The sequence below is a fragment of the Hyperolius riggenbachi genome, chromosome 9 (genome assembly GCF_040937935.1).
Source record: "Hyperolius riggenbachi isolate aHypRig1 chromosome 9, aHypRig1.pri, whole genome shotgun sequence".
Classification (NCBI taxonomy): domain Eukaryota; kingdom Metazoa; phylum Chordata; class Amphibia; order Anura; family Hyperoliidae; genus Hyperolius; species Hyperolius riggenbachi.
The window spans coordinates 207,211,634-207,355,812 of NC_090654.1; positions in this window are offsets into that span (position 1 = coordinate 207,211,634).

The window sequence follows — 144,179 nt, forward strand, 5'->3', positions numbered from 1 at the left end:
GGGTCACTTGTGGGGTTCCTATACTGCCCTGGCATTTTAGGGGCCCTAAACCGCGAGGAGTAGTCTAGAAAACAAATGCCTCAAAATGACCTGTGAATAGGACGTTGGGCCCCTTAGCGCACCTAGGCTGCAAAAAAGTGTCACACATGTGGTACCGCCGTACTCAGGAAAAGTAGTATAATGTGTTTTGGGGTTTATTTTTACACATACCCATGCTGGGTGGGAGACATTTCTATGTAAATGGACAATTGTGTGTAAAAAAATCAAACAATTGTCATTTACAGAGATATTTCTCCCACTTAGCATGGGTATGTGTAAAAATACACCCCAAAACGCATTATACTACTTCTCCTGAGTACGGCGGTACCACATGTGTGGCACTTTTTTACACCCTAAGTACGCTAAGGGGCCCAAAGTCCAATAAGTACCTTTAGGATTTCACAGGTCATTTTGCGACATTTGGTTTCAAGACTACTCCTCACGGTTTAGGGCCCCTAAAATGCCAGGGCAGTATAGGAACCCCACAAATGACCCCATTCTAGAAAGAAGACACCCAAAGGTATTCCGTACGGAGTATGGTGAGTTCATAGAAGATTTTATTTTTTGTCACAAGTTAGCGGAAAATGACACTTTGTGAAAAAAAACAATTAAAATCAATTTCCGCTAACTTGTGACAAAAAAATAAAAACTTCTATGAACTCACCATACTCCTAACGGAATACCTTGGGGTATCTTCTTTCTAAAATGGGGTCATTAGTGGGGTTCCTATACTGCCCTGGCATTTTAGGGGCCCTAAACCGTGAGGAGTAGTCTTGAAACAAAAATGACCTGTGAAATCCTAAAGGTACTCATTGGACTTTGGGCCCCTTAGTGCAGTTAGGGTGCAAAAAAGTGCCACACATGTGGTATCGCCGTACTCGGGAGAAGTAGTATAATGTGTTTTGGGGTGTATTTTTACACATACCCATGCTGGGTGGGAGAAATACCTCTGTAAATGACAATCTTTTGATTTTTTTACACACAATTGTCCATTTACAGAGGTATTTCTCCCACCCAGCATGGGTATGTGTAAAAATACACCCCAAAACACATTGTACTACTTCTCCTGAGTACGGCTATACCACATGTGTGGCACTTTTTTGCACCCTAACTGCGCTAAAGGGTCCAAAGTCCAATGAGTACCTTTAGGATTTCACAGGTCATTTTGAGAAATTTCGTTTCAAGACTACTCCTCACGGTTTAGGGCCCCTAAAATGCCAGGGCAGTATAGGAACCCCACAAATGACCCCATTTTAAAAAGAAGACACCCCAAGGTATTCCGTTAGTAGTATAGCGAGTTCATAGAAGATTTTATTTTTTGTCACAAATTAGCGGAAATTGATTTTAATTGTGTTTTTTCACAAAGTGTCATTTTCCGCTAACTTGTGACAAAAAATAAAATCTTCTATGAACTCACCATACTCCTAACGGAATACCTTGGGGTGTCTTCTTTCTAAAATGGGGTCATTTGTGGGGTTCCTATACTGCCCTGGCATTTTAGGGGCCCTAAACAGTGAGGAGTAGTCTTGAAACGAAATTTCTCAAAATGACCTGTGAAATCCTAAAAGTACTCATTGGACTTTGGGCCCTTTAGTGCAGTTAGGGTGCAAAAAAGTGCCACACATGTGGTATCGCCGTACTCAGGAGAAGTAGTATAATGTGTTTTGGGGTGTATTTTTACACATACCCATGCTGAGTGGGAGAAAGATCTCTGTAAATGGACAATTGTGTGTAAAAAAAATGAAAAAATTGTCATTTACAGAGATATTTCTCCCACCCAGCATGGGTATGTGTAAAAATACACCCCAAAACACATTATACTACTTCTCCTGAGTATGGCAATACCACATGTGTGGCACTTTTTTGCAGCCTAACTGCGCTAAGGGGTCCAAAGTTCAATGAGCACCTTTAGGCTTTACAGGGGTGCTTACAATTTAGCACCCCCCAAAATGTCAGGACAGTAAACACACCCCACAAATGACCCATTTTGGAAAGTAGACCCTTCAAGGTATTCAGAGAGGGGCATGGTGAGTCCGTGGCAGATTTCATTTTTTTTGTCGCAAGTTAGAAGAAATGGAAACTTTTTTGTTTTTGTTTTTTTGGTCACAAAGTGTCATTTTCCGCTTACTTGTGACAAAAAATAATATCTTCTATGAACTCATTATGCCTCTCAGTGAATACTTTGGGATGTCTTCTTTCCAAAATGAGGTCATTTGGGGGGTATTTATACTATCCTGGAATTCTAGCCCCTCATGAAACATGACAGGTGGTCAGAAAAGTCAGAGATGCTTGAAAATGGGAAAATTCACTTTTTGCACCATAGTTTGTAAACGCTATAACTTTTACCCAAACCAATAAATATACACTGAATGGGTTTTTTTTAATCCAAAACATGTTTGTCCACATTTTTCGCGCTGCATGTATACAGAAATTTTACTTTATTTGAAAAATGTCAGCACAGAAAGTTAAAAAAATCATTTTTTTGCCAAAATTCATGTCTTTTTTGATGAATATAATAAAAAGTAAAAATCGCAGGAGCAATCAAATAGCACCAAAAGAAAGCTTTATTAGTGACAAGAAAAGGAGCCAAAATTCATTTAGGTGGTAGGTTGTATGAGCGAGCAATAAACCGTGAAAGCTGCAGTGGTCTGAATGGAAAAAAAGTGGCCGGTCCTTAAGGGGTCGAAAGCCCTAGGTCCTCAAGTGGTTAAGCTCCGTCTTCTGACGACACGGAAGTTACTCACTGTGCTCCGCTATAGCCGTAATTTCTATTATGGCCTATGGTGGCACTGACTGCGACCAAATCTCCTGTGCTGTTTTAACAGTGCTCGCTCAACTAACCCCCTTCTCCCATTTACTGGAATCAGCAACTAATACAGGAATTGTCATATTTCTCTTCTCAACATTGTAAAAACCTGTTGTTTCAGCAAATTAACAGGTAAATAAAAAACTATTTTAGGCTAAGGCTATTGCTGTGAACAGAGACAGAGGTCCAAAGTGGACAACTTTTCAAAACAGAATTCAGCCTAAAAATTGAGATATGTTTGAAGAACACTTCTTACTTGAGAACACTTTCATTAACTCCAATTCTTTAACTCAGTGGTACCATATAATGTTAACAAGGAGAAAACATTGTGATGTCATTATATCAGACTCCTCAATCATCACTGCTAATGATACCCATATTATTTATACCACATGACCATCTTGGGATAGAGCAATTGGTAAGTTTGTCGTGATGACATCACAGGGGTTTTGCTATACTGTTATTATAAAGCGGAATATAACCCTGCATTTCAACTTTGCTCTAAAACATTATTTACAGCACATTATATGCAAAAAGCATTTTATTTTTACTAGACCAGCATTGGAAGGGTTAAACACAGAGGTTTAAAGTTCTGTGGAGAGATATGCAGAAGTTCAGATTGTTACATTCTATTTAGTTAAATGTATCTATTGAGAAATGGTACAAGCTTTTTTGCTGTCCTCCAGATCCTTCTCAGTCAGAGACAGTGAGTCACATTCAACACTTAGATACATTTATGTAAACAAAATGTATCTATGTCAGCTTCGGATGAGTCTGCAGAAATCTCCAGGAACTTTAAAGCCCTGTGTAACCCTTCTAATGCTGGTCTAGTAAAAAAAAATGCTGGTTGCATATAATATGCTGTAAATAATGTTTTAGAGCAAAGTTGAAATGCAGGGTTATATTCCGCTTTAAAAGTGCTTATAATAAACTTATGTGTTGCAAAGGTACTGGCTGAATACTGAAAGGATGTATATGTATATATGAGTATATATGTATATATATATATATATATATATACTGTATGTATATGTATATATATATATATATATATATATATATATATATATATATATATATATATATATATATATATATATATATATTAGAATAAAGATCAATTTCACGTACAAGTATGTATCTAATCAGTTTGATATTAACCACTTGAGGACCACAGTCTTTCTACCCCTTAAAGAGAGTCTGAAGCGAGAATAAATCTCGCTTCAGACCTCATAAATAGCAGGGGCATGTGTGCCCCTGCTAAAACGCCGCTATAGCGCGGCTTAACGGGGGTCCCTTCACCCCCAAATCCCCCTCGATACACCGGGGGAGCGCTTCCTGGTTGGGGCAGGGCTAACCGCCGCAGCCCTGCCCCACGCGCGTCTGTCAGCGCGTATCTCCGCCTCTCCCCCGCCCCTCTCAGTCTTCCTTCACTGAGAGGGGCGGGGGAGAGGCGGCGATGCGCCGCTGACAGACGCGACTGGAGGCAGGGCTGCAGCCGTTAGCCCTGCCTCCAGGAAGAGACAGCCAGCGACCTTTTCACGACACACTTTTGCGGGGGGTGGGTTTGGGGTGAAGGGACCCCCGTTTAGCTGCGGGATAGCGGCGTTTTAGCAGGGGCACACGTGCCCCTGCTATTTATGAGCTCTGAAGCGAGATTTATTCTCGCTTCAGAGTCTCTTTAAGGACCGGCCACTTTTTTTCCATTCAGACCACTGCAGCTTTCACGGTTTATTGCTCGCTCATACAACCTACCACCTAAATGAATTTTGGCTCCTTTTCTTGTCACTAATAAAGCTTTCTTTTGGTGCTATTTGATTGCTCCTGCGATTTTTACTTTTTATTATATTCATCAAAAAAGACATGAATTTTGGCAAAAAAATGATTTTTTTAACTTTCTGTGCTGACAATTTTCAAATAAAGTAAAATTTCTGTATACATGCAGCGCGAAAAATGTGGACAAACATGTTTTTGATAAAAAAAAAACCATTCAGTGTATATTTATTGGTTTGGGTAAAAGTTATAGCGTTTACAAACTATGGTGCAAAAAGTGAATTTTGCCATTTTCAAGCATCTATGACTTTTCTGACCCCCTGTCATGTTTCATGAGGGGCTAGAATTCCAGGATAGTATAAATACCCCCCAAATGACCCCATTTTGGAAAGAAGACATCCCAAAGTATTCACTGAGAGGCATAGGGAGTTCATAGAAGATATTATTTTTGTCACAAGTAAGCGGAAAATGACACTTTGTGACAAAAAAAAAAGAAAAAAAAAAAGAATCCATTTCTTCTAACTTGCAACACAAAAAAATGAAATCTGCCATGGACTCACCATGCCCCTCTCTGAATACCTTGAAGTGTCTACTTTCCAAAATGGGGTCATTTGTGGGGTGTGTTTACTGTCCTCACATTTTGGGGGGTGCTAATTTGTAAGCACCCCTGTAAAGCCTAAAGGTGCTCATTGGACTTTGGGCCCCTTAGCGCAGTTAGGCTGCAAAAAAGTGCCACACATGTGGTATTGCCGTACTCAAGAGAAGTAGTAGAATGTGTTTTGGGGTGTATTTTTACACATACCCATGCTGGGTGGGAGAAATATCTCTGTAAATGACAATTTTTTCATTTTTTTTACACACAATTGTCCATTTACAGAGTTATTTCTCCCACCCAGCATGGGTATGTGTAAAAATACACCCCAAAACACATTGTACTACTTCTCCCGAGTACGGCGATACCACATGTGTGGCACTTTTTTGCACCCTAACTGCGCTAAAGGGCCCAAAGTCCAATGAGTACCTTTAGGATTTCACAAGTCATTTTGCGGAATTTGATTTCCAGACTACTCCTCACGGTTTAGGGCCCCTAAAATGCCAGTTCAGTATAGGAACCCCACAAATGACCCCATTTTAGAAAGAAGACACCCCAAGGTATTCCGTTAGGAGTATGGTGAGTTCATAGAAGATTTTATTTTTTGTCAAAAGTTAGTGGAAAATGACACTTTGTGAAAAAAACAATAAAAATCAATTTTCCGCTAACTTTTGACAAAAAATAAAATCTTCTATGAACTCACCATACTCCTAACGGAATACCTTTGGGTGTCTTCTTTCTAGAATGGGGTCATTTGTGGGGTTACTATACTGCCCTGGCATTTTAGGGGCCCTAAACCGTGAGGAGTAGTCTTGAAACCAAATGTCGCAAAATGACCTGTGAAATCCTAAAGGTACTCATTGGACTTTGGGCCCCTTAGCGTACTTAGGGTGTAAAAAAGTGCCACACATGTGGTACCGCCGTACTCAGGAGAAGTAGTATAATGTGTTTTGGGGTGTATTTTTACACATACCCATGCTAAGTGGGAGAAATATCTCTGTAAATGACAATTGTTTGATTTGTTTTACACACAATTGACCATTTACATAGAAATTTCTCCCACCCAGCATGGGTATGTGTAAAAATACACCCCAAAACACATTATACTACTTTTCCTGAGTACGGCGGTACCACATGTGTGACACTTTTTTGCAGCCTAGGTGCGCTAAGGGGCCCAACGTCCTATTCACGGGTCATTTTGAGGCATTTGTTTTCTAGACTACTCCTCGCGGTTTAGGGCCCCTAAAATGCCAGGGCAGTATAGGAACCCCACAAGTGACCCCATTTTAGAAAGAAGACACCCCAAGGTATTCCGTTAGGTGTATGGCGAGTTCATAGAAGATTTTATTTTTTGTCACAAGTTAGTGAAAAATGACACTTTGTGAAAAAAACCCAATAAAAATCAATTTCCGCTAACTTTTGACAAAAAATAAAATCTTCTATGAACTCGTCATACACCTAACAGAATACCTTGGGGTGTCTTTTTTTCTAAAATGGGGTCACTTGTGGGGTTCCTATACCGCCCTGGCATTTTACGGGCCCAAAACCGTGAGTAGTCTGGAAACCAAATGTCTCAAAATGACTGTTCAGGGGTATAAGCATCTGCAAATTTTGATGACAGGTGGTCTATGAGGGGGCGAATTTTGTGGAACCGGTCATAAGCAGGGTGGCCTTTTAGATGACAGGTTGTATTGGGCCTGATCTGATGGATAGGAGTGCTAGGGGGGTGACAGGAGGTGATTGATGGGTGTCTCAGGGGGTGGTTAGAGGGGGAAATAGATGCAATCAATGCACTGGGGAGGTGATCGGAAGGGGGTCTGAGGGGGATCTGAGGGTTTGGCCGAGTGATCAGGAGCCCACACGGGGCAAATTAGGGCCTGATCTGATGGGTAGGTGTGCTAGGGGGTGACAGGAGGTGATTGATGGGTGTCTCAAGGTGTGATTAGAGGGGGGAATAGATGCAAGCAATGCACTGGCGAGGTGATCAGGGCTGGGGTCTGAGGGCATTTTGAGGGTGTGGGCGGGTGATTGAGTGCCCTAGGGGCAGATAGGGGTCTAATCTGATAGGTAGCAGTGACAGGGGGTGATTGATGGGTAATTAGTGGGTGTTTAGGGTAGAGAACAGATGTGAACACTGCACTTGGGAGGTGATCGGACGTCGGATCTGCGGGCGATCTATTGGTGTGGGTGGGTGATCAGATTGCCCGCAAGGGGCAGGTTAGGGGCTGATTGATGGGTGGCAGTGACAGTGGGTGATTGATGGGTGGCAGTGACAGGGGTTGATTGATGGGTGATTGATAGGTGATTGACAGGTGATCAGTGGGTTATTACAGGGAAGGACAGATGTAAATAATGCCCTGGCGAATTGATAAGGGGGGGTCTGAGGGCAATCTGAGCGTATAGGCGGGTGATTGGGTGCCCGCAAGGGGCAGATTAGGGTCTGATCTGATGGGTAACAGTGACAGGTGGTGATAGGGGGTGATTGATGGGTAATTAGTGGGTGTTTAGAGGAGAGAATAGATGGAAACACTGCGCTTGGGTGGTGATCTGATGTCGGATCTGCGGGCGATCTATTGGTGTGGGTGGGTGATCAGTTTTCCCGCAAGGGGCAGGTTAGGGGCTGATTGATGGGTGGCAGTGACAGGGGTGATTGATGGGTGGCAGTGACAGGGGGTGATTGATGGGTGATTGACAGGTGATTGACAGGTGATCAGTGGGTTATTACAGGGAAGGACAGATGTAAATAATGCCCTGGCGAATTGATAAGGGGGGGTCTGAGGGCAATCTGAGCGTGTAGGCAGGTGATTGGGTGCCCGCAAGGGGCAGATTAGGGTCTGATCTGATGGGTAACAGTGACAGGTGGTGATAGGGGGTGATTGATGGGTGATTGATGGGTAATTAGTGAGTGTTTAGAGGAGAGAATAGATGGAAACACTGCGCTTGGGTGGTGATCTGATGTCGGATCTGCGGGCGATCTATTGGTGTGGGTGGGTGATCAGTTTGCCCGCAAGGGGCAGGTTAGGGGCTGATTGTTGGGTGGCAGTGACAGGGGGTGATTGATGGGTGATAGGTGATTGGCAGGTGATTGACAGGTGATCAGTGGGTTATTACAGGGAAGGACAGATGTAATTAATGCACTGGTGAATTGATAAGGGGGGGGGGGGGGTCTGAGGGCAATCTGAGCGTGTGGGCGGGTGATTGGGTGCCCACAAGGGGCAGCTTAGGGTCTGATCTGATAGGTAACAGTGACAGGTGGTGATAGGGGGTGATTGATGGGTGATTGATGGGTAATTAGTGGGTGTTTAGAGAAGATAACAGATGTAAACAATACATTTGGGAGGTAATCTGACGGCGGGTTTGCGGGCGATCTAATGGTGTGGGTGGGTGATCAGATTGCCCGCAAGGGGCAGGTTAGGGGCTGATTGATGGGTGGCAGTGACAGGGGGTGACAGGGGGTGATTGATGGGTGATAGGTGATTGGCAGGTGATTGACAGGTGATCAGTGGGTTATTACAGGGAAGAACAGATGTAATTAATGCACTGGCGAATTGATAAGGGGGGGTCAGAGGGCAATCTGAGCGTGTTGGCGGGTGATTGGGTGCCCGCAAGGGGCAGATTAGGGTCTGATCTGATAGGTAAAAGTGACAGGTGGTGATAGGGGGTGATTGATGGGTGATTGATGGGTAATTAGTGGGTGTTTAGAGGAGAGAATAGATGTAAACAATGGATTTGGGAGGTGATCTGATGTCGGATCTGCGGGCGATCTATTGGTGTGGGCGGGTGATCAGATTGCCCGCAAGGGGCAGGTTAGGGGCTGATTGTTGGGTGGCAGTGACAGGGGGTGATTGATGGGTGATTGATGGGTGATTGATGGGTGATTGACGGGTGATTGACAGGTTATCAGGGAAGATAGATGCATACAGTACACAGGGGGGGGGTCTGGGGGGGGGGGTCTGGGGAGAATCTGAGGGGTGGGGGGGTGATCAGGGGGGGCAGGGGGGGGGGATAAAAAAAAATAGCGTTGACAAATAGTGACAGGGAGTGATTGATGGGTTATTAGGGGGGGTGATTGGGTGCAAACAGGGGTCTGGGGGGTGGGCAGGGGGGGGGGGGGGGGGCTGAGGGGTGCTGTGGGCGATCAGTGGGCGGGGGGGGGGGGCAGATCAGTGTGTTTGGGTGCAGACTAGGGTGGCTGCAGCCTGCCCTGGTGGTCCCTCGGACACTGGGACCACCAGGGCAGGAGGCAGCCTGTATAATACACTTTGTATACATTACAAAGTGTATTATACACTTTGTAGCGGCGATCGCGGGGTTCCATACGGAAGCGCCGGCGGGATGTTACGGCGGGTGGGCGGAGCCAGTTGCCGGGGGAAGCGCGCGTCATCAATGACGCGATCGCTCCCCCGGCATGCCTAAAGGACGCGCCGCCTGAAGGCGTATTGCGGTCCTTTAGGCGTCCACTTTGCCGCCGCCCATGGGCTGTGGGCGGTCAGCAAGTGGTTAAAGTGTTTGTAGAACAATCAGCCATACATCTGTGCAGGAAAGACTGGCTATATGAAACCAAGAATAGTCAAATCTCCTTTCTGGGCAAATCCCCAATGTGTCCCCAATGTGGACACCTGTATGGTCGGTCATACAGTAAATAACATGTTTTCCCCGTGATCATTGAACTGTGTTATTTCTTGTAAATCATGTGACTTTCTGTAATTATTGTAATATATTGCCCATGTGCAAATTCTGTATTGGGTAGCATATAAGGACGAGAATGAAATCATAAAGCAGCATAATTTGTGCTCACATCTTTTGTGTGTGTGTGTGTATTTTTTTAATCCTTTTATGTCCTGGCGCCAGGAACCTAAGACATCGGAAACATCTAATACCTGACTAGGCCGTAGCCTGGCTATAGTAGTAACAACTTTCTTTCAAATACACTGCAAATTAAATATCTGTAAGAATTTCTGGTTCACCGCTTGTGTTAACTAAACTGAGCTGTTTCACACAAAATGGGCCTCCAAAGTTTTCTCCTACTCCTAGGTGATCATTTTTCATCTCAGCTTAAAAATAACTTTTCAGTACTCTGCAATTAAAAAAAGTACCAAAAAGCAGGTGAGAAAGTACCTTTGAAATTATTCTTGCTTGCTGGTGAAAAGGGTTTTTTGATGACATGTGAAAATCTTACCAAGGAGAAAACTTAGGATAAAAAGAGATAAAAAGAGAATTAGATCAGGTCAAATAAGTTTTAGTGTCTGCAGGCAGGTCCTTTCAGGCCCCTTATATTGCTTCAGCGCACTTGGAAGTTAGTGTGTGTGTGTGTGTGTGTGTGTATATGTGTGTGTGTATGTATATATATACATACATATATATATATACATGCATACACGTCCTGAATTCCTATAGAAGTCCAGAATATTTTCACAGTTGTCAAAATAGTTTTTCACATTTTTACTCTTTTTTGAAAACCAACCAATTAAACAGTATGAAAATCAAACCAGTCAAGGATGAATTATTTATTATAATCCACTAGTACTAATTTCAGTAACAGAAAGGAGGATAAAAGTAGGTGAGTGATTTCATTTAAAATTCCCCTACCTAATGCCGGAAACTGTATATTTAATTATGGACTCCAAAAATAAAGGTTGGAAGATAATGCAAGCTGAGCACATACTGTATCTCAGCTCTCCAAATCATTGAGTTTTATTTTAGGGAAAATAAATAAATAGTTTCATGTGATCATTCTTTAGTCACTGAGGACACCATTAAGAAAATGGCTAAAGACTCAATTTATTGCAATAATCATTGCAACGATGGGGAAAAAAAATCCCTTTGGCTGGTAATTGATTTATGCTTCATTTAAATGTATAGAGTGGTTCCAATATAATTTCTTACTCTCGTTAATGACACTAGCAGGAATGGAAGAAGAAGATGAAAATCCTCCATACAAGTTATTGCATTTAAATGGATTTAATATTTAATATTTTAAAAAATCATTTGATGTAAATAGCTGTCATGAATCACAGAAAATCTGCTGGAATTAGATAAAAAGTGTTTCTTTTATTTTCAAGCTTTTTATTTGTTACTTAGTATTTAGCTTTTTATATAATAGTGTGTCTAGTGTTTTAACTGTTTTAGCACTTAGGGATGGTAGTTTTGCTTCAAGGTAAATAGCAGAATTGAAACAATTGAAGTCATTTTTATACATTACAGTTCTTAATACTTTACATGGGATTCCAATGAAAGATTTCTGTCATTCTGATATAATAATGTAATGGCGCATTGAAGCAGCTGTACCCATTTTATTTTGTCTTGTAAATTCATCTTAGTCACCAATGATTCACCTGGTGGGACTTCTAAGAAAGCTTTCTCAACAGAGATGGCCAATTTATTGTATAAGAATTCTCCTTCAGGAGAATTTGTGGCGAAGAACGTGATTGGTTTGATCAGGTGACTCATTTTAAACCTCTGAATTGGCTAATTATGATCCTGTGATCATGCCTCACTTCTGCTTCCTCCGTAGGGTAAAACAGGAAGCAGAAGTGAGACAGAACCACGAGAGCTACAAAAGACAGACAAAAATGAAATACCTAACCAAACGCATGACATGATTCTTCATGTATTCTCCTCGAAGATAATTTCATAAGAATAAATGGATCATTGCTAGTCCTCAACCCTCTCATGAAAGCTCATGTCCTTAAGGAAGTCATTGGATATGCCAAGTCAATCTGTCCTCTGTCTCTTTTCTGATATTTTATTTTAGTGAGTATATGGAAAGCCCTGCCTTTACATAATCTTTAAAACAGAGAGGTTGTGTGTTCCATTATGTGGGTACAGAAAGTAATCCAGTACTAAGATGGGAAGCGTAAAATTTTATTTTGTATGGTGCTCCCATCATGGGCCCGAAACTGTGAATAGTATAGAGCTCACAAATATGTCACCTATTCTGGGCAAGCTCCAGTTTTGCTTGTTGGACTTGCTTCCTGTTTTTAGTGCTAGACATATAGATATACTGTAGATAAATAGTTAAAGAGCAATCATAGTGACATATAGTAGAATGCAGTATATTGTTCAGAATAGCCACTTTTATGTTAATACTGTATTTTGGTAAGTAGCCCTGCCCTGCCAGTGATGTCACAGCCTAGGCTGTTTAGCTATGCATTGTTCTCCTCACAGATTCTGGGAAACCAGGGATTATTTCTAATTTTCTTATCAACCATTCCCCAATGATGCATCTGCCAGCAGTAAAGATGCTGCCACCTGGTATAAATTTCAGGATGTTCAGTAAATCAGGAAGAGGAAAGATTTTACAATGGGGAAAAACTGACTACAGTAAATAATTTATAAATTAATATTGTAAAGCATAAGCAATTTTATGAATTGCATATTTTTACTACAGTTCCTCTTTAAAAACTAAGGTGGTGCAAACATTAGATAAAACGGTGTATGAGAGGTCTACTCTTGATAACTATGAGGTAACTACCTTACCTCTTCATGGATGACACACTTTATAATTAAGTTTTATTTTTTTATAAACTCCTTTAATCACAACGTGTCTCGGCAGATGCAGCTAGTTTCACCATGTAATATCTTAATAGGAATAAATGCAAAAAATGATGAGAGCCTCTCTTAAAATGTCACCTGATGAAGCTAGCTGTGTCCAGCAATACGCGTTGTTATTAGAGGACTGCATGTAGAATTAGCATTGAAGTAGACAGTGACAGTGTCATCCATGAAAAGGTAAGGTAGTAAACTCATAGATTGATTGAGAGGGCTCCCCAGTGTTAGCTTAGTACTTACCCCAAACCCATGGGAAAGTGTGGCTTGGCCCTTCCCTTCATATCCATTCATCCAGTGATGACTGAGGACAACACCTGGAGAGGGCAACCATCTGGGTCCAGGCTGGCATGAAAGGAAATTACCCCTTTAGCTCCACCAGTGTTTGCCTTTCTGACATCCCAATTTTATGAGTAACATTTAGATCATTCAGTTATCATTTAGTTATCCCGCTCAAATTGACACTAGGTTAGGCTCCCTGGACTTGTTCCTTTTGTGCAGGGAGTCTGTATTTTCATCTTTGTCATGCACTATTACACTATTGGTAGATGAGTGTTGTCACAGCACTTATGTCCCTTCTTGTTTGGTTTCTGCTAAGTGCTGTCCAAGTAAGAATTGTGTTGAGTCATCCATGTATGGTAATCAGAGTTCACTGAATGGAGCAGCATCCATGCATGGTAAACTGTTATGCAATTGTTCACAGGGCAGTAGAAGAAACGTTGAATAGCAACATGCCTAATCCTACTGCTTTCATTTGCTCTAGGAAAATAGAGTTGTCCCGAACGGATCGGCCGCTAACTTAGTCGCGCAAACATCAGTGGTTCGCGTTCATGTCAAAACGCGAACTTTATGGCGAGTTCGACTTGCCCCTATACTACATCACTGGGCTAAACTTTGACCCTCTACATCACAGTCAGCAGACACATGACAGCCAATCAGGCTGCACTCCCTCCTGGAGCTCTCCCCCTTATATAAGGCAGCTGCATCGGCCATTATCTTACTCGGTGTTGCTGCAGTAGTGAGAGAAGAGAGAGGAAGTTGCTGCAGAGATAGGAAAATCTTAGGCTCTTGTAGCTTGCTCCTAGCTGATATTTGTTGTTGAAAAGCACCACAAAACGAGCTCTTTTCAGAGCTAATGTTCTTGTGAAGTCTTTTTTGTGTGCCACTGACACTTTCATATACAGCCCTGTGTGTCGCAGCTGGCCCTTTCTAATTGCTATACTGTGCAAGGCCCAGCACATTCAGTGCCTACCTTTTCACTGCACCTGTGTGGGTGACAGCTGCACATTTGTAATACCAGTCTGACCATGCATACCTGTTCATGTTCACTGCACCTGCATGACAGCAGGCAGTGTTATATACCAGCAGTCACTGCATAACTGTTCACTGCACCGGTGTGTGTGACAGCTGCACATTTGTAATACCAGTCCGACCGTGCATACCTGTTCATGTTCACTGCACCTGCGTGATAGCACGCAGTGTTATATACCAGCAGTCACTGCATACCTGTTCACCGCACCTGTGTATGTGACAGCTGCACATTGTATTGTGTAATACCAGTCTGTTCATACCTGTAACTGCACCTGTGACTGACCGCACATTGCATTATATATCAGCAGTTAGTGCATTCATTTTCACTGGACCTGTGTGTGTGACAGCTGCACATTGTATTGTGTAATACTAGTCCGTGCATACCTGTAACTACACCTGAGACCGCACATTGTATTATATACCAGCAGTCACTGCAACCTTTTCACTGCACCTATGTAACCGCATATTGTTGTACCAGCAGTCACTGCAACCTGTTCACTGAACCTGTGTAACAGCACATTATTGTACCAGCAGTCACCTGTGTAACTGCACATTGTTGTACCAGCAGTCACTGTAACCTTTTCACTGCGCCTGTGTAACCACACATTATTGTACCAGCAGTCACCTTTGAACTGCACCTGTGTAACCGCAAATTGTATTAGTCAAGTCAGTGCATACCTTTCACTTCATCCCCCCCAATATGAACAAAACAACAGGCAGAGCCAGAGGCAGGCCACCCGGCAGGTCTGTTCGAGGTCGAGGTGGCGTGATTTCGTGCGGCCCTGGACCAAAGTACAGTGTTCAGAAGGCACGTGATATCAACTCCCAAGATTGCCAGGACGTAGTTGACTATTTAACACAGAACACCTAATCTTCCTCAGCTTCCGCACGGAACCTTGACATATCTTCCTCCGCAGCCACCACTGCTACTACTGGCACCACATCTGCCCCATTTGACACTTCACAGGAGTTATTTGGTGGGGAATTAACTGATTCACAGCCATTCTTGTTACAAGATGATGGCGCTAAGCATGTTACACCACCACCTCATATGTCTGAGTTAGGCACCAGTATGGACGTAAGGTGTGAGGATGATGAAGTACCTGTTGTTGGTGCAGTTTAAGAGGTGTCTGATACAAGCGAAGTTGTGGAGGATAATGATGATGATGATGATGATACTGTCATGGATGTCACGTGGGATCCTAACAGACAAGATAAACAGGGGGACAGTTCAGAGGGGGAGTCAGAGAGGAGTAGGAGGAGACGAGTTGCTGAAAGAATCAGGGGGAGCTCATCATCATCAGAAACAGCTGGTGGCAGTGTCCGGCGGCATGTATCGTCACCTATGGACAGCCAGCCAACATGCTCTTCAAGGTCAGCTACTGACACCACCACCAAAGTGCCATCATTCCAGGGCTCAGCGGTGTGTAGTTTTTTGTGTGTCTGCCTTAGAACTAGAGCAAAGCTTTCTGTACTATTGAGTCGTGGAAAGACCAAGACCCGCGTAGGGACAACTGCCTTATGAAGGCACATGGAGAAAAAGCACAAACGGCAATGGGAAGACCACCTGAGGAAAAGCAGCAAACAAAGGCAAAGCCACCCTCCGCCTCCTCTTCCTCCTTCAGGTGCAGCATCTTCTTCAGCCACTTTATCCCTTGCACCTTCACAGCCACCCTCCTCCACTCCGTGTCTCTCCTTGAACGCTTTTTGCTCCTCTGCCCACAGCAGCAGCCAGGTGTCCGTGAAGGAAATCTTTGAGCGGAAGAAGCCAATGTCTGCCAGTCACCCCCTTGCCCGGCGTCTGACAGCTGGCTTGGCAGAACTGTTATCTCACCAGCTGTTACCATACAGCTCTGAGGCCTAAAATTTGTGGCGAATGGGACACCACAGTGGAAGATACCAGGCCGCAATTGCTTTTCTCAAAAGGCGATACCCAAACTGTACCGTGATGTAGAAAGGCAAGTGGTGTCATCTCTGGCACGAAGTGTTGGGTCAAGGGTCCATCTGACCATGGATGCCTGGTCTGCCAAGCATGGTCAGGGCAGGTACATTACTTATGCGGCACATTGGGTCAACCTGGTGACTGCTGGCAAGCAGGGAGTACATGGCTGTGTAGCGGACCTAGTTGTGACACCTCCGCGGCTTGCAGGCAGGCCTGCTGCCACCTCCTCTCCTTCTCCTCCTACTCCTCTTGCTACATCCTTTTTTTGAGGAGTAGTACATAATGCAGCATCACAGAGGAGGGGGGAGGAGGAGGAGTTGTCTGGGGAAGAGGAGTCAGATGAGGAAGGATGTTTTTTTGAGGAGTAGGTGGAAGAACAACCATAGCAGGCGTCGCAGGGGGCTTGTGCTGCTCACCTGTCCCGTGGTATTGTTTGTGGCTGGGGGGAAGAGGAGAACTTACCTGACATCACTGAGGAAGAGTAAGACGAGATGGCTAGTACAGCGGCATCCGACTTTGGTGTCTTTCATGCTGTCCAGCCTGTTGAAGGACCCCGTATAAAAAAACTTAAGGGGAATGACCATTACTGGGTAGCAACACTACTAGACCCTCGGTTTAAGCACAAAGTGGCGGAGATATTTCCAAATCACCAGAAGGCAGAAAGGATGCAGCACTTGCAGAACAAGCTGGCAACTATGCTTTACAGTGCATTTAAGGGTGATGTCAAAGCACAACGGAATAAAGGTGCCACTGCCAGTAATCTTCCTCTTCCTCCCATGTCCACGCAGGCAAGGACTGGACGCTCTAGCGATCTCATGGTGATGTCGGACATTCTTTAGTTCAACACCTCACCTTAGCCATTCCGGATCCACCCTCCACCAACACCTCGACCAGCAGTAGCCGACTACCTGGCCTTAAGTGCGGATGTAGACACTCTGAGCAGCGAGGACTCCTGGACTACTGGGTGCGCAGACTTGACCTGTGGCCAGAGCTGTTATAATTTGCCATCCATCTTCTGTCTTGCCCTGCCTCAAGCACCTGTCAGAAAGGAGCTTCAGTGCAGCTGGAGGCATTGTCAGTGAGAAGAGAAGTCGCCTAGGTCACAAAAGTGTTCAGTACCTCACCTTTATCAAAATGAATGAGGCATGGATCCCGGAGGGCTACTGCCTGCCCAAAGACTAAGTCAGTCCCCACACACAGCATCTCTGCCTGCATGCCGTATGACTGCCTTATCCTCCACCACCAACAGGGTACAGGACTCCAGGTGAATTCCTGAATTTTTAAGGCTGCTGCTAGCAGCAGCCACTAACAAAGACAATAATATTTATTTCTGGTTCGTGTACATGCCTGCCTAATTTTCTGGCTGCACTGCGGCTGCAACAACAAAACAAGAGGCATGTACATGTGTCAGTTCCCCTTAATTTGCAATCAGGTCTTAACCTGTTACCTGTACATAAAAAGTATGTAATGGAGCAAAATGTGGTTATCATATCCTGGGATGTGTCCAGGCCAAAGGGTAGATATGGTGAAGGTAAGTGACTGTAACTGCTTGTAGATTTAACCAAAAAGTACCATTAAAATGGGTTGTGACAGTAAACACAAACTTTACCCCTTAATATAACCTCAGTCGAGTGACAGCTAGAACAGTAGATAATATATAATTGTCTTGGTATGGACGTAACTATGCTCCGAAAACGAATGCCATCCCACCACGACTATTGTACATCTGTGAGACATTGTCTGTTTGCATTCCCAGGTTACATTTGCGGAAGTATTAGCAGGATATCATGCTGCGCATCTTCGACAGGTGGTGGAGTGGTCGGCACAGGCTCTTAGGTCACGGTGGGCAATTTTTGAGGAGGCAGCTATCTATCCTAGAAAATTAGGCTCCCTGGTCTGGTCGTGGGGAAGTAAAAATACAGGGAGTGCAGAATTATTAGTCAAATTAGTATTTTGACCACATCATCCTCTTTATGCATGTTGTCTTACTCCAAGCTGTATAGGCTCGAAAGCCTACTACCAATTAAGCATATTAGGTGATGTGCACCTCTGTAATGAGAAGGGGTGTGGTCTAATGACATCAACACCCTATATCAGGTGTGCATAATTATTAGGCAACTTCCTTTCCTTTGGCAAAATGGGTCAAAAGAAGGACTTGACAGGCTCAGAAAAGTCAAAAATAGTGAGATATCTTGCAAAGGGATGCAGCACTCTTAAAATTGCAAAGCTTCTGAAGCGTGATCATCGAACAATCAAGCGTTTCATTCAAAATAGTCAACAGGGTCTCAAGAAGCGTGTGGAAAAACCAAGGCGCAAAATAACTGTCCATGAACTGAGAAAAGTCAAGCGAGCAGCTGCCAAGATGCCACTTGCCACCAGTTTGGCCATATTTCAGAGCTGCAACATCACTGGAGTGCCCTAAAGCACAAGGTGTGCAATACTCAGAGACAAGGCCAAGGTAAGAAAGGCTGAAAGACGACCACCACTGAACAAGACACACAAGCTGAAACGTCAAGACTCGGCCAAGAAATATTTCAAGACTGATTTTTCTAAGGTTTTATGGACTGATGAAATGAGAATGAGTCTTGATGGGCCAGATGGATGGGCCCGTGGCTGGATTGGTAAAGGGCAGAGAGCTCCAGTCCAACTCAGACGCCAGCAAGGTGGAGGTGGAGTACTGGTTTGGGCTGGTATCATCAAAGATGAGCTTGTGGGGCCTTTTCGGGTTGAGGATGGAGTCAAGCTCAACTCCCAGTCCTACTGCCAGTTTCTGGAGGACACCGTGTTCAAGCAGTGGTACAGGAAGAAGTCTGCATCCTTCAAGAAAAACATGATTTTCATGCAGGACAATGCTCCATCACACGCGTCCAAGTACTCCACAGCGTGGATGGCAAGAAAGGGTATAAAAGAAGAAAAACTAATGACATGGCTTCCTTGTTCACCAGATCTGAACCCCATTGAGAACCTGTGGACCATCATAAAATGTGAGATTTACAAGGAGGGAAAACAGTACACCTCTCTGAACAGTGTCTGGGAGGCTGTGGTTGCTGCTGCACACAATGTTGATGGTGAACAGATCAGAACACTGACAGAATCCATGGATGGCAGGCTTTTGAGTGTCCTTGCAAAGAAAGGTGGCTATATTGGTCACTGATTTGTTTTTGTTTTGTATTTGAATGTCAGAAATGCATATTTGTGAATGTTGAGATGTTATATTGGTTTCACTGGTAAAAATAAATAATTGAAATGGGTATATATTTGTTTTTTGTTAAGTTGCCTAATAATTATGTACAGTAATAGTCACCTGCACACACAGATATCCCCCTAAAATAGCTAAACCTAAAAACAAACTAAAAACTACTTTCAAAAATATTCAGCTTTGATATTAATGAGTTTTTTGGGTTCATTGAGAACATGGTTGTTGTGCAATAATAAAATTATTCCTCAAAAATACCACTTGCCTAATAATTCTGCACTCCCTTTACTAAGCTCAAAACTATGCTTAGCTCGGTTACTTTCACCCTATCGTTGTGGAAGGCCCTTAGATTTAAATTTTACCTGCAGGCCCCCCAGGTCCTTCCTGACTCGACTGGAGGGTAGAGAGAGCCTGTCCTTTAATGTTTGTGCCCATAGGACTGACGTATCATCTGTACGGGACATCTATGATTCTGTTGATTCCCTACTCAACCTTTTCTCAGCGATACCCCTTGGTAGGGGGTGATTTTCTATCCTAAAAACAACTCCAATCTTATATTGACAAATTGACGGGGGGCCCGGCCTTTCTCCCCGCTCATGGATTTTGAACATTTAATAGAGAAGGAGGATAAGATTGCTCATTTAATTACCAAACTGTATGCTCTGCTGACCATTCCACCTCTGGAGAAAAGTGAGAAACATAAATACATGATTTTCTGGGAGAGGGCCTTTGACACTACCTTAGAAATAGAGGACCGGTGCAATATATAGCAAAATGCCCGAAAGACATCAATGTGTGGCCAAACCAAGGAAAACATATACGGTCCTATTTTGCTGCTACAACACTCTGGATAGGTTACAACATTTCTTCCCTAGTGTATCTGACAGGGATGCTCAGATACCACTATTTAAAATCCGAATTGATCCGGATCCAGATACCCAGATATCCGGATCCGGATCGGATATCCGAATCCGAACGTTCAGATATCTGCATTCATGAGGATATCCAAACGCATTATCCGGGCTATCCGGGCGGATTCGGCTATCCAGATAGAAAAAACGGAAGTGCCCTTTAAATTGTTTTAAAAACGTTTTTAAGGGTAAATGAGGCATGTAGCATCATTATTATTTATAGGGGAACACTAAGTGATGATGTGGGGACTTAAAATCCCCCCCCCCCCCAAAAAAAAATGGCTGTCAATTAACACTAGGCCTAGGTTCCAGACAGCGGTCGTGCAGCCCCCATTGTGTGCAAAGTCCAACCGCACAACTAGGACATGACAGTTTTCAGCCAAGACACCTCCAAAAAATTATGCAGCAATTGTGTTTTGGGTTAAATATAGGTGGTATCAGTGGCCTGTGGCACTCTGGCCTGGCGGTGGGAGCTGCACAGGCAGCAGGAGCAGGGCAATGCAGCAACAGGTGTAACGTGTGCCAGGAGCATGCCGGATGTGGCAATTGGCACTTAGCACATGTCACGTGTCACTTGGCACATGACACGTGGCATGTGACACGTGGCAAGTGCCACGTAACACGTTGTAAGTGCCATGTGACACGTGCCAAGTGCCATGTTACACGTGGCAAGTGACATGTGCCAAGTGCCACGTGACCCGTACCAAGTGCCACGTGACCCGTTCCAAGTGCCACGTGACACGTGCCAAGTGCCACGTGACACGTGCCAAGTGCTGAGTGACAGTCAGACATCAGAGGAAAAGACACTAGTGCACACTAACTGTCACACTGGCACTGCTTACAGCACAGCAGTTCTGTAGAAAGCTAACACAGTAGTAGTACTACTCTAACAACTACTAGCACACTGACTGCAGTACTACAGTACTAACTACACAATAACACAGTAATCCTCCTATCCCCTAATCCCTAACCTAACCTATACCTAAGGCTAATAGCTGGACAGCAGGCAGCAGCTGGCCTGGTCTGTGCACAGGACACACACAGACACATAGCAGCTGCCTGCAGCACACATTGACTGTCATACAATGACATCAATCATGCTAATTAACGATTTAACAATAGTGTAGTGATAGTGAAGGGGTTAATCACTGAACAGCTTATCACTGTGTACAGCCCTTGGCCCAGCATCACTGGAGCACACAATCTGACTGTCACACTATGACATCAATCAAGCTAATTAATGATTTAACAATAGTGTAGTGATAGTAGTGAAGGGGTTAATCACTGAACAGCTTTAGGTTTATAACTGTATACAGCCCCCTTGCTAGGCCACCAGCACTGGAGCATGTCTCTCAGTGAGCATTCAGCAAGCTAAGAAGATATGTCTCATCATGGCAGCCCTCCTTATTATACAGGGGGCTGGCCAGTGTTCCTTTCTGTGATTGGGTGCCAGGGTTTGGGCTGGGAGCCATCTGATTGACTCAATAAGGTCAGATGGGGATTGCCAGGGTTCCCCTCTGTGATTGGTTGCTAGGGCTTCTGCTGGAAGCCCTCTGGCTCCATGACATCATCTCCTTAGTTACAGTATTTCGGATCCGGATATCCGCAATATCCGCGGATATCCGGGTTATGCGGGCAAATATCCGCAGATAGCGGAATCCAATCCAGATAGCGTAAAAATGTTTGGATATCCGGGTTACCCGGATATCTGGAATCTGGATGAACACTACTGGTATTTAATAGATGTTGGAGAGGATGTAATGAACTAGGCTCCCTGGATCATATCTATTTGCACTGTCGAATAATACAGGGATTTTGGGTCCAGGTGAAAGAACTTATTAAGCAGGTGATCTGTAAGGAGGTGTCTCTAGATCTCTGGATATATGTTCTAGGTCACCCATATGAGGGCATTCGGAAACATACACATAAAATGATGACTAAGACATATCTAACAGCAGCTAGAATAGCTATAGCTGCAGGGTGCAAAAGAGTGGAACCACAGACGTTACAAGAGATAGTTCAGAAGATTAGATATGTGAGAACTATGGAATATTTGTGGCTCATGAGCAGGAGGAGCAATTTACGAAAGTATGGGACTTCCAAGACATTCATTTGAGAACTCTTTAGAATAAGGGCAAAGGTTGGTTGGGATGGGGGGGGGGGGTGCCACTTTTCTTGGGTAGACTAGACTATTGGGAGAGCATGATCCTTACGGGGAGAGAACATGGTTATATGTTTTGTTGTGAATCAGATTTTGATTTATTTTTTGAGTTGTCTATGGCTTGGATAACTCAATACATAGGACATGTATTCCTGACTCAATGCTTGGGTCTAAACAATCCACAAGATGCATTACTTTCGTTGTCATGTTACTTTTGGATGCGTGTCCTGCTAAGTGTTTTTATTTGCACTCATTGGATGATTCTTAATCTAAATGACAAAAAAAAAGAACAGTAGATAATAGATGGTAGCATGGTAAAAAGAGAATGCCAGGTGTCCTTAAATTAGAATCTCTGGCTAAAGAAAGGAAACTTTACAAAAACTTGCTGAGAAAACAAGGGAAGGAATACATTAGTAAAAAATCCAGGTCACATGCCCAAGTCACATATTACGCAGTGCTGTACAGAGTATATATATTGTCTTGTCCCTTAACTGTCCCTCAGAGGGGCTCACAATCTAATCCCTACCATAGTCATATGACGATGTATGTATTGTGTAGTGTATGCATTGTAGTCTAGGACCAATTTGGGGGTAAGCCAATTAACTTATCCGTATGTTTTTGGAAATATGAGGAAACCATAGTGCCCGGAGGAAACCCACTCAGACACTGGGAGAACATACAAACTCCTTGCAGATGTTGACCTGGCTGGGATTTGAACCGGGGACCCAACGTTGCAAGGCGAGAGCGCTAGCAACTACGCTACCGTGCTGTTGTTATAATAATATACTGTATTGATGCTTTTATTGCACACTCTGCTGGGTACATACCAGTGCCCTGACTTTGGAATTAAACCTGTAGTTCTAGTACATTACATTTTTAATCAAAACCCCATTGTAAGACATTTTAAGCATCCATAATTATAAGTAAAGTAACACTTAAACAATAACTATTTTATAATGGGTTGTATCTATTGCACCACCAACTATATTACAATATTGTATAGAAAGGAAGATATGTGAGATACTACTGATTATTTAAGGTTGTAAAGAGTGTTTCTTGAAGCATATAGTAATAATTTCTATTATAGTAGACACACAATCAATAGCTCTAGTTATTTAATGTAAGTCGATTGCTCCATCTAGCTGTAACTATGTTTAAGCACACACTCAGAGACACGAGAATCATTAAGCGTGCATTTAACAAATTAAAGCAAAATTCATTTTTATTATCAGATAATAACAAACAAGCAATCTTAAAGCCTGCTTGTTCACTAGGGATCATTTTGAACTGTCAATAGAAAGATATGCAGGTGTATGCTTTTATAAAGTTTATTATTCTGATATTTACATATTATATTATTGTAATACTAGTTGCCCTAAGCCCGTTTAAAAACGGGCTCTAGGTCTCTTAAGGCTGCCACTGCCGCCAGTCAGTGCGTACGCGTGCGCACCCGCTCACACCCGCCCGCACCCGTCCGCCGACCACCGCGCGCACACCATAAATGCCTTTTAAAGAGACTCTGAATCGAGAATAAATCTCGCTTCAGAGCTCATAGTTAGCAGGGGCATGTGTGCCCCTGCTAAACCGCCGCTATCGCGCCGCTAAACGGGGTTCCCTTCACCCCCAAACCCCCACTTCAACACTTGGTCACAGACTTGATCACTCCTGGAGGCAGGGCTAACGGTTGCAGCCCTGCCTCCAGTCGCATCTATCAGCGGCGCATCGCCGCCTCTCCCCCGCCACTCTCAGTGAAGGAAGACTGAGAGGGGCGGGGGAGAGGCGGAGATACGCGCTGACAGACGCGCGTGGGGCAGGGCTGCGGCGGTTAGCCCTGCCCCAACCAGGAAGTGCTCCCCCGCTGCACTGAGGGGATTTGGGGGTGAAGGGACCCCCGTTTAGCGGCACGATAGCGGCGGTTTAGCAGGGGCACACATGCCCCTGCTATATATGAGGTCTGAAGCGAGATGTATTCTCGCTTCAGACTCGCTTTAAGCCCCCAGCAAGCAAGCAAGCAAATATAATTTTGATAGTACTTTTTCACCAACTTTTGGGTACGTTTTCATTTTTTAAATGCTTAACATGTATTGTAAAGATAATATGAAAATGATCCCCTAGGACAGGGGTCGGCAACCCGCGGCTCCGGAGCCGCAAGCGGCTCTTTTTCACTTTTGCCGCGGCTCCTAGACCGCGGCTCAGTCGCGGCTCCGGTGCTGCAGGGCTGCCCATTCTGACACTACACCGGTAGTGAGTGTCAGTGGCTGCGGCGCACTTGTTACATGTGCGCGTGTGACGTGTGCTGCCAGCTGGCCGGCAGCCTATCAGAGAGGCCGCCGGACCAGTGCAGGGCTTCGGGCGGCCATTTTCCCGTAGCCCTGCAGTGTAGTGCAGGCAGGACGTGACGTCGGGAAGGAAGGAAGAGGAGCCGAGGGAGTTGCGCGCCACAAGGAGGTCGGGACCGGAGGTCGGGACAGGAGGAGATCGTGACAGGAGTACTTCTGACTAGGTGAGTAAATGGGTTTTTCTTTTCAGATCTGCTGAAGCATTTGTGCATATTGGGGTCCATATCTGCTAACGATTTGTGCATATTGGGGTCATATCTGCATATTGGGGTCATATCTGCTAACGATTTGTGCATATTGGGGTCATATCTGCAAATTGGGGTCATATCTGCTAACGATTTGTGCATATTGGGGTCATAGCTGCTAACGATTTGTGCATATTGGGGTCATATCTGCTAACGATTTGTGCATATTGGGGACATATCTGCTAACGATTTGTGCATATTGGGGACATATCTGCTAACGATTTGTGCATATTGGGGTCATATCTGCTAACGATTTGTGCATATTGGGGACATATCTGCTAACGATTTGTGCGTATTGGGGACATATCTGCTAACGATTTGTGCGTATTGGGGACATATCTGCTAACGATTTGTGCGTATTGGGGACATATCTGCTAACGATTTGTGCATATTGGGGACATATCTGCTAACGATTTGTGCATATTGGGGACATATCTGCTAACGATTTGTGCATATTGGGGACATATCTGCTAACGATTTGGGCGTATTGGGGACATATCTGCTAACGATTTGTGCGTATTGGGGACATATCTGCTAACGATTTGTGCATATTAGGGTCATATCTGTTTTATAATGGCTTTGCGGCTCCCAGTTTTTATTCTCTTTTCGGAAACGGGTCCAAGTGGCTCTTTGATTCTTAAAGGTTGCAGACCCCTGCCCTAGGAGATAACTCAGGAGAAAAAGTTAATTGCATATGGTCCCTGGTTTCCTATGTCAAAGGTGGTGTCTTTAGCACTGGCATAACAATAGGGCCTGCAGCCCCTGTCCCCGCGGGGCCCCCCCCCGTTCGCCCCCCCCCGCTCGGGCCCATTTTGGGGGGCTGGAGGGGTCACAGCATGAGGGGAAAGCCATGCTGCACTTCGCCGGGAAGGGGGACGGTCTCCCCTCCCTCACCTCGGGCTCTACCCTCTGCGCTCCCTTCCAGCATCAATATGATTGTGTGTGCAGCGGCGGGCAGCGGCAGATACATACCTTCCGTGCGCTCCAGCGTGGCCGTTTCTCCCTCTAGTGTCTGACGTGACTTCCTGTTTATACAGGAAGTCGCGTCAGAGGCTAGAGAGAGAGGAGCGTCCACGCTGGAGCGCACGGAAGGTATGTATCTGCTGCTGCCCGCCGCTGCACACATAAGCGTATTGATGCTGGAGGGGAGCGCAGAGGGGAGAGCCCGAGGTGAGGGAGGGGGGGACCGTCCCCCCTCCCCACTGATGTGCCACCAAGCTCTCCCCTCATGCTGCAACCCCTCCAGCACCCCAAAACGGCCCCGAGCGGGCCCTGGGGGGCCTGCTCAGAATTGCTGCAGGGGGGCCCGGTGGGACCTAGTTACGCCCCTGGTCTTTAGCAAGTATATTATTCAGTCAACCTTAGTGTGGCATGGTTGGTAGGACAAGACAAAAGACAAATTTATATTGCTCTTTTCTCCTGGCGGACTCAAAACGCCAGAGCTGCAGCCATTAGGACAAGCTCTATAGGCAGTAGCAGTGTTAGGTCTCCTACTGTATAGGTGCTGGCTTACTGATCAGAAAGAGCCGAGATTCGAACGCAGGTCTCCTGTGTCAGAGCCGAGGCAGAGCCCTTAACCAGTACACTATCCAGCCACTATAGCCAGTGTCTTTCCTAAGGACAGTTGAGATTTACTGGATAGGCTTACCCAAGTTTGTTATTTTTGAATATGCTAAGTTACTATACAGTAGCAATAAAAAGTATGTGAACCCTTTGGAATTATATGGATTTCTGCATAAATTGGTCATAAAATGTGATCTGATCTTCATCTAAGTGACAACAATAGACAATCACAGTCTCCTTAAACTAATACCACACAAATACATAAATGCTTCCATGTTTTTATTGAACACACCATGTAAACATTCACAGTGCAGGTTGAAAAGGTATGTGAACCTTTGGATTTAATTACTAGTTGAACCTCCTTTGACAGCAACAACTTAAACCAAATGTTTCCTTCCCTCTAGTTGCAGATCAGACTTGCACAATGGTCAGGAGTAATTTTTGACCATTACTCTTTACAGAACTGTTTCAGTTCAGCAATATTCTTGGGATGTCTGATGTAAATCATTTCCTTGAGTTCATGCCACACAGGGATGGTTGTAGTCAGCCAACTTCGCTGCGCTGGAACTACATGTAGTTTTACGCAATTACGCTTCACAAACTACGGCTTCAAAATCAGAAGATTTGCTACGTATGCATTTCGTAGACTATGCGTTAAAATATGCAATAAGCGAAGTGCAAAGCGTAGTGTATGTGGACGCTTATGCGGAAACATTTCTGCATTAATCCGCCAAATATGCGCATGCGTGAACTTTTATATGTGCACATTCCAATGAACAATAATCCGTACGCGGAAAAATAGACGCGTTTACCACACGCGTAGTTGACTTCGCAATACACACGTAAACTACGCATAGAAAACGTAGCTACAGATGGTGGCATATTACAAAGCGTATTTTCCTATGCGTGCTAATTTTGCCTACGAACTACAATGCGTAGATGTGGACTACGACGCGTAGATTCGCACTGGCGTAGTTTTTTAGAGCAACCCTGATGCTACAGCATCTCAATTGGGTTGATGTCAGAACTCTGATTGGGCCACTCCAGAAGGCGTATTTTCTTTTGTTTAAGCCATTCTGTTGTTGATCTACTTCTATGCTTTGGGTCGTTGTTCTGCTGCAACATTCATCTTCTGCTGAGCTTCAGCTGGTGGACAGATGGCTTTAAGTTGTCCTGAAAAATGTCTTCATAAGCTTCGGAATTCATTTTTCCTTTTATGATAGCAATCCGTCCAGGCCCTGACGCAGCAAAGTAGCCTCAAAACATGATGCCCCCACCACTGTACTTCACAGTTGGGATGAGATTTTGATGTTGGTGTGCTGTAACTCTTTTTCTCCACACAGTGTTGTGTGCTTCTTGCAAACAGCTCAACCTTGGTCTAATTTGTCCACAGAATATTTTGCCAGTACTGCTGTGGAAAATCCAGGTGCTCTTTTGTAAACTTTAAATGTTCAGCAAAGTTTCTTTTGGACAGCAGTGGCTTCCTCTGTGGTATCCTTGCATGAACTCCATACTTGTTTAGTGTCTTACGTATCATAGATTTGCTAACAGGGATGTAAGCATATGTCAGAGACTTTTGTAAGTCTTTAGTTTACACTCTAGGATTCTTCTTCACCTTAGTGAGCATTGTGCACTGTGCTCTTGCAGTCATCTTTACAGGACAGCCACTCCTAGGGAGAGTAGCAGCAGTGCTGAACTTTCTCCATTCATAGAAAATTTGTCTTACCGTGGACTAATGAACAGCAAGTCTTTTGGAGATACTTTTATAACCCTTTCCAGCTTAATGCAAGTCAACAATTCTTCTGAGAGCTCTTTTGTGCGGGGCATTATTCACATCAGGCAATGCTTCTTGGGAAAAGCAAGCCCAAAACTGGTATGTGTTTTTTAAAGGACAGGGCAGCTGTAACCAACACCTCTAATCTCATCTCATTGACTGGACTCCAGCTGGCTAACACCTCACTCCAATTAGCTCTTTGAGATTAATCTAGGGGTTCACATACCTTTTCCACCTGCACTGAGAATGTTTACATGGTGTGTTCAATAAAACATGGAAACATTTAATTATGTGTGCGGTATTAGTTTAAGCAGACTGTGATTGTCTATTGTTGTGACTTAGATGCATTTTATGACCAATTTGTGCAGAAATCTATATAATTCCAAAGGGTTCACATACTTTTAATTGCTACTGTAAATATATGTAACCGTCCCTCAAAATCAATCTATTCAGCTGGTCATAATTTGGCCTTGAAACTTATCATTTTTCCATCAGTTCTGCTGCCCACCCTTCTGGTGTTGAACTTGTCTGCAGATATTTTCAGCTCAATCTCCTGCATTATTGCTGCCTCCAGTAGCACTGATTGTAGTCCTCTTCACCCAGGCATCTTTTACGTGCATATACAAAGCAGTAGATTTGGCACACATTTTCAGAGAGCCAATGCATTGTATTGGTTCACCAGCACTAATTTGGATGGAATGCTATAGCTGTGTGTTCATTATTGGTGTTGCATGTTGGTTACAGTTCATAGATTGGGTGCTGTATATTGGCTATTCTATTTGTGCCACTGCCCAGATTATAATCTTTTCCGATATTTGGTGCTTGGCTATATTGCAGCTGATAGCTATGACTTGAAAGCTGGTAGGGATGAGTGAAATCATTGCTGGCAAGTTCACAAGATTTTAGCCAAACTTCTGAGTGGTCAGCAACAATCTCATGAATCAGTTTTTGCAAAACTGGCACATTTGATTAGACAAAACAATCATAAATCAAAGGGAAATTATCTAAAACTGAACTGAAACAATCAATAAATCATATATTTTGATTTATATTAAGGGCTGAAATTGATCAAAAAAAATTGTGCTAATGTGTGCAACAGTTTACAATAGTTCACATGAAAAATCCTTGTAAATCCTCATTCTTGCCTAATGCAACCACATGGCAAACTTGACTGCCGATTTCCCGAGAATCTCGCTGAGTGAGATTGGGGCTGATTCACTATGTAACCGAATTTGAAAATTTTGCTCGCTCATCCCAAATAGTTGTTGCTCAGCAATAGTCCTAAGTCTAAACTACTGCCTACCGGTACTCAGCTATCAATTCCGGTGGTTGCATTTAGTGCTGTAAGTGAGGATGATGGAGGGTTGATGACTATCTGTATAGGTTTGCGGTTAGGGTCAGTGTTAAGCATTATATTAGTGTGGTTAGTAATGGAGGGAGGGTAGGGAGAGATTAGTTTTACCTGTTAGGATTAGGCATCAGGAAGGAGTTTACAATGGGTAAACAGGTTAAGGTTAGATATCAGGAAGTATATTGGCTTATATCTAACAGGGACAAAAAGGAGATCAGGTAGGGACAGCAAAACAATGGGTGAAGTACTGAAAAGACACACAAACAGGCTAAAAACTGTTTAAAAAGAGTAAAAAATTTTAAGATTCTAGGAAGTTACTTTGAATAGAATAAACATGTCTGAGACCATAAATATTAATATACGTAAAAAAAACAACCAAACAACCAAACAAACACAAACTCTGTGTAGAAAAGCATAAAAACAGTGGAAAGCTGAGTGGTTTTGATCTTTTACAACTTATCATTCATGCTTCAATATTTAACTTTATTGCTTAACATTAATTGTAAAGATGGCAGTTTTGTCAATTGATGTTTGTGGGTATACAGTATATGTATATACAGTAGCTTGTTTATATGGGAAGTAGGCTAGTGCCTCATTTTACCTTACCTGACTAGACAGTATACACATGAATGACCTGAGGAAGCGGACACTATTTGCCTATAAAATGAGTTATCTAGTGTACAGACATACATTTTATGGTTTTACGAGCCTGAGTCTTCATTGGAGTTAAGCAATTCCTCCCATTCCCTTTTACACATTTTTTCCCCTAAATATTCACCATTCTATTACACATAAACACACCTGGTTTAGCAGAATTAGTCATGTATCATATCTGGGGAGTTTCTTCATATATTTTTCTTTCATCAGAGAGTGGCCAACTGCATGTTAGAGCCAGCCTGGGTGCTGTACGTTAAGGGCAAATTAATGGTGGCACTATAAAGCACAGGACCTTACAAAGCAAGCCCATACTCCTGGAAATCGGGCACTGGAAAGCTAGGATTCATTTCTATGAGCAATAAAATACTTCATCACAGTATGGGTGGGGACAGGGGAGCACAGGGGCACAGTAGACCTGTGACATGATACTGGGGACTTTAGAAAGCTAATGTAAATGCAGATAGATAGGCCCAATAGAGTGGCATGTCTGTCATGCTTACTATTATTTTTATTATTATTTATTGAATCTGTTATTTATTGTATTTGTAAAGCACCAACATAATATGCAGAGCTGGACAATAAATACATACAGTGATACAAAAGTTGACAGATGTAACAAGGGTATACAACATAGGATAAAGTTATAAAAGGCAAACAGGGTACAAAATACATGATCATGTGATTTTGGGCTGGTTAGGTAGGCCCAATAATACCTGTACAAGTGCAAGGTGGTCATAGGAAAGGAGCACACAATGATGCACAATACACTAGGGAAGGGAGGATCCTGACAAAGACTTACAATCGAAAGGGAGTTGAGATGAACACACTAGGTAGGGCTGTAGACTAAGTATTCAGTAGAGAGTTATTGTGTGGTAGGGGGTGGGTAGACCATCTTGAAGAGGTGGGTTTTGAGGGCTTGCATGAATGTGTGGAAGCAAGCCATCAAAACCCATATTGGAGGCTGCAATGGTCTCTTGAACAGCTATAGTAGGTAGATTTTATTTAGGTGGTCTGAGGAAAAGCTGCTTTTTTTCAAATCAAATAATTTGCCCAAACGTTCCCACATATCAATCATGTTGCAACCAACTAGCTGTAATCTGCTGTTTAAATTGTATAATACTGATTCCAGTCTTGCATCCTCTCTGCAACATTGAAGATGTTATCAGTTCCTGTTGGATAAGCGCTGCCTAGAGCCAGAGACTTCTCAAATGAAGCAGCGCATGTACACAATGAAGCGTGTGAACTCAGCAACTAATTGTGCAAGTCAATGCTGTCAGTCTGTGCTTGTGCACTACCAAGCAGATTCCCCCTCTCATTCTTGGGAAGCGACTAAGCTGTATAAACCATATTTTGACTGTGCACAAAAGAAGTCTTCTTGCTGCTGGTAAGTTGTCCTTGCAGATAGAGAGATACAGAGTAGATTTCAGCTACTGGTTTGCAATTAGACTGTGCCAGGCAAATTCCACATCACAGCACTATTAATCATACATAGAAATAAACAAATACTGTAATTTGACTTTTCGAGAAGAACTGGTCTGGAATTAACAGAGGCTGAACTGGAACTTTATTGTAGCTAATCCAATTTAGGAGCTAATGATCAATTAACTGAAAACTTGATTAATTATTCAGAGGCTGATTAGCCTAAGGCCAGGTTTTGGTTCAACCTCCACTAATACTAATAATTGTAGATTTTAAAAAACAGAATTCATTTCGAAGATCACATCTCTATTAGGGATGGTCAATGAAATGGAAATGTTTCTGAGTTGATGCAGGATTATGTAGATTTTTATGTAAATGTATGGGGCTTGAAAAATGGACCAATCAAATTCTGCCAACACTGAATTTGATTAGTCCATTTTCAAGCAGCGTTAATTTGCATACATGTAACCCATAATTATTTGCAGCTCATTGACCACTCATAATCTCTATTCATAGAATGCTCTGAAGCCATAAACACACATTAGATATTTATCACTTAAAATGATGTTTACAGATTGCATTGGATGACTGTTGCTATGCCAACAAGTGTTATGTTCTGTGGTGAATGGAGGACACATGAATGGAACCACACTGAAGGGAATTGCTTTCCGGTTTCTGCAGATCATAAACAGCACAAGGTAAGGCAATCTGTTCAGGCAAATCATAGAATTGGAGGCCAGTAAAATGGGGGGATACCGGTCAAATGATCAGGAACAAATCTAATGTGTGTTTTGCAGTGCTTGCCTTTTACATGCAGTGTTGCCAACCCATCCCTTTAATTACTACAACATATGAATTGTACAGGTCTTGTGGCTAGGTAGATGCAGTTTAGTTACTGTTTATGTGTAAGTCATCATAGAATCTGCATAACTCAGATGTATCAGTATTTAAAGTTACAATTTGGCAACCATGTTCACATGCACTGTTAGTAGGGCCGAACTTCCGAATTCCTTGGAATTCTGTATTTTGAGTTTCTGATCAGAAAATGGCTTTTAGTGGTGGAAATTGGTATGCGGATATTGGAATCCCGTGTAATACCGCATTATCATGACTCAAGATGTTTTAAGTGAATCGCAAGACTCAGAAGTTTTGGAGCAATCAGAGAATCAGTATTGTACCACAGAAAATGGAATACCATGGAATTTTAAGGCAATCATAACAATCAGAAGTATTACGCCAATCAGAGAATGTGGAAGTTTACTGTGGTTGGTAATTATGCATTGTTACGCATAATAGTGTACATCTGCAAAGATTAGTAGATTCCCTACATTTTTTACAATTGACTAACTTTATTGGCAAAAATAATACAAAAAAACATTCTGCAAAAATCAGAAATTCCAATTTCTGCGTAATTCTGCGGAAATCAGAAAGACACTTTTCAGAATGCGGAATTCCATTGAAATCGGAAATCGGCATTCCCGACTATCCCTAAATGTTACTGTTGCAAGAAGGGATCAAGTTTGATCCTTAGAGAAACACTGTGGGCAATTAGTGCTACATTTGGGTATACATTGGGGGTGTGTACTGTTTCTATGGAGAGGAGAAGAGGGATAATTGGGCAGCGCATGATGAACTTGGGTATTGTTTATACATCCTGCATGCTTGTCTCCAGCACTGACCACAAGGGCTCAATAATATTGAAGTCAGACAATTTTGGAGGCCATGGTAGATGTGAAACCTCATCTTGGTGCTCAGAAAATCAGGGAGGATGTAAGCTGTGTGAATATGGGCTTTGTCATCTTGGTAAACAGTATCAATCAGGGGAAAAAACTTTTAACCATGGGATGAACCTAGTTATTCAAAATGGTAATGTAGTCATTGCCATTGACTTGACCTTGCATAGAAATTATTAGTTTGTCATAATACTACAAAATGACTGCCCATACCATGACTGAACACCCGCCTTGTTTCACTTTTGGTAGCAAACAGTCTGGACTCTAAGCTTGGGGTGGTTTTCTCATATATAAAAAATCAGCCAGAACCCTACCTGTACTAAGGTATTCCCAAGTGTCCATAAGGGAAACAGGAAAAAAGGGTGCATCGTAGACTGCAATGCAAAAAAGAAATTAGGGCGCCCGACAAATAGCGGTTGCAGGGATCGTGATAACAAAACTTGTTGTTTACAAAATAAGGTTTATGACAAATATCGTTTACAAATTTGTTTTGACTTTCAGTTTAACTCATTTTATTGTTTTTAAATTTCGCTTTTAGGAGTATTATGAGCAAATTTTCGTTTTCACTTATTTTATCTTTTAAAATTTGCATAATAATGCATACATGTTTGTTTTTAAGCTTATTGTATTATAAATGTATCTCTTTTGGTACTAACCTTGTTTTCACAATTATAATACGGAAATTATAGTTTTTAGATTTAATATCTTACTAATACAGTATATCGGTAATATTACCATTATTTTAAGATTTTTTAATGCGTATGTGATTGTAAGGCTATTTATTCTATTACAAATATATAAACTTTTTCTATTCATAATATTTTTAATGTGTACGTGATTGTAAGGCTATTTATTTTATTAACCACTTAACATCTCAGTCGTTTTCAGCTTATGCATCCGAGCAATGTTCACCTCCCATTCATTAGCCTATAACTTTATCACTACTAATCACAATGAACTGATCTATATCTTGTTTTTTCCGCCACCAATTAGGCTTTCTTTGGGGGGTACATTTTGCTAAGAGCCAATTTACTGTAAATGCATTTTAACAGGAAGAATAAGAAAAAAAATGAAAAAATTCATTATTTGTCAGTTTTCGGCCATTATAGTTTTAAAATAATACATGCCTCCATAATTAAAACCCACGTATTGTTATTGCCCATTTGTCACGGTTATTTCACCATTTAAATTATGTCCCTATCACAATGTATCGCGACAATATTTTATTTGGAAATAAAAGAGCATTTTTTCCGTTTTGCATACATCACTATTTACAAGCTTATAAAAAAAAAATAGAGAGAAATATTTCATCTTTACATAGATATTTAAAAAGTTTAGACCCTTAGGTAAATTTTTTTTTTTTTTTTTTTTTTTTTTATAGTAATGTTTTTTTTTGTTTTTTTTTATTAAACATTTTATGTGGGCATTTTTGGGAGGGTGGGATATAAAAGTGTTTTATTTGGGGAAATATTGGTGTAGTGTAATGTTTTTGGGTATTTGCTTGTAGTTTTACTTTTTGGCCACAAGATGGCAATCTCGATTTTTTTTACATGACGTCACTCTAAGCGTACAATGTACGCTTAGAGGGACACAGCTTCAGAAAGAGCGAAGCTTCCGAGAGAAGCTGTCGCTTTTTCAGCGGGGGAGAGGAATCAATGATCGGGCTCCCCAGCCCGATACATTGATTCCGTGGCTACCGACTCCGCGGCCGGGAGTGCGCGTGCACGCGCGCGATCGGCCGCGGGAGCGCGCGGGGGCGCGCCTGTCCTCCTTGACGTTTTTATACGTCAAGGAGGACAAAGTGGTTAAAAATGTATATAAAAATATCTATTCATGTTATTTGTAGTTAAGTATTTTACACAATCAAATATATTATTGTTTCTATGTGTAAAAGTGTTTGTGCAGTGGGGGTGGTTAGGGTTAGGCACCACCAGGGGGAGGGTTAGGGTTAGGCTCCACCAGGGGGTGGTTAGGGTTAGGCACCACTAGGGGGGTGGTTAGGGTTAGGCACCACCAGGGGGGTGGTTAGGATTAGGCACCACCAGGAGGGTGGTTCGGGTTACTGTAGTGTACAAGCTAAAATTTTAAACTGGGATCTACAAACTCACTGATGCACGCAGGGGGGGGGGGGGAGGTTACCGATTCCCCGAATTCCCCCCCCCCCCCCTGCTCTCCCTGCATGCCCTATAGCGGCACCAGCTGCCGAAGTGTAATGCGGGGAGGGAGGCCCCATGGTAGGGGAAAAGCAGCGCTAGTAGGAGGGGTGGGGGACAGCGGCAGGGAGGAGGGACAGATCCCCCCCTCCCTCACTTAGATCCCCTCCTTCTGGCTCTCTTCCCCGCTGCCCGCCCGGGACCCCCTAGGTGTTCAACTCCCGCAGCCCACTGCAGGGACTGCCTCCCGGAGGCAGAGCATGGCTACGGGAAGATGGCTGCCGAAGCCATGCACTGGAGACTATTTGTGTCTCCAGTACAGGGCTTCGGGTGCCATCTTCCCGTAGCCCTGCTCTTTGCCTGTCAGCGCGGGAGATTTAAACTGGCTGCAGGAGGACCGTCGCTGGAGGATCGTCGGGGAGCTGCGTGTCAGAGGCCGGCCAGGTGAGTGCATTTTTTTTTACAGGTTTATTTTCTGGCGAATGCTGCGCACATAGCAATTATTTTCTGGTGACTGTTGCCCGCATAATGATTATTTTCTGGTGAATGCTCCCCACATTGCGATTATTTTCTGGTGAATGCTCCCCACATAGCGATTATTTTCTGGTGAATGCTGCCCACATAACGATTATTTTCTGGTGAATGCTCCCCACACAGCGATTATTTTCTGGTGAATGCTCCCCACATAGCGATTATTTTCTGGTGAATGGCCCTTACATGATGATTATTTTCTGTTGAATGCTCCCCACATAGCGATTATTTTCTGGTGAATGCTGCCCACATAACGATTATTTTCTGGTGAATGCTGCCCAACATGGTTTTGGTTTTGCTGTGGATTTTAGCTCATATTACAATATTTATTTATTTTTTAAGATGAGAATAGTATGAGCTGAGGGGAAATGTCTTTTTAAGCAGTATAATTTAGTGCCAGATTGCTGTCATTTTTGCTTTGTCATAATGTATTGCTATAAAAGTGATCCTGCTGTACATAACGCATATCCTCCTCCCCTGAACTTTGTTTCCTGGAGGGGCTTCATTATAAAACAAAAAGTCATGGAAGCAGGATATAAGATGTGCTGCATCCAAGCCTGGGATCATTGTATATAGTGGAAGCTATTTCTGGCTTCCTAACAATAAAGAACAACATCCAGGAAAATGCAAATCAAATGTCTCAGCAGTCTATCTGCAAAAAATAACCATTGACTTATAGGTCAGCTCAGAAAAACTATGCCAGTGACAGAAGTATCATATAACGTAAGACCACTGGGCTTGCAAACTAAACCTGTACAGGACTGAAGAAAATACTGTATACACCTCCTTACTACTAGTAAACTATGATACAAACTTAACACATATCCCTGAGCCAATCAGCCACAAAGCAGTTCATTTTGGCACCCGCTCTTCCCCACGCTGCGCCTAACCTGAGCGCCGTCATAGACGTAATCTTATTATGTCTATGGCCACACAGCAGTGTAATTCAGGTGGCGGCAATCGCTAGACCTGGAATTACTTCTCCCTCCGAGTTGTTTCCACTTGGATGGGGAGTAGTAATTAACCCCAGAATTTGAGTGGCAGCAGGGTGAGCTGTCATTTGGCTCACCCAGAGTGACTGGGTGGCGATAATATGCCCTCAGCCACCCTCACGTACCACATGTGACCACCCCACCCCACAAATCATTGGCTCATTGTGGTTGTTTGGTCCAACATTGCCTCTAGCTTTCCCAACACAACGTTCATTAATGCTTTCTACTAGCCTAAATCAAATCACCACTCCCCCTTACCCACTGAAGTGCTACTGCTCCCAACACACACTTTGTGGAGTTGAGCAGGTAGAGGAGGTTCTCCCAGTAACATACTTACCATTCCTTAAACCAGACTCCTACCACCTGTGCAGCTGACTTCCTCCACACAGACTTCAATGGTCATATGACTGCTGTGCTACAAGTGTTTATCAAGTAGAGGCTGTGACATGCCCAGTAAGAACCTGGAATGAGGAGGGGTGATTATTAGTGATGATCGTAATCAGCTAATTACAATCACACTAAATTTTGCAAACATTTTCTCAATTACACCTATACGTAATTACGATTTGTAAATACAATTGATTTCCCATAGTCATTCGTAATTTTTGCGTAATTTTATGCAGACTAGCAAAGCACCCAAACATGCTATTACTACCAAAATCGCAACATATGTTAAGGAGAAAGTGCAAAAAAGAATTTTCCAAAAAGACCTTGTAGTTTTTGAGAAAATTGATTTTAAAAGGCAAAGAAAAAATGGTTTTTAAACTGAAAAATGACAGTTTAAAAAACGGTTTTCTTTGCATTTTTGAAAATGATTTTCTCAAAAACTACAAGGTCATTTTGAAAAATTCTATTTTTTTTTGGGCGTGTACCCACTATTCTTAACATATGTAGCAATTTTGGTAGTGATAGCACGTTTGGAGGCTTTTGTATTAACTGCTAACGTCGACACAAAATTACGCAAAATTAATTATGATTTCCTCTGAAATTTAGCATTACGAGATGTGTAATTGCAAATGTCGATGCAAAATTTGGCGTATGCGAAAATTCCTTCCACTACTGGTGATTAGGTGGCTTTTACACACCCTGTCCTGGAGAGGGGGCTTTGCTGCACTGGTGGCAATACAATGATCGGAGCTCTAATTGCTAGGACACTATAATAGTGGTGACAACTGTACTGAGAGGGCACTGTTGTGGCTCTATAATGAGGACAGTACTAACAGTGCATTATAAAGAGGGAGCCACGTATCGTAAGTACAGTAATGAAGAGGCACTAAAAGATGGAACAGTAATGACAGAGACAGTAACATTTTGAGACTACTATAATGAGGAAGGTGCTAATGGGGGAACTACAATGGCAGGACTTTATAACTATGGAGGTACTATTTTGAATAACTGGGGTACTATTACAGGGCACCATAATGAAGGTGGCAGTAATAAGCTGGAACTATACTGGTTGTTTTCTGGTTGGACTTGATGGACGAATGTCTTTTTTCAACCAAACTTACTATGTAACTGTGTAACTATGTAACTATATACAGAAGGAAGCACTAATGACGTACAGGTAGTCCCCGGTTAACGAACGAGATAGGGACTGTAGGTTTGTGCTTAACCTGAATCTGTTCTTAAGTCGGAACATTGTGCCATCTCTGTCCCCTGTACCTCCTCTGTGCTCCCCTGTGCCTCCTGTGTCTCCCCAATGTCACCTCTGCCCTTTGTACCTGTTTATACAAGTTTAAAAGCCATTTTTTCTTTGATTTTTTTTTTTTATTGATTTTCTCGAAGTCCAATTTGAATTTTTTTTTTTTACTTGTTCCCATGGAAGCACAGAATCCATGCCGTTCGTATCAGCGGGTCGTTCGTAAGTCGGAGACCACCTGTACACTAAAATAAAGTACACTAAAAATGATAAAACATAAGTGAACACTAATGAGGCATTATAATAAAGAGGGACCCACTGATGAAGGAGATGTACTTTAGAATTTCACAGTGCACAAGTGTGCACACATTTGCTTGTTCAGTATGCTTGACTTTATTAAACATTTCAAATTTTGGCAAAACGAAGAATTTGGGGTGGTTTTAGGGTCTTTTTTTGGAAACAGTAGTTGCTCCAGATTTGTTGCTGCACATCCATTATTCGAAACTCCCATTGCCCCACATACCAAAGATGCTGTATGGGGCAGGGGCATAACAATAAACTGCAAGGGATGCAACCACAGGGGGGGGGGGGGGGCAGAAGCTGCAGGGGGCCCTATGGGGGGGAGAAGTTTCTTTTCCCTGTCCTGAGAGACTGACATGTCAGGGCATGGAGAGAGAAAACTTTCTACTCTCTGCACAATTATTCTAATGACTGCATCTGTTCAGCCACTAATAAGGAATCATACAAAGTTTTGAAGACAAAGATTTGTAGACAGTCCTTATTTAGTGTGCAGCTGGCTCTTGTGTACAACGCTGCTTTACCCCTAGCCTTTCTACCCCTCCCCAAGTGCTGTGTACTGTAGTGATGCTTTAGGAGTCTGGGCACGGAGAGAAAAAGCTTTTTGCTGGCTGCACAATTGTTCTAATGACTGCCTCTGCTCAGCCACTGATGATGAATCATACAAAGTTTTGAAGACAAAGATTTGTAGACCGTCCCTATTCATTGTGCAGTATGCTCTTGTGTACTGCGCCCAGGACCCAATATCTCTACCTCTCTCAAAGTGCTGTGTACTGTAGTTATGCTGGAGAAGTATGCAGAGCCAGTTCTGCTCCATCAGAGATGGACAGAGTCAGTATAATAAGCTGAGGCTGGGAGCAAACTTGTCTGTCGGTTTTCTGTATGCGTTTTCTGCACACCATGCATGTCTTTATGTGTGAAAACATGCACATTGTATGGTTGTGCATTAAAATCTCAACAGATCATCCGTTTCTAAAATCCCCAAACCAGTCCTCCTTGCACCAAAAACCATGAAACTTTTAAAGTCACTTAAGTACTCTTTCTGTCTTATTTGAAAGCTTTGTTTGAATGTCAGCAACTTGTCTTCACCAGATGTGAATGGTTAAATGCATTGAGTTGCTGCCATGTGATTGGCTGTTTAGTAGGGATAGTCGGAATTGCTGAATTCCAAATCTACCAAAATATCACACACAATTCCAAATAATGTCTGAATTTTGTGGTTACTGAGCCTGCTTTGCAAAATCACAAAATTGTTTTATTGCAAATATATTTTTGCACTAACCATAAGGTTAAAGGATACCCGAGGTGACATGTAACATGATGAGATAGACATTTGTATGTACAGTGCCTAGCACACAAATAACTATGTTGTGTTCCTTTTTTTCTTTCTTTGCCTGAAAAAGTTTATCAGGTGTAACGATTGTGGAATTATCTCCGTGGTCAGCGCACAAGATGTGCGCTGACACTGCGGAAGTCCTTCACAAGCGTATTAAACGATAGAACCCAGCTTTGGTGCAATGCACCTGTAGAGAGAAAAGTAAGCACAGAGACAGAATGTATGTGTGTCCACCAATCTAGTCGCCACCCGGCGACAGTGAACACACAACAGCGGAAACAAAGCGGGAACGCAATTGCAAGAATGGCGATTGCCAATAGTGACACAAGACCGAGTAAGACAGAGCACAAGGGTAGCAAGAAAGACACAACAAATAACAATGATCCGAACACCAAGGAAAATAACAAACGCTAGCTAAACGCTTCCTCCGCACTCATTCGCAACAGCGAACGCGTTTAAGACACGATCACCGCGCGTTAGGCGCCCAGTGACAAGCGTGCCACCCTAACTAACCAATGTAACACGAAAATGAAAAGAGAACGCGAACGCTTGCTACACGGTTCCCTCACCGAGCCTACAGCAAGCGTTCGTACCAGACAAGACAGACAGAAGGAGTAACCAGTAGCAACTGCAGCTCTGGCCTACACTCCCAGACAGAGTACAGAAGGAACCACCGCCACTACCACTAGGGCGGATGCGATACAGACAGACAGAATGATTTCCTGTCGACCGCCGCTGGCAACAAGACAATCGCAAGACAGAAGGAGTAACCAGTAGCAACTACTGCTCTGGCTTGCACCCCTAAAACAGAGTACAGATGGATCCACCGCCACTACCGCTAGGGCAAATGCAATTCCAACAGACAGAACGATTTCCTGTCGCGACCTCCGCTGGCGACAAGACAATTGCAACAGATAGACAAGACAGAATAGGCAGTACAAATTAAACACCAACCTGACTGCACTAAATAGGAGTGCAAGGAGCACTCCCCAAGAATTAACTATACTAAGATAGCAATGGCTGACACTCCAGGTGAGTTTAGCAGGAACAAACCTCTATGCCCAGCAGGGAATTATGGGAGCAAAAGGTATTTATACTGCAAGCCCTCAAAGGAAGCAGCTAGGCAATCTGCATGACAAGTGTATGCAAATTCCTCACCAGGAGAGCAACTCTGAAACTCTTTTCCAGAGACCTGCAGCACTCAGATCTAAAAAATGGTCAAAAAGCTGACTGAACACTCATGAAGGTCGGGAGAGCCCGACAAGGCCCAATTCCAGAGTCAATCCTCCCGAAACCGACCTCGTCGGAAGCAGAAGCCACCGAAACATGCCCATCAGTACTACAGGTCTCAGTGTAACACCCATCAGAACTGTGAATGCCAGGGAAGAACCCATCGACACCCTCCAAGCAATACCCACCACCTTCCAGGGAGCGTCCAAAAATACCAAACCTGCCACAATACCTATTCAAAGTGTCCCTTTCAACAGAGAAGCCACTGTTGATCCCATCCAGGGTACCAAGAAAAATTTCGCCCAGAATCTCCCAGAACACTTTGAAGCTCTGCAAAGATCCCAAGAGGCCAGAATGCTCACCAGGCTCACATGGAGAACTACCAAGAACCCCTATGGAACCTATGACAATTCCGGATTCAGGATTACCAGGACAACCATCATGATCAGGGCTTTCAGGGACCACTTCTGGGCATGCAGGCAGGCAGGCAATATCAGAACATGTCTCCACCGAGGAAACATCTGAGCATGCTGGTAACCGAGACACACTTGGGATTTCTGGGTCACAGAGCGCATCGGGGTACACTAGCACAAGAGAAACCTCAGGACATGTCGAGGAACTGCCAACCTCATAGTCAGTCACGACAAGACCAAAACCAGGACCGGGCAGAGAATCATCACGAGTAGTGGTCACTAGTGCTGGACTTTCAAAAGAAGACTTGGACTCAGACTTAGAAATTTCTGTGACTGTAATGATATCTAACCAAAACTCATCATTGACTACGCATGACTGAAGCTAAACAAGAGCTGCAAAAGTAGTCATTATAGCATCGATGCCTACTGAAGTGGGCAATACCTCAGACGGCCCTGCTGGGCAGGAGGCACCTCCTAAAAGTTCTGCACCCTTAGGGAGGAACTCGGAGACCTCCAGAACATCAAACAAAAGCTCAGGAGCATAGTTTCCCAAGTTTTCTGACAAAGAAATCAAGGATTCTGAACTATCCATGTTACAAGGCAAAACATCAAATACATTTTGCGGACAGAGCAAATGTCCCAGGGATGGTTCTACAATCCGCTGAGACTGAGTTTCATCTTCATGAACAGGATGCACAAGAATATCTACTGGAACACACACTGACTCCCTAACTCTAATCTCACTGCACGCAGAATTCTGCATAGCAGTTAAACTAGACTGCAATTCCAAAATAGCAGAAAAACAGGTGAGAATAGTAGCAATACCTAGACGAGCCTCTAGGGTCACTGCAGGAGATTTTATGCAAGAGAATATTGACTCATCCAGAGTACAGAGTGGAGAGTCAGTGCTATCTTCAGAGCAAGAAAGGGACTCACAAATGTCAGTGCGAGTGGACATCATGGTTTCATTCATGGTACAGGGCAGGCTCACAGAAACCTTCTCTGGACAAGGCAAAGATCCCTCAGTATCAGATTCGCAAAACCAAAGCGCTGCCTCACCCTTAGACTCGGCTAACAATGTCGAATCCGAGGAGTCAGAACGCAAAATTTGCAAATCCAAGATCGCTTTAGGTTGTGAAACTGATGCTTCCAAAGCGCAAACCTCCGCAATCTGTGGACCAGACTGCAAAGTGTTCAGGACAGAAACACTGGAGCAACTGTCATCAGGCAACGTGCCTTTACAGGTGTGAACAGAGTGAGACATAGATTTATTTGCAGAAGAAGTTGTGACTACAACAGGAGAAACTTTATTAGTCATATTAACATTACTTTTGATTCGGCATAGTTTAGGAATTTTCCCCATAGCAGGATCATAGATGGAAGTTCTTGAAAAATTACTAGGAGAAAAAGATCTGTTCTTAAATGACAAGGGATCCCACATATCTTTGACAAAACTGACACATTTATGTTGATCATAATCTGCAGGAACGCCTGAGAAACAGGCATTAGATCGCACAGATTCACATTCCACAGAAACAGGTGAGAATCTTTCAGAATTCACACAGGTGTCTGAACTCACTTGCTTTACCCCAGAAAGGCAGGAACAATCATCTGATAATGGTGTCTCTTTATTGGAGTCAATTGGTTGGTGGGTGTGCAATTCATCCAAAATCGAGTGCCACACACAAATCACCGGATCCACAAAACATTAGTCACACTCATCAGAATCAATCAAAATGTACACAGAATTAACTCAAGCATTAAGAATCTCTTCGCTTTCTGCGATGTAAAAATCGCAAAACGCCTTCCAATCAATCTCGAACTCCTCAATCAAAGCCCCAATCTCCCATAAAGCAAATAGAGGCTCAAACAACCCTGTATCAAGGTAAGACTCATATGGGTTGGGATCAGGAACATGCATAGATTTTCTTACACCTTTAATATACTGAATAATTCTGCCTATCATAGAATCCACATATGCTTTAGCTTGGGGCAACAAACCTAAGACTGAGAAGTCTCTCTGGATTCATCACATTCAAGTGTTTTCCACATTTCAGACTTTACAGAAATAATTTCTTTATTTGTAGTTGCTATGGGCAATGGATTTTTCCGCTTGGAAGCCTTCCTAGATTCTTTCCTGTTCATCCCCACAGCATTGGATTGCAGCTGATCAGATGAAAAAGAACCTTGGAGCTGAATAGATCTACAGGGAATTACTGAATCAACAGACTGGGCTACAACCAGCAACTCATTAGCATATGGTAATGACTGAGAGGTGCTGCATAAACCAATCTGATCAGCATCTTGCACTGCAGGAAAAAACTCATAGAAATAGCATGGCATGGGAATTCCAAGCTTACAAGAAAACAAGTGAGTAGAGATGTAGCGAACGGTTCCCGAACCGTTCGCCGGCGAACCGCTCTGCTACTCTGGGCCTCTTACTACTTCCGGGTCGCAATGACCCGGAGTAGTACGCCTGCGCTGCCCGGCGGAGCACGTCCTAGATCGCGCTCCTGTTGCCGGGCACTCTCTGCGCATGAGCGTGACGTCACTCATGACGTCACGCACATGCGCAGAAAGTGCCCGGCCCGGAAGCGCAGTCATTGCGACCCGGAAGTAGTAAGAGGCCCAGAAAGGTTCGCCAGGCGAACGGTTCGGGCCATCACTACAAGTGAGCAAGAAAGGGTTATGTCTCAGATTCCTGTGTCTGGCATACTCAGCAGCCCACACAAACAGATCTCCTTGGAGAAGATTGTAAGCAATCTGAGCAGTCCAAGTGGAAATTTTGGTGGCCTGGAATTCAGGATTCGCCAAGAATCGGGAACACTCTGATATAAAGTCATCTCTGGTTTCAGAGTTCAGTGTCTTAAACCTCTTAAAGGTACAAGAACCATATTCGATAAAATCGTACAAATCGGAAATTCCCTCTACACTGGGAATTTCGGTTTGGCTGGTCATACTGTAACGATTGTGGAATTATTTCCGTGGTCAGCACACAAGATGTGCGCTGACACGGCGGAAGTCCTTCACAAGCGTATTAAACAATAGAACCCAGCTTTGGTGCAATGCACCTGTAGAGAGAAACGTGAGCACAGAGACAGAATGTATGTGTGTCCACCAATCTAGTTGCCACCCGGCGACGGTGAACACACAACAGCGGAAACAAAGCGGGAACGCAATTGCAAGAACGGCGATTGCCAATAGTGACACAAGACCGAGTAAGACAGAGCACAAGGGTAGCAAGAAAGATGCAACAAATAACAATGATCCGAATGCCAAGGAAAATAACAAACGCTAGCTAAATGCGAACTCCGCACTCTTTCGCAACAGCGAACGCGTTTAAGACACGATCACCGCGTGTTAGGCGCCCAGTGACAAGCATGCCACCCTAACTAACCAATGTAACATGAAAATGAAAAGAGAAAGCCAACGCTTGCTAAACGGTTCCCTCACCGAGCCTACAGCAAGCGTTCGTACCAGACAAGACAGACAGAAGGAGTAACCAGTAGCAACCGCAGCTCTGGCCTACACTCCCAGACAGAGTACAGAAGGAACCACCGCCACTACCACTAGGGCGGATGCGATCCAGACAGACAGAATGATTTCCTGTCGATCGCCACTGGCGACAAGACAATCGCAAGACAGAAGGAGTAACCAGTAGCAACCGCTTCTCTGGCTTGCACCCCTAAGACAGAGTACAGAAGGATCCACCGCCACTACCGCTAGGGCAAATGCGATTCCAACAGACAGAACGATTTCCTGTCGACCGCCGCTGGCGACAAGACAATCGCAACAGATAGACAAGACAGAATAGGCAGTACAATTTGAACACAAACACTAAATAGGAGTGCAAGGAGCACTCCCCAAGAATTAACTATACTAAGATAGCAATGGCTGACACTCCAGGTGAGTTTAGCAGGAACAAACCTCTATGCCCAGCAGGGAATTCTGGGAGCAAAAGGTATTTATACTGCAAGCCCTCAAAGGAAGCAGCTAGGCAATCTGCATGACAAGTGTACGCAAATTCCTCACCAGGAGAGCAACTCTGAAACTTGCAAAGTGAAGACAGGTCTCTTTTCTAGAGACCTGCAGCACTCAGACCTAAAAAATGGTCAAAAAGCTGTCTGCCTGTGCAGACAGCAGAGCGGATCATTACATCAGGTATGTAAGTGGCAGTTCCTGTCTGAGGCAGGACTGGGTCAGACTACAGTGTGACCCTCTCTGATAAGAAATTACAACTATAAAACACTTTCCTAGCAGAAAAGGGCTTCTGAAAACAAGAAATAGATGAAAAGGATCAATAGTTCATAGATTTTAGCTCTGGCATACTTTAATGAATGTGTCATTGAGCAAAAACAATAAACCAGTAAAAACTTAAAAAGAAGATTTAAATATAAAATAAAACCGTGGAACCTCTTAAAAAATCATTTTTAGAAGAAGAAGGATGGATACAATTGTTTATTTCATTAGTTTATTTTCACCTCGGGTGTCCTTTAACTATAGTTAGTTTGAATTAGTTTGGCATTTTCCCATCATATTTTCTCATTCATGTCCCTTGAGCATGCTCAGTAGACTTTTTTTAACTATTCGTGCGGGAGATAAAAAAACATTTGTGCATTACATAACTTTTGGAATTTTTGCTACCTAATCATTAATTCCTGTTTCTTTCCTTTTTACAGTTTATTTTAGTAATGCAACTATTATCACAGGAGATTGATTTCTACAATATTATCCTCTGATGAAGCAGCCATATAACCACAAACACACATCAGGCCAACATCTCGTCTACCTTACTAAGGGCCCTGTCATATCGAAGAGTTTTTCCAATGGTTGTCATCTCTTAAAAAATGCTTCCATTGACTTGCATGAAAATTGCAGTAAAATCACAGCAACATTTTACAGCATAATTTTTTTTACCACGATTTTAATGCAAGTCCATGGAAGTAGTTTTTTTAAACGAAAATTGGCTTGAAATGCAGTCTCTGGTGTGTCTCCAGCCTAAGACTGGAATCTACATTGATGTTTTTAAAGAATCTGTTTGAATTACTTTTATAAGTCCTCGTAATGGACCAATGCACTGCATATCTCTCTAAGGTAGCATGAATAAATACTAAGTTTAAAACTATCGTTACAGATTATGATTCACTCCATTAAACCCCATTTTGAGAGAACATTTTTGTTCCCAAGCTTATCTAGTGTAGTTCATGGACACTATAATGCAAAGAAGTTAGACTTCTTTCTAACCTCTGTCTACAGTATTATAGTAGCAGATTTTTGATTACTGCATTTATTATGCTCAGTGTGGAAATCTATATGTGAAGGCCAAGCATGTGTATGTGTGTGTGTGTGTGTGCTGCAGGAAGTTGTTGCAGTGCTGTGAGAGCTTTGAGTCCTATGAGAGAAAAGGGCTGTAGAAATCTTATTGTATTATTGTATTAGTGTGTTTCTCTGGCTTTTGTATATAAAATTAGCTTTTCTACCTTTCACTTCTTCCGAGAGAGCAGTAATAGTAGTGAAATTTCCACATTCTGGTTACTGGGTTTATTTTGCAATTTTGATCCAGAATCCAAAAAAGCCAGAATGTCTATTCCACTGTTTTGCATTGAAGCAGAAGCATCACTATAAAATCATAGGTACTCCCGGCAATTTTTTACCCCACTTCCCAACATTCACATCCTCTTCCCTTGTGCTAAACCGAAGGCTCAACTGTTAGGGGTTATAAATCAGGTGCAACCACCATGACCTATCACCTCTATAACAACACCTACTCTAGACTGGTGGCACTGTATCAAAAGGAGAGACGATAGCAAGCATCCCCCACCTCTCCAGGCCCTCAATGCAGACCAGGTGCAAGGGCTGATCCTCCATCTGCCTTGGGGTCTATGTCCTTTGGGGATTGTACTTTATGCAAAATGGAAGTCTCAGAACGCCCCTCTTTTTTTCTATATTTTACAGTGACATTTTGGGAGCAGCCGAGCACAGGACTGTGGGGGCCTGATCGCACCAGGGGGTCCTCACTACCCCCATGTTGTCTTTCAGGTCTATGGTGTCCACTTTCTGCAAAAGCCCAAAAATGTGCTTTCATCACCAATTTGTGGACAATTGATTGAACATTTAACAGGTGGACGACCCTGCTCTTTTGTTCCCTCTTCTTATTTCCATATCTATTTGTATTTTGCCTCTTAGCTGAGAAAACACTTGACAAAAAAATCCCACTGAGCATGTGAATTCAATGCTGATCAAGTTCTGTATCACGTTCGAAAAAGAGACTTCGAAAGCTTTTTTCAAAAGTCTCAAAAGCTTTTAAGATCCACTGAGCATACTGAATAAAAGTAAACAATAAACCGTAAACCATAAACCATAAACTGAAAAGGGCAGGTTAAATAAGCTCTCATGTGTAGTGTTTTTTTCAGATCTACAGTATGTATACTTGTCCAGCTGCATTAACTCGGGAGTGGCTGAGTCTGAGAAGAAAACATTGGCTGTGTGTCGCTGTTTCCGTTTAGCTGCAGTGACAGATTAGCACATGACATTGACTACAAGTCACTAATACATATTAAGAACACTTTTTAAGTCTAGTAAATTATCTCAGACGGTAAGGACATGGACATGGACACTTGCGCATCGTTTACTGCTGGCTGCAGGGCTCGTTGTTGAGTGCTTCCCATTTAAAAGAATGGGCAGTGCTGGTACCATTGTTTACTGCCAATTACCATTTTCTGCACTAACATCACATTTTTATCCCTATTTTTCCCATTTTTTAAGCCAACCCTGGAAGCAACAGGTTGCTTCCAGGGTCGTTTACCGCCACGCCTCCAGGGTGAAAAATAGGGGTGAAAAATACTGATCGCCACTTAAAGCTACCAAAAGCCACCAAATACTTTTCTGAGACACCAGGTGGCTGGTTCAGCCACCTATCTGAACCACATCTAAAGATGACAAAAAGTTGTCTGTATCCCGCAGTGACAGGCGTGCTTACTACAGTTCTTTCCTATGGCCATTTTCTACGGCCTGTTTTTTCCCTTTTTGGCAGTTGCCATCTTACTGATGATGTCAGGTTAAAGCCCAACCAAGATAATAGGTTAAAGCCCAACAAAACTGAAAATGTATATTGTTAAATATTAAAAGCACACAGGTTGTTAGTTTATACTACAACTTTTGGTTTCTGCGTTTTCAAATGTAAAACCTGTAATTGGGGTGTTTGCAATAAAATGCGTTAAGAAGAATTATGTGGGTAAAGTTCTACCACACAATGAGTAAATTGTAATGCATTGCATTGCATGTATTGCATTCTTCTCTATTCATCGTGCCATGAGACTTTACCCATATAATTCTGCTTATCGCAATTTATTGCATACACTCCCCTCCGTCTTATAACTTTGCTTGCTTGCAGATGTGCATCTATCCATACACATGCAATACCTTCTGGCATCTTGTTTAGAATTCAAATTTCAGCCAGGGCACTATCTGCAAGGAGTTTGTATGTTCATACCATTTCAGTGTGGGTTTCCTCTGGGCATTCGCCCTAACATTGGCCCTGGACGTATGAATATGGTAGGGATTAGCTTGTGACCTCCTCTAAGGGACAGTGACAAGACTATACTCTGTCATGAACTGTGGAAGATGTCAGTGCTATAAAAATACCAGCTAATAATAAGAAAATAATGTAAGGACTTGCAATCTTTCTTCCCGTGAACTATGTCAAGCTGTTTTCCTGTTTAGCGAGCACATTTAACTCACAAAAAATTATTTTGTTCACCACTTAGCTCCTATACACTTGTCTATGTTTATGTTAACTTAACTTTCAAATAGAATTGGCTTTGATCAATTTTGGGTTCAGTTAATGACTTTTGGATTTTGTGTAAAACAGAAATGGTCAAAAAAAAGAAAAAAACAGGTATTCATTTCTTGATAAAAGTGACATAATGCATTATAGTACTGAGTGGCTGTACACATGCAGAAGTTACAAGCCACTTTAGAACATTATTAGGCTTCTTAAAATGGCTCTCTAAAAACAAGAAAGTCCACTAATGCATAAAAAGAGCTTACTCTTTTCTTGAGAGACAAGTCTCATGAATTGTGCAACATACATGCTCAATGGACACCCTTTAAGACCTCTTTCTGATGAAAGGCTGAACTGGGCACTTCGCATGCAGTTCAGCATCCGATCTGCCATCCACCAGTGCAATTCGGGTGCAATTTAAATATGGCCAAATTGCAGCGTGTCAAGGGCTGACAAGTGATGGTGTTACAGGGCGGCAGAAGGCTGCAGCTGTACTCATATTTGACTTCTTGGAGGGGGGTGGGGAGTGCTGTCTAGCGCCGGTACCAAGCACTAACAGGCACCCAGCCAGTGCAGGAGAGCAGCTGTGAGCTGCCAGTCTGAAAGGAGCCTAAATTATGCTACTCCATGAGTAGCTAGGAGCTGCTGGATAAATAGGCAACCGATAGGGCCAACTTGTGGTCTGCAATGATCATACACCAGTCCGGACATCTGAGAGATGTATTAGGGAAGCTTGAGGCCTGTTGTACACATGCTAAATTCACAGCAGAGGCCAAGAACCCATCTAGTTTGTACACAGTGCTTAAGCGATCACTGGTGACAATGAGATATTTGCAGGGGCGTAGCAATAGGGGGTGCAAAGGTAGCAACCATATTGGGGCCCTTGGGCCAGAGGGGCCCCCGAAGGGCCCTCCCTCCCTTAACTACAGTATTAGCTCTTTATTTATCCTTTGCTCATAATAATCACTTCTATATATACTTTGAATAGTGGTAATCATTAACAAACTGTTTCCCATCCCTTTCTTGCACCTCTGACACTGTAGTTGCCATTGGCGGGCTTTGGTGTGCCATATCAATTGTTATATATAGGCCTCAATTCACTAAGCTTATCTCCTGTCTTTAATAACGTTTCTATAGTTATCACCATGGTGATGAGGCATGTAGTATTCAGGAAACATTTTACCTCAGGCAAACCTAAAGTTAACTCTTCTGTCTTTAAGTTAACTCTTCAATCCTTAAAATAACTCCGAATTCTAAAGTTAAAGACAGGCTGTTAATTAACTGCGTGTGAAAATAAATAGGAGGTACCTTAACTACAGAGGAGGTAACGTACCTACAAAAGAGGTAACTTAAGGAATGAAGAAATAAGATAACTCTCTCACTGTGTGGTGGTAAGTTTTCTCTTGCCTTAGTATCTCCATCATGATCTTAGTGAATTGAGGCCAAAGAGTGCTTGGGGGGGCATTGTAAAACTTGCATCGGGCCCACAGCTCCTTAGCTACGCCACTGGACATTTGAATCATCTCAAGCTTCAAGCAGACTCAGCCAGTTCTCAATGCACTCATCTGAGAACCCAAGAGACTCAATAGCTATCCCAGAAGTCAGTCCTGAACTGAACGCTGGCATTGCAGTTTTATCTAGCAATGGTGGGCAGATTGAATAAGTCACTAAGATGAGAAGGGTACAGCTGGGTCATGTTGGGTTTATTTATACAGAGGTCATCATCAATCCTTTCTGTGGAGGTCCTCTTTAAATCAAAGGTTTGAAGGACTGTCTTTAACATTTTGCTGCATTGCTGTGCACAGGCATACTGTGTCAAGCGCTTAATCATGATTTCAATGAATAATTAATGCATCATATCATGTTTATAAAGATTTACGGAAATGATGAACAAAAAGGATTTGCAAAACTAGTCTGGTAAAATTTGAAATGAAGACATTTTTTTTATAATTGATCAAATTTTTCCCCTGTATTTAGGCAGGCTAGGCCTTATATTTTGCCTTAGCTGAGGCTTATTTCTGTCTGACATGGGAACATTAGATTCACCTCTGAAGCACTGTGTTTAAAGCCAAGGGAAGCCTTTTCTATATTGGCTTTAGAAGCAATGTTGTCACTCTTCTAAGAGATGGAGAAAATCCTATCAGCTCCCTGCAGCGACCCAGCTGACAATGCCAAAGCAAGTTTAACCTTTTTGTCCTGCTTCAAAAAGCCTTTGGTCCATTAAGTATTTTCAGCTAATCTCAGTGATCTCCTACCTTAAGCACTAAAAGGTTAGAAATCAGTTTAACACAGAAAAGAATAACAGCTATTTTTGCGGCTTTCTGAGCCAGCACTGGTCTCACACGCACATGTGCCTCTCTGTCCATGCATGCTTGCTGTGGAGGAAAAAAAATACCTGGGCTTTAACCAAAGAACAGCTTGACTTGCCTAGAAAAAATGCAGTTGCTATAAACTGTAGGAATAACAATGACGGCTCTCTAAACCATTACCGCTATTACGTTAATGACCTTTGTGACACAAACTCCTGAGGTAATTTATACAGAATACATCACAAAGCGACTGCATAGAAAAGGCATAATAGGGAAGTTCACACTGCCGCTGCCTCATGTGAAGGCTACAGGCAAATAGCTGACAGGACTCTGCCCAGACCTAATACAGCTCTACGAGTCATCACAGTGCTAAAATCATTTACATGGTAGATTTTCAGTTATATATTTCTTCTGATTAGAGAAACAAGTCAGTGTTTTTTTTTCTTATGTACTCTCTTAGGCCACTTGTATTAAAGTAAAACCTGAAGCAAAAATAACCTGATGATGTAAACAATAGTTTTTATAGTCCCAATCCTAAATAGGATTTTCCTGGAATACCATAGTGTTATTTTGGTGTTAAATAACCTGATAATATAAACAATTATATCTAACATTCTACTCCTAAAATGTATTTTAAATATCCCACAGTTTTATGTTATGTTTAAAAACAAGTAGATTTATTGTTATGTCTCAGCAAAATGACCCAGTCTGTTTTGAGTCTCAGAGAGATAAAATATATGAGCTATTGACCCTTTTTATCTATTCCTTGCTTTCAGAAGCAAATTTCTCTGCCAGGAAAGTGTTTTATGGCTATAAATCCTCATCAGTGAGCAGTGTTGCTTGCAAATTTTTGCCAAAGTCATTTTCGCATTGAAAATTCTATTTGGCCAAAGAAAATTTTGTTTTTCTTGTGTGAAAATTCGTGAAAATGCATTTCATAGTAAAAAAATCACAAACTTATTACAAAATTATTTTTATGACATTTTTGCTTCAAAGTAGAATTTTACATTATTTTCGTGAAAATTAATGCAAAAAGAATATCAACATTTTCGTTCATCACTGTCAGTGAGGGTATAATTCAAATGGGTCTTAACTGGAGAGAAACTGACAGTTACATGGCTGAATATTAACGCTTTCAGGCAGAGAAAGAAGAAAAGGAACACAGCATAGGTATTTGTATGATTGCCCCTGTACGTACACATGTCTATCTCATCATGTCACATGTCACTTAAGGTTCCCTTTAAAGGTTAAACATATGTAATCATTGTTTTGACTACCTGAGGTGAATGATAATGTTTATTCAGGTCCCATATAGATGAATTCTGCCCTATTTGACCTTTTTATTTGCTCTCTGCACTCACAAGTGTTTTTCTCAGCCACACAAGGGTTTTATATCCTCTGTCATGCTGTTCCAATTGCAATCTGACTGCAGAGACCCCTATGTAGGGCTGGGACTTTACATGCTCATGTTGCATGTGACTTCAGGGTCCATTTAACCTCCTCAGCGGTATGGACGAATATACACGTCCATCACCACCGGAGGTCGCCGCTCAGGCCCTGCTGGGCCGGTTTTAATGAAATAAAAAGCAGCACACGCAGCCGGCACTTTGCCAGCCGCGTGTGCTGCCTGATCGCCGCCGTTCTGCGGCGATCCGCCGCGAGCAGCAGCGAAAGAGGGTCCCCCCAGCCGCCCGAGACCTGCAACAAAAGTTCCGGCCAGCGCTAAGGGCTGGATCGGAGGCGGCTGATGTCAGGACGTCGGCTGACGTCCATGACGTCACTCCGCTCGTCGCTATGGCGACGATGTTAGCAAAACAAGGAAGGCTGCTCATTGCGGCCTTCCTTGTTTATTCTGGTCGCTGGAGGCGATCAGAATGACGCTTCCGGAGCACCCTCTAGTGGGCTTTCATGCAGCCAACTTTCAGTTGGCTGCATGAAACAGTTTTTTTTTTTATTTAAAAAAAACCCTCCCGCAGCCTCCCTGGCGATCTTAATAGACCGCCAGGGAGGTTAAAGCCCAGCTCCATGCACAATGTTTCCTAGGTGTTGTAAGCATTCACTACAGAGTTTTATCTTTGTATAACACAGTGAAACTAAACATTGCCAAATAAATCAGCTTTTTAGCCTGACTGCTGAAGGCTGAAATCTTTTCAGAGAGTTAATTTTGTTGACCTTCCTACAGTCTAAACAATGCGACACCTAAGACCCACCCATAGAGCCTGCTATTAACTTCTTCAAATGTAGTCTTTTGGGTCATGTCACCAATTTTTGGGAAAAATGATTTTCAAGCCTCCGTTCACACAGAAGAGCTAAAATTTTGCAGAGTGGATGTGAGCGTGCATGGGGGGACATGGCTGCTCGCATGTGGCGGGCGCTGGTGGCAGAGACTTATCATTCTAGTGCCGGTTTTGAAATTGGCCTAATTTCCTAGTTGTAAATACTCTTACTGGTGAATATTTGTTCTTCATGTATGGGGATGGTACTTCCCACTTGGCAGTGCTGCACAGTGATCATACTTTACGGTTCCCTTCAGTTAGGGTTAAATAAAAGCGTTTCACAAAACAGTGCAAAATCAACTTAGAGGCTTCTACATGACTTCATTTCTTATTGGCGTCCAAAAATGTTGGCCCCAATTTGGGTAAGAGCTTTTACTTACCAACTGTGCATGATTTAAAAAAATCAATGCATTCCTTAGTGCCTCAGCAGTTGCTTTAGCTGAGATTCACCAATCTGTTAAACTCAGGTCATGAACACAATAAATGATTTGGAGGTTGCTTCACTAAGCTGTGCTGCTACAGCAGCGCAGCTTAATGACAGCAGAGAGTGTTATAATTCCCTGTGCCCACTATGCAGCCATAGCATGCACAGTTAAATTACGCTTAGCTCAAATGGTTTAAAGAGCACTTCATTTTACTTAACGAGCGCTCCACTGAACCGGCCCGGAGCCCGGTGGGTCCAGTAGCTTCAAAGTGAGATATTTCTGCACTTTGATTGGCCCAATAGCCTGACAGTCAAATGACAGTCAACCTTTTTGTGAGCTGACACTGTTGAAGGCCCTCTAGATCCTACTTCTTCTTTGGTCTCAAGAGTGTCTGTTCAGATCCTGGAGGAGCTTTCTGATAGTGAAGTAGTATGTAAGTACAAACATTCTTGTTCTGACATCTGGGACCTTTCAAATCTTTTCAGGAAATACTAAAGGTGGCCACTAATGATCCAATTTCTAGCGAAAAATCGTTCGAGCGATCAAAAATTCTGATCGGATTGGTTGTAAATAATCTCCATTGATGGACACAATCGATTATGAACGAGTGAAAAAAATGTCGCCTGAATGAATTTTCGTTGAACGAAAATTTGGATTTTCTTGGTGGTCGTGATAGATAGGAAGCAATGATTGGTTAGTTTGATGGTGTAGTGAACGATTTTTCGTCCGATCCGAATTTCTGATCGCTCGAACGATTTTTTGCTAGAAATTGGACCGTTAATGGCCAGCTTTAGAGTCATGGACAGTGCAGAACAGGTCTCTGCTTGTGCAGCGTAATGTCAGCTTGTTTTCACTTCCTGGGAATAGGCATGTTCCAGCCCACCTTCCTCAACTTACTTTCAGATTTTTCAAGCGGTTATTGCAGGTTTGCCAAAAGTTGTTTTGTTTCTTAGAAATTCCCATTTGGCTAGACGAGGGATGCCTCAATACCTCAGGTGCTAAAGATTATACTGTACTTTGCAAATACTATGGGCTTAAAATGTAACAGAGACAGCCAAGGGTGATTTGATGGGTAAGCATTATCTGTCAATGCTCAGGTCATTCCACTCCATATACAGAAATACAAAGGAATGTATGCCTTTTCAGGTAATTTAATGTATGTGGAATTGAGTAGTTGATACCAAAGGTTCTGCTGATCTCGAAGTGGGAGAAGATGACTGTAATTGAGACAGAATGTCTAACCTGTTCAAACAGTTCTTGTCCATAAAATAATCACCTAGTAGTATTAATTTGTGGTACCCGCGAACATTAGATAATTTACCAATACAGCCAAAGCAACCAAGCTGGACAACTGACCTGAACTTATTCATACTATGAATAGGAAATGTATTGTTTTGGCCCATTACCAGTTTACTGAAAACCTTGTCTGACCACTATTCACAAAGGCCAGACTTTTTTCTGGGTGTGCAGATTTTACACTGGATACCAATAAATTACTTAGTAACATGCCCATACTAATCACAGCTTCTATATTGACAATGGGACTGAGTGGGTTTTGTATTTACCTTGCCACACTGCCACACAGTATAGTCATGTACTCTGAGGATAAATAGTTTCAGGTTGGAAATAATAATTTTTCAAACAGAATGACTGGGATTGATGTTTTTTGCATTACTAAGGACATGCTATAACATCTCAGAACCCTCACAATATATTTTCCGGAGTGCTGAGTGCAGCCAAGGTTGGTGTGTCATGTGACACAGCTGACATCCAGGTCAACGTGTTGTATGATGCTGTAGTAGGTATTAATCTCAGTCACTTAGTCGCAATGTGACTCTTCCATTGCAGTTAGCGTGTAAGAATCCATGGAAAACGGCTCCTGTGTAAGTCCCCTTCTCCTTCTCTTGTTTTTGTTATGTATGAGGTTTGTTCATAGTGATACAGTGAGAATGATTACCGCACCCTATCTTTAACATGACATTGATATTCTCGTGTGTCACATGCATGAGCAACTGAGCATTATATAGGATCTTGGCAAGCTGGTGTAGGAAGGTTACACTTTGGTGTCACTCACTTGTTGAAGGACTTTATTGCAGCCCAACTTCCCAGAGTATATTATTCACCTGCAGGTTGGAGAGACATTTTTAGTCTCTGGGAATAAAAGTCCTTCAGGAAGAACTACCAGTGGAGGTCTCTCTGTCTAGCTGGCATGAGACGAAATTTTGTGTTTTTTGTAATTATGACACAAAATTTGCAATTAAGACAAAATGAATTCATAGTTAGTAAAAAAAATCTAATTTCATAATTTTGTGTTGTAATTTCACATTCTTTCGCAGTTTCATGTTTAATTTAGTTTAACTCATAATTTTGTAAATTCTTGTAAGAAAAGAAAATGACAGGTAATATGAAATCATAATTTCATGTTTTACATGAAAACTCAACCCAAAAAATAATTTTTAATTACAAAATTTTAGTAATTACGAAAATGTTATCTTGAAAACGATAGTAATTAGGAAAATGTTGTATATGGTGGTAATTATGTGAAATTTCACATCATTTTTCATGTTTATGATTTTACCATTATGATCGAAATCATGATTCATGATTATGAAAATGATGCAAAATTTTGCAAAATCGTCCTCTTGTCCTGTATTAACTGTTCTATTGTATACTTTGTATTGTTATACCCTGTATGCTATTGTACGGCGCCACGGAAGATGCTGGCTCTATATAAATCAATACTAATAATAAAACCTAAAACTCTATACTATAAAATGCCCTTTATCTGTTATGTGCACAAGTCCTAGGCATCTTTTGACATTGGCCCTTCATTACATTTCTCTCTCTGGGTCTCTTGCAGAGGTTTGTGCACCAGACAGGCCAGCTTTCATTAGCTGTAGTTACAAATGTGCTCTCCATACATTGGTTGGATGGTAATTATATATGTTGATCCTCACCTGGAAACTCACTGCAGTGATTGCTTTACAAAAATAATGCTGAGGCAATTTAATAGCTTTCTGAGAGTGAGTGTAAAAGTCACACCTTTCCTCTGCATCAAATGGCACAGAAGAAGCCATCCTTGTTAGTTTGTTTAAAATGCATCCACACCTCTCTCGGTTCTATTACCTTATATGGAGAGTGCTAATGACACACTTTGACCTTTTCATTAACTAGGTCTAGCTGATCTGCCAGTACACAACTAGAATATCTGTAGGTATTGCATGTGCACTGCACTCCATAAACAGAAGAGCCTTTACATCTCCTGCATAGTATTATGTATGTATCTCTTTACAGACTATTGTCTCTTAGTATAGGAAAAACATATCATCATAATCCTTAAAGCAAATGGCATTTATGAACAGTTTTCAAGCAGTCTTTGATTGTAATATACTTCTGCAATCCTTGTTTCACCCCCCCCCCCTCCCCTTCCCCTGGACCTACTGTCACTGTCACCCAGATGTTAAGGATGTTAAGGCATTACTATACTCTTGCTGAGAATTCAGGGTAACCTCTGCTAATCTGTAACTCTGGGTGCTTCAAGTCCTACCCCATAGAGCCACATGAATCTATGCCATACACTGTTAAGGATCAACCAATCCGATACAGTCTGAATGCATGTTGGACTATTGTGGCTCTGTACAATTAACAAGCTGACCAGCATTGCATTCTTGTGGTTCTGGAGGTGTGGTTAGCTTGCAGGGACAACAGAAGATGATTTGCATATTCAGCAGTGATGCATCGTGGGAGACATCATATGCTCACTCCAGCCTGTTTTAAGAAGGCAAAGTTTAGTTTTGCATAACATTTTAGTACAAGGGCTTTTTGGTCCTTTGTAGTCCCTTACACACTCCTAGGAGTTCTGGTTCACCATGAGCTTGCTGGGCAATTTGTAACTTTGCTACTGCAATTATTTGTAGTTTTTAACAAGAGGTTCAGAACCGCTTAATGCTGATACGGCTGGACAGGGTGAACAGAAAACATCCTGGAAGGAAACAAGAAACAGAGATAACTGGAGCCCCGGTGATATGGTAAGTCACAACAACGGACAATTGAAGTAGGCAATTAGGAAGGACAACCGCTCGACTGCACTGTGGAAAGCCGTGCTGGATCTTAGGCAGCCAGGCCTAAATACTGTAGTATAGAAGAAAGATGCGGTTCGCAACAAGGTTTCTCCACAAATTCTGTAGTTTAAAGTTGAAGAGAAATCGAGAGCCCAATATGGTGTAGTATGTCAAAATTGATTGGATAAATGAAACAGTGAGATGGTAATACTCACAAACACGGGTTACCACCTAGGTAACCACTCATTAGGCAGGTGAGGAGATTAGACCTGTCCTCACTCAGGATTAAGAAGTCGCTCTCTGTAGATAGGAAGAAAGGGGGTAGATCACCCCTCCACCTGGGGTGGACTCAAATATATTGGTAGGTGAACAGAGGCGCCAGAAGGATAAAAGTACATAAAATTTTTAAAAAATTGCTGGGAGGAAGTGGTGGACTCGCCTCCGTTAAAGCAGACACCAAGGACTGTAAATATATAGATATACACATTTATTGAAAATACCCCAAAGATGCAACGCGTTTCGCGGGCACAGCCCACTTCTTCAGGCAATAAGCAGGGGATAAACAACAGCAATTCAGTTATAGCAAGCAGAGCACCTCTGTGACGGCAATTTTTTTAAAATTGTATGTACTTTTATCCTTCTGGCGCCTCTGTTCACCTACCAATAAATTCTGTAGTTTATTCAGGACGTATCCACACAGCAGATAAAAAAGTACAAGGCTGACATGTTTCGGGCCTAGCAGCCCTTAATCATAGTTTTATGCTATGATTAAGGGCTGCTAGGCCCGAAACATGTCAGCCTTGTACTTTTTTATCTGCTGTGTGGATACGTCCTGAATAAACTACAGAATTTGTGGAGAAACCTTGTTGCGGACCGCATCTTTCTTCTATAGGACAATTGAAGTACAGTAGGTAGAGGTACTCACAAAGGGAGGTTGCAAGAGGCAACAAACCACTGTAGGCAGGTGGAGATGCACAAACCCGACTCCACTCGGGTGCCCAGTCAAACTGGACGTGGTCGCTGTCTTGGTGCAAATAGTTCTAGATGGTTGCTGGGGTGGTATCAGCCATCTGACCAAATGGAATACCCCTCCCAAGGGAGGGTAGGTAGCACAAAGGGGGATAAGAGGTACCCAGGGTATGATAAAGTTGCACTAAAAACAGCTAAAATGAAAAAAATGAGGTGGGTTACCTCAAGGATAACACATTTGAATGGTAAACAACGAACTGTAATATGCACTTGGCTGAAAGCTTTTCTGCTTTGGTCAAGAATGAGCCATCCATGGTTGGTGTGACTTGTAAGCTTGTTTGGCAGGGTGCTCTTCCCAGTGTGCTCTTCTCTGCCACCATATGGACTCAGTTACTCACCTCCTATATGTACTTATACAGTATGTACCTACTTTGCAATCTGTGCCATTATTATTTATTTTGTGTAACATTGCTTAACTCTGCAATGTGTCTGTGTAAAATTGTTTAATGTTTTAATGGTTCCCCTTTCTATTGTACAGCGCTGCATAATATGCTAGGGCTTTATAAATAAAGTTTAATAATAATAAAAGAGGGCCAGTGAGTGAGCACTTGTAAGGAACAGTATAATTCCGTAGTATTGATTCAGAAGTGCTTCAACTTCAAAAAGCTATTTCTATAAAGTCCCTTTATTTTATCAGTTCTGTAGAAAAATATTCCAGCCATATTTATTTCCTGTTTCTATAACTTTTATCAACCAACTGAGTGTTCCCTAGAAATATTGCAATGGATTACTTGAGATACAGGCAGCCTCATCAGCCAATCATTGCCTAGCCGACTGCCTCCTTATTTAAGACACAGTTAGGCTGGACTGTGTTTTGATCAGTGAAATGGTTGGGGGCTATGATTAAGTAAAACAGCAATCTCTGTAGCCATTGCTATGGAAGTCATTGTTTCATCCAACTTATTGTATTTGTATTTAGGCAGGAGGCAGGGAAAGTATTTTGAAGAGGGATAGCTAGCAGAAGGAATATACTGTTTGCAATGTTTGTTTGCTATTCTATTATCTGATACTCTGATTGTCACAAGGAATTGTGGCAGTTTTTCTGATGATTGACAGAGTCTTGACGTTTTTAGTCAATTTGCATTTATCTTCATTTATCCGGAATTGTTAATTCTGTTCAGATTGGAAATATTTTTCAGTAACTGTACCCATTAGTACTTGCCTTTCTATACTTTGCTTACCTTTCACAGGCAAGCTATTTTGTGAGGCATGGAATGAGCTGAGGTTTTGTTAACACCTCCTGCACGGCTGCATTAACTCCACTAAGCAGATGTGTTGCTAGGGCCTTTGATCCGGGGCACCATGGCAACAGGTTCCAGGCCGGTGCCCCGGATCAAAGGCCCTAGCGACGCATCTGCTTAGTGGGGTTAATGCAGCCCAGGGGCGTCGCTAGCCCTGTTTTGGGGGGGCACGTGCCCCCAATCTGTCCTGGGGTGCCACGGATCTCCGCCCGGCGGCCCTCTCTGTCAGACTCAGCGGCTCCATCCAGCCGCCGCGTCACTGACAGTCTCAGACCTCAGGATCAGGCGGCGAGCCGGCGACCAATCGTGCGGGCGCTAGGACCCAGCGCCCGCACTGATATGCGGAAGTGACATCACTTCCGCATATAGAGCAGGTGCGTCCAGCGCCCGCTCGTACAACTGGTCGGGTCGCCGCTGATCCTGAGGTCTGCTGAGAGGTAGGGGGGGGAGCGGCGGCGGCGGTGGCTAGAGGGGGGCCTCCCTGTCACTCACTCACTCACTCACTCACTCACTCACTCACTCAAGGGCCTCCCTGTCACTCACTCACTCCCTAAAGGGGCTTCCTGGCACGCACTCACTCCCTAAAGGGGCTCCCTGTCACTCACTCACTCCCTAAAGGGGCTCCCTGTCACTCACTCACTCCCTAAAGGGCCTCCCTGTCACTCACTCACTCCCTAAAGGGGCTCCCTGGCACTCACTCCCTAAAGGGGCTCCCTGGCACGCACTCACTCCCTAAAGGGGCTCCCTGTCACTCACTCACTCCCTAAAGGGGCTCCCTGTCACTCACTCCCTCCCTAAAGGGGCTCCCTGTCACTCACTCACTCCCTAAAGGGGCTCCCTGTCACTCACTCACTCCCTAAAGGGGCTCCCTGTCACTCACTCACTCCCTAAAGGGGCTCCCTGTCACTCACTCACTCCCTAAAGGGCCTCCCTGTCACTCACTCACTCCCTAAAGGGGCTCCCTGGCATGCACTCCCTAAAGGGGCTCCCTGTCACTCACTCACTCCCTAAAGGGCCTCCCTGTCACTCACTCACTCCCTAAAGGGCCTCCCTGTCACTCACTCACTCCCTAAAGGGGCTCCCTGGCACTCACTCACTCCCTAAAGGGGCTCCCTGGCACTCACTCACTCCCTAAAGGGGCTCCCTGGCACTCAGTCACTTCCTAAAGGGGCTCCCTGGCACTCACTCACTGCCTAACGGGGCTCCCTGGCACTCAATCACTGCCTAAAGGGGCTCCCTGTCACTCACTCACTGCCTAAAGGGGCTCCCTGTCCCTCACTCACTGCCTAAAGGGGCTCCCTGTCACTCACTCACTGCCTAAAGGGGCTCCCTGTCACTCACTCACTGCCTAAAGGGGCTCCCTGTCACTCACTCACTGCCTAAAGGGGCTCCCTGGCACTCACTATCGGGGTCCCTGTCACTCACTACCTAACTGGAGGCGCCTGTCACTCACTAGCTAACCTGGGGGTCCCTGTCACTCACTAGCTAACTTGGGGGGCTACCATATTAAGGGGGCATTCTGCCTATTTATGTGAAATGCTGTCTATTTATGTGCCTCATGACTGCTGAATTTGTCTTGTTGGGAGCCTTATGATTTGTTGGGGGCCTCAAGATTGCTGAATTTGTCTTGTTGGGGGCCTCATGATTTGTTGGAGGCCTCATGATTGCTGAATTTGTCTTGTTGGGGGCCTCATGATTTGTTGGGGGCCTCATGATTGCTGAATTTGTCTTGTTGGGGGCCTCATGATTTGTTGGGGGCCTCATGATTGCTGAATTTGTCTTGTTGGGGGCCTCATGATTTGTTGGGGGCCTCATGATTGCTGAATATGTCTTGTTGAGGGTCACATGATTGCTAACTGCGAGACTATGGGAAAAGCTGAATCCTTATCATATGAGGCAATAGCATTAAACCTACTTTTTTAGCGTTTTAAAACAGAAAATAAAACTGGGAGGTTCTAAAAAATTGAATACATTTTTCAGGAGTAGGATGGATGAAATTGTTTATCTTCACAGTTTATTTTCAACTTGGATTTTCCATAATGTTCATGTATAAGTTAAAACGTTTGTACAGTATTTAGTTTAAATTGCTGTTGCCACTTTGCGATAGATAAGTGACTTTTGGGTTGCAGTTTATGCACTCGGCCTCCAAAAGGTTCGCCACCACTGTCCTAATCTGATGTCCCACCATTGCTAGGTTCATGTAAATTTGTCTCCACCCGTTACCACACCTATATTCTGGTCCATGGCCCACCCATTTTTTGGTGCGGCGCGATAAGCACGCCGCACAACGTGATCCTCATATTTTTGGCACGCTAGCTGCAGTGTGCTGAATTCTGCTGCCTACAGTATGTACAGTATACGCTGTTCTCTAGTGCCTGCACTGTGTGCTGATTTACCTCCAGTGTGTACAGTGTAAGGTGTTACTCTGTGCCTTTGATTGTAAACCAGCTGTATTGTATGCTGATCCCTGCTACTTTCAGTATGTACAGTATTAGCTGTAAAGCCTGGTACACACATACAATTTTGATTAGCCAATTTTAGCTCTGTTCATAAAATTCATTGTCTGTTGGCCCACTTACTGCACGGGGGTGGGAAAATTGGGGGTCAGTGATTGACCAATCAAAATTGTATGTGCGTATACATCTTTGATCTATGCCTATACTGATTGTAAATTATCTAAATAAAGGACAGGGGGCTCTGTCCAATATTTTGATGGGCAGGCCCGTTATCCGTAGCTTACACCGCTGCTAAGTTCATGTACATTTGGCCCCACCCATGGCCACGCCCACTCACCGCATGGCCACGCCCACCTCCCCGCCTGGTGCCCACAGGTGCCCCCGATCTCCAGGGACCCTAGAAACGCCCCTGATGCAGCCGTGCAGGAGGTGCTAACAAATCGACTGATTGACAGGAGGGCGCGCTGGGTGGAGCAGTGGGGGGAGCTGGCAGTTAAAAACTCACCTCCGACCGGAGCCTCCAGCCGTGGAGGAAGTCGGAAGAAGCTTGAGGCCTGCGATCGGAGGTGAGTTTTAACTGCCCGCTCCCCCTGCTGCTCCGCCTCATTACTCCCGCCTCCTACATTGGCGGCAGCTACCTATCTAATCTATCCTAGGGGAAGCTACCTTTCTCACCTACGCTGGGGGGGCTACATATCTAATCTACCCTAGGGGAAGCTACCTATCTCACCTATGCTGGGGGCATCTACCTATCTAATCTACCCTAGGGGCAGCTACCTATCTCACCTACACTGGGGGCAGCTACCTTTCTCACCTAAGCTGGGGGCAGCTACCTATCTCACCTACGCATTTGTCGATGCAATTTAGTACAGCTTTCTGCTTTTTTTCCACAAGCATTCGTAATTGGAATGTATTCCGCCACATCTGAAAAATCATGGAAGAAACAAAAAGAATCTTGTGTAGGTAACGCGATCTCAAATGCGAATGCACTACAGCAAAAACTCAGAAATTATGAAGGAAGATGACCCTGCAAGTGTGTTCTCTGCCTTAGTTTTTCAATAAGTGCTTGCCATTTTCAACTTTGATTATCTTTTCTGATAAGCAAATCATTGGAGTGAAGCAGTCTGTTTGGGTGTACCATGTACCTTATATTTTCTGCAAATATTTTTTGTATTGCAGAAGGACAGTGCCAAAGCTCCTGAGGTCATGTGTGCCTGGAGTAAGGATAGGCAATAATGGACTGGGTGAATAAGACTACTTCCTGGTCTTGATGGACAAGAGACCAGCAAGCAAGAGACAAGAGGAGAACTATCCCATAAGGAAAAACTCAAGAGAGAGGATGAATCAGGGCTCATATGTTTTAAAAATAAATGTATACTTTACTTTACTTGTTTACAGCTGACTTTAAGTTACTCAAGTATTTTCACCACTACCAAATCCTTGCTTTGTGCTGGTGATCTTTTTTTGGCAAAATAATAGATCTAGTATAGGTGTAATGAGCTTCCCTAACTGCCAGAAAATAATGCCTTAAAACTACTTAAAAGCACCATAATTCTGTCTTTTCCATTTACTTTATTTTCCACGTGTTTGCAGAAAATTATTGGTTACATGATAATTCAGGTTGCACAGAAATTGAAAATTCAGTTTTCCCCCTAGTGAGCATAAAGAACACATGTGTAGGTCAGTGAGTGGCAAGACAAAGTAAAAACATACTGTGGGTCAACCACCAGAAGGCTTTCCATGTTCAGGGCCGGCCTTAGGTTTCACAGAGCCCTGAGCGTAATCAGATTTTGGTGCCCCCCCCCCTCCATTCATCATCTTCACACACACACACATGCCCATATGCAATTCACCTTTTATCTTGAGAAATCGCACAATTCACAGCAGGGGAAAGAAAGAGTCAAAAAACGCCCAATGCAAACGCAACCGGAACGCAATGTGAACGAGGCCTAACTGTATACAGGCAGCAGATAAGCCCTTTAGTGTATATAGACAGTCAAGACAGATCCCCCCCCCACACACACTTTTGTGTATGTAGGCAGATCCCCCTTTTAGTATGTATAGGCAGAGAATCACGCACCACGTGTGCCACCCTGCCCCAGCCTATATATACTAAAGGGGGATCTGCCTACATATACATGACTAGTAGCCTATATGCACTAAGGGGAGGGAATCTGCCTATATATTCTAAAGGGGGGATCTGCCTACATATACAAGACTTGTAGCCTTTATACACTAAGGGGGGGAACTGCCTATAATAGACAGATCCCCACTTAGTGTTTGTAGGCTACTAGTGTTGTATATGTAGGCAGATCCCCCCTTTAGTGTATATATAGGCAGATCCCCTCTTAGTGTATATAGATTTAGGTTGCAGATCCCCTTTTAGTGTATTTAGGCAGCAGATCCTCCCTGACAACCCCCCCCCCCCCCACACACACACACACACCCTACCCTTAGTGTATCTAGACTAGCAGCATGCTTAAGCATATTCCCACTTTAGCACAGGGAGGTTGGGGATGGGGAGCCTTCCTTTTTTTCTGGTCTTCTATTCTTACTGTCTGCAGAGCAGTCTGCAGACTCAGTGCCAGTGTAGCTGCCGCCTGCCGGGATTTTGGGAGCAGGAGAGGAGAAGGACTCATCGTCACTCAGGAGGACAAAGGGCAGGGTGGCACAAGTGGTGCGTGATTCTCTGCAGCAGCCTGAGCCTCAGCGCGCCTCCATCCATCCTGATATATCGCGGGGCTGGGAGGAGTCTCACACTCCTAGAGGCAGCGCCGCAGACGGCAGCAACAGTTCGTTGGTCTTCGCCCCATCACCCCCAGCGGCATCAGGGGGCAGAACGAGACGCGGCAAGACGGACCCAGCCGGAGCCCGCAGCCACAGCCAGGAGCCAGATATGCGGCCAGGGCGGCAGGAGCGCCCTCTGGAAGCCGGCGCCCTGAGTGATCGCTCCGGTCACTCAGGTCAAAGGCCAGCCCTGTCCATGTTGTGGAGGAAAATGTCCAAGCTTAAGCTGCTCTTTGCTTTAAAGATAGCTTAGTGCTGACACAAATGTAAAAACAGGGGGAGCAGGCATGTGTAGTATGCTCTCCTCATGCCTTCCATTCTTTCTGTTGTCCTTCCTCTCCCTCCATTACTTTTTAATAGGCATCCAAAGCTTTTTCCGGATCTGAGTGGATGGTGGCAAGTGCGTAAATGCTGCCCGGCGACGCTCATCCTCGATCGTGTGGTCCGGAAGTGCTCTGCGTATGTGCACTACAAAATTGTGATATAGTGCGCATGCACAGGGCATGCACAGTTCTGCTCTTGCTCTGTGCGCCGCGGACCATGTGGCCATGATTGACAGTGGCGCTTCGTGCAAGCGCAGTAAGGCTGACCCCGCGGTCGGCCTCTGCGCCATGCAGGGAGCCCTGGACGGCGGTGGAGAGCAAAGCGGTTGGCATGGGACAGTCGGCTGCCAGAGGCTGGAGAAAGCCCCAGGTGAGTAAACCTAATTTTTTACATTTTTCACTGATGATTCCTTTAGCTATACTAGTCTGCTCTGCATGTACTTGTCATTGTTTCACCCTGGTGATCAGCGTTTGCAGTATAAATTTACACACCATCAACCCACCTGTTCAAACAAATGTATAATTTGCTACAGCTATAATTTAATTTAAAGCTATAATTTAAAGCTCACTTTGTCTACTTATCCAGTGTCTTCACTCCACTACCGCATACATGCAAAAAGGGCGTGTCTAAAAAAGGGCACCCAGTAACTCCAACAGCAAAACATTAGTATTAAATATAGAAAAAAGTGTAAAATATCGATATTTTAAATACCGATATTTTACTACGGCCAAACTTAACCCTACTCTCACACAGAACCCTCCCCCCTGACGCCTAACCCTAACTGACCCCCACATGTCTAAAACTAACCCTTCACCCGCACACACTACCTGCCTAATGCCTAAAACTAACCCCCCACCACCACCACCACCACCACCACCACCCACACACAGTATCTACCTAATAGCTTAAAGAAAACCAGAGACAAAATAAAAAATAGTTTTATACTTATCTGGGGCTTCCTCCAGGCCCATGCGCACACATCCGCTGGCTGCAGCTCCGGTATCGGGTCCCGTTTGGGCAGTTACGGCCAGTCTATGCAAGAGAAGTGGGACCCCATACCGGAGCTGCAGGCAGCGGAGGATGGAGGCGTGGGAGTGATCCATTGCTTGGGGCTGGAGGAAGCCCCAGGTATGTATAAAACTTTATTTTTATTTAATCTCTGGTACACTTTAAACTAAACCACCATCGCACATACTACCTACCTAGTGCCTAAAACTAACCCCTCTACCTGCACACACTACCTACCTAATCCCTAAAACTAACCCCCCACACTGCAACCCGATGATCGCACCGCACAAAAAAAAGTAAAAAAAAAAAATTAACTATCGGACGCCACAGAATAGCGCCATTTGGGCACCCGCGATGACCAATATACAGGATCTTCTCAAAAAATTTGCATATTGTGATAAAGTTCATTATTTTCTGTAATGTACTGATAAACATTAGACTTTAATACATTTTAGATTCAAATACACACAACTGAAGTAGTTCAAGCCTTTTATTGTTTTAATATTGATGATTTTGGCATACAGCTCATGAAAACCCAAATTACCTATCTCAAAAAATTAGCATATTTCATCCGACCAATAAAAGAAAAGTGTTTTTAAAACAAAAAAAAATTCAACCTTCAAATAATTATGTTCAGTTATGCACTCAATACTTGGTCAGGAATCCTTTTGCAGAAATGACTGCTTCAATGCGGCGTGGCATGGAGGCAATCAGCCTGTGGCACTGCTCAGGTGTTATGGAGGCCCAGGATGCTTCGATAGCGGCCTTAAGCTCATCCAGAGTGTTGGGTCTTGCGTCTCTCAAGTTTTTTCTTCACAATATGCCACAGATTCTCTATGGGGTTCCGGTCAGGAGAGTTGGCAGGCGTTAGGGAGGGACCCCTGTGGGAGGGATGCCTGCACGGGGCGGTCCTGCTAGCGACGCAATCTTGCGATGGCGTCCAACTGAAGCCTCCCACCTGAATGCTAATGGCTGCTAGATGTGGTATGGCAGGTAAAGGGTGTATGACAGTGCATCCTGATTGGCTGACGAGCACCTGCTGACCACTTTCAAATGTAGCTGGATGCATGTACTGCTGTGTTCTATTGCTTGTGTGTGTTGAATTTAGCATTCAGTATGGAGGCAGTGTTGGTGGGTTTTCTGGATGTGAGAGGTCCAGAGCCTGGGTGTGAGAGGTCCAGGCCCACCTGCACTCCCCTCCAGGTATCACGTGTTGGTCTTGGGGCCCCGGCCAGTGAGAGAGGTCTGGGGCCCCTGGCCATCGTGTGAACCAATCGTGTGTTTTTAAACGTTTTCTTTCAGCTCTAGGACATGGCGGACAGGTGAGCGGTTAGGGAGGGACCCCTGTGGGAGGGATGCCTGCACGGGGCGGTCCTGCTAGCGACGCAATCTTGCGATGGCGTCCAACTGAAGCCTCCCACCTGAATGCTAATGGCTGCTAGATGTGGTATGGCAGGTAAAGGGTGTATGACAGTGCATCCTGATTGGCTGACGAGCACCTGCTGACCACTTTCAAATGTAGCTGGATGCATGTACTGCTGTGTTCTATTGCTTGTGTGTGTTGAACTGTGAGCAGGTGCCAGGTTGTGCTGAAAAATGAAATCTTCATCTCCATAAAGCATTTCAGCAGATGGAAGCATGAAGTGCTCCAAAATCTCCTGATAGCTAGCTGCATTGACCCTGCCCTTGATAAAATACAGTGGACCAACACCAGTAGCTGACATGGCACCCCAGAACATCACTGACTGTGGGTACTTGACACTGGACTTCAGGCATTTTGGCATTTCCCTCTCCCCAGTCTTCCTCCAGACTCTGGCACCTTGATTCCTGAATGACATGTAAAAGTTGCTTTCATCCGAAGAAAGTACTTTGGACCACTGAGCAACAGTCCAGTGCTGCTTCTCTGTAGCCCAGGTCAGGCGCTTCTGCAGCTGTTTCTAGTTCAAAAGTGGGTTCATGCTTCCATCTGCTGAAAAGCTTTATGGAGATGAAGATTTCATTTTTCAGCACGACCTGGCACCTGCTCACAGTGCCAAAACAACAGGTAAATGGTTTACTGACCATGGTATTACTGTGCTCAATTGGCCTGCCAACTCTCCTGACCTGAACCCCATAGAGAATCGGAAGCTTTGCATAGTGTGAAGCGTAGTGTATGCGGACGCTTATGCCCTTATGCGGAAAAATTTCCGCAATAATCCGCTAAATATGTGCATGGGTGAACTAATATATGCGTACATTCCACCTTCCAATGCGGAATTGTATATGTATAGAAGGGCAATAATATTTCTGCGCATGCGCAATGATCCCTATAGACGCAGTCACCGCACACGTAGTTGACTTCACAATACATACGTCAACTACACGTAGCGGGCGAAGCTTCGAATGACGGTACTACGACTACGTGGAAATACGTATGCAATGTTTTTAAACTTTGTCTATGAACTACAATGCGTAGTTGTGGACTATGACGTGTAGATTCACACTGGCGTAGTTTACGAGCAACCCTGATTGTATACAGTATGTTGAACTGCTTATGTATCTAGCCTCCCCATGATTGTATGTTTTTGTACACTTTACAGTGCTACGGAAGATGTTGGCGCTATATGAATTAAAATAATGATACTTCTGTTTTAAGGCAAAATTGTCATGGCTGTTTTTTACAATTCAGCCTTAAAATGAAGCCCTTAAAGAGAGTCTGAAGCGAGAATAAATCTCGCTTCAGACCTCATAGATAGCAGGGGCATGTGTGCCCCTGCTAAAACGCGCTATCCCGCGGCTTAACGGGGGTCCCTGATCCGCCAAATCCCCTCCGTGCAGCGGGGGAGCGCTTCCGCATTGGGGCAGGGCTAACCGCCGCAGCCCTGCCTCCCGCGCGTCTATCAGACGCGTACCTCTGCCTCTCCCCCGCCCTCTCAGTCTTCCTTCACTGAGAGGGGCGGGGGAGAGGCGGCGATGCGCATCTGATAGACGCGCTGAGAGGCAGGGCTGCAGCCGTTAGCCCTGCCTCTAGGAGCAGCAAAATTTACAACCAAGTTGGTCGTTGATTTTGCAGGGTGGGGGGGGGTTGGGGGTGAAGGGACCCCCGTTTAGCCACATGCCCCTGCTAACTATGAGCTCTGAAGCAAGATTTATTCTCGCTTCAGAGTCTCTTTAAACTAAAAATAAAAGTATGAGGTTATTACAATGTGCACCTGTCACACACAGACAGGTACCGGACAGGCTCAGTGACACTGCGTACGCTCACATGGGTAGGTGGGTGCACTGTGAACAACAGGTAGGTATATGCAGTGATGAATATTATAATGTGCACCTGGCACAGTAGTAATTATACCACCAAGGGGCCAAAGGCCAGCTGCGCCTGCGACTGACTGACAGGGCTGTATATAATGCAAGTGGGCCACACAAAAAAAAAATTGATCACAAGAACAAGATTAGCTCTCAAAAGAGCTGTTGAGGGGTGCTTTTTTAGCAATAAGAATCAGCAAGGAGCAAGCTAAGAAGCCTACAAGAGCCTAACTAAGCTTTCCCTATAGGTCTCTGCACAGCAGCTCTCCCTTCTCTAATTACTGCAGGCACACGAGTGAGTCCAATACCTGATGCTGCCTGCCTTTTATAAGGAGGGGTGGGGCTCCAGGAGGGGGTGTAGTCTGATTGGCTACAATGGGCCTGCTGACTGTGATGTAGAGGGTCAAAGTTGACCCTCATGATGCACTATGGGGGCGAGCCGAACTTCCGGAAAAGTTTGCGGTTCTCTGCGAACGCGAACCACGGAAGTTCGCCGGGAACCGTTCGCCGGCGAACCGTTCGGGCCATCTCTAGTTTATGCCCCTGATGTTTATTGACTATATATGTTTTCTTCAGACATACACATTATGCAGCACAAATGTATCAGATGCTTGTGTATGAAAGTCTGGATGATTAAAAGGGAAAAAAATAAACTAGTGACAAACTTTTCTATCCCTTTCTGTAAGTTACTTTTCAGTGAATACCATGGATTATTGTAGTATGTTAATACAGTCTCATAGCTGCATAGCTGCATAGGAGATGGGGGCCAGTCGGTGTTCCGTCAAGGGCATTAAAAAAAAATCCTGGTTAAAGGATACCTTAACCCTAAGCAAATCCAGAAATGATTTCCCTGTGTGTGTGTGTGTGGGGGGGGGGGGGGAATGGGGGAGGTGTGCATAGGCGTGTAACGCACCTCCTGTGGCCCGGCATCTGTTGTTGTATGTTGTACGGTGCGCATGCTCAGTATGTCCGCTTGGGCACCTCGTGACCGGGCTGGCTGAGGACCCTGGGTGCTCTAAGGACATACTGCCTCCTCACACATATACACACACAGGGCAACAATTTGTGGATTAATTAAGAACTAAGGTATCAATGCTTTAGTGATAGAAATTCAAAGGTTTAGTTGCTCCTTCTATGTACTTCCCTTAAGCCTAACCCTAACCTACTACCTTTAAATCGATTCCCCTAACGCGAGAAAATACTTTCTTTTAACACTCTCTGTTAACCTTATTGTAATAACCTAACCTGATCCTAACACTAGACTAAAGCCTAACACTAATCCCAACCATACTTTCCTAGGACATTTTCAATATCTGGCCTGTTTCTATCTTAACACTAGATTAGGTTAGGGGGGACTGCAGAATATCCAAAATCTCATTGTGACCCAGGACCACTAAGAAAATATAAGGGGCTAAAAGAGACCGAAAAGCTTTCATACTAAAAAGCAATGCTAAATATAATTTTGCCTTCTTAAAGAGACTCCGTAACAAAAATTGCATCCTGTTTTTTATCATCCTACAAGTTCCAAAAGCTATTCTAATGTGTTCTGGCTTACTGCAACACTTTCTGCTATCAGTCTCTGTAATAAATCAATGTATCTTTCCCCTGTCAGACTTGTCGGCCTGTGTCTGGAAGGCTGCCAAGTTCTTCAGTGTTGTGGTTCTGCTATGAACTCCCCCTTTCAGGCCCCTCTCTGCACACTGCCTGTGTGATATTTAGATTAGTGCAGCTTCTTTCTGCTCTCTTATCTTTTACAAGCTGGATAAATCGTCTAAGCTGGCTGGGCTTTAACATACTGAGGAAAAGGGCAAAGCTGTTTGCAGGAAGAAAAGAGCAGCCTGAAACTTCAGTGCATGAGAGATGCAGGGGAAAAGAAACACACAAATGATCTCTTGAGATTCAAAAGGAAGGGTGTATACAGCCTGCTTGTGTATGGATGTATTTTCTATGTGTGGACATACTGTACATCAACCTACTTCCTGTTTTGGTGGCCATTTTGTTTGTTCATAAACAAACTTTTTAAAACTGTTTTTAACCACTTTTAATGCGGCGTGGAGCGGCGAAATTGTGTCAGAGGGTAATAGGAGATGTCCCCTAACGCACTGGTATGTTTACTTTTGTGCGATTTTAACAATACCGATTCTCTTTAAAGGACCACTATTGCAAAAATCGTAAAATTTAAAATGCATGTAAAAACATTCAAATAAGAAGTACATTTTGAATGAGCCATAAATTACTTTTCTCCTAGGTTGCTGTCACTTACAGTAGGTAGTAGAAATCTGACAGGTTTTGGAGTAGCCCATCTCCTCAAGGGGGTTTCTCATTTTCTTCATTTTCAAAGCACTTGCAAATGGCAGTTGCTCTGTCCAACTGTTAAAAAAGTGTGCAGTGAGCAGGGGGGCTGGTCAGCATCTTTGAGTAAATCCTTTTCAGGGAGTGTCTTTATAAAGAATAAAGGCCATGCTGTGAATCCCCCATAAAGAGATGGACTAGCCCAAAACTGCTACTCACTGTAAGTGACAGCAACATAGGAGAAGAGTAATGTATGGCTCATTTTACTCTGTAAGAAATGTATTTCTTATTTGTATGTATTTACATTTATTTTAAATTTTACTATTTTTGCAATAGTGGTTCTTTAATACAGAAGTTATTTTTGATAATTCAGCTTGTGAGTAGCTGTGGTTTCCCGTGATGTATCACTTTTAAAATAATCTTTTTATGCCCCTGAAAGCCAGACACACATCCAGAACCACTGGAGCCAATAGCTTATACATTTTACATTTACATTTTAGTCATTTATACTTTCCTATTGGTTCTGGGTTACTATGAGCTACAGTATCTGGGTATTCTGTAGTACTGGTCCAAGCCCTGTCCCATAGATCCATATCAATCCATGCTGTGCACTGATGAGGACCAGAAAATCTAAAACAAACTGTTTGCATGTTGGATTGATGTGGCTCTGTAAAATTTATAAGATATAAGCTCTCTATACACCAGCAGTTCTGGACGTGTGCCTGTCTTTCAGGGGCATAAAGAGATGATTTGTATATTTGGGATTGATGCATCATGGGAAACCACAGATAGGGGAATTGGAGATGGATCAGCAATGCAGGGACTGTTTTTAATTTTCAGCATAGGAAGAAAGAAGTTACGGTTACATATAGGACAGAGATTGACATTAGGGCTATGTTAGGCAGGGGGGGATGTTAGGGGGAGGCAGAAAAAATTGGGGTATCAGGGATATTTATTTTACCCAGATATTATCCCTCTATTCAAGGTTAAAATAAAATTTCTCTGTAGGATTTTCTAAACTTTAAGTTCCAGATAGCAGCAGACAACGCAGGTCTGAATTGTGAGATTTCCATCACCCAATATACAGTGGGTATTGATAAGAAGACCTGTCATTACGATAAGGTCACTAGAAATGGCACAAACCAGTGGAATTACCTTTTTTTTTTTTTTTTGCACAGGGATATGTACAAATTTTGATGTGCTCTTCAGTACTATCAAATTGAACTTGGTGAAAAACATACCATAATATTAGTACAATGATTTTACTTTTTGTACCATCATCAAATTTAAAATCTAGACAATAGATACCAGTTCCTTTCCATGATGAAAAAGAATCATATTGTGTTCAACTAATGCGATTTAATCACAGCAATTAAAATATAGATTCCTGAAGCTGAAATAATAGCAAGCGAGACGGAAGGTGACATTGTGCTTTGCGCAGGACAGGTTACAGGAAGATGGAACGATTTTTCTCAATTCCTATCATTTCATGCCTTACAGTTTCTGAAATAGGAAGATTTCAGGGGAGAGAGGAAAAAAAATCTGATGTGCGGTGATTGGCTGGACTTAAAGGCCTGCAGCTGTAATTCAAATGTCTTCTTTTCTGAGACATCTCCTTTGTGATTAGGAATAAATTGTAGGAACGGGTCACTAGAAGAAACGCTTCAATTTGCTTTCACACAATGATGATGGTAAATGAAGCATTATTTTCTGGAGCCCCCCCACACCTCCCTTTTAGCTCCATGAAGCAGATGTTGCAAAATCTCCCTCGCCCCTTATTTCGGGCAAATTTCTCAATTACTTATCAGGGTCATTAGAGCCTTACATGTTTTTTTCCGAGGAAAGTGGTATGGTCCACCATCCCTGCAATATCCTGTAACTGCACATCGAGCCTCCGCATGGAGTAACAAAATCACCAGTTTCGGATGTTGCGTGACCCTGAAAAGGAATAATTTGTGGCTTAGAGGAATCTCGTCAGAGCAAACAGACACACATCATTTCTTACTAGGAGATTCTATGAATCCTTTAAGGAAAGGCTTAGTGTTTTTTGGTCAATTTCACTTGATTTCTCTAAGCTTGCTAGTTGGCAAACGGATATTTTACAATCAATTTTTTTAATTGACTTTTACAAATAAATATTTAATCCTGGGTGAAGTCATATAACTTAATTTGTGCAGCATGGCTGGTTCTCAAACAAGAAAGCTTAAGGTCCCTTTCAGACGGGCGGCTGAACTGCACATTTGCCGAGCAGTTCAGTCTTTTGCCGCAATGTGGGTACAATTTATACGCAGCCGAGTTGCTGCGGTTGTAACACCTCATGTGTCAAGTGTTGACACACAGTGCTGTTACTGGGTGACAGAGGAACGCAACGTGTCAAGTTTCTGTACAGGTGGGGGGGGCGCCTCTACAGCGCTGGCAATGAGCTCTACCAAACACCTGGTTGGTGCAGGAGAGCAGCTGACAGGTGGTGACTTGACCGCTTGTTAGCTGCTCCAGTGAAAGGGCCCTAACTCTGCCTGCAGGCCAAGGGGTAACTGTTCCAGCACTGACATCAGGGAGATGCCCCATTTATTTGGCTGTGAGGGCAAAGAAGAATGTATCAACAATGTGTGAGTCAATCAACCGTTTGCATGTTATTATGCATTTATTTATTGCTGACTTCCTTTGTAGCGCTTTACAGAGTACATAAAGCGCTGATCCACCTTTTGCGCAATTTTCAATTTTCGATTTTATTTGATTAGCTGCACCCAGGCTATGCATATACATAGGTTAGGATTTAGTTAGTGTTAGGCCCCTCTCATGGAGGATTGACTTCTTCGCAGTGGGAGGGACGAGTACTTAATAGGTTGCATGCAAGCTGTTAATGGAAACCAACATCCTCCTCTAGTGGTAGACAGGTCATGTGTATGCTCGGTGTGTATTCGACCCCACAAGTGGGGCTTGCACTCTTTTGCAGGTAGGCACTAGTCTGTTTTTAAGTAGCGCTGCTCATTTCCTTGCTAGTTACAGAGTACATAGTCATGTCACTAACTGTTCCCCAGAGGAGCTTACAATCTAATTCCTACCAAAATCATAGTCAAAGACTATGGATTGATGGGGTGATGAGATGGCATACATGGGGTGATTATAGCCCTATAAACCAACCCAAATTATTCCTCCCCAATTGGTAATTTGATTGAATAGAGATTGATTTCTACACCACATGGCAAACTCAATGGTCCATATGCAATTCACTTTTTCTCTTAGGTGATATTTTTACACCTTGTCATAAAAAGCCTTTTAACCACTTGACGACCAGTGGATTTCTGCCTGATCTGTGCTGCGTGGGCTCTCCGGCCCGCAGCACAGATCAGGATTATGCCAGGGCGATCAGACTTACCCCCTTTTTTCCCCACTAGGGCGATGTCCTGCTGGGGGGGTCTGATCGCCGCCAGCTTGCTGCGCTCCGCAGCGTTCCCTGCGCTCCGTCCCTCTCCCTCCCTCTCCCTCCCCCTGTGAGCTGCGCAGGACGGATATCCGTCCTGCGCATTGAAGGATAGGCTTCAGCCTATCATAGGCCGGCGATCCCCAGAAAATCAGAGGCCGGGGATCGCCGATCTGCCTTACGGCGCTGCTGCGCAGCAGCGCCGCATGATGTAAACAGCGGGGATTTCTTCCCGGCGTGTTTACATTTTGCCAGCGAGCCGCGATCGGCGGCTCTCCGGCTGTTCACGGAGACACCCTTCGTGAACGGACATGGAAAGAGCGGCCGTTTCCATGGAAACCCTCAGACGACCAGTTTACGCCAATCGGCGTTAGCTGGTCGTCAAGAGGTTAAAGGGAACCTTAACTCTAAAAAAAAAATGAGTTTCACTTACCTGGGGCATCTACCAGCCCCCTGCAGCTGTCCCGTGCCCTCGCATCACTCACGGCTCCTCAGGTCCCCCGCCGCCAGTTAGTTTTGTTTTTGCCGAATCGGAGTCGGCTGGCCACTACCCGTACCTTTGCACGTATTCCCGCTGGTGCAGAAAGCTATCGCAGACATTTTTACGCCAACACATACATTTTTAAACGTTGCACCTGCGCACGTGTTAATGCCCACGATAGCTTCCTGCACCAGCGAGAATGCGTACAAAGGTACGCGTGGTGGCCGTCCGACTCCTAGTCGGCAAAAACGAAACTAGCTGGCGGTGGGGGATCGGAGGAGCTGTGAGTGACTGCGAGGGCACAGAATGGCTGCAGGGGGCTGGTAGATGTCCCAGGTAAGTGAAACTAATTTTTTTTCTAGTTAAAGTTCCCTTTAAATAATTTTGATAGTATTTTTCACCTACTTGTAGGCATTTTTCAATTGTAAAATGCTAAAAAGTTATTTTAAAGAGAATAAGAAAATTATCTCCTAGGAGATAACTTGGGAGAAAAAGTTAATTGCACATAGGCCATTATGTTAAAGTTTTCAAGCATTTAGACGCATGGATACCTATTCTGGGGACATCTATACACCTGGCTACCTATTCTGCGGACATCTATACACCTGGCTACTTATACTGGGGACACCTATAGACTTGACTACCTATACTGGGGACAACTATAGATCTGGCTACTTATTCTGGGGACACCTATAGACCTGGCTACCTATTCTGGGGACACCTATAGACCTAGCTTCCTATTCTGGGGACATCTATACACATGGTTACTTATACTGGAGACACCTGTAGACCTGGGTACTTATACTGGGAACACCCATAGACCTGGTTACTTATACTGGAGACACTTATAGACCTGGTTACTTCCACTGGGGAAACCTATAGACCTGCCTACATATACCTGGGGGGTACCTATTTTTGAGGAACTGTTGTCAGATTATCTGTAGTTTTTGGGAACCGCTGCTATCAGATTAAGTGTATTTTGGGGAACAGCTGCCAGATTATGTGTATGTTAGGGAAACGACTGCTGCCAGATTACATGTATCTTGGGTGATACATGTATTTTGGGTGATCCGCTGCCAGATTACACGTATTTCGGGGAACTGCTTACAGATTATGTGTACGTTGGGGGAACTGCTACTGCCAGATTACATCTATTTTGGGGCAACCACTGGCATGTTATCTGTATTTTGGAGGAACCTCTTCCAGATTACGTGTATTTTTAATGAAATGCTGTCATATTACATTTATTTTTGTGGGATACACTACAGCAGAGCTCAAACTTCCCCGGCAGATCCACTGCTAAGGTCATGTATATTTGGCCCCACCCATAAAAAAACACCAGCACGGCAGCCATTTTACAGTCTGCATTTGGCTGCTGTGCTAGGCAGATTAAAAAAAGAGAGCTGTGCTGCAGTGATAGCGTTAGTGAGGCCTGTGTTCTGTGTTTGTAGTGCAGTTTCTTGCTGCTACAGTACCAATTTACCATCTACATTAAATGAAACCCGAAGTGAGAGGGATATGGAGAAGCATACGAGAGGAATCGGCGCGGGAGACTTGGGCACAGGATACAGCCGCTATATGGCTGATCCTGCTGCTGCACAAGTACCGGCCGTGTTAAATACTATTCCCCCTCCAGGCCGCCATGAATGGTGGGTAACAATACCAGTTGCCTGTCAGTCCTCCTGATTCTGTCTCTAGCCATTTAGCCATAGACCCTGAGCAAGCATGCAGCAGATGAGGTACTCTGACTCAGCTGACTGGATAAGCCATATGCTTGTTCCAGGGTATTGACTCTGATACTACTTATGCCAGAAGATCAACAGGGCTGCCAGGTAACTGGTATTGTTTACAATGAAATAAATATGTCAGCCTCCATATCCCTCTCGCCTTCGGGTTCCCTTTAACCAATAGCCCTTCCGAGGGCTGTGCTTTTTTCTTGTGATATTGCTGTTCCGTGTGTCCACACAGTGCACTTTAGCTGTTGGAAACAGGGGCAGTCAGTGCTGCTATTGCTATAGTAGTTCACTTAATAGCCCTTATATGTGCTTATTTTTCTTTTATTGCTATTGTTATATTGCAGTTTTGACTAGATAACCCAATAATCATTCACCATCACTACTGGCATCTTGTGCCCTTTACTGCCGTACTTAAGGCCTCACTGGCAGGGCCTGTATTGTGAAGTGATTGTTGCTCATAGTATAAAATAATAATACATAGTAATATTGTGTTGGCACACCCAAGACGATAAGGTCATTGCTATATTGTGAACAGACTAAATTCGATCTTCTATCACTAATGTTCTTTGCGGCTGTTTGCAGTGCAGTAAACGCAGCATTTCATCTGTCAGTGTAAAGCTGGCCTAACCCTTACACTACCTGATGGACGTGTATACATGCTGGATGTTTTAACCTTCCTGGCGGTAACCCCGAACGTAGTTCGGGGTAAGCCGCGCAGGAGGTTTTCTCAGGCCGATTTGAATAATTTTTTTTTTGCTGAGTGCAGCTAGCACTTTGCTAGCTGCGTCAGCACTTCGATCGCTGCCGCCCCGCGCTCGATCGCCGCTATCCGCGTCGCAACACAGCCCCCCCCCTAGACCCCTGCGCTGCCTGGCCGATCAGCGCCAGGCAGCGGCAAGGGGTGGATCGGGACTCCCTTAGACGTCACGACGTCCATGACATCGGTGACGTCATCCCGCCCCGTCGCCATGGTGACGGGGGAAGCCCTCCAGGAAATCCCGTTCTTTGAACGGGATTTCCTGATCGCCTATCACCGGAGGCGATCGGCGGGGCTGGGGGGATGCCGCTGAGCAGCGGCTATCATGTAGCGAGCCCTCGGCTCGCTACATGATATAAAAAAAAAAAAATCAAAAAAACGGCTGCGCTGCCCCCTGGCGGTTTTTAATATACCGCCAGGAGGGTTAAAGGACTTTGTTCCACAAATTTAGGAGTGTACTTGTAACGATCAGTGTCAACACGTAGAGAGAATCTGACTATTGGTGATCTGCAGTATCACCAAGAATACAGATCTATACCTGATTATGGATGATCTGCAGAATCACCAATATAGTGCAAACCTCTGGACACCTTTAGATATATATATGGTGAGTGTTTGGTGTAACAGTATGACTTTGAGCAACCCACCTGATGAACAGGTGACCCTAAGCAGTACAGAAGAGACTGCTATGGAGAGTACAGAAAACTTCCAGCAGCCTGAGACTCTCCAAGGGGTGGAGTCAGGCTGAAGGTAGGAAGGACCAGAGAGTGAGTGACACCTGAAGGTGGATGTCACTGACTGATCTAGGAGACTATGGCCTCAATTCACTAACCTTAGCTCCTGTCTTTAATAACTCTTTTGAGCTGTTTTACAGTTATCACCATGGTGATATAATTGTGATAACTGTAAAACAGCTCAGAAGAGTTATTAAAGACAGGAGTTAAGGTTAGTGAATTGAGGCCTATCTCTTAGATGGAGAGAGATAGCTCTCGAGGTCGGGCAAGCCAGGTCGGCAACACACAGACAGATAAAGTACAAAGACAGAAGGCTGATTCGGTATCCAAGTCAGGCAGGGTTTGGCTACGAGATATCAGATATGCGTGGTACCGAATCAGAAAGCAGAGGGATAGTCAGGAAAGCAATAGGTCATAACAAATATCAAACAATGCCTACTCTTGGGTGTGAGGTTTGTGGTCTCTACACCCTGGAACTAGTCTGATGTATAACAGAATAATAACACAAGTTTCCTAGTCTTGGGTGTGAGGTCCGTGGTCTCTACACCCTGGAACTAGTCTGATGTATAACAGAATAATAACATAAGTAATCTGGCTCAGTGTGAATTCCCAGGTCCTCCTAGTTCAAACACACTGTTGGATCTGACTAAGGTCTGAGTGCTTCCACATAGTGATCGCAACGGCAGACAACAAGCAACTGACAAGCAAGCTGTATATATAGTTGCAGGACTCTGCCGCCCCGCCTGAACCACTCAGCCAATCAGGAATCCAGCAGGAATCAGCTGATCAACCTGATCAGCTGACATATCTCCTGCTGGCATAAAGGTCCTGACTTCTGGCGCGCGCGTGCGTAGCCCTAAACCTGTGTGAACTAACAGGCTCAGCCACACCAGCTGCACGCCGCGGCGTGCAAACCGCCGCGCTGGACGCGGAACCAGCCGCCTTGCTGTCAGTACATGCGGCGGCTTTTCCGCTTTCTGCCATGTCACTAGTTGCACGCTTCCGCGTGCAGACCGCTGCGTTGGACGCGGAATCAGCCGCCTTACTGTCAGTACACGCGGCGGCTTTTCCGCGTTTTCTCACAGTACCCCCCCCGAGGAGTGGACTCCGGACATCTCCTACCCGGCTTCCCGGGATGCAAGTTATGGAATTCCTTTTTCAACTCCTCTGCGTGCATACGACAGTCTGGCACCCAAGTTCTTTCCTCTATGCCACACCCCTTCCAGTGAACCAAATACTGCACGGAGTTCTGCACAAGCCGTGAGTCCAGAATCCTCTCAACTTCATACTCGGGTTGGTCATCAACCAACACGGGGGGGGGGGAGGAATCCACGTGCACTGCCGGCTTGAGCAGGGACACATGAAATGATCTCACAACTCGCATGCTGGTAGGGAGAGCAATGGCATAAGTGACATTATTGATTTTCCTGATTACTGGAAAAGAACCCACAAATCTAGGACCTAACTTGGGTGACAGTTGCTTTAGAGCCAAATGTCACGTGGACACCCAGACCAAGTCTCCTGGAAGAAATTCACATTCTATGGAACGTCTATTGTCAGCCTGTTTTTTCTGGTTCTGAAAAGCCCTCCCCAGATTTCTTTCAACCATTCCCCAAATCTGTTTCAAAGACTTCTGCCAGTTCTCCAGTGCTGGAAACGAAGTAGAAGCCACTGGCAATGGGGTGAACTTAGGTAACCTTCCCGTCACCACCTGAAATGCTGAGGAGGAACTCTTCAGATTGTTGTGTGCAAATTCTGCAAACGGCAAAAATTTGACACAGTCGGTTTGTGCATCTGCAACATAACATCTCAGAAATTGTTCCAGAGACTGATTCGTTCTTTCGGTCTGGCCATTGGTCTGTGGGTGGTAGCCTGATGAGAAAGAAAGCCCCATGTCTAACTGATGGCAGAATGCCCTCCAAAACTTGGAAACAAATTGGACTCCCCGATCTGACACTATATTTTCCGGAATGCCATGCAGCCGGAAAATATGCTGGATGAAGAGGTCGGCCAATTCCTGGGCCGAGGGGAGTCCTTTCAGGGGGACAAAATGGGCCATCTTACTGAATCGATCGACTACCACCCAAATGACCGTCATGCCCTCAGACCTGGGGAGCTCGCCCACAAAATCCATAGACAAATGAGTCCATGGTTCACTCGGGACTGGCAGAGGCTGCAATGTTCCAACAGGTGCCTGACGGGAGGGTTTGCTATTAGCACACACTGCACATTCCCTCACATACTCCTTGCAGTCAGTTGCCAATGACGGCCACCAAGCACATCTAGCAATGAGATCTTGAGTTCTGGTGACCCAGGATGCCCAGCATTCTTGTGGGAATGGAACAGCTGCAATATTTGTAAGCAAAAAGGCAATGGTAGAAACATGACCCCCTCAGGCTTCCCCTCTGGTACATCTTGTTGGAACAGACCCAACGTGACTGTCCAGTCTTTCCAGGTCTCAGTGGCTGCCAGAACCATCTTTTGAGGAACAATGGTTTCTGGGTCTGAGGGCCATGCTGTCTCGGGCTCAAAACATCTGGATAAGGCATCAGCCTTGACGTTCTTACTACCAGGGGTATACGTGATTACAAATCTGAATCTTGAGAAAAATAATGACCACTGGGCCTGTCGGGGGCTAAGTCTCTTAGCGCCTTCAATGTACTCCAAATTCTTGTGGTCAGTGTAAACCGTAATGGTATGTTCTGCCCCTTTCAGGCAATGTCGTCATTCCTCAAAGGCCAATTTGATGGCTAGAAGTTCCCTATTGCCTATATCGTAGTTTTTCTCTGCGGGTGAAAACCTACGGGAGAAATAGGCACAAGGATGCAGTTTTCCCTGCAAACCGGAACACTGAGACAGCACAGCCCCTACCCCTACCTCTGAGGCATCTACCTCCACGATAAAAGGAAAGGAGATGTCAACATGTCTCAGTATGGGTGCAGAACAGAACAGTTTCTTCAGGGTGGAGAAAGCAGCATGGGCCTCAGGGGACCAGTGGTGAGTATTTGCCCCTTTTTTGGTGAGACTGGTGAGAGGTGAAATCACCGTAGAGTACCCCTTTATGAACCTCCTATAGTAGTTAGCGAACCCCAGGAATCTCTGGAGAGCCTTCAGCCCTACAGGTTGGGGCCACTCCAAGACAGCTGAAAGTTTTCCAGGGTCCATAGAGAGGCCAGAGGTCGAAATTATGTACCCCAGAAAGGCGACAGAGGTCACTTCGAAAATGCACTTCTCCAATTTAGCATACAGCATATTTTGTCTTAACTTTCATAACACAAACTTAACATGCTTTCTGTGTTCTGAGAGGTTGGACGAGAAAATTAGTATGTCGTCTAAATACACCAAAACGAATTTGCCCAATACCTCTCTGAACACCTCATTAATCAACTCTTGGAAGACGGCCGGGGCGTTACACAACCCGAAGGGCATCACTAGGTACTCGTAATGCCCATAGGGCGTGTTGAAGGCCGTCTTCCATTCATCACCGTCCCTGATACGCACAAGGTTGTATGCACCCCTTAAATCCAGCTTCAAGAAAATTTTAGCACTGGTGACCTGGGTAAACAAATCGTCTATCAAGGGCAGAGGATAACGATTCTTTACTGTAATTTTATTTAAGCCCCGATAATCAATGCATGGACGGAGGCCTACATCCTTCTTTTTCACAAAAAATAACCCGGCCCCTGCTGGGGACCGAGAAGGACGAATAAAACCCTTAGCTAAATTTTCTCAGATGTATTCTTGCATGGCTAATTCCTCTGGCCCAGATAGATTATAGAGATGACCTCTAGGGGGCATACAACCAGACCTGAGATCAATGGGGAAATCAAAAGGACGGTGTGGAGGAAGTTTATCGGCTGACTTAGGACAAAACACGTCCGCAAAATCTGAATACTGATCTGGCAATCCCTCCATGTGAATCTTGGTTTCACCCAAGGTTACTTTCTCTAGACAATTATGATAACAATGGGTAGACCAGCTCGTTAGCTGACTTGTAGCCCAATTGATCTGAGGCGAGTGAAGTTGTAACCATGGCATACCAAGAATGATCGTGGAGGTTGTCATTCGCAACACTAGAAACTGTAAATTCTCTTTATGTAACACCCCTACCGTAACCCTTAACTCAGGGGTCTGAGACAGAGGGTGGTTACTCTGCAGGGGGGAATCGTCCACTGCAGTGACCAGAATCTGTTGTTTCAACGAGGAAATTGGGATCCCCAATTTCTTAGCAAATTTGTAATCCATAAAGTTGGCTGCTGAATCAGAGTCAACGAAGGCCTCAGTGGTCTCTGTCTTATCCTTCCAAGATATAGTACAAGGGAGGAGTAAACGTTTATTGTCTAGAGGCAAAGACTGTTTGGGACAACTCTGCACTATATGACCCCCCTCTGCACAGTATAGACAGAGCTGCTCTGTTTCTCTGCGCCTCTGCTCCACCCGGGACAATTTCGACCGCCCAATCTGCATTGGTTCTGGTGGAGATAAATCGGGTGGAGATGAATCGGGTTGAGGCGCGGCGTAGGAAACATATCTCACAACGTTCCTACTCCGAGTCTGTCTTTGATAACGTAGGCGACGATCAATCCTGACTGCTAATGAAATGGCCTCATCGATAGACTTTGGTTCGGGGTGACCCAATATTAAATCAGAGACCGCGTCTGACAACCCTGACAAAAAACAGTCCAGAAGTGTGAATGAGTCCCATCTAGCTGAAACTGCCCACTTCCTGAACTCAGCTGCATCATTTTCCACCGGACCCTTGCCCTGCCGTAACGTCTTGAGCTTCTGCTCAGCGGTAGAGGCAATGTCCGGATCATCGTAAATTATAGCCATAGCTTTAAAAAATTCCTCAACCGAGGCTAGAGCCTCATTCCCTGGCTGAAGATTATATGCCCAGGTCTGAGAATCCCCTGACAACAGAGTCTTAATAAACGTAATTCTCTGTGCCATGGTTCCAGAAGAATTAGGTCTCAACTCAAAGTATGACAACACTCTATTTCTAAAATTCTGGAAGTCAGATCTGTGACCAAAAAACCTTTCAGGTACAGGCATACGTATGTCTGTGCTAGGAGGAGATCGCACTGTGTTCACAGCCGTCTGAAAGACTTGTACAGACCCAGATAATGTGTTGATCTGAGTCTGATGACTATCCAGCACTCGGATGAAAGTTTCCAACAAGGTGGTGTGTGCATCAAGACGGCTGTAAAGTGCGACCATTTGGGTTTGGTCTGCCGTTCTGTAACGATCAGTGTCAACACGCAGAGAGAATCTGATTATTGGTGATCTGCAGTATCACCAGGAATACAGATCTATGCCTGATTATGGATGATCTGCAGAATCACCAATAATACAGATATAGTGCTAACCTCTGGACACCTCTAGATATATATATGGTGAGTGTTTGGTGTAACAGTATGACTTTGAGCAACCCACCTGATGAACAGGTGACCCTAAGCAGTACAGAAGAGACTGCTATGGAGAGTACAGAAACCTTCCAGCAGCCTGAAGGTAGGAAGGACCAGAGGGTGAGTGACACCTGAAGGTGGATGTCACTAACTGATCTAGGAGACTATCTCTTAGGTGGAGAGAGATAGCTCTCGAGGTCGGGCAAGCAAGGTCGGCAACACACAGACAGATAAAGTACAAAGACAGAAGGCTGATTTTGTATCCAAGTCAGGCAGGGTTTGGCAACGAGATATCAGATATGCGTGGTACCGAATCATAAAGCAGAGGGATAGTCAGGAAAGCAATAGGTCATAACAAATATCAAACAATGCCTAGTCTTGGGTGTGAGGTCCGTGGTCTCTACACCCTGGAACTAGTCTGATGTATAGCAGAATAATAACACAAGTTCCCTAGTCTTGGGTGTGAGGTCCGTGGTCTCTACACCCTGGAACTAGTCTGATGTATAACAGAATAATAACACAAGTAATCTGGCTCAGTGTGAATTCCCAGGTCCTCCTGGTTCAAACACACTGTTGGATCTGACTAAGGTCTGAGTGCTTCCACGTAGTGATCGCAACGGCAGAAAACCAGCAACTGACAAGCAAGCTGTATATATAGTTGCAGGACTCTGCTGCCCCGCCCAAACCACTCAGCCAATCAGAAGTCCAGCAGGAATCAGCTGATCAACCTGATCAGCGGACACATCCCCTGCTGGCATAAAGGTCCTGACTTCTGGCGCGCGCGTGCGTAGCCCTAAACCTGTGTAAACTAACAGGCTCAGCCACACCAGCTGCACGCTGCTGCGTGCAAACCGCCGCGCTAGACGCGGAACCAGCCGCCTTGCTGTCAGTATATGCGGCGCCTTTTCCGCGTTCTGCCATGTCACTAGATGCACGCTTCCGCGCGCAGACCGCCGCGTTGGACGCGGAATCAGCCGCCTTGCTGTCAGTACACGCGGCGGCTTTTTCACGTTTTCTCACAGTACTATGATTTCTGCCCTTAGAAGAATAAAACACGACTCTCCGTCAACTACGTAATTTTTCGTGGAACTTTTGCCATGGATCCCCCTCCGGCATGCCACTGTCCAGGTATTAGGCACCCAAGAGTCAAGACCACACCCACATTATGATGTGTGACCACGCCCATTTGTTCGTCCACTCCCCTCTTTTTCCGGGACTAGACCCCTGGGTGAATCCCCTCCCACAGCAGGGGCAAACCCAGGATTTTCAAGGGGGATTCCTGAGAGGTCTCTCTCAGCCACACACAATACAGTATAATTATATGGTAGGAGATTATGCTGGATACACATAATGCAATTTCCCGTCCGACTGACTGACCAACAACGGGATCGATCAGGAGCAGTTTGGATACAGATAATCAGGACAGTCAGCATTGGTAATGAAGGGGAAAGTGCATTCGCACAGCAGGGCACAGGGTTCATACCTGACTTTGTTAAGTTCCCCATGCTCTATACATATGCTGCTGCTCCATCCAAAGTCAACTGTAGCAGGGAAAGAAAGGGGGCAGTGCTGTGAGCTGCAGGATGCCTGCATATAGTCTGGTGTCTCAACTTGTGCCTGTCCCCAGACACTGCACCAGCCCTGGTCTGAGCGGGGATTCTGGGCAGCCGTAATCCACCCCTGCATTTGCCTATGCACAGTGAGATGTCAGGACCTAGATCTTGACAGTTTCCTGCCTGTGAACCTTGTTGCAGTGTGGGAAATAACAGCACTTTCCATCTGCCAAAGAATCAGTATCTCCCTCTGTGCATATGTACATCTATAAAAAAAACAACCTTGTAGCCAATAGCAATGTTAGTGGGTGTGGTTATAAATAATGGCAGTTTGTTCTGTCTAGTTTTTTTTCTTGTCTGCCAGTAGTAAAGATGATTACGTACAGGCTCATCGTGGATCAAACAACATGAACAAATTACATGGTGATTATCAATCATTTCTTCCTCTTTACTATCTTTAACTTCTCACTCAATGGATTGATTTATTTTCCCCTTTTCAATAAAGTTCCTCCTTAAGTCCATGTTGCTTGTTTCAGGACTTCCCCACAATTTCATTGATTTTAAAATAATAATGAAAAGATGGGAAATTGTGTTGCATTTGATTTTGAATATGTAAGTGCTTGTGATGTCTTGTGGGTAGGAAAGAGTTAAATGGATTTATGGCATAAAGTGAATATGGCTCATGCAAGAGTTTAGCATTTGTCATCATGTAAACTTAACACCTAGAGAGAGAGCTTTGTCAGTTACAAAGAAGAGGAAATGAAGCGAGAGTAAGCCTCATCTTCTTCCCCTTGTTTTATGCTTGGTTGGTGAGACATCATTTACAAGCTGAGAATAATTACTTGCAAAGCAACACACCACCTTCCTAACCAAATTCATTTTCTGCTCCCACCTCACTTTCTTCTACTATTTGTTTCTTGTGCAGCTTTTCAGCCTGTTAAGATCTTCTGCTACTTTCTCTAGGCTTGTAAAACAAGTTTCGGTCTCAAGGAACGAAGGTTGTATCGGTCTAATAGAAGCATGTAGAGATTTAATTGGAGATGTGTTGAAAGGTGCTCCAGGGTGTTAGTTATAGTAAACACAGGCTGTGAGAGATCTGGAGAACATTGTGCTCTGTCTGAACCTTTAAAAAGTTTTCCAGCATAAGTAAAAAAATAAAATAAAAATATAACTGTTAATTAACCACTCTAGTAATTTAGGAGCAAATAGTTACCACATGCTTCTTGCTGTTTACATCTGTTTGGTAGACTGAAGTCTGATCGCATAAACAGGGCTTGATTTCAACTAGGTACAGTAGACTCACTGGTACCACTATTGGTGGGGCACCTGTAGCTATGGGTTCCCTATCCTCCCTTGTTATAATGATTGCTCCCGACCCTTTAAAATCTTTTCCATTTGTTGCTCTTTCCCAGGCTTACTCTCCAAATTCGCGATTTTGTTATGTACCCGAAAATTCGGGTCAATTTTCATGGTTGCCGAATTCGAATCTACCCGAATAGTGCCTCTCAAATTCGGCCAAATGATTGCAAATTCGGGTTCGGGAATTCGGGTGTCTTTTTTTAATTTAAAATAAATCCTTCTCCTGTCTTGTCTTCCAGGGATTTGTAGGATGTCAAAAGCCAGCTCACATACATTGGCCATGGCCAGGAATCAAACCCAGGTCAACTGCTTGGAAGGCAACTATGCTCACCATTATACCATCAACACTGCCTGCTGAAGCCAGCCTAGCATGTACCATTGTGATATACCTTGAATCTACATGGCTATCTGGGGTTCTCTTCGGATAACTGTTGAACAAAAAAGGCAAGGCCATCCCTAGGTGGGCTTGAACCACCAATCTTCCGGTTAACAGCCAAACATAACATTTTGAAAGTACTTTTCACCTACTTTTTGGTACTTTTTAAATTGCAAAGGGCTTAAAAAGTGTTTTAAACATTGTAATTTATTGAGAATTTTTGAATCGGCACATTTTTATGCAGAGGATTGTCCTTGATCCAGGAAGAATTTGGTTCCAAGGGTTTCACTTGGTCCATGGTTTGCCCGTTCTTCAATCACATTAAATATTTTGTTTATTTTTGTTTCTTTTGTTTCTTTTTTTTTTCTACTTTTGAACTGAATGGTGTAAGCAAGAGGTCAGAAAAAGAACGTATGTATGAAGGCTTACCTTGTCTTTGAGCTGATGCTCTCATTATAAAGAGAAATTACATTTTATGAAACCCAGTGAGACGATCATTAGATTATTGTATTACAAAGTTAATACATGAGGGTATTGCAATATATGTATATTACTTCCCTATAGATATCATTCTGATATCTGCTGCTTGAGTCATCCTACTCTCATCTCAAATACTTTTCTCTGCTCTCATTATTTTGAATGGCTGCCTGCACACAAAGGTTTCAAGAGGGACTGTAGAGAAAATAACATAATTAACAATATTGCTTATTTGTAGATTATTTAGTCAGTGTTTGCCCATTGTATAATCTTTCCGCTCCCTGATATACATTCTGAATTGTATTAATGGTAGTGACATCTTTAGTCCTGCCAGGTAATCTGTACGGAATGTTCGTTACTGAGAGTCCTATACACAGAGGGGGATATTGCTTGCTTGGCAGTTGGAAAAAGTTATTTCCCACAATGCAACAAGGTTCGCTGACAGCAAACTACCAGGACCATGGAAATGACACCACACTGTGGAAGCGGTTTCACCATCACCACTATATCAACTTTATCAGTCACAACGAACCTACTTATGATCTATTTGAGAAAAGATAAAGTTGTCCTGTGGGAAAGGGGGTATCAGCTACTGATATGGGATGAAGTTTAATCTTGGGTTAAGTTCCTCGTTAAATGCAAGCATGTTACCTTACTTTTGATGTTCTCTCTAATGTGGTCCTTCCATGTATCACTGATCTCCTCCCCAGATACCACACCACAATCAACCATAGTCAACCATCCATAGCCTTTATAAGATCCATAACTGTTTGAATAACTATGATGAACCATAACTAGCAAATAATCATGTAGAAAGACAAAAAGAAAGAACAATCGAGAGCCTCCAATAGTGTATTATTGTTGATATAAGGTGATCTTCAATTTGTACAGCAGATATAGATATACTCACAAGTCTGGGTTGCCGACCTCAGGCAACCACTCCAATCGCATATGGGGATATTAAGCCTGTCCCACTCAGGCTAATAAGTCGCTCTCCATAGAAGAAAAATAAGGGTGTACACACCCATCCACCAGGTGGATAATGATATTTGTAGTAGTTACAGAGGCACCAGCAGAATAAAAATTAGTAGTCTATTAAAACCAAATAAAAAATTGGGGGACCGGGGTGGATCCGTCTCCCCAATATATATGACACAACCACCATATATGGTATCCAGAAAAATATATATTTCATCAGTACTCCACATAAAATTATGCAACGCATTTCGCGGGTCCCAAGCCCGCTTCCTCAGGCAAATACAAGAGCAGGAGTAACTCCGAGGTTGTGCAGATAGGTGCAGTGCCTCTAGCAAAAAATCATGTTTGCCATGCTACTAGCAATGATGCATTTATTATGTTAATACACCCAAATGCATCAAGAATCCCTATTAAAATGTCAGACACTTGGGCAGCAGTTTCGGCAATGACACACCCAGACAATGTAATACTCAGAAAATACCCCTCAACTGGAAAACTATTAGGATGCTACAGTCAATGTCACCTGATCAAAGTAAGTTAAGCAGAAGTTAAATGCATGCTAATATAACCACACTAATTTTGTAAGGAATTGTGTGTAGATAGAGAGGGGATAAGAGGAACTTGTGATAACTCAATCATTGTGTTTGAATTCAAGATCTTAAGTTTTGAAACCTGAATTATCCCGAACATCACACTTCAGCACCCCAGTAAGTGGACAGGGTCACTAGGAATTAACTTACTTGCGCTTAACGTGTACCTGAGATGAAGGGAGGTAAAGAATTGATACTTAATTGATGGGGCATCCCCCAGACCTATGGACACCATTGCCCCCCTCGCCATCCTCCCTGGCTGCTGCATTCGTCTGTAACTTCTCCCGGTATTAGGGCTCCAGTTGCGCCAGTCTGGATTCACTGTGCATGCACAGCTTGGCCCATTGCTGGGGGCGCTCTGTGCCTGTGTAGTACTACCTGCGCAGATGCAGACCACTCTCGGCAATGGGAGCATGATGGGGGCACGCACAAGTGGCCAGGCCGCGCATGTATGGTGGATTCCGACTGGTTCAGCTTACTTAATTCTTTACCTTCCTTCGTTTCAGGTTCTCTTTAACGATGCGCTTCATATGACTCCAATGTTTCCTTCCTGCTCGGAAAGAGTGGTGTTCAGGATGATTCAGATTATTGAAATCAGTATCCAAAATTTGAACACCAACACTAATAATAAATATCAGACAATGGCCATAACAAATGGATACAAGCAACTGTGACTGCCGAAAGACTGCAATTACAAAGTAAAGGTGACAATATGTTTTGGCATCACTACAATGAATATCTGTACAAAGGTAGTCTATAGGAAGAATCTAAACCAAGACAATGTCGATCTGCCACCCCCCATGTCCATGGCATCTCCACTTGCCATTACACATGCAACAGAGTAGATGACAAGAGATCTTGCTCCCCCCCCCCCCCCCTGCACATACACACCCACACAAACACACACACACTATTCCCCCTCATTATTGTTAGAATAGTGGGGAACAGGACCGGATGGGGTCGTAGCCAGCACTATTGGAAGGAATGCTCTTGGGGTGGTGTTAAATAAAAGTAACTCTTTAATTTTCCCAATTATCGCAATTAATCTTTGGATACTGTTTTCCTTTGCATGTAATATACTTTGAAAGATTGTGAAACAGCAGTTTAGCTGCTGAATACACTATATATCATGGAACAAGACAAATCACCTTTATACCCCCTGCTGCGCTAGGATTGATGAGGCATCCGTTTGTGTTTAAAGAAAAGCCTATTGTCTTTGCAGCTGTAATGCAAATAATGGAGTTCCTCTTATCTTCTGACTCATTAAGCTTGAATCTTTGCAATTGCATTTTCGCCTGACTCAAACTTATTTGTAATGGTATTTTTGCCATATACATAGTTTCATGAAAATAAGAACTTTCTGGAAATTGTGTTTTCTCCTGCTTATTGACTTCAATGTATTTGGAAAAAGCAGTTTTCCAATGCCCATATAAATTGGCGAATATGCTCATTTGTGCGAAAATGTGAAATTTATGAAAAAAATACGGCGAAATTAAAATGGATACTAGAGAAAGTGTGTAGAACATCTGCAGCTGATAACTTGTGAAGGGCCAAAATGTTTAGCAAGAATAAATTACAAATGGGTCCTTAATCAATGCCCAATTGCCAAATGAAACAAATTCTCACAACAATCAGTAAAATAAAGGGCAGAATTCCAATCTCATCAATTATTTTGACAGTACTTTTTCAACTACTTTTACGTATTTTGTTTTTCAATTGCAGAGTTCTGAGAAGTTAAGGAGATAAAAAATTATCTCCTAGGAGAAAACTCAGGAGAAAAAGTTAATTGAATAGGGGCCTACATGTTAAACTACATTTCACCACTTTCATGGGCTAAATATTATTTCCTTTTTTTCTGTGGATTCAGCTAATGGGTGGATCAATCAGGAGTAACCATGTGACCCATTGTAGGTTGGACATTGTATGTCAAACTACATTTTACAGCATACTTACAACTACATGTCCTAAAGTAGGTGGAGAACAATTGAAAGACTTTAGTCTGCTCTCAGGAAACTACCAGAGCAGTAGAGGTTGTAATTCTGTACGATAGATGAACTTCAAACAATAGTTACTTAAAGAGGAGCTCCAGTGAAAATAACGTAATTACAAAAGTGCTTATTTTTTTACAATAATTATGTATAAATTATTTAGTCAGTGTTTGTAAAATCTTTCCTCCCCCTGATTTACATTCTGACATTGATCACATGGAGACGTTTTTACTGCTGGCAGGTGATGTTAGTGGAAGGAGATGATGCTTGCTTGTTTTGGCAGTTGGAAACAGCTGTAAACAGCTGTTATTTCCCATAATGCAACAAGGCTTCCACAGTGTGATGTCAGAACCATGGTCCTTACATCCCACCATGGGAGGGGTTTCACCACAATATCAGCCATACAGAGACCCCTGATGTTCTGTTTGTGAAAAGGAAAATATTTCTCATGGCAAAGAGGCTAGTATCAGCTATTGATTGGGATGAAGTTCAATTCTTGGTTACGGTTTCTCTTTAATGGATTTTTACTATTATTACTATCATTATTATTATCTGAAATGTTCAGATCCAAAGATAAAACTTGTAATTCACATTAATCAACATGACTGCATTGAGTATTTCCCTTTCTCAATTCATTTCTATTTCTATGACAGACAGCAAATGTATAATTATTTCAGGCTATGAGACTTCGGATAACATCTAGATTTGTCCATTATATTATCTCAGATATAAAATGCATTGCATATGTCCAGAAGCTGTCTATATCTTGTCACTTATACGGTTTATGGTCCCTGATTTATGTTATTTGGGGAAATGGCCTTTCTGGCGCTCCAACAGGTGTTCATATAAATGTGTATTCACAGGGAGGCATGTCACCACTCTCTACAGCAGGACATTTCAGAGGTTCTCCAACACATGCTATGTAATTTCATGATAGCCTACTGCATACTTACACCCAGCATGATTCCCGTTGCAAGGAGTAATCCCTTTGTGATGGCTTCTCAAGGTAATCAGCTCATGTAATGCTTATGGATCTGTGCAGAAAGAATACATCCCCAGTAACATGGGAAGAGGAATATATTAAAGAGGCACTGTAGTGACATATAGTAAAATGTAGTAAATTATTCAGGATATCCACTTTTAAGTTAAATATCCTGGTTTCAGCGATAGAATCAATTCCTATATCTATATATTGCTGTATATTGGTATGTAGCCCTGCTCTCCCAGTAATGTCACAACCTAGGCTGTTTAGCTATGCAGAATGCTCCTACCAGAGCATTCTGGGAGACCAGGTGTTTTTTCTACTGGCTTTGGAACACTGAGGCCCATATGCAATTTATTTTTTCACCTGAGTTTTCTCCTGGTTGATATTTTTACACCTTGTCATAAAATGCCTTTTAAGCAAGCAGCAAGCAAGAAAATACTCAGAATAAATTTAATAGTACTTTTTTTCACCAACTTTTGGGTACTTTTTCAATGGTAAAATGCAAAAAAGTTATTTTTTAGAGAAGATAAAAATTATTTCCTAGGAGAGAACTAAGAATGGAATCCAATTGGTTAGCAGGTTTTTGTCAGTTAGTGGCCTCGATCGATCACTTACGATCAACCACAACGATCATATCGGACGATTAAAACATTTGCAGGGCTGTAAAAGACATCCGAGATGAAAATAAACAAATTAGATAAACAATTGTATCTATCCTCCTTACTTTATAAATTACCCTTTTTAGTTATCCCACAGTTTTATTTTATATTTAAATCTACTTTTAAAGTTTTTACTGTTTCATGGCCTCTTCTCAAAGACACATTCATTGAAGTATGCCAGAGCTGAAATCTATGAATTTGTGACCATTTGTATCTCTTTCCTGTTCCCAGAAGCCATTTACTGTCAGGAAAGTGTGTTATGGCTGCAATACCTTGCAAGTTGCTTTCCAGACATCACCAAGGGTCCCCAGAGCCAATCATTTTAATACAGAGACCACTTTTAAATATTAGAAGGGTGGAGATTTTCAGTGATTGTCAACAGCTTCCGAAAATCTAATATATGTGAGAGAGACCAGTAGCCCAATCAGGGGCGCCTCTAGCCATGTTGTCACTCCAGGCAGGAAAATCTGTGCCCCCCCCCCCCCCCCCCCCCCACGGAGCCCATCCATGAAAATAATCATAATAAACGTTTCACCAGGAAATAATCATAATGCGGCAGCGTTTCATCTGAAAAATTTGCAATGCGGGCAGTGTTTCACCAGAAAATACACGTAATGTAAGGCTGCAGAAGTGAGCATACGGGCTGTGGGCCAGTGAACTGATGCGGCGTCTATTTGATGCCGCAAGCCTGTTCACCACCTGGGGACACAACATCTGCACAGCACTCATGCCGGCCTGGCACCCTCTACAATGGGTCAGAAGGAGGCACAAAGGGGAACAGAAGGAGTCACAGGGGGGACTAAAGGAGGCACATGGGGACAGATGAAGGAGCAGGGGACAGAGGTGGCACATGGGAACTGAAGAGGCACATGGAGACAGAAGGAGGCACAAAGAGATACAGAAGGAGGCACAGGAGGACAGAAGGAGGCAGAGTGGGACTAAAGGAGGAACAGGGGGGCAGAGGTAGCACAAGGGGACAAATAAAGGCAAAGGGGACATAAGGAGGCAGAGATGGCACAAAGGAGGAAAGAAGGATGCACAAGGCACAGAGGTGTCAGCTGCCTGCAACTTACGCTAAGTAGATTCAGCAGAAGCAAGTAATAGAACAGCCACAGGGGTGTGGCTTAATCTTGGGTGGGGCTTAATTTGGGGTGGGGCTTAATTCTGCAACATGGCGCCCCCCAGGACCAATGGCACTCCAGGCAATGGCCTGTACTGCCTATGCCTAGAGGCGCCCCTGAGCCCAATGGTGCAATATCACTAGTACGAGGTGGTTTATTGTGGTAAAAAGTTTATACTCACAAAGGTATAAGTACTTGCAACCACCATCAGAGTCTGCAGCACATAACTGTCCATGCTGATTATTCCAGGTCCGCTTCTCAGATATTGGTTGGTTGCTCTCCTTGGAGTTTTTTTTTGGAAAGACACATAAAGTGTTCAAAAAAACCATAAACGGCCTAAACTAAGGCAAGGACTATTTGAAACGACACTGGTGGAGGTGCCCTAGCGGTATGCTATCACAATTACTTATGACTAAGTAGCAGATGGTAATGTGCCTTACCTCTTCTGGAGGACAAACCAAGTTTATTGGAAGAAATGTTTATTCACCCAAGCACATAAAGACAAGGGCCATATGCAATTAACTTTTTCTCCTGAGTTTTCTCCTAGGTGATATTTTCAAACTTGTAAAATTCCTTTTACACCACCAGCAAGCAAAAAAAAGATTAAAATAATTTTGATAGTACTTTTTCACTTACTTTTTGTTTTTTTCATTTCAAAGTGCTGAATAGTTATTCTAAATCGAATATGTAAACGTATCTCCTAGGAGAAAACTCAGGAGAAAAAGTTAATTGCGTATGGCCCAATGAGTGAGCGATTCTTATTCAGATTGCTATAAGGCAATATAAATTAGGCCTGAGGTATTGACCTGAGGAAGCGGGCCAACACCCGAGAAACGTGTTGTCCTTATGTGCTTGAGAGAATAAGCATTTTTTCCAACAAAATAGATTTGCCCTTTAGAAGAGGTAAGGCGAATTACCTCCTGCTACTCAATCATAAGTAATTGTGATAGCTTGCCCCTCTAGGGCGCCCCCAAATGTGTTGTTTCAGACACTGGCAAACAAGCAGTACAACTGCCAATGCGCATGCCATGCACTGCTGTCCACAAGTTCCTATTCATTCCAATGGAAAAAGGCAAATAAGGATTTTGGTGGTAAAGAAGTGTAATAAGAAAAGGTTTATGGATTTAATTTCTTAAAGAGAATCTGTACTCTAAAATTCTTCCAATAAAAAGCAAACAATTCTATTCATTATGTTCTCCTGGGCCCCTCTTTGCTGTTTTTGCCACTCCCTGTTGCAATCCTGGCTTGTAATTGCCAGTTTTAGGCAGTGTTTACAAACAAAAAACATGACTGCTAACCAGCATGTGATAGGCTGAGAGAAGCTCAGTCTGTGACTCATACAGAGCCTGGAGGGGGCGTGGAGAGGGTGTGTATAAATTCTACCTATCACAGCAGAGCTGGAACTTCCTGCCTGAGCCGACAAAGCTGACAAAGGAAAGAAGATTAGATTATATAACAGAAATAATACAGCCACTGTGCAACTAGGAAAGGCTGCAGTAAGACAGACCACATTAGAACAGGTATAGGAACTTATAGGATAGAAGAAATAAGGCTGAACATTTTGTTACAGAGTATCTTTAAGGACCACGTCACGCCAATGGGCAGCCCCAGGACAGCCTAACACCATTTGGCGTCCTGGGGCTGGCTTTTGCACGAGATCACACACCGATGCGTGCGCATCTCTGATTGGTAGGCGGAGCTCTGCTCCACATTCAGTTTCCCAGCGGCGAACGCTGCTAAGAGACTGTTAGACGTCTATTACCATAGTACAGCGCTGCGACTTGACATGGCTGTCCCCCTGGGACACAGGAGAGTGATCGGCTCTCATAGGCTGAAGCCTATGACAGTCAATTGCTGCCATTGGCTGGCTGGGGGAGGGAAGGACTTTGAAAAAAAACACCTGGGGTGCGATCAGACCCCACCAACAGAGAGCTCTGTTGGTGGGGAGAAAAGGGGGAGGGGAATCACTTGTGTGCTGAGTTGTGCGGCCCTGCAGCAAGGCCTTAAAGCCGCAGTGGCCAATTTAGCTAAAAATTGCCTGGTCTTTAGGGGGGGTCTTTAGGGGGGTTCAACACTGCGGTCCTGAAGTGGTTAAATGCTTTACTGTAGAGAAGTCCACCTAAAAATACACAAGAGAAAACACAGAAATATGATATTTAACTCGCTAATCCCTACAGAGAATGCCTGCACATCACTGTGACCTGCGTGCAGCATGCTAGTCTGATCACAGCAGGTTCTGGCTTTCTCATTTGCATGGAGGGGTGAAAGGAAGGAGTTCACTTGGCCTGCCAAGGCTTCAGTAAAGCAGGTCTTCTGACTTATTGTTCTGGAACTAGAAATCAGCTTTAGCAGAGAGTGGAGATGCAAGACTGGCTTGAGCAGAATACTTTTTATAGGCCTCGCGTAACAACACCTACAATTGCATTTGTGCAATTCATTATTTTCATCAAGTGACATCTCATTTCCCATGTATTTCCAAGTGTATATTTTAAACTTTTTTTATAACTTAGGAAGCTTAATTCACAGAATCACCTCTCTCCTCTGTCAGTGTTTCTGACACTTTTCAAAGTGATATTTTACTGGTAATTGCACACCTCTGCTTCGCATTATCTCTTCTCTCTTCCACTTTCAATTTCTCTGACAAAGGCTAGAGATACTGCCATTCAAACATGGCCTGCTACACATCCTCGGGCTATGGAAGGGTGCCAAGTGTCTGCACCGAGGGGCAGCAGGACACATGGCAACAGAGGGATGCTGCTATATGTGAGCCATAAAATGTGTAATTTCACTTATGGCATTTGGACGTTAAAAGAAACCTAAGAAAAAGAGATATCAATTGAGTTAAATTGTACATAATATGTGCATCAGGAAAAGAACTGCATACAGTCTAAATAAAAAGTATAAAAATGATCTGCATAGTATCTGATAACCAGAAATGGCAAATTAAGCCAATGACTTTATCAGGTAATGGTACAGATGAGCTGTATGTTTACCCCATTAGCAACTTCAAAGAAAATTTTCATTTGAAAGCTGCTGGTGCATTCTAAATCTCTGTTGGCATATCTTGTTTGGCTGTCTAGTGCAGCCAAATGAGCGGGTGCCAGGGAGTTATATTTACCTGTTCTGGACGGCCTCCTCTTTTCCTCCACTGGTGGCACTGAACTTCCAACAGGTCTTCTTGGTCCCAATTACATCCGATCACACGATATGACATTTGCTGGGGATCCAGATCGTGTCAGCATTACAGTGCCACCCAGTGGTGGAAAAGGGGTGATGGAAGAGATAGAAGAGACTCTTCCATCAGCCCTCATCCACCACCGGTTGGTGCAGTAAAGCTGACATGGTCTTATGGCTCCGGATCACATGTCATATCATGTGAGCGGAACCAAGAGGACATGTCGGGATTACATTGCCACCACGGTGGAAAAAGAAGCCGATCCAGCCATCCGGTCAGGTAACTATAAAACCTCCCTGCCACCCACTCTGCATACCCTGCCGAGCCTGCCAGGCTGGTAAAGGCACACTTCCCCAGTGGCAGGAAAAATTTGGCCCTGCAGCCAAATAAAGTTTACTTTACTATTTGGCTGCTAAAGGGTTAAAGCATAGCTGCTCTTCCAATCACACAATCATAAGGGCAGATGTTTGTTTGCCCTCCAAATGTGAAACAAATCACTAAAGTTGGACCACCTATATATAAATGTGTGAGCAAGTCCCCACCATCTCTGTCTCATGATGTATAAAGAAATGTGCATACGTGTGCATTCTTCCCCTATCCATTTTGCTGGAGTATCATCAGACACCTCACACTTTTGGCTTTCCAATGTCGCTCACCTTGTGGTTAGGCAATTATTTCAGCACAAAGTTAAGGGATCTCAATGTGCAATTCCTCTAGTTAGTAAAAATAAAAATTTTAGGAATGTTTTTATGTTTCCTTGTTTCATCTCATATCCGACTTCATCACAGATACTAATTGGGAGAAAGGTGGTTCCTCATCAGTGTATTCAGCAACATCTGCTGTTTGAAAGACCTTTCCATTACAATCTGTCAAAAACCCTATTCTCCAGAATACAGTCTTTCAATCAAGTGTTGAGTTAGTATTGTGCATCTATGACAACATGGTCCAGTGCTGGTGGATGGAGAGTCCCTCCCAGGGGCGCCTTAACCGCCTGGCGGTACAAGCGGCGGCTTGGAGCGGCATGAAAGAGGTAGGCGCTGTCGCGGGGGAGACTGCGGCTGACCACCGCTACTTTTAGCTGCGCTACCTCCTTCTGTCCTGTCATATGCAGGGATCGTGGTTTGTTTACACCACGTGCCGCCGCCTCTATGCCCGCCCCCTCCCCTCGCCCAGCCAATGGACAGGAATTGCAGTGAAGCACACTGCTTTCCATGTCACTAGCTCCCACCCACTCCACCTCCTCCTCATCGTCTGCCCCGCCCCCTCCATAGCAGCAGCCGCACGGTTTATGTTCTGCGTCCGTGCGGCGCCGCCTCTAACTCCGCCCACCACCTCAAGGCAACATGACTATCCCGCTGGCGCTGGATAGATACTGGGAGACCACCGAGACACTGACTGTGCCCCCTTTCCCCCTCTTGGCCCTGCCGCTGCGGGTGTGTGTGCGCGTGTATCCCCCGCCTTCCCGTTCCCAAACAAGTGGCTGCAGTTTGAGTGCAGGCAGCCTAAGGTAAGCTGCATCCTAGGAAAAAAATACATAAATTTAAAAAAGTGGAACTGAATTTTTGCACAGGTCAGAAGGAAACAGACAAATGCACCTTGTATCACCCTGTATATATATATATATATATATATATATATATATATATATATATATATATATATATATACTCCTGTTTAATCCGCCTCTCATTTGTTTTTAATGCACAGGATGTTAACAATATGTCTGCTTTCCTTTCATGAAAGCAGGAAGTAGAAACAGTGCGGATTTATTTTTAGATTTGTGTCACCTGTAACAAAGAAATGTTTTTGTTTAACGTGTACCAGAGACGAGAAGCATCTTTGGTACAATACTTACCTGAGTCTTCCTTAAATTAGGGCCGCTCATCCCTTGCCATCTCCCTGGGTGACTCCTGTCACCCGCAGTTGACTGGCCGAGTCACACTCCGTTAGGTGAGCTATCTGCGCTTGCGCAGTACAAGTACAGCGACGGGAGCACACCTGGTGGGGCCGCACATGTGCGATGGAGCGCGACTCACCCATGTTTTCAGAGAAAACTGCAGGTGACAGGAGTCACCCAGGGAGACTGCGTAGGACGACCAGCCCTAACGGTGCTTAAGGAAGCCCCAGGTAAGTATAGAACCTGAGACTCGTCTCAGGTTCAACGTAAAGGTTCTTATGCTGTCGCATATCTTTAAAGACACTCCGAAGCAACTTTAAAAACTGCTTTTTACCTTATATTCAACATGGGCATGTTTGCACCTGCTAAAACGCCGCTCTCCCACGGCTGAACGAGGGATCTTTACCCCCCAAATCCCCGCCATGGTGCCCGGGGAGCGCTTCCGTGTGAGGCAGGGCTAATGGCCGCAGCCCTGCCTCTCAGCGCTGAGTGCCGCCCGCCTCTCCCTACCCCTCTCAGTCTTCCCTCACTGAGAGGGGCGGGGGAGAGGCGGAGATCCGCCGGCTGATAGACGCGCATGGAGGCAGAGCTACAGCCATTAACTCTGCCTCCATGAGCAGCAATATCTACGACCAAGTTGGTAGTGGATTTTGCAGGGGGTATTTAGGAGGTAAAGACCCCTCGTTATGCCGCAGGATAGCAGCGTTTTAGCTGGGGCAAACATGCCCATGTTGAATATAAGGTAAAAAGCAATTTTTAATAATGCTTCAGAGTCTCTTTAAGAGCAGAGAACACGTTCTGAGTTCAGGTCCACTTTAAAGTGCACCAGCGATCACGAACTACGTTTTTTTTACTTACCCGGGGCTTCCTCCAGCCTCATAAGCATGGATGCGTCCCTCGCCATCCTCCATTTAGCAGTAATCCGCTCCAGTATTCAGCTCAGTGACGTCAGCTGGGGTCTTCTGCGCATGTGCAGAAGGTCCACGCATGTGCAGAAGACCCCGGCTGACTCAGACTGGACCCGACTGAGCGAGTTACCGGGGCTGATTACTGCTGAATGGAGGGCAACGGGAGGACGGTGAGGGATGTATTCATTCTTAAGAGGCTGGAGGAAGTATAAAACTTTGAAATTTGTGATCTCTGGGTCATTTTAAAACAGCCCAACAATGTCTTATAGTTAGCCTTCATAGTGCAGGGGTCAGTAAACTGTGGGTAGCGGTAAGCTGTGTCTGGGGGCTATGAACTGTCACTGGGGGTGTAGTGAGCTGTCACTAGAGGTAGTATAATGTCCCCCGTCGCTGAGCGGGGCCCCCTACAGATCAGTGTCGCACTCGTCCTCTGTTATGAGCATGGCTGTGCAGTAGCCACACAAGCACGGCCGCACATGTGCAGTAGCATGAAGCCCACGGCTCTGGCTTACTGCACATTCGCAGGCGTGCTTGTGTGGCTACTGTGCAGCCATACTGAAGGAAGAGGAGGTGAGCCACCCGATGAGATTAACGACTTGGGGCTTCATTCACAAAGCGGTGCTAACTGTTTAGCACGGGTGTTCAATTTGCCGCAAATTGCGCGTGAAAAAGTCCGCGATCGCGCGAATCACGGCACTTTGCACGCGCAAAAGTCCGCGAACGGCACTTCACGTGCTAACTGTTTAGAACACCCGTGCTAAACAGTTAGCACCGCTTTGTGAATCAAGCCCGTTATGTGCATTTGATCTGTGGGGACATATCTGCAATTGATCTGTGGGGGATGTGTTATGTGCATTTGATCTGTGGGGGACATATCTGGATTTGATCTGTGGGGGACATGTTATGTGCATTTGATCTGTGGGGGACATGTTATGTGCATTTGATCTGTGGGGGACATGTTATGTGCATTTTATCTGTGGGGGACATATCTGGATTTGATCTGTGGGGGACATGTTATGTGCATTTGATCTGTGGAGGACATGTTACGTGCATTTGATTTGTGGAGGACATGTTATGTGCATTTGATCTGTGGAGGACGTTATGTGTATTTGATCTGTGGGGGACATATCTGGATTTGATCTGTGGGGGACATATCTGGATTTGATCTGTGGGGGACATGTTATGTGAATTTGATCTGTAGGGGACATGTTATGTGCATTTGATCTGTGGGGGACATGTTATGTGCATTTGATCTGTGGGGGATGTGTTTTGTGCATTTGATCTGTTGGGGATGTGTTATGTGCATTTGATCTGTGCTGACATATCGGCATTTGATCTGTGGGGAACATGTTAGATATAAAACATGAAAATGTATAGAAAAAAGATAAAATGTGGAACTTAATCATTATAGTATAATATAGCGTGAGTGTGTTTGTGTGGGTGGGGGGGAGATAAGGGTTGGCACAATGGGGAGGGGTGGTCGGCGCGGGCCGCGGGGAGGGGGGGCGCCACAGGTTGTCCCGCCTGGAGTGACAAAATGGCTAGAGGCACCCCTGGTCCCTCCAAACTTCTCCACCTTCCTTTAGTCCCCATAAATATTCCAAACCTCACCTTTTCTCTGTTCTTAGCCCTAACCCTTTTCCCCTCTACTGTAATTAACTCATTACTAGCTGCTACTTCTGTGATAGCTCTAACATGAGCTTTGCAGCTAATCTGTATCCCTTCTGTACTTGGCGCCTTATCCTAACCATATCCTTCCTTTGATCATAATCCCACCTCTTTTACTGATGCCTTTCTGTCAACTTTATCCTACCGGTAACTGAATTCATACCATTACCATAACTAGTAAGCCTTATCTAAACCTCATACTGCCTAATCAGGATCCTTACCCCAATATTAGGTCTAAAGTGGTGTCTACTTCTTTAACTACTGGCATTATTTTTATCAACCCATTGGGGTTCACCAAAGCCACATTTTAAACAGCTGAATGCATTTACTCAGATGTAAGGCTGGAGTCCACTATGTAGCCTTACCACTAGTGGCACAGCAGTTAAGCTAAATACAGATGAGTTTTAAATATGAACGAGTAAGAAAAAAGTAAGAAAAAGATAAATAGACAGACAGACAGAGAGATAGACAGAAAGAGAGACAGACAGATATATAGATAGAGAGACAGACAGATAGAGAGACAGACAGAGAGACAGACAGAGAGAGAGAGAGAGAGAGAGAGAGAGAGAGAGAGAGAGAGAGAGAGAGAGAGAGAGAGAGAGAGAGAGAGAGAGAGAGAGATAGATAGATAGATAGATAGATAGACAAACATTTTGCATTTTGGCATAGTTAATACTGCTAGTCAATTTTTCTCCATCTTTGCCATTAGTCATCGTGTGATTAAGTGTGCTAATTGGACTTAAGCTTCGATAAAGAACTGTTTTTACAAGAAATGTCTTAAAATGCTTCTGGCCTTGTAGCCAGCTCCTACTGTCCAAATCGAAACTGCTCTCATTGTCTTTGCGGGCGCATTAATTAGGCAGTAGACTAATTGCACCAAATGCTTTGCTGCTCTTTAAAAACATGATTTCAAATGAAAAGTAAGGGATCTGCACAAAGGCACACTGGCCTGGAGATTTCCCAGAATTCAACAGGGCAATTCTTTCCAATTTATCGTTCCCCTATTGTTTCTACTTTTAATACACTGTGAAAGCACACGGCAATTATTCCTCAATATGCTACACACACTGGCACCATTGTCAGCTTGATCTCCCAGGGGACAAAAATGGAAAAAAAATTGGGCACTGATCTAAGCCATTTAACAAACATACATTTATAAAATGTGTGTTGCATTGGAGAACGGGCAGTATTAACCCTTCATTGCTGGATCAAAAAGGTTAATAGGTAAGTTGTACAGGGGTCAACCTAATTAATTTCCTGTATAAACCTGAAGGAAAAGGAAATGCAGGTTCGGGGCAATCAGCCAGATGTGAGTTTTCATCCATTTGGACAGAATTCATTTTTTTCCTGCTACCTCCTCAAGGTCACACTCTTAAAAAGTAAAATGACCCCTCATGGATGGAAGACGGCCTGCTTTTCATGTTGTTCCTTTAGTGGGAGGAAGCATATGGGTAGCCATAATCCAAGCTTGAATGAGGGGTATAAGTATGGGTATTACACCACCCATGAAATTGAGGAACAATAAAGGTGAGTATAAGGGAGGATTCATATGCCTTGGTTTGGCACTGATGAATTTAGCATGGTGCAAAGCAGGGGTGTAACTAGAGGGGGGCCCAGAGCTGTGGGGGGGGCAAACCACTAACCTTGCCTTCCTCCAACACAGCGGTCCATCCTTCAGATCAGTTTTTTTGGTGGCTACACTTGGGTGTGAAGATCATGATAGCCACACTTGTTCTATGACCCTTGTGTGATGAGCACCAGGGCCATGAAGGGCACCAAGGGGAGGCAAGAAAAGGGGTGTAAACATGGGGGAGGGCAATACAAGTTTTTCTGTGGAGCCCCATGAATTTTAGTTATGCCACTGGTGCAAAGTATTCTGAATACTCTGCTGATTTAGTAGCATGACAGTATTGTTTTCAGTGTTTCAGTGGTATGCCCCGTCACAGGCCTGTTGTTATTTGTGCCCATTCCATGCAGCCCCAAAATAGCCCACTTCAAAGTATGGGGGTTTAGGAACTTACTTCTGTCATGAAGATGAGTTGGGGGAGAATAAAAGGGGGTCATAGGCTTTGAACTTATATCCCTCCTGTAACGATCGGTGAAGCACAGAGAGGATCTGATTACCGGTGATCTGCAGTATCACGGGGAATACAGATGTATACCAGATTATAAGTGATCTGCAGTATCACCGATAATCCGATATACCAGCTAACCTCTGTTCACCTGAGTAGAGTGTAGTGTTTGGTGTAACAGTAACACTTAGATGACTAGGCCTCAGTGCAGTAAGGAGTACTGCACGGATACCTTCCGAAGACCTGAACTCTCCAACGCGGGAGGCGTCAGGCTGACAGTAGGAAGGATTGTCTGAAAGTGACACACTGGAGAAAGTGTCACTAACAGGACGGGGAACCGCCTCCAACGGTGAGGTCGGCTCTCGAGGTCGGACAAGCCAAGTCGTTAACACACGGACAGATAAGGTACAGTTACAGTAGGCGGAGGCGGAGTCTAAAGTACAGGCAGGGTTCGGCAACAGGGTATCAGAAATATCGAGGTACAAGATCAGGAGGCAGAAACAGAGTCTAAGGACGAGCCGGGGTTCGGCAACAGAGTATCAGAAATATCGAGGTACAAGGTCAGAGTTCAGGAGAATAGTCAGGCAGGCAAAACGTCATAACAAATAATCACAATCAAATTAGTACTTTAGGTATCAACAGAATCTAGCTAAGTGTAGGATTACAGCTCCAGCTGGTCCCGGCACACTTAAGGATCTGACTACGGATCTGGGTGCTCCCACATATGTGATCGTTGCGCCAGACACCGGAGGAATGACCAGCCAGCAGTATATATACACAGACCTCTCTCCAGCTCCACCCCAAGCGCTGGACCAATGGGAAGTGGAGCCAGAGTCAGCTGACCAGCCAGGTCAGCTGACTCACTTTTGTCTGTCATATATTTCCTTCCTGAGTGCGCGCGCGCATCACTCTAAGCCTCGAGGGACTACGAGTCCCAGCCACAGCAGCCCCGCTCTGCGGTGTCTCCGCAGCGGGGACATGCGCGCTAACCGCCGCGTCCAACGCGGCGGTTTCTCCGCGCTCCGCAATATCCTGCACGGAGACAGCCGCCTCATACTGAAAGGAGGCGGCTGCCTCTCCGTGTGCAGGTACTTTATGTGCGGAAAGAGCCGCCTGCCGCTGACTCATGGCGGAGGCTCTTCCGCGCTTCCTGACACCCGCAGAAGAAGAAAAAAAATAGTGGGGAGCTGCTAAAATTTAATTTGCTCCAAAAAGTTACCATTTTACCAGTTTTGCCTAGATATTTAACAATCACAGAATACTATTGTAACAGTGCTTCAAAGTGGGATTGCACTCGCTAACGATTTATCAATGGTGCAGAAATATGCTTGTAATTTACCACCAGCTGTCAGTAATCGTGGTTTACAAAATGTGAGCATAAATACAAACTACGTCATTTTCCATCCTGGGCTGGAATTTGTGCTGTTATTTTGGGCAGCATGTCACCGACACCGTTTGTACATTGGAAACTCTTGTGTGCCACCAGGCTTTACCCTGGATTTTAGGGGCATTTAGCCCCAGCTGTATAGTTAGAAACGTTTATGCAGTTTTCTCGCTTATTCAGATTCAAGAGTAGTATACTTGTCAATGGCATTATTGCTCAATTGTAGTATGTTTCATTTCTTTGTATAAGCCAGCCCTTCATTTGATGAAGTGAAAATCTGGTTCACGAAACCTGTTGAATTTTCAATTGATAGGTTCGTCTAATTCTTTTACAACCCAAATGCACTGTTCCTATCCTAATCTCATGAGGGATTATTGAGGCATGGTTGTAGTGTAGGCATGAGTGAGCGTAATTTTGAAACTCAATCGTGTAGTGAACTAGCTCAAAGCGAAAACTGTTTGTGCTTTACACAAATGTACTTTTGTGTAGGGTTTGGAATTTACTTATTGCAATTACGTGAATTCCAAATTACTCTTTCAATTTGAAACTGGGAAATCTTAATGCGAAAGTCAGAATTCAGAATTCCACGTAATCCATGCGCTCGTTCCAACTCTGAACATTGTCGGTTCCCCTGTAATTGTAAAGTGCCATGAATATGCTCACGCTATGTAAATTTATACAATAAAATTATCTTGAGTTGCATTATTTTGCTTTTTAAATAAGTATCTTATCACATTCACATATGCTCAGTGGAAATCTTTGTTCTTTGTTATCCTTGTTCTGGCCACTAGTGCTAATAACAGCCTGTTGAGATTCCATCTACAAGCAGTGTACAGACTTCAGGAAGTCCCAGCATGCAGCAAGTGACTTACCAAATGGGGGGGGGGGTCGCAGTACAGTCTTCTTTCAGCTACATGCAGGCACACAGACATTAAAGAAGAACTGTAACGAAAACAGCTCTGCGTAATATGTTGGCGCTTTATAAATTCAATAAATAAATAAATAAGGGGAAAACAATATATTAATACATTGCAATGTGATAAGTTACAAACTAGAAGAGAAATCAAGAAATGATTGATATTCACTATCAGTGCTGCTCGGATACCCCTTTTCAAAATCTGGAACCCGAATCCAAATCGAATATCCGAACCCAGTATCCCAGATATCCGCCCGGAGTCGGATATGCGGGTAGGAAACCGGAAGTGGGCTTTAAATTGCTTGTAAAGCGTTTTTTAGGGTAAATGTTTTTTTAAAGGGATTTTTGCCATTGGAGGCGATTTTGGTTTCTGCTTGGATATCTGAACTAACTAACCGCCCGGATTTCGGATTTCAGATGGGAAATTCGAATTTGCTCGGATAGTCTATACGGATTTTAAAAAATATCCGAATTGCTATTTAAAGTTCGGATAGTGGAAAAGTTCGGATTATCTGGGTAGTTCGGATACCCGAATATTGGATGAGCACCAATGTTCACTATGTCATTTTTTCATATTTTTTAGTTAACATTCAGCGTGCATGTTATCATCTTTACTACTGGCAGACATGAAAAAAACTAGACAGCACCAACTGCCATTATCTATAACCACACCCCCTAACAATTATGCGATAGGCAAAAAAGTTTTTTTGTTTTTTGTTTTTGTTTTGTTTTTTTTTGTTTATAGATATAAATATGCAGAGAGGGAGATACTGGTTGCAAGACAGTTGGAAACAGCTGTTATCTGCTAAAAGACTCCCACAGTTTGATGTCAGCTGTTATCTGCTAAAAGGCTCCCACAGTTTGATGTCAGGACCTAGGTGTTGACATCACACTGTGGAAGGGGTTTCACCACAATATTAGCCATATCAACCCTTCTGATGATCTATTCAAGAAAAAAGTAAAGATTTCTCATGGGAAAAGGAGGTATCAGCTACTAATTGGAATAAAGTTCAAGCCTTGATTACAGTTCCTTTTTAAATATTTGATGGTTAACCACCCTGGCGTTCTATTGATTGCGCCTGGGTGCCGGCGCAGCTGTATTTTTTTTTTTTTGTTAAATCATGTAGCTAGCCTAGCGCTAGCTACATGATAGCCGCTGAGCAGCGGCATCCCCCCGCCCAAACAGGAAATCCCGTTCTGAACGGGATTTCCTGTTTGGCTTTCCCCGTCGCCATGGCGACGATCGTGATGACGTCACCGACGTCATCGACGTTGTGACGTCAGAGGGCGTCCCGATCCACCCCTCAGCGCTGCCTAAAAAAAATTATGAAAATCGGCCCAGTAGGGCCTGAGAAATCCACCGCGGCGGTAATGGACGAGCTGAGCTTGTCATTACCGCCAAGGAGCAAAAGTTTGTGATCATATTGGCCATCAAAGATATGTCTGTACACATAACACCATTATCTTCATGCAAATGGCAGGCAGAAATGATACAAGCTACCAATTTAGCTTTAAAATGTAGGTTAATTAATCCATTTTTTTTCATCAGTGTAAATCAGTGCTAAGCAGAGAACAATAAAATATTGGGCAAGTAGTGGGCTGGGTAAAATAATGTGTTTATATTCATACCAAGATCGCCATTGCAAAATGTTCATTACTTATACATTCCTTCAAGTTCCTGCAACGTTAGATTTATTGTATTATTAATACTTTTTCCGGTTATCAGTGGTGGTAAGTACCTGCTTTCTATATAATACACTTACAGGCAATCCTCATTTCACTGAGCAAATCGTACAGGTTGGCATTATTTTAAATGTAGTAAGTGGACTTTATTTTCTTCTAAATTTTCATAGGAGTCTCATTACACCCCTCCTACTTCTCATTCTGTGGATTAATTGAGTGTCAGGATCTGTCACTTTAATGGATATCTACTGTCCCCTGGAACAAGAATCGTGACAGTTATTATCATTTATCTTAGACTGTAATGGATACAAGTATTAATGAAGTTTCATGCCAAAAAAGAACATACATTTAATTAGCACTTATTAAGGAGCCACTAGGAGCTCTCTTGGGCCAGTTTTTCAACATTTGGCTGAATGCTGACATTTTAATTATGTAGCACCGCAGAATTAAATCTTGCATTGTTCCAGGAATTAGTGGCCCGTACAGTCCGAACTCGAAGAACAGAAACACAAACCTTATTGTGGTGTTGTGTCCCATGCGCATCACACCTTAGATAAATGTGTTTCTTTCATGTGTCTACGTGTCTTTTCATTTTTAAATCAATTGCCATATTTCTTCTCTTTTCAGCAATTACACTTTCATTCCACAGAACATTTCAGCTGTAACTCTATAATGTCTGAGTTGGTAGATCTTCATCAAAGGTATCAGGCAGTATATAAATATATATATACTCTGGTCAGTGTCATTATTTGCATTGAACTGAACTCCTTAGTGCCCATGTGATGACATTCTGGTGATAGGCCAGACAGGTACTGATCAATAGGGATGGTTGGAAATGCCAATTTCCAATTCCGCCAAAATCCTGTTTTCCAATATTTCGTTTTTCCAATTTACCAATTTTCCGTTTTCCGCTTTCTACCTTTCCTATTTTTCCGATTTCGGATTTTCGAGAAGTATTTTATTAGCCTTTTTTTTTTTTTTTGCACCACAGAATGCGAAAAATGAAAAGAAACCAAATAAAACCCAGAAATCGGTAAAAAGGGAAATCAGAAAAACCTGTGATTGGTCTAAAATAAACATTTTGCTGAAAAATTCTGCATTCTCTGATGGGTCCTGGGTTCTGAATTCCAATCGGAAATGTAGATGCGGTTTTCTGATCAGAAGTGCTGATGAGAAAAAAAAAAGTTTCAATTCCTCGGAATCTGAATGAACATCCCTACTGATCAACACTCTGGGCTGGTGCACACCAGAGCGGTTCTGGAGCATTTTTAAAAATGCTAGCTGTCTGAAAACTGCTTGGGTAATGTATTTCAAGGGGCTGGTGCACACAGGCCCGGCCCTAGACTCTTTGCTGCCTGAGGCAATCTTTAAAGAAATCGCCGCCCCCCCAAGCCCCACGGGTGTGGGGGGCTGCCCGAACTGGAGGGGTTAGCGGGCAGGAAGGGGGTATTGGGCCTAGCGGCGGGGAGGGGGGTCGGACCCCCCCTCCTTTGCCTGGGTCCCCCGTCCTCCGCTCCCTTCCAGCTTTAAAAAGTTACGTTGCTGCCTGCAGCTATTGTAAGAGGCAACGGGCGGGGATCACTCACCTCTTCCTCGTTCCAGCCTGCACTCCACTGACGTCACTTCCTGCTACGCCACCCAGGAAGTGACATCAGTGGAGCGCACGCTGGAACGAGGAAGAGGTGAGTGGTCCCCGCCCGTTGCCTCTTACAATAGCTGCAGGCAGCAACGTAACTTTTTAAAGCTGGAGGGGAGCGGAGGACGGGGACCCAGGCTAGGGAGGGGGGGTCCGACCCCCCTCCCCGCCGCTAGGCCCAATACCCCCTTCCTGCCCGCTATCCCCTCCAGCTCGGGCGGCCCCCACACCCACGGACGGGCGGGTGCCGCTCCCCCAGAAGTGCCGCCTGAGGCAAAAGTTTCACCCCGCCTCATGGGTGGGCCGGCCCTGGGTGCACACCAGAGCGGTTTGTTTTTTCCACAAACGCAAACGGCGTTTTCTGCCTCAATGTTAAAGTATAGTAAAGTGGAAACCGTTCTGAAAAACTCTAGATCAGAGCGATTTTCCAGGCGTTTTTGTTACAGAAGCTGTTCAGTAGCAGCTTTACTGTAACAATATATGAAATCTGCTACACAAAAACGCTCCAAAAAACGTTAGGTATGCTTATAAAACCTCTCTAAACATGCCTAGAATCGCTCTGAAAAGCTGCTCCAAAAACCTTTAGCGTTTTGCGGATTAGGGATGGTCGGAATGCCAATTTCCGATTCCGCTGTAAATCTGCATTCCGTCATGTACCAATTACCGATTCCGCTTTCCGCTACCAATTTCCACATTCCGGGAAATTGCGGAAATTCCGCCCGACTTTAACATTGATTTTCTCAAAAACTATAAGGTCTTTTTGAAAACTTTTTTTTGCATCTTGTTCAGAAGATTCTGTTTAATAAACCCTGAAAATTTGGTGTTTCTGGGACTTACAGCGGGATTGCTATTAACCGCTAAAGTCGGCGGATTTTTACTGTAATGTAAAATGCAGAAAACAGGCAGATGCAGAGTTTCTGCATTTTACATTACAGTAAAAATCCGCCGATTTTAGCGGTTAATAGCAAAGCCCCCTTAAGTCCTAGACACACCAAATTCAGTTTCAGGGTTTATTAAACCGAATCTTCTGAACAAGATGCAAAAAAAAAGTTTTCAAAAAGACCTTATAGTTTTTGAGAAAATCGATGTTAAAGTCAGGTGGAATTTCCGCGATTTCTGGCGGAAATTTCCGCGATTTCCGGCGGAAATCCGCCTATGGCACTTGCATTACCGATTTCCGAATTCCGATGCGGAAATGCAATTTCCGATCGGAATTTCGGAAATTGCATTTCCGGGGAATCCGAATGAGCATCCCTATTGCGGATCTGCTAGAGGTTTTTGGTGTGCACTGGCCCTCTGTGATGGATGGACCATCCACACATAGCCAGAATATCCTGGTTGTAATGCAAATAGCGTTGTCTAAAGAAGCTGTGTCCAGAGAATGTGAAGTACATTTCACAATTAAAGAGAAACCGTAACCAAGAATTGAACTTCATCCCAATCAGTAGCTGATACCCCCTTTCACATGAGAAATCTTTTCCTTTTCTTAAACGAATCATCAGGGGGTTTGTATGGCTGATAGTGTGGTGAAACCCCTCCTACGGTATAATGTCAGCACCAGGGTTATGATATCACACTGTGGGAGCATTGTTGCATTGTGGGAAATAACAGCTGTTTCCAACTGCCAAAAATGCATCATCTCTTTCCACAGACATCACCTGCCAGCAGTAAAAATGTCACCATGTGATAAATGTCAGAATGTAAATAAGGGAAAGGAAAGATTTTACAATGGGCCAACATTGGCTAAATAATTTATAAATAATTATTGTAAAAATTAAACACTTAGGGCTTGATTCACAAAGCGGTGCTAACCCAGTTAGAGACTTTAGGCGTGATAACCATTGCACCACGCTGGTGAAAAGCCAGTTTAGGCGTGATAAGTTTAGGCGTGATAAGTTTAGGCATGATAAGTTTAGGCGTGATAAGTTTAGATAAGCTTAAATCGCGCGCAAAGTCCCGCACGCAAAGCAGCGCCATTAAACTCTATGCTAAGTGAACCAGACTTTGCTAGCGCAAAACCTTTGATCAGCTGTGCACTGCGGTGCTAGCCCAGTTGTTGCTTAAACTTATCACTCCTAAACTTATCACACCTAAACTTATCATGCCTAAACTTATCACACCTAAACTTATCACACCTAAACTTATCATGCCTAAACTGATTTTAGGCGTGATAAAGGGCTTTTCACCAGCGTGCTAATTGTTAGCACCGCTTTGTGAATCAGGCCCTTATTCTTCATTACATTATTTTGACTGGAGTTCCTCTTTATCCCCTTACTGTGCCAGCTGAAGTGTGACATTATGTGGGGACTAGCTGAATTTTCGCTGCCTGGAAGTGCAGTGGATAACAGACAGTCTGAACAGGAAGTGATTAAAATGATGACCATAATTTGCTAATTTTGCTTATGCTTACTATTACATGTAATTACGATTTCGAAATTGAATTGAATTTTGAGTTTTAAAAACACGCTTACCATAAACGATTATTGACAGAATTTTTGAAAAAATGCGCAAACCAGAAACAAGTAGGAACAAGAAGAAAAATGTTCAGTAGCACAGAGCCACTCAGACTTGGCAGAAAAAAATGAGTCTGAGTGGCTTTGTGCTACTGCACGGGTTCCCTGTACCGAGGTAAGTATGCAACTTTCTCTCTTTTAAAGTCACAGGTTTTCTTTAAAACAGTACTCATTGAGAGGGAGTGCTGCACATTGCAAAGGAGAACATAAAGGGGAAGCTGGACAGCAGAAAATGGGCTGGTGCACATACAGGAGTTGGGCAGGAGACAATTAGAGATGGCTATATGCATTGGAGACATTGGCTGCTGTCCATGAGAGAGGGATATTGATGTAGTAGCTGTACATGGGAGAATGGCCAGGGCCAGTTTTCTGGAAAGGCCTCCTAGGCCTGGGCCTTGGGTGACAGCTGGACAAGGGGCAGCTGGACATGAAAGAGGGATTGCTTTATATGGAAGAAGAGGCTGAAATGGAATACAGAGGTTTCATAAGAAGAAACACATTGAAATAGGGAGCTGCTGCCCAAGGAACCTGTATAGAACTAAAGGAGGCATGATTGAGGGGGCAGCACAAGGAATAGGAGGGGAGGGGGTGCTGCACATGAAAGGAAAGCTAGAAGAACGTTGGCCTAGTGGTGGAAAACTATAAATCCAATCTTGAGAATGGCACTGTTCAATATCAGGAGTATTGAGCATGGGATCCTGCGCACTTGGGGAAGTAGACAGCTAACCAGTGAAGGTGTGTGTGTGTGTGTGTGTGTGTGTGTGTGTGTGTGTGTGTGCTTGTGTGTGTGTGTGTGTGTGTGTGTGTGTGTGTGTGTGTGCTTGTGTGTGTGTGTGTGTGTGTTTGAAGGGGTGCTGTACAAATCTAGACCTGGCTACCCTTATAGATATCCATTAGGAAACAATGAAAGGACTGACAGAATTAGATCTTATTATTTCTTTTAAAAAGCCTACTGAGGCAGTCCATCAGAGAGGCAGGTGGCAATGCCTACAATAGGTATGCACAACACACATAGTTTTCGTAATAAAATCTAAACAGTGGTGGGATTTGAAAAAGGCAGGACTTGATAAATTGTTGCTGTTGGGATTTTGCTACATCTGAGCTGTTTTATTTATCTGACTTTATTTCTGCTTTAATGTACAGTATTTTCATGGTTAGGGTTAGAAGTAGAGTTAGTATCTTATTGGAGAAAATACCTTTGCATGCACAGAAATAAAAATACAGAAGCTACATCATTTCACTAGCCATGGAGGGTAAGGATAGCACTTCGGTTGGGTTTCAGCTTGGAACAATACTGCACTGTGCAACACTATGCAATTCCTACTGCATCAACAATGCCACATCAAGCACTGCTATTGTACTATTGTACTCCTAGCAAATCAGCTCCCCAAATGTCTACACTTCGATCCTCATGACAATTACGCTTTACTCACAATGTTAACTCCGCGGCTCATACCTCAGTGCGGTGTTACCTCCACATTGCTCAGCTGCAGTGTTTCACTATGAGAAAAGATCTGGCAAACATCTGCTTCCCTTCACTGCACCACCTCGTAATATAAAATGAAATCAATATGCTATCTGCAATTATCACCACCCACCAGTAACCACACAGTACGTTAACCTCAAATACGACTCGTCCCCTATTCTGGCCGAGCTGTGCAGCTAATACAAATTAGAAAATGTCTGTAAAGCTGGAGCAGACAAGCACAACACATATTGATGAGCGATCTCTCACGGGTCCTTTCCGACCCCAAATCACATTTGGGTTTCCTATGGTCAGTAGTACTGGCCTCCTTGGAAAAATCTGAAGAATTGATTTGTAATATTTCATATGTTTCATACATTTCTAATTCAAATTATTATAATTTTTTAAATACAGTAAACAAAACAATACTTAAAGCACCATGCATTCCCTTGAAGCTGGTCGTCAACAATGTCTGTGAAAACTGGTTTAAATATACAGGTTAATATTTTATAAGTACAAACTGTACCCAGCAGATGGTGCTGTAGAGTGCTTAAGCAATTTATGGCCCTCTGCAGTGCTTGCTGCTGTGTTTTCTGCCTTCTAGGAATTGCCAGCAATTGCAAAAGCGCTGTGGCAATATAGCTTAAGGAGGTGATTCCACAGAAGTGATTGCGATTTGCCTAAATCCCAATTGCAGTGCCTGCAGCATTTTAGGAGCTCCAGAAAGTGTCACTGGTTAGTGGGAAGATCTATCTAAAAAATGCTAGCATAAATGAGAGAGATTTGCGATTTATAGTGGGCCCCATTCCTCATTGTTCCTGTACTGGGATCAGATTTAAGACTGAAGTTATAGAAGTAATAAAACAAATACTGTAAAAAGCAGTGATGTAAGTCCAACTGTCGTAGATCTCTCAAAACTACGTTTAAAAACATGAGTCCTTAGGTGGTGGTGGTTAAGAGTGCCAAAAGAGGGTGGACCATATATATACTACATAAACTTGTATTCTTTGTTATTTCTTGCAGGATCAGACTTAACACTGGTGGACATACCCCAAGGGGTCCCAGTAACGAAGACAGTATAGTCCTCAGAGCTCATCCAGGAGAGCGACCGGCACCTGTACCTACAGACTAGTGTTGGGCGAACAGTGTTCGCCACTGTTCGGGTTCTGCAGAACATCACCCTGTTCGGGTGATGTTCGAGTTCGGCCGAACACCTGACGGTGCTCGGCCAAACCGTTCGGCCACATGGCCGAACTAAGAGCGCATGGCCGAACGTTCCCCGAACGTTCGGCTAGCGCTGTGATTGGCCGAACGGGTCACGTGGTTCGGGCCCGAACGCGCTCTGATTGGCCGAACGGTCACGTGGTTCGGGTAAATAAATACCCGAACCACGTCATATCTCCGCCATTTCTCTGTGGGTTTAGCTTTGGGTAGGCAGGCAGGGTAGTTCGCTCTCCAGCCACGCTAGCCAGGGTCCCCCCCAGTCATTGTGTGTCACTGCTGGGAACAGTAGTACACCGCTCGCTCAGCCACACTATATATATAGCATTGTTTACTGCCACTGTGTACCTCGCTCAGCCACGCTATATATAGCATTGTGTTTTCTGACACTCTGTGTACACGGCTTAGCCTGACTATATAGCATTGTGTGTACTGCCACTCTGTGCACCTCGCTCAGCCACGCTATATATAGCATTGTGTTTACTGCCACTCTGTGTACACCGCTCAGCCAGACTATATACCATTGTTTACTGACACTCTGTGTACACCGCTCAGCCAGACTATATACCATTGTTTACTGACACTCTGTGTACACGGCTCAGCCTGACTATATAGCATTGTGTGTACTGCCACTGTGTACCTCGCTCAGCCACGCTATATATAGCATTGTTTACTGACACTCTGTGTACACGGCTCAGCCAGACTATATAGCATTGTGTGTACTGCCACTCTGTGTACACGGCTCAGCCAGACTATATATCATTGTGTGTACTGCCACTCTGTGTACACCGCTCAGCCAGACTATATAGCATTGTGTGTACTGCCACTCTGTGTACACCGCTCAGCCAGACTATATAGCATTGTGTGTACTGCCACTCTGTGTACACCGCTCAGCCAGACTATATAGCATTGTGTGTACTGCCACTCTGTGTACACCGCTCAGCCAGACTATATAGCATTGTGTGTACTGCCACTCTGTGTACACCGCTCAGCCAGACTATATAGCATTGTGTTTACTTCCACTCTGTGTCTGCTGGGCCTGGGAACAGTAGTACACCGCTCACCCGCCACTGTATAGCATTGTGCTCTGTGTCGCTGCTGGGAATAGTGGTACACCGCTCACCCGCCACTGTATAGCATTGTGCTCTGTGTCGCTGCTGGGAATAGTGGTACTGTATAGCATTTCTGTACTGCCACTGTACTGCTGCCAGTCAGCGTGTACTGTAAGGATAAGTGAAATGAGGAAGAAATCCGGTGAAAGAGGAAGGGGCAAGGGAAGAGGTGTTTCCCCTGACTGTTCACGTACAGGCCACAGGGGAGCACCCAAGAAAACCCACTCAATACCGCCCATGTTGTCCAGGACAACAACCCTCACAAATCCAAAAGAACAGGACCAGATAATTACTTGGATGACCTCTCAAGCGTCCAGCAGTGGGTTAAGCAGCACCAGCACATCACGCACGAGGTCCGAGTCCTCAGCCAGTTACAAGGAGCCAGTGGGCACAAAGCTGACACAACCGGCAGCGACACCACGCACACAACTGCCAGATAACCAGTCCGATGAATTACCTCAGGACACAATGGGGTATTCGCAGGAGCTATTCCCAGCCCAACAAACTTCCACCTTTCAAAGGTCAATGGAGGAACAGCCAGAATTGTTGTGCCCGGATTCACAACCATTAACTGTGGGAAATGCACCGCGCACTGAAATACAAGGCGAGTTCGAGGAGGACTCGGAAACCCAAATCCCAGAGCAAGTTGGGCAGGAGGGGTTGCAATTGCAGGAGGTCGGCCGACAAGATCTGGAAGACGATGTTGGAGTGAGCTGCGCAGAGGTTGTTCTGGGGAGCTCTACTCCACGGCGGCGGCCCCCCACAATGACATATGACGAAATTGAGGAGATGGAAGAGGAGGGTATGGACAATGTGGACATAGACCCAGATTTTGTTTGTGAACGAGAACATCGCCGTCGTAGCAGCAGCACAGATGAGTCTGTTGAAGAACCCACTGCTGCACGAGTTCGCCTTGTGCCACAAGGTAGGCACCGCGCAATTTCAGGCACCACAAGCGTGGAAGTTCAAGTGAGAGGCAAAAGAGGAGCAAACAGAAATTGCCAGCAAGGAGGCAGGTGCTCCAAAGTCTGGGCTTTCTTTGAAGACTGCACTGAGGATGTTACCATGGCGATTTGCAAGGTGTGCAAGACCCGCCTGAGCAGGGGGAAAAGTATTAACAACCTCTCCACCACCAGCATGAGCCGCCACATGCTATCCAAACATCCCACTCTGTGGGCAAACGCGGCAGGACAGGGTACCAGCAACACTGCCTCCCTTGGGTTCATCAGACTCACCACCAGACCCGCCTCAGCAGCAGCAGTAGCCCAGCCATTGCGTGGTTCACAACATTCACAAACATCAGACGACGCTGACACTGTCACTTTCCGGAGTAGTGCTCTTGAGGTCTCCCAGTGTTCATCAAACACAACAACCAACAGCCCTTCCGTGTGCAGCGCTACGGTTCAGTTGTCTGTGTCGGAGATGTTTGAGCGCAAGAGGAAATTGCCAGCAAATGACCCCCGGGCCGTGGCAGTAACAGCCAGCATAGCCAAGCTTCTGGCCTGCGAAATGCTGCCATATCGAGTGGTGGAGACAAACAGCTTCAAGGGCATGATGTCAGTGGCCATCCCACGTTACGTGGTTCCCAGCCGCTACCACTTTGCGCGCTCTGCAGTGCCTGAGTTGCATGAGCACGTGGTCAGCAAAATAACCCGAAGCTTGAAGAATGTCGTTGCCTGCAAGGTTCACCTCACCACTGACACTTGGACGAGTGCGTTCGGACAGGGTCGATACATCTCCCTTATCGCGCACTGGGTGAACCTTGTGGAGCCTGGCAGCGATTCCTCACCTGCTACGGCGCGGGTGTTGCCCACGCCGCAAACAGCTGCACCGCCGTCCCTCCCACTGGATAACAACAGCAGCACCTACCTCTCTGACTCCTTCTCCTCCAACGCATCTCAAAGCTGTACCTCATCCGGAAACGCTAACCCAGCAGCAGTAGGATCGTGGAAGCAGTGCAGCACAGCTGTTGGCATGCGTCAGCAAGCGTTGCTGAAGCTGATCTGCCTTGGGGATAAGCAGCACACAGGGGAGGAAATTTGGAAGGTAATAAAGGAACAGACGGATTTGTGGCTGGCACCGCTGGACCTGAAACCGGGCATGGTTGTGTGTGATAATGGGAGTAATCTCATTCGCGCTTTAAGGTTGGCTAAGCTGACACACATCCCTTGCCTGGCGCACGTGATGAACCTAGTAGTTCAGCGGTTCCTGAGGACATACCCAGGCGTGGCCGATCTTCTGTTGAAGGTGCGTCGAGTGGCCAAACATTGTAGAAATTCCAGTACTGCTTCGGGGGCACTCGCCAAGATGCAGGAGCGCTTCAATCTCCCCCACCATCGCTTGCTGTGTGATGTCCCTACGCGCTGGAATTCTACGCTGCACATGCTAGCACGCTTTTGTGAGCAGAAGAGTGCAGTGGTCCAGTACATGACGGCGCAGTACCGAGGCGCATCCGGACAGCTGCCAAGCTTCTGTGGATCCGATTGGGCCAACATGTTGGACCTCTGCCAAGTCCTCCAAAATTTTGAGCAATCCACGTTGCTTGTGAGCAGTGACAACTCTTCAGTCAGCATTACCATACCACTGCTGTGTTTACTGAAGAGGTCAATGTTGAAAATCAAGGAAACAGCTGTCATGATGCAACTGGGGGAATCTGAAGGAGAAAACGATCAGCGTGATGGTACCAACATCAGGCCATCCACCTCAGGGAACGCTGGCCCCAGCAGCTATGACGAAGAAGAGGAGGAGGAACAGCTGGAGTTGGAGCAGGAATTTCATGCCACCACTGACGAGGGCCAGAGCGGTGCACGTTGGACTTCCACAATTCAGCGCGAATGGTCAGCAGAAGCAGACCAGGAGGAAGGTGACGACTATGATGCATCACAACAACTATCACAACGCTCACAAGAGGATGATGAGGATTCTGGTAGGACTCTGGCACACATGGCTCAATTCATGCTAGACTGCATTGAACGCGACCCACGCATTGTGCGCATTCTGGACAACACCAATTACTGGGTTTATACCCTTCTGGATCCACGGTACAAACACAATGTTCCAAAACTGCTTGAAGAAAGAGTCAGACAGGTCAAAATGGAAGAATACCAGCAGGCCCTTGTGGAGACTTTAGAGAGGAGATTGACATCCTCCCCCTCCTCTAGCCAGTTGTACGCCGACAGACTGACTTCCGCAAACCCAGGACGACCAGGAGGGCAGCAAACAACGCAAGCCGCAGCTAGTGCCCAAAAGGGAATGGTATCGGCAGTGTCCTTGGAGTGGGAACATTTTCTGACACCCATGCAGCAGCAGCCCACTGAACAGCAAGCGTGCAGATCCACCTCCAACACCGATCGCCTGGAGAAGATGGTCAAGGACTACATGTCAGATGACGTAGCTGTGTCGAACAATCCATCTGCACCCTTCAACTATTGGGTATCGAAGCTAGACACCTGGCACGAACTGGCAATGTACGCAATAGAGGTGCTGGCTTGCCCGGCAGCCAGCGTTATGTCGGAACGCTGTTTCAGTGCTGCCGGAGGCATCGTCACAGATCGGCGTATCCGCCTCTCCACAGAAAATGCAGACCGTCTGACTCAAATTAAAATGAATCAATCCTGGATTGGAAATGACTACGCAACACTCCAGGACCCCAACCAAGTAACATGACCAATGAACATCTGGGATGGTGTAGCGTTTCCGGTCCCTGTTTATTGAACCTATCATCTGTATTACATTTATGACTGCATGGCGGCAAAAAGCATTGCTGCTATATCCGCACGCTTTTTGTCCTCATGCAAGGCCTGGGTTGTTGTGTCTCAAAAAGCATGGCCTTCTCCTCCTGCGCCTCCTCCTGTTCCATCACGTCTGCTGCTGCTGGGTTAGCGTTGCCGCGTGGTCCCTGTTTATTGAACCACTTATCTTTATTACATTTATGACTGCATGGCGGTACAAAGCATGCTATCCGCACGCTTTTTGTCCTCATGCAAGGCCTGGGTTGTTGTGTCTCAAAAAGCATGGCCTTCTCCTCCTGCGCCTGCTCCTGTTCCATCACGTGTGCTGCTGCTGCTGCTGGGTTAGCGTTGCCGGTCCCTGTTTATGGAACCTCTTATCTTTATTACATTTATGACTGCATGGCGGTACAAAGCATGCTATCCGCACGCTTCTTGTCCTCATGCAAGGCCTGGGTTGTTGTGTCTCACAAAGCGTGGCCTTCTCCTCCTGCGCCTCCTCCGGTTCCATCACGTCTGCTGCTGCTGGGTTAGCGTTGCCGCGTGGTCCCTGTTTATTGAACCACTTATCTTTATTACATTTATGACTGCATGGCGGTACAAAGCATGCTATCCGCACGCTTCTTGTCCTCATGCAAGGCCTGGGTTGTTGTGTCTCACAAAGCGTGGCCTTCTCCTCCTGCGCCTCCTCCTGTTCCATCACGTCTGCTGCTGCTGGGTAAGCGTTGCCGCGTGGTCCCTGTTTATTGAACCACTTATCTTTATTACATTTATGACTGCATGGCGGTACAAAGCATGCTATCCGCACGCTTCTTGTCCTCATGCAAGGCCTGGGTTGTTGTGTCTCACAAAGCGTGGCCTTCTCCTCCTGCGCCACCCTCCTCCTGTTCCATCACGTGTGCTGCTGCTGGGTTAGCGTTACCGGTCCCTTTTCCTGGAACCTCTTATATGTATTACATTTATGACTGCATGCCGACAAAAAGCATGTTACCTGTGCAAAGAAAACAGACATTTCCCGCATTTAAAAGACAGTTTTTCCTTTGAAACTTTAAAATCGATTTTCTCAAAAACTATAAGCTCTTTTTGCTAAAAAATGTTTCCTCTTGTACCCACTCCCAAGGTGCACATACCCTGTAAATTTGGGGTATGTAGCATGTAAGGAGGCTTTACAAAGCACAAAAGTTCGGGTCCCCATTGACTTCCATTATGTTCGGAGTTCGGGTCGAACACCCGAACATCGCGGCCATGTTCGGCCTGTTGGGCCCGAACCCGAACATCTAGATGTTCGCCCAACACTACTACAGACCCAGGATACCGAACAGGGATGGTTAATTTCCCGCAGGCTCTGACTGTGGTTGCAAGTTATTGCAACCCACTTTTGTGAGTATATTCACACCCATTTTCTATGTATACCCTTATCCTGCAATACTGCACTATTGGGCCCCTGGTCTCTCTCATTATAGACACTTTGAGGTTGTGTGGACAACCATCAAAGCTCAACAGTAACCCATCTTGCAGGATCTTACTATCTGTAAAATCAGATTTACTTTTCTGGTTTGTACTTTTGTTTCCTTAGCTGCACAGTTCCCCAACCCAAACCATTTTATATTCAGTAATTTTCCCAAGAGATGGCCAGGAACTTGTGTCAATATGCTAGCACATCCTGCTACGGACTTGTGGTTCACATGAAGCTGGATTGCAAATCCTCACTTTCTGAACAGGAAACAAGCCACTGAAGACGTCCATATGGATTGGTGTACAGGTGCAGGCAAACACAGCTACAAAACACATATTTTTTAATTTTAGAATGCAATGCCAAAGGTAATACTGTACTTATAATTAAACTAAATGCCATGTGTTGGACAACAACTTTGGATTTATTTTTGTGCACCTGATTGGAAGTTTTTAGCGTAAAACTTTTTACTTTACCGAACATCTCTTTAGAATATCACCCCTGCGGAGGGACACCGGACTGACTCATCTCTCCCAGGCAAATACATAGACAGGATTTTTTATTTGCTTCATTGTTGCGGAGTTTGCCATCAGGCATGTAACAACTGCTGTGCTTTGCTATTCGAATTTCTATGATGCTTTCCAACAGAACGACAAGGCATCTACCTTGTATTAAAATGAAATCAATTTTTGTTCCTGGAAAATAAATAAAAAGAAAACGAATCCCCTCAGTGCAGATCTGTGCACCACAATGATTCTTGCCAACGTTACTTTAGAATTTGGTTTTATCTCCAAAGATAAATAGTCATTTCACGGAACTGCTAACAGCAACATGCAAGATGAGGTTGTTGATAATGATTACTCTAGCTGTTAAGTTAGAGTTGCAATGCTTGTGCAGGTGCTCAGGAAATTCCCACTACCTGCATGTCTGTGCTTCAGACAGTACACCAAAGAAATATAACTTCATGAGTTTCGGGGCAATTTTAAATAAATAGTACATAAAAAGTACGTCTCCCAGAGTAAAATGTGCTATAAATTACTTTTCTCCTATATTACTCTCATTTATAGTAATTAGTAGAAATCTGACAAAACTGACATATTCTGGACTAGCCCATCTCCTCATGGGCAAATGGAACAAATCAAATGTGAATGCACGGGCATATTAACATTTGTGGGGACATCGTCTGGGGGTTCCGTTGTGTTCATTGGTCTTTGCGATATTGCACGCCGTTACCTTCGCGCACTAAATTGACCACGCTGGCCCGAGGTTTCCCAGCATAAATTAAAAATAATTTTTTAAAAAGACCTTGTAGTTTTTGAGAAAATAGATTTTGAAAATGCAATGTTTACTTTTTAAAATGTCATTTTTTTCTGAGTTTAAAAACCATTTTTCCTTTGCATATCCCAAATCTATTTGTTTCTTTATTACCACTATTCCCCTTGAGGACATGTTTACAAAATAAATTAGTTATGATTTTTCCTGGAATTTTGCATTTTGCTTTTGCAACATAATTGCAAATTATGATGCAAACTCACGATTATGTGAAATTCATGCTCATCACTAGTTTTGGTCTTTTTTTCAATATTTTGGCAAAAATCAATCATGCCAGTATGGTATATTAGTTTGGTCTTTTAAATGATTCGGTGAAACCAGAAAATTGATTGGATTTCTCTGGTCGAGAAAAGCCCCAAAAGATTGAATCGTGTATGGTAAGTGTAGCATTTTAATCAATAGGGTATTTTATGTATTTTTTTTATTGAAATGTATACATATAATATATGTAAGTAGAAAATGGAGAGGAGGCACTCCTTCCTGAATAAGTAGCGATGTGCCCAGGCAATCCGTTAACCAAAAGGAGGAAATTCAGTAGAAGATGAAGCCGGCACCATCTATGTATTCAATATGCTCTTTTATTCAATCATGAAGGTTACAGCCTGTCACACAAGGTGCGACGTTTCGGGGGACATCCCCTTTATCAAGCAGGTGACAGTCTGACATTTTGCATCATATACACCATTTATATCTAACCACTAATTTGACAACCAATCCCTGGTCTGAATAGTCAGACCAATCACAGGGCCTGATACTATCAGCGGACCTGATGGGGAACAATATAATACAAGAGGACGGCCAATGAGGACATCGGGTACTCACCCACATGCTGGCAGGACACATTACCGCCATCTCCCAGCCCCGTCAGACGCCATGAGCGGCAGCACTACGCCCACCAGAAGGCAGGCCGAGTCTCCGCATAGGCACGCGGACAGGGGCGACGTCACGCGTACGGCCTAGAGGCGTGGCCGGACGCGTACAATGAGGCGGCCGGAACGCACGGCGCCACATGCACGCGAAAGGAACACATGCACTGCGCCAAGGCGTCCAGCCGCCCCAGACGCCGCTGCGTCCGCGTTGCCATGGCGGCAGCTGGTTTACGTGGGCAGGGGATTCCTTGCGGTGGTCTAGGAGGTTATCTGGGACGTAATGGGCGTTTATATGGTTGTTGCCAAACGTATACATAGCCTGTATTGTAATCTGTAGCATCTCTTTGAAACTTCTGCCGTTTAATGATCTCAATTTGGTGAATGGTAGTCTTCCGGAAATCATTCAGTTCCGTTTGTATTTTCTGGAATACATCCTCCTCTGTAAGTTCTTGGAGTTTAGATATCATCATGAACACTGATGATTACATGGCGGAGGCGGTACGCCAATTAAGTGATTCTGACACCTATCAACCACTACCCTGTGACCCCCTTCCAGAGATTCAAAAAAAGATCTGTGATATCCTAGATAGGGCCCTTACAGCTAATATTGCTGATGACCAACTGGTCAAATTCTTAGTCATGGAGCATCCTAGGACGCCGCTCCTTCACTTATGCCCCAAGATACATAAGAATCTAGAACATCCCCCAGGTCGCCTTATAGTTTCAGGGATAGATTCAGTCTTATCTCCTTTGGCAAAATACCTTGATTATATTCTGCGCCCATATGTTTTGTCACAAAAATCTTACTTGAGAGATACAACCATGTTCTTAGAAAGCATCTCGGTAATTAAGGAGATTCCTGAGGGAAGCCTACTTGTGACTATGGATGTAGAAAGCCTCTACACCTCCATCCCTCATGATGGAGGTGTGGAGGCGGTCCGCCACATGTTATTTGTGGCCTCAGACTACTCTGACTTACAGGTTCAATTTTTGATTGATCTTCTATCCACAGTCTTGAAATGCAATTATTTTGTGTTTAATAACAATTTCTTTTTGCAGGTACGTGGTACAGCTATGGGGTCGAACGTGGCTCCGTCCTACGCAAATATATATATGAATGTATACGAGGAAAGCTTCGTGTATACCAATCATATCTTTCAGAAATATGCCAAAATTTGGCTTAGATATATTGACGATATATTTTGCGTGTGGATGGGGCCCTGTTCGACCCTTGATGAATTTGTCTTATGTTTACATTAACAATGTGAAGCCATCCGCCTCACTATACACTCTGATACCAGGGGGGTTCGTTTTCTTGATACTTTTGTTACCTTGAAGGTAGTGTTGGGCGAACAGTGTTCGCCACTGTTCGGGTTCTGCAGAACATCACCCTGTTCGGGTGATGTTCGAGTTCGGCCGAACACCTGACGGTGCTCGGCCAAACCGTTCGGCCATATGGCCGAACTAAGAGCGCATGGCCGAACGTTCCCCGAACGTTCGGCTAGCGCTGTGATTGGCCGAACGGGTCACGTGGTTCGGACCCGAACGCGCTCTGATTGGCCGAACGGTCACGTGGTTCGGGTAAATAAATACCCGAACCACGTCATATCTCCGCCATTTGTCTGTGGGTTTAGCTTTGGGTAGGCAGGCAGGGTAGTTCGCGCTCCAGCCACGCTAGCCAGGGTCCCCCCTGTCATTGTGTCACTGCTGGGAACAGTAGTACACCGCTTGCTCAGCCACACTATATAGCATTCTGTTTACTGCCACTCTGTGTACCTCGCTCAGCCACACTATATAGCATTCTGTTTACTGCCACTCTGTGTCTGCTGGGAATAGTAGTACACCGCTTGCTCAGCCACACTATATAGCATTCTGTTTACTGCCACTCTGTGTACCTCGCTCAGCCACACTATATAGCATTCTGTTTACTGCCACTCTGTGTCTGCTGGGAATAGTGGTACACCGCTCGCTCAGCCACACTATATAGCATTCTGTTCACTGTTCTGTGTCTGCTTGGAATAGTGGTACACCGCTCGCTCAGCCACACTATATAGCATTCTGTTTACTGTTCTGTGTCTGCTGGGAATAGTGGTACACCGCTCGCTCAGCCACACTATATAGCATTCTGTTTACTGTTCTGTGTCTGCTGGGAATAGTGGTACACCGCTCGCTCAGCCACACTATATAGCATTCTGTTCACTGTTCTGTGTCTGCTGGGAATAGTGGTACACCGCTCGCTCAGCCACACTATATAGCATTCTGTTCACTGTTCTGTGTCTGCTGGGAATAGTGGTACACCGCTCGCTCAGCCACACTATATAGCATTCTGTTTACTGTTCTGTGTCTGCTGGGAATAGTGGTACACCGCTCGCTCATCCACACTATATAGCATTCTGTTCACTGTTCTGTGTCTGCTGGGAATAGTGGTACACCGCTCGCTCAGCCACACTATATAGCATTCTGTTCACTGTTCTGTGTCTGCTGGGAATAGTGGTACACCGCTCGCTCAGCCACACTATATAGCATTCTGTTCACTGTTCTGTGTCTGCTGGGAATAGTGGTACACCGCTCGCTCAGCCACACTATATAGCATTCTGTTTACTGTTCTGTGTCTGCTGGGAATAGTGGTACACCGCTCGCTCAGCCACACTATATAGCATTCTGTTTACTGTTCTGTGTCTGCTGGGAATAGTGGTACACCGCTCGCTCAGCCACACTATATAGCATTCTGTTTACTGTTCTGTGTCTGCTGGGAACAGTAGTACACAGCTCGCTCAGCCAGAGTATATAGCATTGTGTTTACTGCCACTCTGTGTACACCGCTCAGCCAGACTATATAGCATTGTGTTTACTGCCACTCTGTGTACACCGCTCAGCCAGACTATATACCATTGTTTACTGACACTCTGTGTACACCGCTCAGCCAGACTATATACCATTGTTTACTGAAACTCTGTGTACACCGCTCAGCCAGACTATATACCATTGTTTACTGCCACTCTGATTCTGCTGGGAACAGTAGTACACCGCTCGCTCAGCCAGACTATATACCATTGTTTACTGACACTATATAGCAGACTATATAGCATTGTGTGTACACCGCTCAGCCAGACTATATACCATTGTTTACTGACACTCTGTGTACACCGCTCAGCCAGACTATATACCATTGTTTACTGCCACTCTGATTCTGCTGGGAACAGTAGTACACCGCTCGCTCAGCCAGACTATATACCATTGTTTACTGACACTCTGTGTACACCGCTCAGCCAGACTATATACCATTGTTTACTGCCACTCTGATTCTGCTGGGAACAGTAGTACACCGCTCGCTCAGCCAGACTATATACCATTGTTTACTGACACTATATAGCAGACTATATAGCATTGTGTGTACACCGCTCAGCCAGACTATATACCATTGTTTACTGACACTCTGTGTACACCGCTCAGCCAGACTATATACCATTGTTTACTGCCACTCTGATTCTGCTGGGAACAGTAGTACACCGCTCGCTCAGCCAGACTATATACCATTGTTTACTGACACTCTGTGTACACCGCTCAGCCAGACTATATACCATTGTTTACTGCCACTCTGATTCTGCTGGGAACAGTAGTACACCGCTCGCTCAGCCAGACTATATACCATTGTTTACTGACACTATATAGCAGACTATATAGCATTGTGTGTACACCGCTCAGCCAGACTATATACCATTGTTTACTGACACTCTGTGTACACCGCTCAGCCAGACTATATACCATTGTTTACTGCCACTCTGATTCTGCTGGGAACAGTAGTACACCGCTCGCTCAGCCAGACTATATACCATTGTTTACTGACACTCTGTGTACACCGCTCAGCCAGACTATATACCATTGTTTACTGCCACTCTGATTCTGCTGGGAACAGTAGTACACCGCTCGCTCAGCCAGACTATATAGCATTGTGTTTACTGCCACTCTGTGTACACCGCTCAGCCACACTATATAGCATTGCGTACTCTGCCAGTCAGTGTGTATATTGCTGGGATCAGTAATACTCCACTCACCGTCAACCACTATATGAGCTCAACATGAGTTCCCCAGAGACCTCCGCTGTGAGCAGCACTCCCAACAACAGCAACAGCCAACGCCCCACGCAAGCTATAACATCCACCCCAGCAGCCAGTGGTCAGCAGCAGCCCTCCCCGGAGGAGAACGTTGTGTCCATCAGTCCGTCGCCAGAGCGATTAATGAGGGCTGCCATTGAGGAGATGATGGGGCCTGATGTGGAGGAGGAGGTCTGGCTCAGGCCAGCATCCCAAGTTAATATTGAGGACGATGAGGGGTCTGTGTCTGGGGATGTTGGGGTGGCAGAGGTGGTGGGTGGGTCAGACTCAGGAGAAGAGTTGTATGATGAGGATGATGATCGGGACCATCTGTATGTGCCTCAGAGTCCGACCCCGGAAAACATGTTGTATCGTGTGTTTAGGTACTAAAATCTGCGTTCCCTCCCAGTAGTGTTGGGCGAACAGTGTTTGCCACTGTTCGGGTTCTGCAGAACATCACCCTGTTCGGGGTGACTATATAGCAGACTATATAGCATTGTGTTTAATGCCACTCTGTGTACACGGCTCAGCCACACTATATAGCATTGTGTTTACTTCCACTCTGTGTCTGCTGGGAACAGTAGTACACCGCTCACCCGCCACTGTATAGCATTGTGCTCTGTGTCACTGCTGACAATAGTGGTACACCGCTCACCCACCACTGTATAGCATTTCTGTACTGCCACTGTACTGCTGCCAGTCAGCGTGTACTTTAAGGATAAGTGAAATGAGGAAGAAATCCGGTGAAAGAGGGAGGGGCAAGGGAAGAGGTGTTTCCCCTGACGGTTCACGTACAGGCCACAGGGGAGCACCCAAGAAAACCCACTCAATACTGCCCATGTTGTCCAGGACAACAACCCTCACAGATCCAAAAGAACAGGACCAGATAATTACTTGGATGACCTCTCAAGCGTCCAGCAGTGGGTTAAGCAGCACCAGCACATCACGCACGAGGTCCGAGTCCTCAGCCAGTTAAAGTCTGGGCTTTCTTTGAAGACTGCACTGAGGATGTTACCATGGCGATTTGCAAGGTGTGCAAGACCCGCCTGAGCAGGGGGAAAAGTATTAACAACCTCTCCACCACCAGCATGAGCCGCCACATTCTATCCAAACATCCCACTCTGTGGGCAAACGCGGCAGGACAGGGTACCACCAGCAACACTGCCTCCCTTGGGTTCACCAGACTCACCACCAGACCCGCCTCAGCAGCAGCAGTAGCCCAGCCATTGCGTGGTTCACAACATTCACAAACATCAGACGATGCTGACACTGTCACTTTCCGGACTAGTGCTCTTGAGGTCTCCCAGTGTTCATCAAACACAACAACCAACAGCCCTTCGGTGTGCAGCGCTACGGTTGAGTTGTCTGTCTCTGAGATGTTTGAGCACAAGAGGAAATTGCCAGCAAATGACCCCCGGGCCGTGGCAGTAACAGCCAGCCAGCATAGCCAAGCTTCTGGCCTGCGAAATGCTGCCATATCGAGTGGTGGAGACAAACAGCTTCAAGGGCATGATGTCAGTGGCCATCCCACGTTACGTGGTTCCCAGCCGCTACCACTTTGCGCGCTCTGCAGTGCCTGAGTTGCATGAGCACGTGGTCAGCTAAATAACCCGAAGCTTGAAGAATGCCGTTGCCTGCAAGGTTCACCTCACCACTGACACCTGGACGAGTGCGTTCGGCCAGGGTCGATACATCTCCCTTACCGCGCACTGGGTGAACCTTGTGGAGCCTGGCAGCGATTCCTCACCTGCTACGGCGCGGGTGTTGCCCACGCCGCAAACAGCTGGATAACAACAGCAGCACCTACCTCTCTGACTCCTTCTCCTCCAACGCATCTCAAAGCTGTACCTCATCCGGAAATGCTAACCCAGCACCAGCAGCAGTAGGATCGTGGAAGCAGTGCAGCACAGCTGTTGGCATGCGTCAGCAAGCGTTGCTGAAGCTGATCTGCCTTGGGGATAAGCAGCACACAGGGGAGGAAATTTGGAGGGGAATAAAGGAACAGACGGATTTGTGGCTGGCACCGCTGGACCTGAAACCGGGCATGAAGCTAGACACCTGGCACGAACTGGCAATGTACGCAATAGAGGTGCTGGCTTGCCCGGCAGCCAGCGTTATGTCGGAACGCTGTTTCAGTGCTGCCGGAGGCATCATCACAGATCGGCGTATCCGCCTCTCCACAGAAAATGCAGACCGTCTGACTCAAATTAAAATGAATCAATCCTGGATTGGAAACGACTACGCAACACTCCTGGACCCCAACCAAGTAACATGACCGATGAACATCTGGGATGGTTTAGCGTTTCCGGTCCCTGTTTATTGAACCTCTCATCTGTATTACATTTATGACTGCATGGCGGCAAAAAGCATTGCTGCTATATCCGCACGCTTTTTGTCCCCATGCAAGGCCTGGGTTGTTGTGTCTCACAAAGCGTGGCCTTCTCCTCCTGCGCCTCCTCCTGTTCCATCACGTGTGCTGCTGCTGCTGCTGCTGGGTTACCGTTGCCGGTCCCTGTTTATGGAACCTCTTATCTTTATTACATTTATGACTACATGGCGGTACAAAGCATGCTATCCGCACGCTTTTTGTCCTCATGCAAGGCCTGGGTTGTTGTGTCTCACAAAGCGTGGCCTTCTCCTCCTGCGCCTCCTCCTGTTCCATCACGTGTGCTGCTGCTGCTGCTGCTGCTGCTGGGTTACCGTTGCCGGTCCCTGTTTATGGAACCTCTTATCTTTATTACATTTATGACTACATGGCGGTACAAAGCATGCTATCCGCACGCTTTTTGTCCTCATGCAAGGCCTGGGTTGTTGTGTCTCACAAAGCATGGCCTTCTCCTCCTGCGCCTCCTCCTGTTCCATCACGTGTGCTGCTGCTGCTGCTGCTGCTGGGTTAGCGTTGCCGCGTGGTCCCTGTTTATTGAACCTCTTATCTTTATTACATTTATGACTACATGGCGGTACAAAGCATGCTATCCGCACGCTTTTTGTCCTCATGCAAGGCCTGGGTTGTTGTGTCTCACAAAGCGTGGCCTTCTCCTCCTGCGCCTCCTCCTGTTCCATCACGTGTGCTGCTGCTGGGTTAGCGTTGCCGCGTGGTCCCTGTTTATTGAACCACTTATCTTTATTACATTTATGACTGCATGGTGGTACAAAGCATGCTATCCGCACGCTTCTTGTCCTCATGCAAGGCCTGGGTTGTTGTGTCTCAAAGCGTGGCCTTCTCCTCCTGCGCCACCCTCCTCCTGTTCCATCACGTGTGCTGCTGCTGGGTTAGCATTACCGGTCCCTTTTCCTGGAACCTCTTATATGTATTACATTTATGACTGCATGCCGACAAAAAGCATGTTACCTGTGCAAAGAAAACAGACATTTCCCGCATTTAAAAGACAGTTTTCCCTTTGAAACTTTAAAATCGATTTTCTCAAAAACTATAAGCTCTTTTTGCTAAATTTTTTTTTCCTCTTGTACCCACTCCCAAGGTGCACATACCCTGTAAATTTGGGGTATGTAGCATGTAAGGAGGCTTTACAAACCACAAAAGTTCGGGTCCCCATTGACTTCCATTATGTTCGGAGTTCGGGTCGAACACCCGAACATCGCGGCCATGTTCGGCCTGTTCGGCCCGAACCCGAACATCTAGATGTTCGCCCAACACTACTTGAAGGAAGGTTATTTATCAACTGACCTATATATAAAACCTACAGACCGTAATTCTATTCTTTCTTTTGATGCTTTCACCCTAGGAATACTAAATGTGCTATACCGAAGAGCCAGTTTTTACGGTTAGGCCGCATAGTGGATGACGGTGATGTTCTACAGTCCAGATTAGATGAGATGACCCAAAAAATTTTGATACGTCAATATCCTGCGGATGTGGTGGCAAATGCGCGCAGGGAGACGAGCGGACCCCCGGGACATCATAGGAGGGGTAAGGGTATTAAGAACAGACTGCCATTTATTTCTCAGTTTAATGTATGGAGTAATTCTATTAGTAAAATACTTAAAAAACATTGGCATATTCTGTCCCACTCTTTCCCCTCTGTTAACGAATTTCAAAATCCGCCATTATTTTCTTACAAACGAGCTCCCACACTGCGGGACAGGCTTGTCCATGCAGAAATGAGGACCTTGGTTAGACCTCCCGAGCGGTCGACTCGTAGGGGTACATTCCCCTGCCTCAACTGCGTGCACTGCCACTCCATCATCAGGTCGCCATATTTTGTTCATCCACATACAGGTAAACAATTCTCTATTCATGGTTGCTATAACTGTGATTCCCAATACGTGATATATTTACTTAAGAGCCCATGTGGCCTTATCTATGTGGGCCAAACCACGTCCAAATTTAAGGTCAGACTGTCTGCCCATAAGTCAGCAATTCGCAATAAATTGGTAGAACAGACTGTTCCTGCACACTTCGTCAAGTTTGGACATAGTGTGAACCAACTCCGCTGTCAGATCATAGAAGGCATCCCCCCTATGACAAGAGGGGGCAGTAGGATAAAAAAACTTCTATATAGAGAGGCCTTTTGGATCAGGACATTGGTCTGTCTTGATCCAAGGGGCCTCAATAGGGAATATGACCTTACTCCATTACTGTAGATTGTTCTGTCTGGCTATTGGCGGAGTGCTGTTTTTACTTAGTGTTTAGCTATTGCCCTTTGCCGTCATTCAACTCTCACTTCACATTATATGGACGTGTACTGTGTTTAAATATGTTTATGTTTAACATATTATTATTTTGCTGTTACTTTATTGCTTATTATTTTTCATTCCCCTTCTTTCTGCTCTGGCCCTCTTGGCCACCTGGCGGACTGTTGCCGCGTCGTCCCCTCCCTGTGGCGTCTTGCCGCCATGGCAACGCGGATGTGGCGGCGTCTGGGGCGGCTGGATACCTTGGCGCAGTGCATGCGTTCCTTTCGCGTGCATGTGGCGCCGTGCGTTTCGGCCGCCTCATTGTACGCGTCCGGCCACGCCTCTAGGCCGTATGCGTGACGTCGCCCCTGTCCACGTGCCAATGCGGAGACTCGGCCCGCCTTCTGGTGGGCGTAGTGCTGTCGCTCATGGCGTCTGACGTGTGCGGGGCTGGGAGATGGCGGTAATGTGTCCTGCCAGCATGTGGGTGAGTACCCGATGTCCTCATTGGCCGTCCTCTTGTATTATATTGTTCCCCATCAGGTCCGCTGATAGTATCAGGCCCTGTGATTGGTCTGACTATTCAGACCAGGGATTGGTTGTCAAATTGGTGGTTAGATATAAATGGTGTATATGATGCAAAATGTCAGACTGTCACCTGCTTGATAAAGGGGATGTCCCCCGAAATGTCGCACCTTGTGTGACAGGCTGTAACCTTCATGATTGAATAAAAGAGCATATTGAATACATAGATGGTGCCGGCTTCATCTTCTACTATAATATATGTAAGTGTAATTTTACTATTTCGCCACTAGGGGCCATATGCAATTCACTTTTTCATCTGAGTTTTCTCCCAGGTGATATTTTCACAACTTGTAAATAAAATGCCTTTTACACCATCATCAAGCAAACAAATACTCAAAATAATTTTTACAGTACCTTTTCACCAACTTTTTAGTACTTTTCCATTGCAAAGAGCTAAAAAGTTAATCTAAACTGAAGATGAAAAATTGTCTCCTAGGAGAAAACACAGGAGTAAAAGTGAATTGCATATGGCTCTAGATGTCCTTCCACTGAATCTTCCTGTCCCTATAGATTAGTACGCTAACACGAAGTAGCGCGTGTATGTGTTACTTTTATTTTGTCAATGACCACAACATTGTATTGAAGCCAGTGGTCATTGTTCACAGGCACTTAGAACTGTGTTCCCATTCACTGATCTGTCTACTAACAGGTGTTGTCAACTATGCGCACAAGAGCTGGCGCAAGCGGGAGCGCACGCAGTGTCGATCGCATCGGGAGGTGTATATTTATGCTCCTGGAAAGGGAATAGTCCTCCCGTGGGGTTTAGATGTACTGCCTCAAAACCAATAAGTGTTTAATACTTTGATAGATCCTTTATTTTTAAGACGCTCCCTCTCTGCTACAAAGCAGATAAAATGAATGATGCTTGTTCACACATAACACTGCCTGTGAGTGCAGAGTTAAAGAAAATAATAAAATATACATTAAAATACCCCCCTATCACTTACTAAATGTTGGGAAAAGATTCAGCCAGTAACCAAGCAGGTTATTGGAAAGCAGAAGTGTCATGTTACAGTTTGCTAGACTCTACGATAGTGGGTAGGGATGGAGGCAATCAATTTATGTCTGATAGAATGTTGGCACTGTGTGTTATGTCATAGATCCTGGTCACAGTCATTAGTCTTCACAGGAAACATTCTATCAACAGCCACTCCTGTGCATTGCATACCCTTCCACTGTGCAAGGAGAAGAAGCATAGTGTGTATGCACTTTAAATTGGGATAAAACTACTCTGACATAACATTCAATAAAAAATTGTATTCTTTTTATTACCCATACAGTTATCATATTTTATTTTATGCACAAGTAATATGGCCTGTTTCCAAATTGCAAATTCCCAAAGTACAGTTTGTCTGCAAAGCTGCATTTTATTGCATAGCTGCTGTATTTATATATTAAAATATACCCAGTTATCACTGCTCAGCTCTTTCTGCTTCTCAGCTCAGTACAGCTCAGTTTCGGTAGTTTGCTAATGTTTACTAAGTGTATCTGGCAAAGGAATGTAAACAAAAGATAATGTTATCACCTTTTCAGCTGTGTCCAGAAACTTTCCACTAAAGCAAGGAGCTTTCCACTGAAGAACACAGTGTTGTGTTTAACTGTTTGAATGCAGTTCCGCTTCCATTTTCTTTTTTTGTGGTAGTAGATTTTATGTCGTAAATAATCTTTTAGAACAAAGAGGAAATGCTGAGTTTCATCCCACTGTAAACTGGTCTGCTGGAATGCCACCCTGCTCTAAAGTTATGCAAACACTATACATAAAAAAACAGATTAGACATTAGATTTAATTTAAAAAAAAGCAAATATAATGAAAATCTGTTAGAGCAAGCTGGCCTACATTTAATCTGAATATCAGTTCAATTTTGGTTGAAATAGCTGTTATTTGTATTAGCGATCATGCTAACATTAGCACTGGGTGGCCAAGGCCAGGCAGCAGCACCATGTAATTGATGATTTCATAGCTTTGTACTGTATCAGGCAGCATGTCTCCAACAACATATAAGCAGCATGGTCTCCCCAAATACAGCACGGCCCCCACAATATATGGGTAGCATGGCCAAAATAATTTATGGGTAGCATGAACACAACACTACATTGCATACCATCACAATATAAAGGTAACAACAGCCCTAAAGTATCTAGATAACATGACATATACAATATGCAGCATGGCTCCCACAATAAAGTGGCAGCATCATCTCCACATTTTAGTATGGCCTTCAGGGTATATTGGTAGCATAGCCCCCCTTAAGCATCATGCCCACAGAAATTAGAAATTGAGCTATGGAAAGTGGGCCAAGCAGACAAGTCTACTCACCCAACCTTGATCTGTTAGCTTGACTGTTTTTTAATCTGATCCTCCCACCCCATTGTTCTTCCCACTTATCAATTCTAGTAGTTGAAATGCCTTCTGCATATGGGCTCTGACGCCAGTCTATCTCCTCCCCTCCTAGCTACAGACTCAATCACAGAAGGGGCAGGGTAGAAAGACAGCCAGACGGAGAGTGTCAGCAGTGACCCAGAATAACAGTACTGTAGCTCTCTGGGTAAAATCCAGCAAGTTTCCAGCTATGTTAATGATGTCACATCTAAGATAATGGCACCCATAACACAGAAAAGCAGGGAGAAGCAGGTCTTTGCATTGGAGGGGTGTGAAGATGCAGAAAAAGCATTGCCAGTTTCACTGGGTTTCCAGGGAGTCATTACGCACTGTGTACTGACCACCTAGAAATAGGTTGATACATTATCTGTCATTTAATCGCATTTAATAAAAAGTTTTTCCTGTTGTAACTTTAAAATCGATTTTCTCAAAAACTACAAGGTCTTTTTGAAAGTTTTTACCCCTGTTCCCACTGTTCCCCTTAACATATCCTGCAAATTTGGTGATTCTTGCATTTATAAGGGCTTCACTATTAACCCACTAAAGTTGGTGGCTATTGACTTCAATATTAAATTTAAAACAGACGTTTGGTAATGATCGTTCACATAAATGTGAATAAGCAAAAAAAGTTGGTCCGTCACTAGCGACAGATAGTGATTCTATACATCCCCTAATGACGCAATAGTTTATGTATAGAACATGCGCATGTGTACTAATTTTGATCTTCGGTCATAATGTATTGATTTTTACATACTCATTCTGCTACGCATACTACATCATACATGATCTAACTATCTTTTCACTTACAGTCTTGTTGAAACAATAATCACCCAAATGAATCTGGCAGGTTGGATCAATCACAATGCCCAAGAAATATCTACATGCTTGTTCAGGTTCTATGGCTTAAAGAGGTAGATGTAACGATCGGTGAAGCACAGAGAGGATCTGATTACCAGTGATCTGCAGAATCACTGGGAATACAGATGTATACCAGATTATACGTGATCTGCAGTATCACTGATAATCCGATATACTAGCTAACCTCTGTTCACCTGAGTAGAGTGTAGTGTTAGGTGTAACAGTAACACTTAGAGGACTAGGCCTCAGTGCAGCAAGGAGTACTGCACAGATTCCTTCCGCAGACCTGAGCTCTCCAAGATGGGAGGAGTCAGACTGACAGTAGGAAGGACAGACTGGAAGTAACCTTCAGGAGGAAGGATTACTAACAGAGTGAGGAACCGCCTCTAACAGTAAGGTCGGTTCTCGAGGTCGGATAAGCCAGGTCGTACACACACGGACAGATAAAGTACAAGATCAGGAGGCAAAGGCAGAGTCAAAGTACAGGCAGGGTTCAGCAACGGGGTATCAGATATATCGGGGTACAAAATCAGGAGGCGGAAGCAGAGTCAAGGAACGAGACGGGGTTCGGCAACAGAGTATCAGAAATATCGAGGTACAAGATCAGAGTTCAGAAGGGTAGTCAAAGCAGGCAAAAGTCATAACAGATAATCACAATCAAACTCAGGGCCGGGCCGAGGCATAGGCTGGAGAGGCTCCAGCCTCAGGGCGCAGTGTAGGAGGGGGCGCACAATTCATTCAGTTGTCATTCCTTATTGTGTATGAAGCAGAAAGAAATAAGAAAAGGGGATACATAGCATTGACTGCACGCCAGATAACTAGATATTAAGGTGTTGGGGAGGTTGTGGGCCCTGTGGCCCTCTTAGTCTAATAGCAATCAGTGTGTGACGGCTGGGGTGGGAGGGATGGAGGGGCGCACTTTGGTGTCTCAGCCTTGGGTGCTGGAGAACCTTGTCCCTGCTCTGATCAAACTAGTACTTTAGCTATCAACAGAATCTAGCTAAGTGTAGGATTACAGCTCCAGCTGGTCCCGGCACACTTGCGGATCTGACTACGGATCTGGGTGCTCCCACATGTGTGATCGCACGCCAGACAAAGAGCACGTGAACAACCAGCAGTATATATACTCTAGGACCTTTCCAGGACCTCCCTAATTGCTGGTCCAATGAGAGCAGTGGAATTTGTCAGCTGACCCAGCTGGTCAGCCGACTCCCTTCTAACTGCTATTTAAACTCTGCCTCTGTGCTCGCGCGCGTGTAAGTCTGAATCTTGGTGGACTATCAGTCCCAGCCACACCAGTACTGTCATGCAATGTATCTAGTGCGGGGGCCACCTCTGATGCGGATTCCGCCGTTACCAATGCGGATTCCGCCGTTACCAATGCGGATTCCGCCGCACTGCCTATGCGGCATGCGGCGTTTTTTCCGCGTTTCGACGCCATGCTGGACGCGGAAACAGCCGCCTCACCTCGAGAGACGGCGGCCTTTCCGCGTTTCCTTACAGTACCCCCCCCCCGAGGAGTGGACTCCGGACAACTCCCACCAGGTTTCTCGGGGTGTAAGGCATGAAACTCCCTCACCAACTCATCTGCATGCATACGGTTCCCAGGTACCCATTGCCTCTCCTCGATGCCATACCCTTTCCAATGTACGAGGTACTGTACCGAGTTTTGTACCGTGCGTGAATCTAAAATTTTTTCCACTTCATATTCGGGTTGGGCATCTACCAACACAGGAGGAGGAGGAGTGGGACCCACCTGGGCTGCTGGTTTAAGGAGGGACACATGAAAAGATCTTACGCCCCGCATGCTGGATGGAAGATCAATGGCATAAGTGACGTTGTTGATCTTTTTGGTCACAGAAAACGGACCCACAAACCTGGGGCCCAATTTAGCAGAAGGCTGCTTCAGGGTCAAGTGACGTGTGGACACCCAGACTAAATCCCCTGGCTGAAACCTCCATTCCATGGAACGTCTCCTGTCCGCTTGACCCATTTGACTTTGGAACGCTTTCTCCAAATTATCTCTAACAATTCCCCAATTGTCCCTGAGTGACCTCTGCCAATCCTCCAGCGCTGGGAACGGAGAAGAGGCAACTGGCAAAGGGGAGAACTTGGGTGACCTCCCTGTCACAATCTGGAACGGGGAAAAACCAGAAGAAGAACTCTTCAAATTATTCTGCGCAAACTCTGCAAAAGCCAGAAACTTCACCCAGTCATTCTGTGCCTCCGCGACGTAACATCTTAAGAATTGTTCTAAAGATTGATTAATTCGTTCAGTCTGCCCATTGGTCTGTGGGTGGTAGCCTGACGAGAAAGAAAGCTTCATGCCCATTTGGTGGCAAAATGCCCGCCAGAATTTAGAGATAAATTGAACTCCCCGATCGGACACAATGTCTTCCGGAATGCCATGCAGCCGGAAAATGTGGACGATGAATAGGTCAGCCAATTCTTGGGCCGAGGGGAGTCCCTTCAAAGGCACGAAGTGGGCCATTTTGCTGAAGCGGTCGACTACCACCCAAATGACCGATATGCCTTCAGACCTGGGGAGCTCGCCCACAAAATCCATGGACAGATGGGTCCATGGTTCACTCGGGGTGGGCAAAGGCTGTAAGCTACCGACAGGTGCCTGCCGGGAGGGTTTACTTTTGGCACATACCGCACACTCCCTGACATATTCCTTGCAGTCTGTTGCCATAGAAGGCCACCAAGCACATCTGGCAATCAGATCCTGCATTCAAACATTTGTAAGATCTGTAGACGAAAAGGCAGTGGGATAAACAAGACCCCCTCCGGTTTTCCCTCAGGGACATCCTGCTGAAAGGGACCCAAAACCTTTGTCCAATCCTCCCAGGTCTCTGTGGTTGCTAACACCAGCCTCTGCGGGATGATGGACTCAGGAGCGGGGGGCTGTGCTGTCTCTAATTCGAAACATCTGGACAGGGCATCTGCCTTGATGTTTTTGCTGCCTGGAGTGTACGTGATAATAAATCTGAACCTCGTAAAAAATAACGACCAACAGGCCTGTCGGGGACTTAGTCTCTTAGCCCCCTCGATGTATTCCAGATTCTTGTGATCAGTATATACCGTGATCGTGTGTTCTGCCCCTTCTAACCAGTGGCGCCATTCTTCAAATGCCAATTTGATGGCCAGAAGTTCCCGGTTGCCTATGTCATAGTTTTTCTCTGCCGGTGAAAACCTCCGAGAGAAATAGGCACACGGGTGCAACCTCCCATGCAGCCCAGAGCGTTGAGACAGCACAGCCCCTACTCCAACTTCTGAGGCGTCAACCTCCACAATGAATGGGTACGAAGTGTCTACGTGTCTCAATATGGGTGCAGAGCAGAACAATTTTTTCAAGTGAGAGAAGGCTGTCACAGCATCAGGAGACCAGTGGTTGGTATCTGCCCACTTTCTGGTGAGACTGGTAAAAGGGGCAATCATCGTGGAGTATCCCTTTATGAACCTCGTATAGTAATTTGCATTACTAAAAATCTTTGCAGGGGCTTCAACCCTACTGGCTGTGGCCATTCCAGAACAGCTGTGACCTTGGCAGGATCCATTGACAGGCCTGAGGTGGAGATCACATACCCTAAAAATGTGACAGTGGTCACCTCGAAAATACATTTCTCCACCTTGGCATACAGCATATTTTGCCTCAATTTGTTCAACACGAATTTAACATGGACCCTGTGCTCGGAGAGGTTGTTGGAATAGATTAGTATATCGTCAAGGTATACTAGCACAAATCTGCCCAACACCTCCCGGAATACCTCGTTGATTAATTCTTGGAAGACGGCTGGCGCATTGCACAACCCGAAGGGCATCACTAAGTACTCGTAATGCCCGTCGGGAGTGTTGAAGGCCGTCTTCCATTCATCGCCCTTTCTAATGCGGACCAGGTTGTATGCACCCCTTAGATCTAATTTTGAAAAGATCTTAGCATTCGTGACTTGTGTAAATAAATCGTCTATCAATGGTAACGGATAACGATTCTTCACCGTGATTTTATTCAGGCCACGGTAGTCGATGCATGGTCGAAGCCCTCCATCTTTTTTCTTAACAAAAAAGAAACCGGCCCCTGCAGGCGACCGGGAAGGGCGAATGAACCCTTTGGCTAAATTGTCACGAACGTACTCCTGCATCGCTATTTTCTCTGGTCCGGACAAATTATACAGGTGACCCCTAGGGGGCATACAACCGGCACGGAGATCGATGGGGCAATCGAAAGGGCGATGAGGAGGTAACTTGTCAGCAGCTTTGGGACAAAATACATCCGAGAACTCGGAGTATTGCTCGGGAACCCCCTCCACATGCAACTTGGTCTGACCTAAAGTCACCTTCCCTAGACACTGTTGGGAGCAGAAGTCTGACCAACTAGTTAATTGTCCTGTAGCCCAATTAATTTGTGGCGAATGGAGCTGCAGCCAGGGCATTCCCAAGACAATTGTGGAGGTGGTCATGTGTAATACAAAGAAACTTAGACTTTCATTAATGCAGAACCCCAATAGTGACTTCCACCTCTGGTGTCTGAGACAACGGACGATCCCTTTGCAGCGGGGAGTCGTTCACAGCCGTAACCTGGATAGGTGGTTTTACTGGGGTGAGCGGAATGCCCAGCTTTTCTGCGAACTCTGAACTCATAAAGTTAGCCGCGGAGCCCGAATCAACAAAGGCCTCCGTGGCTTCAATTCTGTCCCCCCACGTAATCGTACAAGGAAGGAGAAAACGTCTTTCTTTAAGGGGTGTGAGTTGGGCGCCCAGGGTGTCACCCCTTACAACTCCTAGGCGGTAGCGTTTCCCGGCATAATCTTATCAGGCTTAATGGGACAGTCTCGTACCCTATGCCCCCCTTCACCACAGTACAAGCATAACTGTTCCGTCATTCTCCGTCTCCTCTCCACCTGGGTCAGCTTAGACCGACCGATCTGCATCGGTTCAGGCGGAGGTAAGGCCGGAGAGGGTGAGACAGGCGGAGATGGTGCTACTAGGGGTGTGGCAGATGGTGCCGCGTAAGATGTCACCCTGACACGGTGACTGCCCCTAGTCTGCCTCTGATGGCGTAGCCTACGATCAACTCGAATGGCCGATGATATGGCCTCATCGACTGTCTTGGGCTCAGGTATGGTTAACATAAGATCAGAAACCTCCTCCGACAACCCAGACAGAAAGTAATCCATCAGAGCGTAGGTGTCAAATCTGGCGGTAACTGACCACCTACGAAACTCTGCCGCATAGTCCTCGACTGAGCCTCTGCCTTGTCGCAACAGTTTGAGCTTCCGCTCAGATGTTGCCACCAGGTCAGGATCATCGTATATCACTGCCATGACCTTAAAAAATTCCTCTACCGAGGTCAGAGCTGTATCTGTGGGGGACAGGTTGTATGCCCAGGACTGGGAGTCACCAGTTAGCAGTGTTTTAATGAAAATGACCCGTTGGGTCTCAGTCCCCGAGGATCGGGGTCGCAACTCAAAGTATGACAGCACTCTACTCTTAAAATTCCGGAAGTCAGACTTGTGGCTGGAAAATTTCTCTGGTACGGGCATACGTATGTCAGCACTAGGAGGGGATCGCACTGAATCAACAGACGTCTGGAGGGTTCGCACAGAGCCTGATAGGACATCAATCATAGTCTTGTGGCTACCCAGCACTTGGTTGATGTTTTCCACCGAAGTGGCAAGTGCGCCCAGACAGTCAGTGTGTGCGTCCATTTGCATTTTTTGGTCTGGCGTTCTGTAACGATCGGTGAAGCACAGAGAGGATCTGATTACCAGTGATCTGCAGAATCACTGGGAATACAGATGTATACCAGATTATACGTGATCTGCAGTATCACTGATAATCCGATATACTAGCTAACCTCTGTTCACCTGAGTAGAGTGTAGTGTTAGGTGTAACAGTAACACTTAGAGGACTAGGCCTCAGTGCAGCAAGGAGTACTGCACAGATTCCTTCCGCAGACCTGAGCTCTCCAAGATGGGAGGAGTCAGACTGACAGTAGGAAGGACAGACTGGAAGTAACCTTCAGGAGGAAGGATTACTAACAGAGTGAGGAACCGCCTCTAACAGTAAGGTCGGTTCTCGAGGTCGGATAAGCCAGGTCGTACACACATGGACAGATAAAGTACAAGATCAGGAGGCAAAGGCGGAGTCAAAGTACAGGCAGGGTTCAGCAACGGGGTATCAGATATATCGGGGTACAAAATCAGGAGGCGGAAGCAGAGTCAAGGAACGAGACGGGGTTCGGCAACAGAGTATCAGAAATATCGAGGTACAAGATCAGAGTTCAGAAGGGTAGTCAAGGCAGGCAAAAGTCATAACAGATAATCACAATCAAACTAGTACTTTAGCTATCAACAGAATCTAGCTAAGTGTAGGATTACAGCTCCAGCTGGTCCCGGCACACTTGCGGATCTGACTACGGATCTGGGTGCTCCCACATGTGTGATCGCACGCCAGACAAAGAGCAAGTGAACAACCAGCAGTATATATACTCTAGGACCTTTCCAGGACCTCCCTAATTGCTGGTCCAATGAGAGCAGTGGAATTTGTCAGCTGACCCAGCTGGTCAGCCGACTCCCTTCTAACTGCTATTTAAACTCTGCCTCTGTGCTCGCGCGCGTGTAAGTCTGAATCTTGGTGGACTATCAGTCCCAGCCACACCAGTACTGTCATGCAATGTATCTAGTGCGTGGGCCGCCTCTGATGCGGATTCCGCCGTTACCAATGCGGATTCCGCCGTTAC